Below are 123868 nucleotides of genomic sequence, written 5' to 3' on the forward strand. Positions count from 1 at the left end.
CAGAGCCTGAAGCTAGATTACTTGCTTAATATTTATACTTAATACTTAATATTTGCTCATTGATAACCAACAAACATGTCTAAGGCCTAATTTCTAGTTCTTCCTTCACGTTCTGAGACATTTATATCTTGAGATCACTGTATATTAAACACCATACAGCTCACAGCTTTGGGCGGCACCGTGTTAGCAAAGTGACCACTAGAGGTTTGTTTAAGAGCAAAAACACACCTGTATTTATTCGTAGCACAAATTCAGAGGTTTAAGGTGTTTTAGAGGTTATTGATGAAATAGAAAACACAGCTTGTTAGTGATATCGCGCCCTAACAAACATCACACCTCATCATCATCATCATCATCATCAGGTTCACTAGCGGCTGCGTTGCTAACTGTTTAGCTAACGTTAGCGAGCAAACCTGTCATTCATACACATCAAACTTATTAACTCAATAACAATATACAAAACGCCCAGTGAGAAAAGTGGCGGTGGTGGTGTCAAGATAAGCGGATTGAAATTGTTACGATGCGACTAAAACGGACGAAGACTGACCCGCTCTCTGGTCCTCTGATTTATCTGCAGAAACCGTTGTTTTTGTTGGAACCGTCCAAAGAACAGCTTCCGGATACTAGAAGAGGGATGGAAAACGGATCCCGGGAAGGTTCAAAACTATATTACGGCAACGCGTTACGATACTGCGCGTGCGTACATGTTCCTTTTTGTCGCAAAGACGTATGATGATAATAATAATAATAATAATAATAATAATAATAATAATAATAATAATAATAATATATGAAGAATATATGAAGAAGAACAAGAAGAAGACGGAAATACTACAACACTACCTCTACTACTAATAATAATACAATACACACAATTAAAAGAAATAAAAGTAAAAAATAAGAAAACAATTTATTACACAGCACAATGTTCATTACACAGCAGAGTCTTTGGCAGGTTATAGCAGTGTAGTGTTACAGTTACAGTAGTGTAATATAACTAATTGTCAAGTCTGTTCATTATAATATAATAGATTCTGTTTCTTAAATGTATTCTATTATTATATTTAAATGTGTTTTTTATTGTAATTAAAATTACATTTTATTTTCATTAAATTTTATTTTACTGAAGTTGGGGCTACTCCGGTTTCCTCCCTCGGTCCAAAGACATGCATGGTAGGTTGATTGGCATCTCTGGAAAACTGTCCTCAGTGTGTGTGTGCGTGGGTGAATGAGTGTGTGTGTGCCCTGCGCTGGGTTGGCACTCTGTCCAGGGTGTATCCTGCCTTGATGCCCGATGACGCCTGAGATAGGCACAGGCTCCCCGTGACCCGAGGTAGTTCGGATAAAGCGGTAGAAAATGAGTGAGTGAATGAATGAATGAATGAATGAACGAATGAATGAATGAAGTTGGGGCTTACTTGTTGGATATCTCTGTTTATGACTGTCTTACTTTCAGATCATATCTTTTTTTCAAAAACTTTTTAAGGTTTTCTTAGATAATTAAGGGTTATTATACGGTATATTAGGCCTATATTATACAAACACTTGCTGGTATGAAATAATCAGGGATAGGGTTGTTTATATAAACTTTGAAGAAGATCATAGCACAATAAACGTGTATTTTTAAAGTGTCTCAGGCTCAGATGTAGGGTGTCTGTGAGTTTGAGTTGAGTTTTGTGTGTTCAGGTAGCTCCCCCTGCTGGTGACAGTGAAGACTGTCATTAAACCATTCGAGAAAAAAAAGCCTTTTTATTAGTTTATGTTTTTGTTTACATGTTAGCTGCTTTCTTATTTTACTTTTCAGAAAAACATGAGGAGGTTTAAACACGAGGAAAATTCAATCTTCAAAAAAGCCACGTTTCGACCGACTGCATGTTTGATTTAAAATTGGTTGAAATAATAATAAATAATAATTGTTTGGTGCCAAAACTTACTGTGTAAATAAATCATACTTATCATGATACTCAACTGGTACTCGAAAATTGCCAAAATGTTACATTAAATATTATTTTTTTCCTCGACTTTTTTTAAACAAACCACCTAAAAGTCTTATTTCCTGTTGTACGTAAAATGTGCGTAAAATTCAAAAGTGCTTGAACACACTTGGCCAACAAACCTGATTACGATCCTGGTTCTGATTTGTGCACATTTTTAGAAGTTAAATATATGCAACACTGTTTACTGTTGTGCATTTTATTCTATATTTGTGATGTTTGTTTTCAGGCATTTTATGGGTCTTACTGCGTGATGACGCGCAGCCTGTGACTCTGGATACTTGGGTACTGACCAGTGCGCCACAATAACACTGCATACGGAGGGTGATGCATACTGAGTAGTGCGTTAGTACGCAGTGAGGATTCCTTTCATGCTGGATCATATTTGAACAGGATTTCTATGTTGATTTTTTTTTCCAAAACAGTTATGGACATGTCCCTGCGTTCCTGGAGATGTACAAGGTGTAATGTTTAGAGAGAAATAAGAGATTTATAAGATGTTTTGGGAAGGTATCTGAGCTCTGGAGTGGTCAGGTTTGTCTTGTTCAGCTGGAGTCATGTGTACTGACAGCTGCTCTAGGCTAGAGGTTTGAAGACTCCTTATATGACATATAGGTAGCTAGATCTAAAAACAAACAGGTAACTTAGTTAAAGGTTAGTTCTGGTTAGTTCTGGTTCACGCTAACCTGTGCGGATTGACGAGCTACAAGTTAGCTGTATTTTTTGTGTTGCAGTAAACAGCATGTACAAGCCATAAGATATCTGGTTAAATAACAAATACATTAGTGTTTAGGAAACAAAACAAACCTGACAATATGAGGATTTTAAGGGCTTTAATGAGCAACGCATCAATCGGGAAGCTTGTTGATCATTACTCCAGGTTTTCTCCTTCACCTCTGTCTATGAAACAGTTCATAGATTTTGGTAAGATGCTCTATAACCACTGTCTCCCAAAACATACCTCAAATACTATATACCCTGTCTGTGAGGTTTGTCTTTTTCCTGCACGTCCAGGTTCAGAGAATGCATGTGAGAAGACTTCCTTCATGTTCCTGAGAGAGGAGCTGCCAGTCAGGTTGGCCAATATTATGAAGGAGATCAACCTGCTGCCTGATAACTTACTCAGGACGCCTTCAGTGCGCCTGGTGCAGAGCTGGTGAGCAAAAGGTCCCTCATAAAGATACACACATGCATTTGTAGTGCATATTCACCTCCATAAGCTGTCACTAACAACACTTCAACGTGTTCTAGCAAATGTTTATCAAAATATAGTACATACTTATTTACAAGCCCAGGTAGACACACTTGCTTTACTCAAGTTTACAAATGATTCTGGCATCATTTTTGCATTGAAACATACATGAACTATTCATCATCCGAGAGCAAAGAGCAGAGTAAATGATTGGTTAGGGAAAAAAACTTGATTAAGATTGATTCCACTTCTTGTTTATCACATGAAAAGGGTTATTCTACATCATCATTCATCAGTCTTCATTCCACATTCCATAATAGTTGTTTCTCTCTCTTACATTTTATCAATCAGAAAAGGAGTTTGGAACTGCAAGGATTGCTAACACAGATGTTGACTGAAAGAGCAGCTCTTGCATATGAACACTGGACTCAGTTTAATGCCAATGATGTCAGAAGCATACAGTGATCACTACACTATTTTATTTATTACTGTATTCCAACAGTATAATTGTAATCCCCAAAGACTAATACATTACATTATATCCCAGTGCTATTGATTCTTCTCTTTTCAATAGTCAGGTATTGATTAATTTTCCTGAATATTGTGACTCCGACAGTAGTTCAGCTGCAAGGGTTATAGTATTGAGCTTGTTTTTATGTTACAATTTCTACAATAAGTCATTTAAGTGATTTTTACCTAGCATTTTTTTTTACTATACCCAGGATCTAACTGTTCATAGTAAGAAATGTCTGTAGTAAAATATCACACGACCCCAACATTGATCATTTTCCATAAACAACATTTCTTGTACAGTGTTTTTTTTTTGGCAGGTACATTCAAAGTCTCCTAGATATACTGGAGTTCAAAGAGCAAAATGCAAACAATGGAAAAGTCATTTCTGAGTGAGTATTTAAATTTGTATGTATGTTTGTGTTTATAACTTCACATGTCTGAACATTTAATTTTGCTTCTAGCTTCACAGATGCAGTGATCAAGATCCTTAGCAGGCATAATGATGTGGTGCCCACAATGGCACAGGGAGTGGTAGAGTATAAGGAGGCATATGGTACTGACCCTGTAACCAGCCAGAACATGCAGTACTTCCTGGACCGCTTTTACATGAGCAGAATATCTATCAGAATGCTCCTCAACCAGCACAGTAAGGACCATCTTTGTCTGTCAGCATTGTCATCTTATTATGCCCCTATTTCTCTTTGGCTTTATACACTTTCATTACACACATCTACACCTAGAATGATTTTTTTTCTCTTCATCGTTTGTTTAACCCTTTTTGTGTGCTTGTGTGAATTGCAGCGCTGCTATTTGGAGGGAAGGTGCAGGTGAACCCAGCACATCCTAAACAAATAGGCAGCATCGATCCTTTCTGCCGTGTCACTGATGTGATCAAAGGTAGGAGCCTCACAGGATATGACCTCATGAGAATAGGCTAAGTCAGCTGAACGTGAGATTGACTTCGTTCATGCTCTGCTTAGCTGTGCTGGGTTTTAAAAAATCATCACTTTAATTGAAAAAGGTGCTTTTTTTTTCAGATGCTTATGAAAATGCTCGAGACTTATGTGACCGATATTACATGAACTCGCCAGAATTAAAGCTAGATGAATTCAATGGTAAGGCACAAATCCTTTTCACTGTCTGCTGTACAAGAGCTTGACTTGGATAAAGCAAACGGTTTCTTTCCAAACTTCTCTGTGCAGGTAAAGAACCCAGCAAGCCCATAACTTTGGTTTATGTGCCATCTCATTTGTATCACATGGTGTTTGAATTATTCAAGGTACTGTTTGCAGTTTCTGGCTCATTATACAGCAATAAATCACATTCATGTTGAATTCAAACAAACAATAATCACAGGGCAATAACTGGAAGTCTGTGCTGTGTTTTTGAGGTCAGTAGGTTCTTCCTCTGTGCCATTTAAATGGTTCTAATAATATGCCCTGTGACTCCTTCAGAATGCCATGCGAGCCACCATGGAGCTGTATGGTGACGTTATGGAGTACCCTCCAGTTCACGTTAAGATTGTCCTGGGTCTTGAAGATCTCACTGTAAAGGTACACACACACAGCAGCATCTGACACTGACCTTTACGTTGTCACTACATAGTCTTTTTTTCATCTCTTAATTACAGTATTATTCTAAAATAATGTTACATGAATGTCTTTTACTCCATTGAAATTTTCCAGTTTGTACTATTACAACCAGGAACTGAAGTGGATATTTGGGATGTCATGAGTCTAAACAAAGTAGTACATATTATTGAAATGACATGGGTAAGGATAGCATTATCCTCTGACTAAATGCCCTTCTTATCCATAACCCGTTTTTGGACTGCCTACTTTCTTATGCCATATTCTTTCTAAGCGTTAATAATGGAATAATGAATTTAGAGGGTGTTTTGTAGGACGTATATGTATAAATCTTAATAATTGAACCCTGATACTTTTCCAGAACATGGATAGTTCCTTAGCGGTTTTTTATTTTTATTTTTTTTTAGATACATTACCATTAATTCAATTTTATAATCAGGTTGTTAAACGATGTGGAAAGTGTCAGATTTGATTGTCTTTTTGCGACTGTTTCATTTTTAACATGTTTTATTATCTGTGAATAGAATTGTATAAATTCTTTGCTCTTATAGGTCAGTGACCTCGGAGGTGGGGTACCACTTAGGAAGATTGACAGGTTGTTCACATACACATATTCCACTGCCCCGAGGCCTCAAATGGACACATCCCGCGCTGCACCTCTGGTCAGTTTAATCGGTCACTGTCCTGTTGAATAACTAAGTATTTTAGTGGTTTCATTTAAGCATTGCATTCAGTCACACAAATCTTCCCTTAGGCTGGTTACGGCTACGGTCTGCCCATCTCCAGACTGTATGCCAGGTACTTCCAGGGGGAACTGCAGCTCTACTCGATGGAGGGCCACGGCACAGATGCTGTTATATACATCAGAGTAAGATAGTAAATATACTTATTAAAATGTTGCATTTTGTGCTTGGGAAACATTTAAAAGCAGCAAAAAAAAAATAATTAGCTGTGAATATTTTGTACAACGAAATTCTTGCATAATACATAATGTTGGTCAGTAAGTGGGAATTAAAAATCATACTCTTTTTTTTTTTTTTTTTAAAGGCACTTTCTACAGAGTCCATTGAAAGGCTTCCGGTGTATAACAAATCAGCGTGGAAACATTACAAGACAATGAATGAAGCAGATGACTGGTGCGTGCCAAGTAAAGAGCCCAAAGACATGAGCACCTTCCGCACATTGTAGAGGCTCTGTATCAAATGCACAGCACATAATACCTGTTGAGATTATATTAGTTGAAATGTACAACATTTCTATAGAGTATTAATGAAAAATACTTCTAAATGAAAGGGTTTGATTTTCACTTACATTGATTGTATTGTCACTTTGAGTGCGCTATTACGTATCTAGTGTTATAAATCTCAGTGGGAGAGTCTGCGACAGTCTAAATGGTTGTTTAGATGATTTATGATTAGATATTGGGTGTTAGTGATTGACAAGTACTTATGTTTTGCAGCATTCTTAAAACAAATTCTTTAGAAATGTTATTAATAAGCTCAAAAGTGTTACAAAAATAATACTGACTAACATACATGAGTAGTTGTAGGTTTCACAGTCTATTTCTGACTGATATAATGTGTTTGTAGCTAAATACTATGTATGTAACTTTACTGACTGGTAAAAACAGCAACACACACCATGTGAAAATAAATTTATTGGTGCAGCTTGTACACTCGTACCAGAGAAATAACTGGATATTAGGCTTTCCTCTTGGTCTGACAAAGTCCTGTATTGAAACAATGAAATCTATTTATTCAGGGTTACAGGGGTTTGGCCAATTGTCCACAACATAAATGAAATAAGGATTAAGACAGGAGATGCAAATAAAATGAAAAACCTTAGGCATTCCCCATTTTTTGTTCAATTTGAAGTCTTTTAAAATCACCCCAAACCATGTTTTGATATTAAAACTGATTATCTTTAAGATCTTGAGTAGATGGTCAATGAATATAGAAAGAGTATTACCGTAACCAACACAGTCAAACAAACTGCAACACCTAAATAATTTCACTTTTTGCTGTTTATAAATCGCAAAATGGTCTTACACTATTGAGCTATTCTACTCAGTAGAAAACATGTCCAAAAGTTTAATCAATAAGGTTTTTTTCTTCTGAAGTTAATAAATGTGTATAAAATTTTTCATTTGTACATTTAAAAACCATGTCACCATCTGCCTCTTAAAAAAGACAAATATAGTGCTTTCACTTAAAGGCCTGTACAAAGTTCCAGCAAAGAGGGGAATAGGAGACTAGTTAAAAGAGATAGAAAGAGGTTTTAAAAACATTGTTTGTTCCAAAATTAGTGGCATTTGTATGTGAAAATATATATAAAAAAAAAAAAGTCAACATTCTTTTGTTGTGCACATAAAGTACAGTAAAAACAGTTTGGTCCGTAGCACAATTCCGTAGCGCAGATAATTCACAGAATCATGTAGATGGCCCTTGATAGGACTTAGATTTGTCTTAAGAGACGCGTGTTGTTAATGGTCTAACATTTGGCAAGAGTTAGACATTGAGCATTTTAGGTTTAAGGCATCAGGCGAAGAATCTGCTGTTTTCTAGTATGAACAGTACTACTTATGCATTAGGATCCTACAAGAGACACAGACATAATATATACCTGCTCTGCACATTAGTTCCTAGTAATTAATGATGGATTGATTTTACATTGCCGTATTGACTGCAGTGACATGTCTCACCTGCATGTAACGTTAGAATTAAAACAGCAAAAAGCCGTCAGCTGCCTGCCCGACAAAACAGGGTGTGTCAGTGCTTCAGAAAAGTAGAAATAAACAGGAAGAGAGAGTGAGAATGAGATTAGGGTGGCCTCAACAGATAGAGTCATTGTTGCCTGGCAGTCTCCCGCTTCGTCGAGCCTCTTTGTCACGTTTCTCACGCTGTTTTTCCAGTTTCTCCTGGGCTTTTTTCATGTCCTTTAGCTTCTTCTTAATCATGGCACGGTCATTTTGGCTAGAGACTCCAAGTAGCTGGACCAGAAAGAGATACAGGAAAAAAGGACTAAATTTAGATTTCCTTTGTGATGTATTAAGCAAAACAGCATATTTAAATCAATGGATTAATTGAGGGAGATCTATGAAGAATTGAGATGTAAAGATGTGACTGAAATTGGTGACCACTAGTCCAAAATCTACAGAAATATTGAACTAAGGAAATAAGTCCTTTCTGAGCGAAAAATAAAACCTGCTTACCCATGATCAAATTTGCTGTAATGCACAACTTCAGGTAGCTTCTAATTTTTATAAAACAGTACAAAATCTATATGATAGATAATTGTTCAATAAAACTGTAATTAATCTTTACAAATAAACAATTCTTCCATGATGTAGTCTGTTAACAGTACTCTATGTTTGCTAAGCAACAGAACAGGCCAAGATGAGTGTATTATACGAACAGAACGATGGCTTAAGTTTAAACAGAATAATTATTGGGATCCAGACACAGTTGTGTATATTGTGGATTTTACAGTGTTTTTGATGCAAGTGTTTGTTATTATATTGCAAGCATTCACCCACTTTTAGTCTCTCACTGTCCAGATTCATCAGCTGCAGTCCATCAACAGCCTGTACAGTAAACTCAGGAGTATACTGGTCCATGTTCATACCCATCAGCCAATGGCACACTTGTTGAGTTGTCCACTCAGAGACTGGTCGATTCTGCCACTGGTAGTCTTTCCCCATTGAGCAAGGCTCATTATCCAGCAACTACCAGAATAAATACAACGTGTGCCCACACACAACATTAACATGGCTTTGCAATTTCAGCTACACTCTTAGGAAAAAAGGTTGCGTCTTGGTTTCCATTATAAACTTAGAAACTCTGAGGAACCGTTTTATCCTAAAAGTGTAGTGATCATTCCAAGACTTTATCTTTTTTCTCCATAACTATTACATTGAAAATATTGTGAGCATTTCAGCCAAACATGTCTTCCTGATCACAAAAGCAATAGCACTGTACAATAGCACTGCAGCATACACACAAATCTCTCTATATGCTTGCTGCAAACACAACCTTTTTTTAAAAATGAATCATGCACAAACACTACAAATATTTGAAGCCTCCATGGCATGCAACATTTAGCAACATAAAACACCACAAGACTTAAAATGAACACAAAGGTCATAAACAAATCAATATACAATAAATATTTTAGGGCAAAAGCAACCAGACAGATTCTCCCAGCACAACAAACAGCACAAGAAACTTTGATCCAGCCTTCCAGATCAGACATGCAGCATGACATCATTCATAAATTATAACAAACCCACAGGCAACTTCCCCTTTTAAAGACAACTATTGACCTTGACAGTAATTTTGTGTCACAGGCCTGATACACAAACACAAACACACAGCGTTAAGTCTGGGGTGGGACAGGGGGTCATAGCACACCACTCACCTCACTGGAAGAGAAGGTTAAAGTGTGAGCTCGGCCTGACAGGTTGGGCTCTGTCACTAGCCCTGATAACTCTGAAATCGGACTGCCTGGTTTTGAATCATCTAGCACTGACGTGCTCTGGAATGAGTTAAGAAAAACACAACACATATATAATGTCTAGGCTAATGATTTAAAATCAAAATTAGCAGCTGTGTGGGACTGCTTTCAACACTGACTGAGTGAATATACAGACTATAAAAACATGCTGGCCTCGCTGATGTACTGCAACACAGAGCAGAGAGAACTTCCAGACTTGAGTCACACACACAAGTCAAATTTAAACTCACATGAAAAGAGAAATGGGATATTACACAAGTGTTATTTCTGTTCTGTAAAAATAATTTACAGAGATCAAGAATCAGAGTAACCAATGCTGTCTACAGAAGGCAAACGTTCAGCGAGACCAACCAGCATGCACGACAAAAAAGTCTTTTGGTTCCAACAACAAATCTACATTAACACTACAACTATTACACAAAAGCTAACATACTGTAACACATGCTAACATCACAGCAGAAAACTTTAAAAAGCGTTGGGGTCCACTCAGGATCACTACAGCAATGTAAAGTGCAGACATGCTGGTAACCAGCTTTTATTGGACATTCAAGTAAATTCAGGCAGGAACTAAAGCATAACAGGGACACCGACAGGGACAGGGACATGGCAGCATGCACTAATTTGAGCCCAAAACAAATTACTACCACCATTCTAACTGCACAAGTAGGGAATAATAAATACTTGTGTGATGAGACTATGTTGTTAGCTTGGATCTAGAACGTAATGAATCGTGTCTAAATGTCAAAGTGAAAAATACTGTACCAAATCTAAAGATCGACTGAACAGAGAGGACCGGGAAAGATTTGTCTGTTTGGAAAAAGGGATGTTCGTGAGTGACAACACTGCTATAATAATGACTAGACAGTTTCCCACATATTTCTCAAAAGCAAATAATTAAATAAAAACCCATCATGCTCCCAGTGTCCAAGTTACCTCCTTCTCATTCGGCTCCTTTCTCTTTGCCTCTTTTTTCATTTCTGACTCTCTATACTGTTACACTCCCTCTTTCTTACCCGTCTCCCTTTTCTTTCCTCCCCGCTGCTTCTTATTCATCATTCCGTTTTGACACATCTGACACACCACTCACAATTATCCATCAGCCCTGATCTCAAATACTACATCTTATTTTCTTGCATTTATCTAACCTGTGCTTTGTAACACACTGCCACAAATGTGGAAATGGTGTTGCCTTTTGTGGCTATGCAGCTGGAGACTGGGATGGTCAGGGGTGAAATCATTTCATATTGCATTATAAAATAATAAACTTTTTATCTACGTTGAGAAGCTAACAATAATCCGAGAAACCCCGTGAGGGAGATCTGCACACTAACCCAAGCTAAGTGGAGATTGTAAGTGTGCATATCCTTTTGGAAGCTGTAGTAAGACATTTGGCTCCAGCAACGTGACAGTAATTAGTGTGATATATTTTCTCAAATGCTTTATGCTAAGTGACCACACACTATGCTCCGTTAGTCTAAAAAGCTCAATGTAATGACATCAGTGAAGGACAGCAAAATAATTTGACTGCACCTTGTTCTTGCGGTCCTGCTGTTCACTGGGCTCTGCTGAAGTTTGAGGGAGACTGCTTGTAGATGATGAAGGCTCACGGTCTCTCTCCTTGTCCTTATCCCCAAACCAAGAGAAAGGCATGCAGGTTGGGATGGACGCCAAAGACTCTGAAGGCGAGATATTTGGCCCTGACTCTTCTAGCAGCTCTGCTGAGCCTCTGGTTTTAAGAAGAAGTAAATTGTGATTAAATTATAATTATATTTTTATTATAAATGTATTTTCTTTTGTGAATGGGTGCATTTTGTCCAGGATTGCAGAGAGGACATATGGTGAGAATAAGGTAATTAGGCATTTGGAATGAACTGCATTTGCCAGGTTTGATAAGACCTTAATATAAGGCTGCTGTTTACAGTACCTGCTGTCCAATGATGCTCGCATTGCTTCTTTATCATGTTTCTTGCCTTTCCCACCAGACTTCCTGAGACCACTAGAGAAGGGCAGAATCATGATTCATTGGAAACCCACTACTCATTGCTGATCACCTTAAAGACTGTCAGACATTTACTCCACTTACCCGAAATCAGGGAATCGCCTTTTAGATTTTCCTGCTCCATCACCAGGGTCTTCTAAAATAAAATATAAATAATTAAGACACATTTAATCATAGATGCTTGAAATATAAAAAAATCTGCCATTTGTCAAGTTTTTTTCCTAATGGAATACACTAGATAGTATTGCAGAGAAGTTTCATACAGTGCATCAATTCACACTGGCTCAAAATCACACACCTATTTTATATGCATCTGTTACCTTTAACCTCTTTGCCTTTTCCTTTGGACTCTCTCTTTTTGACATTTCGGAGAAAGCCAGAGGGGGAAGAGTCTTTAGTTGGGGAAGAGTCTTTAGTTGGAGAAGTGCAGGGGCTCTCTGGACTGGTTCCAGGGGAAGACGGTGGGACGGAGAGCTCTGTGGTGCTTCTGGACGTGCCCACAGTTCGGGCAGTGCAAGGTTCCTCCTTCTGGCCATTAGATGGCTGAGAGAGCACTGGCAGAGACAGACTATCCTGTAGTGACCTCCTATGATGTTTGGGATCCTGAAACTCCTTCTCTTCAGCCTAGAAAGAGATAGGACCAAGACTGTATCAGAACATACCATCAATAATGTGGTTTGCACTTCATAAATAATCATTAGTTGATATTCTGGCATTCATGCAAGGTATTGCACTTTATAGCGTTTTAGTCATATTTATATGGTCATATGTTGCAAACCTGAGTAAGACATGCCGACGAGCTGCTAATCTCTTTGAGTTTACTGCGAGATGGTGGCTGCCGTTTGGACTTTTGAGCTAGCAGGCCTTTGGCCCGGTGGACACTAGTGTCCAAAAGCTTAGTCTCAGGCACGGATTCACTCAGGTCAGTATCTGAAAAGTACATTTTGAAATCTGAATGGCACAATTACTTAGTGTTTTCCCACAGATGTGGTGCACAATAACTCCATCAGATGGTAGTCCAAAAGCTGTTTTCATTGCTAAAGTTATTATATGACAACTTAACAAGACATCATACCTATATTAACAAGTCCTATTCTGTGGCAACAAAGATCATCACAAATGCAGGCTTAATAACAAAGAGATTAAATAAATAAATAAATAAATAAATAAATAAAACCATAATGAATAATAATTCTAATAAAAAAAATTAGCGGTCACTGCATAGCACTGAACTTTGAGTATAGTTTTACCACAACCCTAGTTTAACAAAATGTATGTGCAAAGTCTCAGTAAGACTCAAAAAAAGGCCCTGCAAATAACGCATCCACACCAGCTCTGTGTGCTAGTATATACTTTATACTTATAATAGCCTATTAACATTTTTTACATTTCTGCTGACTGACTATAATTTTGAAAAAAAAAAAAAAAAACATAAAATCATATCTGATTTATGATTCCAGGACTGTCTGTTTTTCAGTCTGTTAATACCACATAATTATCCTAATTCCAGCAACATGTTCGTTCATAGTGGATTCAGTTCTGCTACCGAAAACAAATATGATTTGCTGACACTGCTTAACAATTTAAAGCCCAAATGGCAGATATTGATCCCTACTCCGAAGTAGTTGACAAAACTACAGCAGCAAATTACTGTTTACCTAGAAGTGAGTCTGCAAGTCTATTGTCTAAGTCCATAGACCCTTCACTGCAGTTTTCTGCTGTAGAGTCCTGAAGATTGTTACAGGACTCCAGAGCTTCAACCTACAAAAAAAATAAATAAATACATAAATGAATAAATAAAATAAATCAGATTTGGAAAGTTGGTAGAAAATGGAGCGTGAATTTATTACCATAACAGACTGCATCTACCCTTACCCTCTTCTGTAGCTGGTCTAGCTGGGCTTTGTAACGGCTTTCTGTCTCCTCCAGAATATTCTTTAGTTCCTCCTCCTTCTTCAAAAAGTCAGATTCTCTGCAGAAAACAATCATTTAACTTACACAAAACCTCTGATAGCTTTTTCCTTCATATATGTCTCAGTTGAATGCTGGTGAACCCTATTTACTTTTGCTGGTACTCCTTGAGCAGTTTCTTGGCTTTGCTGTATTTCTTGTCCAAAGATTCAAACTGGTTCTGAGAGTCAGTGAGCTGCTCATTAAGAGCTTTACAGAGGGACTGAGCCTCAAGCCAGTTCTTCTCCAAGTAGTTGATTCTTTCTGAGTTCTCCTCGGCACACTTTTCTAGGTGCTCCTGCCGTTCCTCCCATGCTTTTTGGTCATTCCCAGACGCCTTCAGCTACACAGCGACCATTCATATATTAAGTGTAAAATGCAGTTTCAATCATTAAATGGTTCAGAATAATGCCACACCCCCTGAACTCCAAAATATGTTCACTTCATACAAAAATTACAAGATATGCTCTACATATAATATTAATCCTACAGCTTAAAATACAAATCTTGCCTCTAAAATAAAACTAAAACTAAATACATGCCAGAATAATCTTTGTAATGTGATATGCATTTATTTTAAAAGAATGTTGTTTTTTTCAATAAGAACAAAAATTATTAAGCAAGAACATTTTATTGACATACAATACCTTTTCTTTGAGCTGATTGACTTCGGCCTCAGCTATGCTGTGTTTTATCTGAAGCTGGATGATAAAGAAAGCTTACTGAAAATTCAATATTTGGGGGAAAACTCATTCCGCATTTTATTTAAATGGGAAACAATCTTAACTATTAAATCAAACTTAAAATAAAGAATATCATAGGGCAACCATAACATAAGTAACGTCAAAAATAGTATATGTATTACAGGATTTATCCAAATTAAAACTTTTAGTAAAAAAAAAAATATATATATATATTCTTCCAAAATATTTCATACTTATTTGCCTTTGACCAAAGACAAATGTACTAAAATCATTCAGGTATAAGGAAGCTTTGCCAAACATATTAACAATTTACAACTGGAAAGGACTGGAAGGGCTGCAGACCAGATGAGGATACACTGATAAAGGCACAACCTCTGGGCCAGTGGTGGCTCAAGTGGTTAAGGCTCTGGTTTGTTGATCGGGGTTGAAGCCCCAGCACTGCCAAGCTGCCACTGTTTGGCCCTTGAGCAAGGCCCTAAACCCTCACTGCTCCAGGGGCGCAGTAATTTAGCTGCCCCTGCACCCCGACCCCCTCAGTTGGGATATGCAAAGGAAAGAATTCCCCTGTGCTGTAATGCATATGTGGCAATAATAAAGGCTTCTAAATCAAGTGGTGCTGGCATACAGACTTTTGGGACGCCCTATAGATTTGGCTTTGCTAACATCTGGATTAGTTCTCTTGCTTACCTCTTTAAATTTGAAGCTAAGCTGAGCAGCATCCATACTTGAGGGCAGGAACATCCTTTCATTCTCTGGCAAATCATACAGCTCCCCAGACCTCTTGCCAAAGCTAGAGCTTACAATCCCATCTTCCTCTCCTTCGTCCTCCTCGTAGTGTTCATCCTGAAACAAGCACACAGCGATGTCACTGAGTGATTTACTCTCCAAAGGAAATAGCAAATTACCAGAAATGCCTAATTTCCAGTAGAGTTCAAACACAGAATATGTTTGTCTATGAGTAGTAGATTACTTACAATTATATGTAGGTTTAACATACTTTTTAACAAAATACACACAATCTGATCAAGTATCCCAAATATTTAAAAAGAAAAGCGTCACAACCCTCCTAACAATTCATAAGTGAGTATATCATGCTTCAGATAAAGGCTGTACAGAGGTGAAACATGCGCAACAAGAGCTTGTTATCTGAGCACAGTGAACTTTTCTTTAGTGTAATCATCTGAACTCAAGGAAAAATAACAGCATACGTTCCTGCCCTTGTGCTTTGCATATACCACATGACTACAGAGCAACATTCACGCAACAGAATCCAACCTGACCTCAACCAGTCACTCCCCATTCAAATACCTCACAGTATGCAAAAGACTTGAGCACCACTTCTGAATGAAAACTAAAGAGCAACTAAAACATTTATCTGAACAGCAACACTTACAGAAGTTCAACATTAAAAATTGCCATGAGTAACATTAACCTTGCTAACCCTAATCAATGAGATAAAGAAAATATTATAGATGGCAGAAAGAAATGTATCTGAGAGTCTGATTTTTCTGTATGAGCTATTTGGTGAAACAAGCTACCTGACAAATCTGAACAAGCTTCCTGTTTAATTTAAACTCCGAGCCCACAGACCCACCTCCTCTGTGGACTGTTCATATGGATCCTCCAGTCTCTGCTGCTGCTGGTGTCTCTCCTGCTCCAGCGTCTCACTGATCAGCCGGGCCACCTCACTCTGGGTCCCTGGTTTCTCCCGACCAATCAGAAAACTGCACATGGCATAACTGATAGGTTAGCAGAAAGGAAGTAGGTGGGTTTGACCTACATATCACTACAAGGTGTGTAGTGGACCTCAGGTAATGTTACTGCCTCTACATGTGCCTGTGGAGGTTGGTGAGGTGACTAGAGTGTACATGCTCATCTGTGTCTATGATGATAGAGGGTGGCTGTAGCTTAAGCATGATGAAAAGTTGCAAACAAGGCTGCGTTGTTCATTATAGTTAGCTAGACTGTGTGTGTGCCTCATTTGCCTGTGGTCAACCATTACCATACCAAGTTGAGCTGTACAGATTACTGAGGCAGTGTGGGGGTGGCTAAACAGCCCAGTAATTCTGCAAAGGTAAACTTTAATTATATAAGGTAATCAGTATTAAAACTGTCTCTGCTAGCCCCACCTGTCTGTCTCCCAGGCGGTTACTATTTTACACGAGTTTCCATTCATGTGTGGGTCAAGCTAAGAGCTCACACTAAGGTGTCTGTTGCTGTATCATGCAGGCATAAGTTCAGCACTCACCGAACAGTTCCCTTTGTGTTCTTGAGGACTGTAGCTGCAAAGAGCTGTGTCACTCCCACCAGACTGATGCCATCAACTTCTACGATCTGATCGTTCACCTGGATCCTAAATAAAAACCACCAGGTTTAAATACATCCATGGTGTAATATGTAACAGGTAAGTGGTATCATGGGGGTTAAGACACTTGATTATTAATTAAATAGTAGCGATTTCAAATCCCAGGACCTCCAAGCTGCCAGTGCCCTTGAGCAAGGTCCTTAACCCTTACCTGCACAACTGTATTAATGACAAACATAAGTCTCTCTAGATGTGGACAGCTGTCAAATGCCTTAAAATTAAAGGTATAGTACAATGTTTGTGTAAGCATTCATAATGCTACCAACGCTCAAAATGTGATAAATTGCCTGTTAAAATTCCTCCTGAAAGGCAAATTCTGACTGCATTGGTGTTTATATGAAATGTCATACAAGCTTTAAGGCCTCACGTTTCCCATTCAAAAAATAATTATTCTAACAACAATATTTATATGCTGTGTCATCGTAAAAGCAAAGCCATGCAATAACTGAAATTATGTCAGACCAGTTATTAAAACAAAATGATCCCCTTTAGTGTGTTACAAAATGCTTCTGCTTCATGTTGGAGCCCTGATGTTTCTGTTGGGGTGAAAAAAGTTTGCATGCATTTTCCAGCTCATTTCATAGGGACATACCAAAGAAACTGCTAATATGTCAATAGAGATCTGAGGTGAGATTGTTTGTTTATGGGTTATAAAACACCGTTATTATTAAAATCATATATAAAATATTACATAGTTTTGAATGACAAAATCAACTCAATAGATTTAAGGTCAGAAAACTTAATTTAGTTGTGTTTTTGGTAAGGAGAAGATAATGTACTTTGATGTGAACACCTCAGAGCCTTGGATCCACATGTATAAAGTATGTTAACAACTACTGATAAGATTACCTCGATTCCATTAAGATATAAAAGGTGAAAACTAATCCTAATCCTTCTACAAGCAATCACACTGAGACTCACCTGCCATCGCTCTCAGCTGCTCCTCCTTCTGTGATGGTCTTCACAAAGATGCCGAGTTTTTCCAGACCCTGATCGGCTCCCACCCCCATGCCTATGATGCTGATGCCTAACCCATTATCACCTGCAGCACAGAGGGCAAGAACATCAGTAAGCTTCTCCTTAACTGTAATACTACAAAATGTTTGTCATATTAAGAGGCAAGCTGTGGGAGTAAACTACCTTTCTCCATCTCCACTGGAAAAACGTCCATCTTCTCCACACGCTTCTCCAGCTCGTACTCAGCAGAAGCTGCCACAGGATCCACCTCGTCATTGCGTCGGTCGTAGTCTTCATTCGAGTATGTCGTAAAGACCTAGATAAAACGCACACTAACATAAGTATATATTTATAGAATACTAAACTGCCACAAAAGCATTTCTCACAACTATCATAATCTTAGGAGTAAAGACATATTTACCCACCATATGAGTCAGTATAAAAAGACCTGTGAATTTCACTTAATCAAAGAGCTACTGTCCAGTTGAGTTATAAACAGTCACAAGCTATCTGTAGTCCACAAGCATAGTGAAGCTGTTGGAGCAAGGAAATAGACAGTAAAGGCTGGTGTGTGCTACTGCTTGTAAACATGGGAGTAATTTTAGATGTATCATGATAAATTATGCTGATACTGACCATTTCTCTAATGCAGAGTAACAGAATGTGTTGCACCTTTTCCAGAAGCACCTTCAATGGACGTGTTTAGTTGCACATGATTGCTTCACAAGTATAAAGAGAACCATACACAAAGTGCAAAGGTGCATAATATTCTGAACTTCAAGTGAATTAATTATGATAAATAATTAACACAAACAAATGTGTTTCCTTTACTGCAAATTCGGTGCTTATAACAGGGGCAGGGGCAAATCTGCCCACTGCCCACACAGCTCCACTGTGTGCTTTTGAAGCCTTTTTCTGTTTGAAATGGAAGTGGCCACATCTCTCACCCACCCATTTTAGCGATGAACACATGTAAGTAAACATGCAGGCAATCACCTGAGTTGCAACTTACCATGGCACATCACCTCATAACAACAAGTGGCAATGTTATTAATCAATATGCAAAATAGTAATTATAGTCATAATTTTGGCAGCTAGATATATTGATTATATTATAGTCAGGAAAAGATTTTAGAATTAAAGGAGTGACTGGATAACTTTACCAAGGTCTAGTGTTCATTCTCATACACCTTTCACAAACACTGGTTTGCGATACATCAGTACAATAAAATATCAAACTGAGCAAAATACAGGAAAGATCCTCAGCAGGGAGTTTATTAACAGGGAGGACTGTTTACATCAGAACAAGCTAGGGAAAGGGATAGTGTTGGAAAGAATGTGCACATTCATGAGAATCAGCTTACATGTACAAAACCGTCATAACATTATGAAGCACACCCTTTTATTTATCATTAAATAACTCCTATAAAATGTATTTTTTATAAGGAAAAGTCCTGGGAGAGAGATAAGTGTCAACCAAACATATAAATGTGACAAACCACCTTTCCTGACAACATGAAGTACTGCCTTCTGTCATTCACGAACATGGGATTGGGCGGGTTAGAAATTGTACTGCAGTCAGCCACTAGAGGGCCTCAGTCTGATTTTGGCTTCAAATTTGAATTGCTGTTATGACCTTTACCCTTATACACTGTACACTTCATTTGTCTCTGCCCACAGTGCCAGTGAGCCAGCTGCTCATATTCATGCCAGTAGAAATGAAAACTTGATTTATCTCTTCATCACTAAAAGAGTGATGCAGCAGCACTGTGGTCCGTTAGTCTGTCCGGTTCTCTCACCTCATCAGCTATACACTATGCTTAAAGATATTAGACTGTAAAGTTTAGACTTTTCGTGCTAATATCACAGTGAGTGCCACAGTGCTGGTCATCACTCAAATCACTTCTGTTCAGCATAAATAGACTGCCCAATAAAGCTGCTTTGCATTCTGGGACTTGGAGTCCAATGTTTGTGGTCTACAATATTTACAGTGGATTTCCCATTAATATTACACTGGATGCCATTGAAAATGGTGAGTGAAAAAAAAATCACTTGCCCTTTTACTTTTCTGTTATCGAAATCTGTTGTCCCTTCCATATGAGATCATTAGGAATCTTTTTACTGTGCAACATGCAAACAACCACTAGTCTCTCAAAGTGATAAAGAAAGCTGCAGCTCTGAACAACAAATAAGCAGCAGCAGAGTGGCACCACAAATATCTCAGTATAAACCATATAAACTAATATAAACTGACATTTATTGTGTTTCAGGGTGGAGACTGCCTTCAAGCTTATGAAGGCTTTATCTCAGAACCAAACCAAACCAGTTCCCTGACTATCCTCTCATTTATACAAAGTCTCTGATAATATCTTCCAAGTTCTTCTGTAATCTCTGCTCAAGTAAATTAAACCATCTTAACTATGTATTACAAAGAACGTGGGGGTAAGAAAGAGTATGCCTGGTTGTGTGAAAAAGAATGGAACCCAAATACTAAAGGGAAAAGCAATAGAAATACTAGAAGCATTTGGAAGCTTTTAGTGGAATGATGTAACTCAGTAAAAATTTTCCCTCCACGTTTGAGGGACAGTTCCTTGGGCATGTTGAGGCTTGAGCAACACTCTACATACATGCCTTTCATTCTGTGAAGCTTACCAGCTGATCTTAGACCCGTTTACCCATGTGGTTAGAATGCTCGCAGTAACTGCAGAGTTTAGGGGAACAGATTTCAGACCAGTCTGCAAAAGCACCTTTCACCTGCCTACTAATCCTCCTACAGTGCACAACCAAAGCCCATACTGACAAAGGCAGCCATGCTGAAGGAACAGAGTGGCTCACACAGCGCTCTGTCTAGCTGTCTCTGTCCAGCCCACTTGGCTGCTGATCCAAGAGCTTTTTTTTTGTCCAAAAACAGGCCATGCTGAATAAATTGCTTGTTAAAGATGAGGCCTAATATTGTTCCAGGGAAAAGAAGGCTATGATTTGAGGGGTGGAACTGGTCCTGGGTCAGCTGCCATTTACAATACTGAACTCGAACTGCACTAATCCATGTGAAAAGCAGAATGAATGCACTGGTTCAGAAAGAGAAAGAAGGAGAGAGACCATGAATAGTATAAGAGTAGGCCCCTTGTATGTAATGCCCTTAATCCTGGTTCACTCAGTCTATGTCCTGCATCAGACTGAAAAAAAAACAATAGGAAAATGTCTTTAAGACACCCTGAAATCAACACAGACTTAAAAACCCTCACAGTTTATGTTCACAACTTAGAAATAGGCTTCTATCGATATGCAAGGATGTTTGCCTGCTCTGAAGCTCCTCTGACCTTGCAGCACACACACAAAAAAAGCATATCTTTCCACAGTTAAATCCATTTCCACTGTGTAAATCTCCAGTGTCTCTCATTAACACACCATAAAATACAAAACCGTATAAAAATGATCCAAGCTTTCTGAACCAGTTTTCCATTACATAAGTCTTTTTATATAAGATGAATCAATAACTTCATTGTAATCCTGGGCTTATCAGTTAATTGATCAAACTGTTGCTTTATTTACATTTACAGCTTACTCGTATTTTGAGCCTGTACACATGCAAAATAACTGAAAGGCAGGGAGGACATCGATCATGCGGTGGTGTTTCCTGATTACTTGTAATTTATTTACCTGCTGATATCAGAGCCTGGTACAGGATACTGTAACTGTAAAAAATATAAGAGCTGTGAATATGAGTGCCTGATGATTCCCAGGCCTTGGCTGAACTCTCAGTAGCACAGTGGTTATGCTTGGCCTCACTCTTCCCCTCTACACTCGCACTTTCTTTCATTTCTTTCTTTTTCCCCCCTCTTTGACTTTCCTGTTGCTATTGACTACTTCAGTAAATTGGAACAATGTCCTTTTCATTTTGGTAACCTAATCGTTGAGACTGTGTGTTCACACAGTCTCTTTATACGAGACAGAGTGTGTGAAAGAAAAAACATAAAGAGAAAGAAAGAGACAGACAGACAGAAAGAGAGAGCAGTAGGTTATCTCTAGCTCTGGTTACCTTTGAGGAAAACTCACCTTTCAATCTGCATGGCCCTGGCCCCGGCTCGCTCATTCCCTCCCTCTAGTGTGTGTGTGTGTGAGAGAGACTGCTTTTGAACCATCAGGACTGAACAAGACAGCAAATTTTCACACTGAATGTGTTGTGTGAGTAATGATGGGAGGAGTGCACGGTCCCTGAGATCAGAAAGCAAAACTTTCACACTCTGCATAATAATATAATTTTGACAGTGAAGCATAAATTGCACATCATGTGAATCACTACGTAAAAGCAACCTGTGCCCTCCCTGGTCAGTAGCTGATGTGCGATTGAGGAGAGATTCTTAATTTTTCCATTACATTTTATTAACATCATCAGTTTCTTATTAATCTTTGTGGCACATTTACAAAATAGGTATTTAAATGTTATGATATAAACTAGCAATATCACCCACTCCTAACTTCAGGAGATAAATATACACACAAGTATTACAGGATTTAGACAACAAATCTATGTTCTATAAGATTCACTGAACAACATGCAGCTCACTGTGTGCACAGGGGCATTGCCATGCTGGAACATTTTGGGTCACTTATACAAACGTGTGTTTTCATTTTTGTCACACATATGGGCAGTGTTGTAATGTTACGGAGTACAAATACTTCATTACTGTACTTAAGTAGAAATTTCATGTATCTGTACTTTACTTCGCTATTTAAATTTATGTCAACTTTCACTTTTACTCCACTACATTTCCTAGATAAAGGAAGGTTTCGTTACCACGACGTAAAGTGGCCGTTTTTCCGGAGGTCTTGGAAAAACGACCTCTTTCAAAAAAAAAAAAAAAAAAAAAAAAAAAAAAATAGCATGCTACGAAGGACAAAACAGTCATACAGGTAGATTTATTTTAGAAAACAAAAACAATCAAAAACTATGGCTATGGTTAGATTATCAAATATTCCACACCTCCCAGATGACGCAATATCTGTTATGCTGTTCTGAAATCCCTGGAAATAAGTGCCTGCCCTACTGGAGGACCTCCCGTTATCGTAGACGACCACCCCGACTAAGACCGAATTCTGGCAACTTTGAAAACCAGCTTCTTTTGAAGATGAACAGACACCTTTTTAGTTTCAACTAATGACTGGCGTATTAGTAGCTGCTGGACATAGGTGGCCTGTGTGTGTGTGTGTGTGTGTGTGTGTGTGTGTGTGTGTGTGTGTGTGTGTGTGTGTGTGTGTGTGTGTGTGTGTGATGGTGACCTGGGGAGAAAGCCCTACAAATGCTCATACCACATGACCAAAATGTTCTCCCTACCAGCAGGTCATATTTTTTTTTTTTTTTTTTTTAAAAAGAAATGTTATTTATTTTTCATTTTTACCTGAAGTTCATACAAAAGTGAAAGTTCTGTTTCTGTTTTTTTTCTGTTTTCTTTGTTGTCAGCTCTAAAAATATGCTGTTTGTTCTTTGAACTTAAGACAATTGTGCCTGAAAAGTCCTGGAAAAGACTGAGATTTTGATTTGATGAGTGAGATTAAGAAGATATGGGAACCCTGAATATACTTTATGCTTTACTACTTTATGCTTTACTAAGAAAGCCACAATAAAGTTCACAATCAAAGTTCTAACCGCTTGCTTTAAAAAACAAAAAACAAAACAAAAACAAAAACAAAAAAAAACCTTTTTACTTTTACTTCAAATACTCAAGTACATTAAATATCAGAAAATTACTTTTGATACTTAACAGTATATATCAGATACTTTAAGACTTTTACTTGAGTAATATTCTAAAAGGTAATTTTCACTTCACTTCTAATTTTCAAGTCTTTTTCTAGTACGATACTTGTACTTTTACTCAAGTATTGCTTTCTAGTACTTTATACAAACACTGCATATGGGTGTGTTTGTCAACTGTCCACAGAAATTTGGCCAAATAGTGTAATTTGTTTAAAATAGTGTAAATAGACCTAGATAGCTACTTAAGTGCATTAACAGACACTAAGGAATACAAAAGATTGCACAAAGTTCCAGGCAGAGGGTTTTGACTATGAGATATGCTTTCAAGATATATGGCTTCTGCTATGAGTTTAAGTGTTGTGTCCTTGCATCTCAATGAAATAAGTTTGAATAGCATCTGTACAGTGCTGTGAAATGTGTTTCTATATTTGTTGTCATGCTTAAATGATCCAGATATGATTTTAATATTACACAAAGATAACCAGAGTAAATACAAAATGCAGTTTTTAAAAATGTGATTTCATATATTAAGGGATAAAAAAGCTGTCAAATCTACCTGACCGTACGTCCCCCCCCCCCCCCCTTTTTTTCTATGAACAATCTGTGTTTAACCACACTATTTGCGAAGCTGTGTTAAATTTTACTCGCCACACCCAGGCCTGATTACTGCCAGGCCTGTTGAATCAAGAAATCACTTAAAAAGAAAATGTCTGGAAAAGTACAGCATGCTAGAAGATGTTAAAAAGCAACACAAACAATTCAAGAACAGATGAGAAACAAAGTAAGAGACTTGTATCAGTCTGGAAAGGGTTACAGAGCCATTTCTCAGGCTTTGGGACTCCAGCAAACCACGATGAGAACCATTATCCACAAACGGAGAAAACTTGGAACAGTGGTGAATCTTCCGAGGAGTGGCCAGGCTACCAAAATTACTCCAAGAGCACGACGACTCATCTAAGAGTTCATAAAAGAACCCAGAACAACATCTAAAGAGCTGCAGGCCTCACTTAAGGTCATTGTTCATGATTCAACATTAAGAATGAGATTGGGCAAAAATGGCATCCATGGGAGAGTTCCAAGGCTGACCACAAAATGAACACAAAGGCTCACAATTGCCAAAAAAAAACATCTTGATTACCCACAAGACTTTTGGGCAAATATTCTGCAGACCGATGAGACAAAAGTTTATCATTTTGGAAGGTGTATGCCCCGTTAACTCTGGTATAAAACTAACACAACATTTCTTAAAAAGAATATCATGCCACCAGTCACATATGGTGGTGGTAGTGTAATGGTTTGGGGCTGTTTTGCAGGAACCATAAATTCTGTGTTCTACCAAAAACTCCTGAAGGAGAATGTCTGGCCATCAATTCATGCATGACCTCACACTCAAGCGCATTTGGGTTTTGCAGCAGGACAATGATTTAATACACACCAGTAAGTCCAACTATGCAGCCTCAAAAAAATAAAATTAAGATTTCTGAGTTGCCTTATCAAAATCGGGGCTTAAATCTGATTGAGATACTATGGCATAAACTTAAACAGGGTGCTCATGCTCAAAAACCCTCCAATGTGGCTGAGGTAAAATAATTTTGCAAAGAAGATTGGGCCAAAATTCCTATAGAGCATTGTGAAAGACCAGTTACCAGTTATGCCAGTTATCAAAAACACTTGATGGCAGGTGGCACAACCAGTTATTAGATTTAGGGGGGCAATTCTTTTTTCATATTAGGCTGGGCAAGTATGGACAGCTTTTTCCCCTTAATAAATGAAATCATTTTAAAACTGCATTTTGTATTTACTCAGGTTATCTTTGTGTAATATTAAAATCTGCTTGATGATCCAAATCATTTAAAAAAAAAAAATCTCATGTTTAACTGCAAGGTGACTGCATGTAACAGCAGTGTGCAAATCTGTTGTGCATTTCTCATTCAGAAAACAATCATGTAAGCAAATAAATTCCTATAACCAAAGTTGCTCTACTGTCAACCAGGTTGTGCCTGGGGAACCGGAAACGAGTATTACAGCAGCATAGAGGTGTGTCAGACCACCACGTACATTCATTTTCATTCATTTTCAACGTACAGGAGAGCTCTGGCATTTAAGGGTGTGGACGGTGTCTCAGGAGACAGGTGGAATGTTAGCTTAGCGCACAGCTTGTGTTTCCTCAGCACACCTTCACAAAAACTCAAAACTAAAATCAGCTCAACAGAAACAGACTCGCGGATTTCAATGACACGTTTACGTTCATGCACTGTCTGTGTTTGCGTACTGCACATTCCACCTGCTCAGCCTCTCTCGCTCTCATATTACAGCACAAAGAGACACAAATAAGTCGACTGGTTAGTAATGAGACATGTGAGAAGCATCACACATAACCTGCTGGTTTGACCTGCCTCCTCTGCATCTACAGCAAACCATTGACCTTGCCCTTGCCACCACATGAACCACCAAATGAAAGTGCTATCTCTTAGTTATACCTATTTGTCTTCCAGGCAACTTCCAAAAAACATACAAAATTAAAGCCTGGAAACAAAATCTGCTGATCTTCAGCAACCAGGCTCGTGATTTGTTCATCCGTGGACTTATAAACTCTTGGGAGGTAAACCTATAGGTTTTCAAATTTATTTACTTGTAATAAACCAACCACATTTAAAATACACTCCCTCTGGGAAATGATGCTGAATCCAGACATCACTGCAAAGCTCACAGCTCAAGCCCTCAGTGACGTCAGCATGGTGTGGTCGTGACTCAGCTGTAAAACAGAGCTGGCAAGACCAAAGCTAATATAGAATACAGTGCAGAAAACCTTTACCATGGTTATTAACTTGTCACTTGATTCTTTTTAAATTCAAACCATACATTTCAAATTTAAGATGTGGCTAAAAAGCCCCAGCTCCATCTGCTTTACATCTGCAGCCACTGTACTACTCCACAGAAATCCCCCTTCACTCACTCCACTCCCTGTAAGTCAACATTACTCATTACTGGTCATCTTCTACTACAAAGACTGTTCCTCCTCCTCCAACACACATACACGCTGACTAGTTCCATGGCTGCTCCATGAGACAGAGCCAGCATTAACGAAATTCAAAAACAAGTTGAAATGTGAGTGAATGAGAAAATTGAGTTATATTATACTACACTGGCTACTCTCTTTCCCTTTCTCCGTCTCTCTTCGTTACAATCTAGGTCCGCCTCCCAGTTGTGGTCTATCCATCTCTCTGACTTTCTCCATCGTGATCTTGGTCTGGCTCTCTCCCTGTGTCTCCATCATAGTCTCTCTATGTCTCAATTATAGCCGTTCTCTTTGTTAAATCACACTGTCTCAATCACAGCTTGTCTCAGACTGTGTTGATCTTGGACACTCTCCATCCCTGTGTCTAGCTTGGTCTCGCACAATTCCTGTACCTTAATCATCTTCTCTCACTTTCAGTTTTGATGACAGTCTTCCCTTCACTCCATCTCTATCTCTGTTGCAATCACAGTGTCTTTGTCTCGAAAACGGTCTCTGTTGTGATCACTGTCTCTTTGCCATGATTGTGGTTACACACTGTTTACTCACAGTGTCTGTCAATCTCTCTCACAAACAGTTCTGTCTGCTTTGCTATACCCAGTGGAAAAATCCTAAACATTACTTTCCTTATATTTGGTTTTAGGTTAATGGACAATTATGGCACAATTCATCAGCAGTTCAAGTAAAACAGCCAGATAGTGGAAACTGCTGGGTCATGGCAGAATGTGGCACAAAAATTGTTATTATGGGCAGTTATTATGGTCATAGCTATAACCAAAATATATCCCCTCACATCATGCATCTAAATGGTGTTTTATATATAGATATATATATATATATATATATATATATATATATATATATATATATATATATATATCACACATACACACACAAACACACCATCCAATTTACTGTGCTACTCTGAATTCAAATAAATTCTTACATGTTTTCATTTGTTGCTTTACTTCATTATAACTAATCTGCATAAAATCTCAGGTTGAATGTTATACCAGTGGCTTGAATACCAAAATGGTTACCCACTAATGTGAACGCAGAGTAAAGCCATCTTGGACCAGTTTCTGAGTGTGTGCCTGTATAGCAACATTGAATTTAAGATAAAATCAATGACACCATTTAATTCCATTCTTCAGATCATTTACACACTTGTATTGTTTCGCTCTACACTGTTTTATTTACGGTGCAGTGCAGACAGCCACATCAGCCTAAACAGGAAACCTGGAAGCTGTACAGTGCTAGTAAAGTCTGGAATGAAACATTTCAGAGTCTGTTCATTTAAACAATAAATCTACCAGAACATACAGAAATGGATCAGAATAAAAGCACTTACAGATCCTTTTAAAAAAGTTGTAGTAATCTTGATTTCTTGACCTGCTGGCAAACTAGTGTGTGGAGCTTACTGTCACATCACAGAGCATGACAGACCTCCTGCTGACACCAAATCTCTATCAAAGCTGCGTTTTCAGAATGACAGAAAGAGACACAAGATTAAGCTATTGTGTGGAAATTCATGCTCACTGACAGTAGATTGTGTAATTTTGTACTGCAGCTAGTACAATCTGCCTACAGGCTATACTTATAATCCCGCAGCTTTAAAGCAGACATTCACAGCTGTAAAGGGATATGATCCAACAATTTTTTTTTTAATTTTCCAGTAAAGACCTTTCTCTTAACTGGTATGCTTTTGTCAGAAGACAACATATTTCAATGCTTTATAATGTCACAAACATCTATAAGAGTAAGTGTCTCTGTGAGTCAGAACAACACTGATCAATCATGGGCCTCTATTAGGGCTGGGCGATATGGCTGAAAACTATCACAATATCAGTGTTTCATATCGGTTGATATCGATAATTATTGATATTTTTTATGACCCATTTAAAATAAGGACCAGGAGAAAAATATATTACATTTAAACATTTTTATTTTAAACCTAACCTTCCTCTGATCATAATCCCCTCAGTTATTAAGACGGAAATGTCAACAACCAGGAAAACTCAAATAATTAAATTGTAAACATAAGTCTAAAGTCACAATGAACACTTAACAATTATCTCAACATTTAAGGTACAAAATGAAAGAAAATGCAAGAAATGCCTAATAAAGTGTAATAAAATAGTACAAAGTGTTAAATATAAACATAGAGAAACGTGAGAATTAAGAAATATGAAAAGTAACTCTAAGTTACTCTTACTCTAATCATACTTGAAGAACTATTCACTTTTTTATTGCACTAATTTTCTGCTTATCAGTCGCCAGTTACTGAAGAGGAATCCAGCAGACCAGCACGAGACAACGATATGGCACAACCAAACATGATACTGTTACATGATTGGCTGTTAGCGTGTCACTCCCTAGGTTGATAGGTTACCAGAGAGTGAGTGCCTTTGTTAATGCAACCAAACTTGCTTCGCAACCTCTGTTTTCTTCCGACGAAGAACAAAAATATCGAACGTTTTATCAAAACACATTTTTTATTGATATCGCTCACGTGTCTCTTGCGATACATATTGTTATCGTTTTATCGCACAGCCCTAGCCTCTATACACCTGTGTATGCAGAAGGAGGCAGTCTGTGCTTTCCTCGGAGCTTTCAGTCGCCATTTGATGCAGAATAAGCAGCAGATCGAAAATATTTGATGGCTGATTTCATGTTTCAAAAAGGAAGATTTCTGTCATCTTTATATGAGAGTGCTAGCTATAGGGCAAACTGAGAAATGACAAATAGCTGAATTCGAGAAACAGTAATGTTTCTTTTACAGATACACATCAGGAGGTCAGGTGCTGTGATTTAATAGGTTTCAGCCTTTTTGATTCCTAATGTTAATCTGGAAGGCAACTAATTTAATAAAAATGAGCTACATTTATGATAAATGTAGCCAATATAGCATCTGAGCTGTAGTTCCAGGTCGGATTTTCAGTTTCTGCTTTAGTTTATTTGATTTTTTTTTTTGCCCATCCAGGACCTATTGGAGGTGAAGCTTATTAGACCGATCGGCCAAATTTTATAGTGTGATTTACCCACCATTTCCAAAAGCATATTTTAAATACATTTTATACGTCAATGGTGTTGACTAGAATAAAGGAACATTTCCGTGTTGTTTTTTTTTAACTAAGTAGTGAAACCAAATCTTCATGGGAGTGTGTTTTGTACGTGCGTGGCATGCTGCTCCTGGCAAAGTTTTGAAGCATGAACTTGTGCTTTGTGATTCATGACTGCTGTTCAGTTGCATGCCATGTGCACCTGTTTTCAAAAATACACATTAACGTTATATTCATGCCACCAAGCAATACAAATGCATTGTCTTGCTCACACTTGGGTTAATTTTTGGAGTTTTCATTTCCTCTGGAAATGTGTCTGAAGTGTCCCATACACATCTGAAACCAAGCCTACGCCATTGTGCGTACCTTTATGTGGGTAAATCCTTGTTAATACAGGAAGAACACACCTGAAATTATCTAAGAAAGCAAATACAAAGCAGATTCTAATGACTAAGAATAAAAAAGACAAAAGCATAACTGGTCAACTTACTCCAAGTTACTGTTCTGTGTCAGAGACTAGAGCGTTCAAAACAGACAAGTCGTCAAACAGCAAAATAACAATAAAGAAAGAGGTGAATTAGTATTCATTAGCCATCTCCTGTGCCACTAGTCCATGTGTTTGGACTAAATACAGAAACTGGTGGAGAGTGGGAGAGAGGGAGAATGTGTGTGTGCGCGCGCTCATGTGAGTGAGAGACTAAGGGCATGAGACGAGGGCTGAGCTACATTCCACAGGATGGAGTAGAGATAGGGAAATGGAAAAGACAACATAAGTGAGTCCCAGCTGATGTGGAAAAAGTGCCCCATTTCTGTTTCCTCTCTCTCTCAGAGAAAAGAAAGGGTGGAGGAAGGGATAGGGAGACATTTGGAAAATGATGAATAGAAAATAAAAGGAATCCTGTGATGGAGAAAGATTACAAAGAAGACTCCCAAGAGCACAGCCGATTACCTGTTCACGGTTACAGTGTACAAACACAGAACACTCACTGCCGCCATGCCCGTCTCCTCTATAGCCAATCTGATCAGGGTGTGTGCGGGAGTGTGTGTGGGAGAGCGAGAAAGATAGAGAGAAAAAGAAACAGAGAGAGAAAGAGACAGAGAGAGACAGAGAGAGAAAGAGTGTAAAGCACCAACACAGCACCTTCATTCCTGATTAGCAGGTCCAAACTTCGAAGACACACTCAGAGGTGGTTTGTATTCTTAGCTGTGTGCACGTACTGTAACAACACCTGTCTGTGTGTGTGTGTGTGTGTGTGTGTGTTTTATGCGACTAAGTTAGGCCAACCAATTTATCATAATTAAAAAGATTGGGAAGAGTTAGGATCAGGTGTATTTCTGCCATTTTTGGGGTCTATAATAATGAACAAGATGATATGTACACACACTTCCCTACAATATTGTGAGAATATTCCATTGACAATTCTCAATAAATCTAAATAAATGATTAAACTTAACTAAACTTAACCCAAGTAAACAAGTAGAACTCGATGACAGACACTGGCGGGGATGCGCCTGATGCCAACAAGTCTAGTTCTTGTTACTAATTTGATTGCCTGATGAAATTCCCCTTAAAATATACTTAAACAGGAAGGACCTTATAGAAAATATTATTTCAGGCATGACCTTGCTGTGACCTTGAACATATTTGGATCAATTCCAAAGTCTATTCGCTTCATCTGCTGGTTACCAGACCTTACAAATCCTACTTCTTGAGAGATCATCGAGCTAATGAAAACGTGAGAGATGAGCAACCAGAAAACATAATGCCTCTAGTGGCAGACTCATAACAACAGGAAACATTTTAATACTTTCAATTTCTAAATTCACACTGATTCATTACAGGCTCATACAAGCACACACTTTCCTCTAAACAGGAAGAATACACTTTACACAACCTTTGTCTTGCTAAATATTAATTCTGAAATGGATTGAGCAGCAGCCTGTTGACCTGGCTGGGGCTGTGTGTGTGTGTGTGTGTGCCTGTAAGTGCAAAGGAGATCTTGGATATAAATCAAAAAAGCAAAAAACAAAGAAAGACAAAGAAGACAAGAGACCAAACAGTAGGACGGACAGAGTGTTCTGCAGAAATATCTGGAGTCATTGTGTGAAATGGGATTCTACAATGGGACTCTCCTCCAGACTGAAATGCTAGCGTGCTATTTATTCAATGATGCATTTCAGGTTTTGCCTGAGTGTTGTTTTGGCTGAGTAAACACGGATCTCTCTCTCTTTCACAAACGTGCGTGTGAGATCTCGTTAATGGAGTAGCCTATACACCTTGCTCTGAAATTAGCATTGTATCATACAAACAATAAATGTGATCAGTGCACCTTTAATGACAAGTAACAGTAAGTCAGTCCTGCATCTCTCTTCTATCAGCAACAGACAGACAGGATCAGATCAATATCAGGTATTGAATGGTAACAATATCTTGTACCACAGCATTATGGAATTTTCAATTCTGATAGGCCAAATGATGCTGATTATTTATGTATAACAGCAGTTCTGATCGTAGTTCTGGTTACAAGTCAACCTGTTCTGGCACTAATGGAATGACAAGGCCATCTTTTGTTTTTGCTATAAAGTGAAGACGTGTGTTTGAGGTCAAAAGATGAATATGAGACGATAATTCGGAATTACAGCATTGAATTTCTGATATTTACATGCAAACAGACCAAACATATGTTGTGTCGTAAAATATAAAATATGGAATATGGCATACAGAGGAACAATAGGGTATGCTGTTATTGGAAAATAGTCAACAAGGGGTGGTGTGATCTGTTACCACCCTGAAACCCTACCACCTATTTTCCAATAACACACCACCTTGTTTTACTCTGTACATATGTTTAAATGGGTGTGGTGCATCACTAACAAACTCACAGCTCTAATACTACAAAGCACATCAAATAAACCTTTAAGACACGTTTCTGACTCAGTCCTCCAACCACTCATCTCTTCTCTTCCTTTATAGCTCTCTGAACAGATTTTCAATATTTAATACGTCTTTCTCTTTTTCTCCTGGATTATAACTGGTTTGACATTTTTGTTTACATTAATTTCACTAACCACACTGACTACCACATCAGCTCAGACTGCAGTCTCTCATTATATTGCCAAGCATGACTTTCAACATGCATGTAGTGCATTTTGATTCATTCCTAAACCAGGAAATGTTCTGACGGTTCTCTAATTTTAAAACATACTCACTTAACCTTTTCCACCCCAGAGCATGCATTTATAATGGATTAGCTTTGTTTATTTGGTCCAAAGTGGTCGCTGTGTTTATTCACGGAAGTGATGGGTTGCTCTCGTAGCCCACTTCAACCTGGAAACGTGTTCAGCTGTGGCATGACGCACATTACTGTAACTTGTGTATTTAGTGGTGGGGAAAATTCTAAACAAACCATAAATACCTGTAGTTCATTTTGGATGCTTCCTTATATATAATGAATTTAAATGACCCACAGCCATGTAGACTGCATCAACCATTCTAATTGTTCCAAGTCTTCCCTCTTATCCTAAACTGGCCTGACAAATCTACACACAAACTCAATGTTCAAAGAGGAAATAACAGAAGCGAATCGCCCAATCCTACAGTAAACTGGGCTTCCATTACACAATTAAACACTGAAATTCAAAAAAGAGAGAGAGTGAGAGAGGGAATGAGAGAAAGAGAGCGCGAGAGAGAATATCAGAGAGAGAGAGGGGAAAAGAGAATTAGAGAGAGAGAGAATATCAGAGAGAGAGAGTCAGAGAGAGAGAGATTAATTGTTGGCAAAACAAGTCCAAACGCAGAGCAAAGAATATGTACTTATTTAATTTCAAGATGTCTGACTAACCTTTAACTAATTAAAGCTGACAGGCTGTAAATGAAAACGATTGCAGTTTGTTGAGAGATGCGTGTTCGCTGTATATAATAGAATACATCTGAATTTCTTTTTTATTTAATCATTCAAAACATCTTGCCTCAAGGTTTTTCTTAGTGTTTGTTCTGTTTCGAGACACGTTTCGAGGCCTTAGATATGCTACTTGGGCACTTCCTAAAAGAAGTGCTTTCTGCCGCTTTCTGTAGTCCTCTAAATATGGCCATCATGGCCTCTCTGTAAAATTCCTGGAATGGTTTGCACATTTAATATTACAGTACACTTATCTCGGCTGTCAGTCAACACCAGAGATGCTGAGATTTTAGAGACTATTTTAGACATTGTTTGGACCTTCAGCCTCCACACTGATTTTGCCTGAAACATGTACAAATGTCTGACTAATCATTATTCAAGGCTACTTATATACTAGCTGTGCAGCTACCATCCACTGGGCCTTACACCATCATCTTGCTTGTTAGCCTTCACTCACATGGCAGTAAATCTTTTCAGAGCACAACTGATGATGAAAGAGACTGAAAAGCGTCCATGATGCACAAAAAACAACCCTCTCATGTTAGGACAAGAACACTCTCTGTTTCACAATTACAGATTGAGTGCAGAAAAGCTGCATTTCATCAGCTGTGTAAGATGAATAAGATGACATTCATTATGGGGTGTAAAGCAGAGCAGTCCTTAAACCCCACCTTATTAACACATTGTTATGTTGTAAACACTTCACCACAGGCATGTGCTTAAGCTGACCTCAGAACAGCCTCTGACCCTTTTTTATGATGCCTGTGAGGAGAAGCATCAACCTACTGTACTTCAAAAAGTGCTTTACACAGATTTTATATGCAGTTGCCTCTGTGCATCAGAACAGAAGGATTTACCATTGGACCACAATTGTTACTGTTTATTAAACATAACAATTGTGGTAGAAACTTTTGTTTATTAAAGAAATGCATGTGGTACTTTTTATCCTTTTACAGTTATGTTTACTGTTGTAGACAATCCCCACACAAGTTAGACTGTATTTTCACTTATAACAGCCAGTCTTTTTTCTCTATCAACAATCTCTTCATTTCCTATATCAAAGTCTCTAAAACACAAATCAATAAATAAACACATAAATAGAAAACCACTTGTCTTGTAACTAAGAAACCGCAAAGCACAAACTCCATCTCCAAAGACTTTCCTGACCATTACAAAGTGCTCACCCTTGGAGACTCCTTCCAAAACTGTTCAATAAACATTGCCTACAGAGAGCTTCACCAAAACTGAGCCTTAGATTATATGAACCCTACAAGACCCTGTGAAGGCGCGGCCACTATAGAAACGATAAAATATTAAAAGGAGTACATTGATATAAAGCTGTTTATTAAATGACAGATTGCCCTGCTGTCCTGTCAGAGTAGTGCGGTTTCAGAAAATGAATAAACCTTCTGACCAATCAGATTTGAGACCTTTTTTATAACAGTTAAATTATTATTCAATTATATAGTTAAATTATAATTTAAGTCTCGAGTTTTTGGAGTCTAAAAAAGCCTCAATGATCATGATATTTTTGCAATACTGCCCACTCCTACCCACAAACTGTTTACAGCACACAGAGAATGGTGTTTTTCATACTTCCGTCCCAGTAAAGATGAGACAGTAAGATAGCATGTGAGGCAAGACCTATAATACACACAGCACAAAGAGACACACAAACACCTCGGCCACGCCTGTTTGTAGCATGGAATGCCTGCTCCAGGTGCAGGTACCTGCTTGTAGTTTGGCATCACATGCCCACTGCTGCCTCTAGTAATTCTTTTAACCGTCAGGGATAAACAAAAACCAGAGCTGATTATTAACAAAGTGTAAAAAAAAAAAGCACAGGCATGGAATGTGAGCAAGAACAGAGTTATTCAGTTGTAACAGAGAAATACACATGAAAATTCGATTAGGACAGGAAAAGTCCAATACCGAACTTTACGTCAACAAGCAGCGAAGTGGATTGAGTCAACTATGTGCTTCACTCTGTATATGTTGGCACTTTAACTATATAACAAAAATATCATATCATAAGACATTTCTTCAGTGTGCATTACAAAGAAGGTTCACAACCAACTGCCAGCAAAACAGAAGTGCCTACAAAAACATGAACATGTGAAGGTAACTGATTCACCTAAGTGTTTTGTTGGATTTAATATAAAATCATTTTCACGTACCCGTATTGGTGCACTGGAGAAGCAAACCTTCCTTCTGGGTGAACATTCTTCCTCCTCTGAGAGACCAATAATTTCATCATACTCCTCATAGTCCTGATCATCTTCTGCCTCCTCCTCCTCCTCATCTTCTTCCATTTGAACAGGTCCTGTCTCCTTATCATCTACAAACGCTGCATTTTCAAAGCTATAAAACACTGGTGATGTCTTTCCACATTCATCCTCGTCATCTTGCTCACTGTCTTCCTCCATTTCTTCTTCATCATCAGACTGATTGTCACTCTCCTGCTTTGCCAGCTTCGCTCTCTGTCCCTCCAACTGTCCTTCCTGTAACAGAGAATCTTCCGTTTCCTGCTTCTTGACCGCTGTAACCTTATGAAGGTCATCTTGAGATGAAGGAATTGAAGCTTCTTTGGTCAGACCTCCTTTCAGGATATCAGGACTGAGCTCCCTTTTGAGCTTCAGCTCTTCAAATACACAGTCATCCTCATTCTCCTCGCTTTCAGATGATTCGTTCTGGACCCTGACTAGCTCTGCACGGACCACTCTTGCCCGAGTAGGATCCAAGCTCTGCTGGGAGTGAGGAGGTACCGTGTCTCCGGATGAACTCCGAATGGACTCGCGCTTAGCAGCCTCTGGACCCTTGACTCTGTTGTAAAAACTGCTGATAAAATCTGATGACCTCTGATCCCTAGGAGAATCACTTATGGGTTTGGTTTCCTCAGTGTCTGTGCAAGATTTTTTAAAACCCTCAGCTGATGAGGACGGATGTCTGGAAGCGGGGACGCAGGTTTCATCACTGCCTTTTGTGGTAGGAGAGGTGGGCTTAGATGGTTCCTGAGCGACTGACGAGATTGATTTTGTTGCCAGGTCAATGGTTGGTGAGGTCGGAGAGAAAACTGGTTTGGGATGATTACTGGGGGAGGTTGGATACTGAAAGTGGTCATTTAAAGGTGAAGTTGGTTTGTGAGTGGTGTTTTTTACTGGGGACACAGGTCCTGATCTTTCTGTAGGGCTGTTCACCTTCTCTGGTGTTTTAGCTGATGTTCTTGCTGATTCTTCATTATCGCTATCTGCCATGAAATTCTCCAGTCTTCTCGATATAGGTCCTGCATTTAATAATCGATTGATCTGCTTCGAGTTCTCAGCATCCTTGCTCTCCGGCGAGGCAGGGCTTTGATCTGTTTTAACAATGCTGTTGTTGCCGCCATTTTCAGATGATGCTACAGGTTTCTTGCTAGCTGTCCTTTCTTCACACACACTACCCTGGGAAAGGCGTCCAGAGGCCCGGCCTGGGGCCTGCTTCTCTACTGTAGTCTGATCTTTCATACCCCTCTCAAATAGTTTTCTAGTCACAGAAAACTTTTCCGCCAAGGCCGCTTTATCGATCTCGGCTTCCTCTCCTTTTGGGGTCCTGTCGCTCTGAAGGTCCAATACGTTCGGGCCTGTTTTGGAGGTGCCACTGACTGGGAATTTTGGTGGCGGGGAGATCTGAGGAGCATTCACGATGGCTTTTCCATCTTGACTCTCTTGCTGCTGGCTATCCATCTGTAGAAAGATGTTCTTGATCTTATGGACACGGTTGCCAAAGTTCCGTCCTCTCGCTATGTCCTCACGGAGCTCACCAGAGGAGCCATTAGCAGAGGACTTGGACCCGGTGTCGGACTTGGTTCCATCAAAGGAGCACTTGATGGCGTGGAAGTCCGCCTTGTACGCATTTCTGTGAGGAGACGCGCTCCTCAGTGTCCTCTCGCCTTTGATCATATTTCACACTTGGGATCTAAAAGGAAGTAAAATTCGGATCAGTCCTGAGTTTCTCCGGGCATCGTTTCAGACCAAACAGACGACAGACACCTGCAGGAAAAAAAAAAGACAGAGAAACGCGGTGTAGATGGAGGAACAGTGTCACATAACTTACGTGTTAACTTGTAGCTCAGAGACACTTTTTGTAGCCCATTGTTTAACCCGTACAGACCTACAGTACGGCTGTGGCTAAGCTAGCGAGGTTTTCATCAAGTTTCGTTCACATTCGCGTTAAACTCAACACACAACCTGTCCGCTTGTGTTGTTCTTTTACTCGGTGCGTGTTTAATAACGTGTGTTTTTACACACGTTTATGTTTCTATACAAACCACGGCTGAGAAGTTAAACATTGTAAACAATGGCCTTGTGAAGCACAAAGTCTCAGTGGGAAGCTTTTCTTTACCCGGCGCGAAGACACGCTGGTGTTTTACAGTCGAGTTTCGCAGAAAAAGTTAGAAAACAAAACAATAATAATAGTAATTATTATTATTATTCCTGAGGCCTCGCGCGCGCACACACACTGTTACCTTCAGTAAAGGTGCTTTATTCCAGAGTTCCGCTCGAATTGTTCCCGGTGTTCCCGGTTTAAAACTTTCAAACTTGTCATTTCTTCCCCGGCATCGTTATTCCTACCTCCTGTGTTTCTCACTCCTTGAAAACTCCAGACCTGACGAAGCTACGCCGCCGCTCGTGCTCGTGTGTAGCGCGCGAGGGCGCGTGCACGCTCGCATTCCAGGATCTCTTGTAAAATTCCCCAACCCCCTTCCCCATGCGCGCGCCAGGAGAGCGGAAGCGTTGTGGTGAAAAATCAGGGCTCCCTTACTGCCATACAGCGATAGAGCGACAAGTGTCTTGGGAAAAAAAGTGCAACAGTGATAAAATACCGCGGTTCTACCTTTCTACAATCCCCTAATGAAATGCATGCATGGAACAGATTTGTTTCTTGAATAAAAAGCACAAAATGTCATTACTGTGCTGGCTTTATGGTTGTTTTACAGTTTCACATTGATTCAATTGTTCATACAGTCATTCGTTCATCTTCAGTATGTATCCTGATTATGTTTTACTGTGGATTTGCAAACTCAATCACAAGCTGGGAGAATTCACCCTGGAATTCAACACTGTCCACAATCACAGTCAACCATAACATTAAAAGCACTAACAGGTGAAGTAAATAACATTGAATATCTTGTTACAGTTGCAGCTGTCAAGGAGTGGGATATTTTAGGAAGCAAGATAACAGTCAGTTTGCAAAGTTGATGTGGTGAAATAAGGACAAATCTGAAATAAGACTGGGTCAGAGCATCTCCAACACAGCAGGTCATGTTGGGTGTTCCTGGTATGCTGTGGTTAGCACCTACCAAAAGTTGAGCAAGGAAAGAGAACCAGTGAATTAGCAACAAAGTCATCGGCACCCTTAGCTCATTAAAGCATGTGGTGAGCAAAAGCTAGCCACTCTCACAGAAGCTCCACTTTAGCTGTACTGTAGATGGCACCAGGATGCACTCTATTGGAAAAGAGGTGGCATGATGATCTGGGAAATGTTCTGCTGGAAATCTTTGGAGCCTGGCATTCATGTGGATGTTACTTTGGTACATACCACGTTCCAAAACACTGTTGCAGACCAAGTAAACCACTTTATGGCAATGGTATTCAATTGTAGTGGCTTCATTCAATGGGATAATATGCTTAGCCACAGTACAAAAATTGGTCGAGAATGGTTTGAAGAACATGTCAAGAGTTCAAGGTGTTGACTTGGCCTCCACATTCACCAGATCTCAAAATCCACTCAAGCATCTGTGGGATGTGCTGAACAAACAAGTGGGTCACAGTGGTGCAGTGGTGATGTGGCAGTTGAAGTGTTTAGTAACCTCTATCCCTGCATTCCCACGTGTCTGACTTTTATTTCTAACAGATTTCAACTCTGGCAAGTGGCTTGCCTCGTTCGATCAGTTAGATATTTATGAACTACTAATGCAGTAGGTTTATGACTGGTGTATTACACAAAAAGGATCAGATAAATCTATGTAATGCAAACATATAATGCAGACATGTTATCATTAATATACCTTGTTTACGTCACTTTATTTATGTCATGTATTTACTACTGTAAGCTGTATACAAGAATCCCAGGGTACAGATAATATTATTCTTTCCTGCTTTCAAATACCATACTTTCAGAATCATTTAAGCTTACAGAGAAGATATGCTAGTGCAGTCATAGTTTATGTGTAAAGTGTGTTTGAATAATCAATCAATTTTGTGAGGCTTGTATGTCATGCATCTTCATTGAGTTGTAAATTCACCAGGCATCTGTTTCTGAATATTCTGAAATACATTTAAAGGTCAACAGTCTGATGGCTTTAAAAAAATAGTGTTCATTTATTGTAAATGGTGCAATGATATAAAGAAACTAGAATGTACATTTCCTGAAGAAAATGTGAATGGTGCTTGCAAGTTCCCCTCATCATGCTGATTGTTTTGATATGTCACATGTCCATGTTGTGCTAATTTTTTTGATTTTGCATATTTTGGGGGCGGGGCTGTGGCACAACCAGAAGGCCAGTCGGTACACTAATATAAATTTTGTTCAGAGTATCACCCTAAAGGAGCTGGCCGAGTTTGGTGTAGATAGTTCAAAAGTTTGCCGAGTTATAAACCTCCAAAGTTTATAATGGGAGTCTATGGGAAAAAAGGCCATTTTGAGACCCGGTACTGGAAGTACCGGTACTCGGATCGCTTATAAACGTCATAGCACACCTCTCCTCAATGAGCCGGTCGATTTGACATGTCATTCATGGGTCTAGGACAAAAGCTGTGGGACAAGTTACGCGCCAAAATTTTGTCCGGTACAATAGTAATAATGTTGCTTTGCAAGCACCATTAATTAACATACTGAGAGTGAGAGTGTTTGTTCATATACAGTACATGCATTTTATACAGGATATCTAGCATCTATTTGCATATGAGATCAAGACCTGTGTCATGCTTATATTCTGCCAATTATTCATTCATCCTTCAATAGTTTGATGAACTGGTGACTGAAACTGCAGCTGTTGGTGTACAATGTGAAGAATAGAGGAGAATGAACACAAGCCTTGAAGGGAACCAGTATTGATGGTCTGTGAGTCAGAGACATGTTTTCTCAGTCTCACATGCTGCTTCCTATCAGTCAGGAAGTCTGTGATCCACCTACAGGTGGAATCATGCACACTCAGCTGGACTCCATAAACAGGATCCTGGCATAGGTTCCAGGGAAGTCCATGTGCTGGAGAATGAAATGAAGGGCCATGTTATTTGCGAACTGTTGACTGTTGACAGGCAAACTGCAGGGGGTTCATTAGAGGGTCTGTGCTAATTTGAGGTTGGGCAACTTGAGATCCTCAAAGGACTTCATTGCAGCAGTTGTCGGAGCAATGGGTCTATAGTAATTAAGACTTGCAATCCTGGGTTTTTCAGGGATTGGGATGATGGTGGAAGTCTTAAAGCAGAATAGCACATGGTATATCTTCAGTGAGGTGTTAAAGATGTCTGTTAATACATCTGATCTGCACAGTACTTCAAGATGGATAGAGAGTCAGGTATGACTGCTTTACATTGGTTCTGCACCTTGAAGGGTCACAATAGGGCCAAACCATTTCCTGGGCCAGAATCACCCTAGAAATACACCCTTGATAGGGTACCAGGTCACACATATTCACATTTGCGAGTAAACTGGAGGCCCCAAATGAAATCCATGCAAACATGTGAAACCGACAGTAACCAGAGTTCAAGATTGAGCCAGGGATACTGTAGCTCTGAGATGAGACAGCAATGCTATACACGGCACCACTATTCTGATCCTTGCTAATGATTGAATTACATTTGTTATTAGATACTTGACCAAAATAAACTCATTACTACTTAATACCTTAACATATTTTTAACCATGAAATCTGGAATGTTAAGATATAAAAACGAATTATAGTAAAAAATAGAAAAGCATGTGGTTCCTTTTTATAACAGTATTTTTTAGGGCAAAACTTGGCAGATAATGCTGAAGCAGATGGTGGTCTATTTTACTAACACATGTCCTGCCTTTTTAGTGTTTTTCGCCATGCCAAGAATGCATGAATTTGTCTTTTATAACTTGAATTCACAACAATAAACTTCTAAACTTTTAACATGGAGAAAATTACATAATAATTTACTTAAAATACCCCTTATATTGGAGTCTTACCTCTTACCTCAAAGCCTTTATCACTCCTCACACTGCACCTCGCACCCTCAGAGCTGCCAGCACTGCTCGACTGGTTCCACCATCTCTCAGGGTAAAAGGTAAGTATTCTACAAGACTCTTTTCTGTTCTGGCACCAAGGTGGTGGAAAGAACATCCCCTGGGGGTCCGGACAGCTGAATCTATTTTCAAACCATGGTTAAAGATCTGCTTATTCATGAAACACTTCACTACTACACTACTACAGTATATATATATATACAATTTTTTGAACAGTGATTTAGGCTCATGGTATCTTAAGCATGTAACCTAGTGAACCTGAGTTAAATGCTTTCAATGATAGAGACAAGCGCGTTTGCACGTCGCTCTAGATAAGGGCGTCTGCCAAATGCTGTAATTGTAAAAGTCTTGAAATTCAATAGGATTTGGAAAAACAGCTTAAAAAGTATTTTCAAGTATTTTAATTACTTCAAATACACCATGGGAAGTATATGTGTACAATGTCTACTTCTAAACTGCACACTAGTTATTTCCAAAGATGAGTTTGGGTCTTGTGGCATTTCCGGGCGGATATCTGCTCTTTCATTTCGGCTTCAATGAACACAGAGTTATCTGATGAGGTCCATGTCGCATAACCATCCAGTCCTCCTCACGTACACAACTGATGTAATCATCTCACAGCTCAAGGCAAAACGGAATTATAGGCATATTTCTACAGTGTTGTGCCAAGTTAAGAGATGATTGGCTTGATTGTGTATATGACTTTAGTTAGCAACGTCACTTTATTTATGACTGGCTTCAGCCTCATCACAGTCCTATAAACAATTACTCGAAGACAATTTACTATGTACTGTGTAAAATACATACGCTAAGTAAGATAACAAATGCATTCCAAATGTATTTGTCACGATTAACTCTGTCTATATGTAGCTGTGAATTGGGCTGTTTTTTTCCTAATTGTTGATAAAGGTGTCAACGCAAAACTGATCACTTTAGCATAAAAGTCTAATTTTAACTCTTGAGTCAATATATCTTAATGCATGTATAGCTCCGGTTACTTAGGCCAACATGTGTGCAGCAAAAACTGCATGCTTCCTACACATCTCTTAGTAACATCAGTCTGAAATGCAGACAGACAATTATTAACGGCAGAAGGTCCTCTGCCCTCATTTCCCAGGAGTATAAATGTTTTGTTAAGCACACTGTTGCCAGGCCAACCCCTGTGCCTGCCGTCTCCGTATACTCAATCTGTGACTCTACAGATTACAGAAAGTCAGGCAAGGGTTCTTGGGTGTGCAGAGGATTTACACTGTGCTGCTTTTTTCATCAGTCCCCCTCTTAAGTAGATGCAGCTAAACTGAACAGTACACTTCGTGATTGTGTATATAAATGTGACATGACCTTTATTTAAAAATAAAGGTAACAAAATGTTTCCTTGTGACTAGGATTGTACCATACAGGAACACAGGGCCGGCCCTGCGCATAGGCAGAATAGGCAAATGCTAAGGGCGCCGCCCACCACTAGGGGCGCCCGTGCGCCCAAATTATTATTTTTATTAATATATATATATATATTTTAAATTAATATATATGTATGTATATTTTAGTACCTGAGAAGTATTTTATTTATATATTTATTATATATATTTTATTGCTGTAAGAAAGGCAAGGAAAGCAAGGTCTCCGTAATATAGTTTTTTTTTAATATAGTTTGTGTGTGTTTCCAAAATATTTTCAAAATAAAGAAAAACAGGACAAAGCTGTGCAGTTTGTTTCTGTGTAAGTTTATGAACAAAATGATCGGAACACAATTGTCTGTGATTCCAGGGGCACCAGAACAAAAAAAATAGCATTATACATTAATTTGCCAAAGAACCGCTCTCTAAGACAAGCACATAAATTCTCACATAAATTATTATCATTATGGATGAACATTAATGAGACTTTAATGAAACTCTTCCAGTCCTATCAATAAACCTTGCAAATGGTAGCAAAGAAAATAGTCAATCATCATGCATCTATTAAGATACTGAGTGATTAGTTAGTTAGTAATCCATGCTCTCAATATTAGATCACTCATTCATTCATTTACTCTTACCTTCTCACTCATTTATTCACCTTCACTTACACAGCAAATCACTCACTCTCACATACTCATGCTGCCTGAAACTGTGGAAACTTAACGATAGAAAAGAAAAACACTTTTAAATTTGCTTATGTAAGATAGGTCAAATTGGGACAAGTAAACACACAAACACTGGAACACCTGTACTTTTTTATGCAATTATTAAATCAGTCATTCATGCGGCAGCTGCACAATGAAAATCCCACGTAGTTGCAAGCCCAGAGCTTCATTGCTGGCAAGGTCACTGGTGCCAAATGGGCTGCATTGAGCATCTCAGAATTTTCTAAATTTTTTCTCTACAAATAATTTGCAAAGATGGTTCAAAAAAACCAAAATGTTTTGCTTATAAATGAGATCAGAGGAAAATGGCCAAGCTGGTTTTGATCTGAAAGGAAGACTATTGTCAGTGAAACAACCATTCATCAATCATGTTGAACAGAGGAGCTCTGTAAAATGCTCACCAATTCTGAAGTGGTCCTTTATAATTTATGACATATTATATCACATATAAGATTATCCCAATAATTGTCAAATACAATCAGGTGAAAAAGGAAAAACACGTTCTTCTGCTATCCGTTCATGATAAACATTTCTATGCAAATGGGAATGGTCTCTTCTATGACAATAAGTTAGTAGTTTGAGGAGTATGAAAATCCATCCACACACACAACAGACATTTTAGAGATGCAAATCAGCCTACAACACATGTTTTTGGAATGGGAAGGAAACCAGAGTACATGGAGGAAACTTTAATGCAACTCTTGCTGTATTAAAATATTTCTACAGCTAAAACACCTAAATAAGGAATTCTACAGATAAAAAATATTTCCTTTAACAACAATAATACCACTCCTCTCTTTATTCCATGAACCCTTCCAAATAATCCACACAAATGCTGTCACCTAGTGGAAAAACTATGTATGTTAAAATATTTCACTTTAATTGTGAAACAAACAGCTGAGAGGAAAATTATTTACCTATCTCACCTACTTATAATACTTATAATTTGATACTTAAACTGTTGCAGAAGAATCTGGATTCTGAGATCCTATAGAAAGAGCAAACATTTTAGTGCAGGAGCTTTAACCAGTTGTGAAATGGAGCAGAAAAATTCTGAAAAACACAAGCAGGTGTAGCTAGTGCAGTAGCTGACAGGGACAATAACAGTTGAGTTGAGTCTTTTACCCTTAGTTACATATAAGACTTGTAATTATTTTTTTTTTTCCAGCTATTGCCACACAGAAGCTTTATAACTGGCCTTCTGTAAGCACAGAGTCTTAGTGAGACTTAATCAAAACCAAGGCATTGGTTCACTGAAGCTATGTATCTGTATCTTCCCAAATTTCTTTTGATAAATTTCCAGAAAGCTGTGTTAAATGAGATCTGTGTGGGATGCATTGCTTTTTTTGCACATAACTGGTGTAGCTTTAGTTTAAAATCAGCAGGACTCATTCTCGCTCACTCTCACTCAAAGTCGCTCACTCTCTCTTTGTGTCTGTCCCTTAATTTCACTGTAGAAATTGATACCTCAGGATTGCTGAGTGGACACATTATAAATGAGACTATGTGTCTCAATGTCTGAAGCTAGCACAGCTCACACAGAACAAAGCAGTTTTCCTCTGATCTGTGCCAGCCTATAGTCATATTGTTTTACTATTTTAGCTTAATACTTCTCCTAATGTCCTAATGACAATGTAAGGGATAAAATCAAATAGGCACACAAAGCATAGTCAATTCAATTCAATTCAATTCAATTTATTTGTGTAGTGCTTTTAACAATTTACAGGAAAAAAAAAAAAAAAAAAAAAAATATATATATATATATATATATATATATATATATATATATATATATATATATATATATATATATATATAAATTAATGAATTAATTTAAAAATATTAATTTAAAATTTAAAATACTATACATCCCTAATAACCCGGAGGTGACGGGAGCAAGGAAAAATTCCCTGAGATAATATGAGGAAGAAACCTTGAGAGAAACCAGACTCAGAAGAAAACCCATCCTCATTTGGGTGACACTGGACAGTAAATAATGTAAATGTAAATAATGTAATTTCTACAAAGGTTTATAATTGTGCAACCGAGAGCTCCTTAGGAACTAATGGGTCAGTGCAAACTCTGAGTTCACCGTGAACTCAACACTAATTCCTTACTGTCAAATCAGTGGTGGGATGGTGTGAAACTGTTACTAAGAGGAAATTTGAAGAGGAAATATTAGCATTTATATATTGTTGCATCTGGCTGCAGCTGTCTGTGTCTGCATTGTTTTAGTCTCATGCCTCAGTGCACAGTGTGTGGGAGTCGTAGAACAGCAGGTCGGCTGCAGTCTGCTATACACTTCTCTTTGCCTGACATGACATAAATAACAGCGCTATTCACTAAACTTGACACACCTCTATAATATATTTATTTAATACAAATAACTTTAGTCATGGGGATCCAAACAACTGACCAATTGCACAAATACCCTGGTTTACTAACACTAGCCCATAAAAAGCCTGAACTATAAAGTTACAGTTAATACATAAAAAGCCTGAACAATAAAGTTACCCGTATTCTCTATTTATCACATTTTCTCTTTTATAATATTTGTCATTAAAGTATGGTGCTTACATTTATTCTAATCTCTTAGTCTAAATTTACAAATGTCATTTACATAACAGCTTGCCACTCTTAATATTTCCACTGGAGATATAAAATAATATATAGTGATTACTGAATTTAAACAGAATAATTGAGTAATAAGCCACTTCACTTCCTGGACACTACAGATACACCCTGTGAGGCCTTCTAGACTAAAAAATGAAGTCATCTGAATGTCTTTTACACACAATATAAAGCACTGAACAATTGGTGCGTGGAAAACATCACATGTGAGACTCTAAACACAGATGACGTCTGGAAAATTCAACCATTATGGCTGACAACATACAGTACTCAGAGAATGTATTGATCTGCTAGCTAATGTATTACAGAAAATAAACCCTAGGGGTTGGGTTATGTTTTGAGACCTCCACCATCATCCCAGTGTTGGAAAAAAATCAACAGTGTCCTGCCTCAGTGACTCTTGTTTTCCTCCAGGACATTTAATATGCTGCATCTGCAAAGCCACCACCATTGCAGACCACCCCTCCCACTACTTGGATTATTTATCAGAGCATCCATGCCTTATCAGGCACACTACAACAACTTCCTTCCCTCCTTCAGCTCCTTATTTCTTTGCTGTAATAGACTACACTGTAAAACGCCAAAGTAAACAGCACCTCAAACAGCACAATGTAACATTTATATTTCATTTCTGATATAGAAGAGTTTTGCCCAGGTCCCTTTATGCCATGCAGGGTGTAATATATTATGGATAATCAAGCCTGAGATGTGACTGTGTTCCCAGCATATACTGTATACAGTATTAATCCCACAGTGAAATATTAGTCACATGAAATTAGCAGGTGTGAGTCAGCATATATATACATCTAACCCATGAAACCCATCTGTGCCACCTCCTACCCAATCCATTAGTAAAAAAGATCCCACCGGTCTCGGTGGTAAATTATTCTGACAGCAGAATAACATCAGCTGTATTGACATAGGGTTGCATACAGTAGTATGGTGCAATGCTGGTATAAGGATTTTAAACATTGAGTATTCTTAGATTGTTAGACAATGGCATCCTTGTCAAATAACCTTTAAAGTGGCTGACATGCCACTTTAAAGGATAATGTCAATCATCTATCCGTGAGTTTATGTCTAGTATTCCTCCATGTTCTCTGAGATCCTCGTACCTCCCTTGAATATGCCGGTAGACAAATTGGCAAAGTAAAATTGACCCTATGCATAAATGATTGTGTGACCATGTGTGATGCCCTGCAATGGACTGGTGTTACATGCGAGGTGTATGACCAAAATTTCCATTACAAATGGCTGAAAATGATCAATCACATCTCCCTGAAAATGACACTATATATATATTGTGGTCCTTGTCTTATGATCTACATGGTGAAGGAATATGACCAAATTGTGCATAGTATTTAATGGTCTATAAACAACTGAACCTGATGAAACTGTTTATGGGAGTATCTAAAAGGTAGCTGAGTGACTAATAGGGCATTTCTCCTGCCCAGATGTGAGTGAGAGAGGACAGTGCAGCACTGGGAGCTAACTGAAGCAATGCCTACAGAGTGAACCGAGTGTGTACACGGTCTCTCTCTCTCTCTCTCTCTCTCTCTCTCTCCCTCTCTCTCTCTCCATGATCTCTCCAAAGATGGTAGCAGCTCACACCTCTGCTCATTCCTCAGCATCTTCAGAATGGGTAGCCTGTCTCGACAAGCGGTAAGCTGCATTCGCAGTGTCATTTTTTGTTGTTGTTGTTTTTTTTATCACGGTGGTTTTTCCATGTGCTTCACGCTTTGTCACTGAGGTCGACCGTCTGTGTGTGTGTGTGTGTGTGTGTGTGTGTGTGTGTGAGAGAGAGAGTGTGTGTATGTATGTATGTGTGTGAGGCATAATGAACAGCTAACGTTGCTCTGCTAGCCTGTGCGTTATGAATAAAAACAATAGAATATTTTACTCAGTGGTGTTTGAACTAACAGATATCTGTGTCAGAGGAAGCCGGATTGAGAACAATGTGTCGGTTTTGAGCACACAGTCAGTCATGTCTGTTATCTGTAGCTCACACCTTATGAGTCATGGTTTAGCTCACCTTATTCATCTTCTGCTACTAGATACTTAACGTATTATTATTATTATTATTATTATTATTACATTTCCCTATTTAGCGTATTGTTGAGAGTGAAAAAATAAAAAAATAATAAAAGAAAGCAGGAAGTGGGGATTAAAGGGACGTGTATAACCCTGAGGCAGTGGCAGTAATACTGCAGACTCATTCATGTTACTGCCCTGTACAAGCTGTACAGAAAGGTATAGTCCTTTATCTGCTGGATTCACACACGTTTCTTTCTGCTTTCATCTTTAATAGTGCCTCATAAAGGTGAGGATGCGTATTTATTTCCCCATATGAGCTGTTTCTCTCCCTCAAACTTTATCTCAACCTGGTTGTATTATATATTCCTGAGACACAGCCTCCCCCCCCCCCTTTTTTTTTTGGTAATTACACTATTAACGACTACTGTAGCTTTCCTAATGTGCGTATGGCACACGGAGAGCAGCTTAATGAGCTCCGATTTGTCCATGGTCAGCTTTAATGGACGCATAATCCGCGAGCAAGTCAATAATATGCGCAGATTTACAGGAGGATGTTGAGAATAAAGCAGAGCCACACCTCAGATGTTCTCGTCCCTTCTTCAGATCACTGGGCACTGTGCCAAAACCCTCCATCTTCACATACACGCTAGACATTTTTGGTGCCAGAAATTCTAGTTGAAGAAATTGTTTTTTTTTTTAATTTATTTTCTTTTTTTTTCTTTTTTCTGCACTTCTGGGCAAAAACAATGCACCAAGCCCAAATAGTAAATTATTTCATTAGCAAGAATCAAACAAATGCACTTGAGAGACTTCATGTGCCATCATTTGCTTATTTACTCTTGCTGCAGTGAACTGTTTGAGGGATAGCTAGGAGCAAATCTGATAAGAAATACAATAGTGGTCGAAGGTCTGCTGAAATATGCAGTAAACAATGCATTTCTACCACATTTGTCCCCGGACGAAGATGTGCCATGGCGTGGGGAGCCTTTTTAGCTGCTGGTACTGGTGAGCTGCTTTACTGTAAAAAGTATATTAAAAACCCACAAGATTTAAACACATAAAGAAATCAAAGGGGAAAACCCATACTAAGTTACTTTATCTATTTCTTTGCTAATTATCTGTCCAGTGGTTTATTGTTTGTAAAAGCATGCCATTTTGAGCTTAGGCAATTTTTTTGCCCAAAATTGATGTTTACTTGCTTTCTAGCAAAACAGAATACACCAGCAAGTAACGTTTAATAAGAAGTAATGTTTTAGTTTCAATATGACAAAATATAATGTCATAGAAGGCATTACTGTGACACTGGGTATGTATCATCGTACTGCTAGCAATTCAGCAGTGCTGCATATAAAATAAAAAATATTCAACATATTTACCACTGGAGAGGAAAAAAAATCTGTAAAAATGTAAACATTTACGATAAATTGACTGAGAACAAAATCTTTATATCAGTTGCTTTCGATCAGTTATTTTTTTTTTTGCAATATATGAAATGATTATACTATTTTTTAGAAAATCATTATCATGATATATAATCAAGTTCTAAAAAAAGTAACACTGTGCACAAGATCCCTGAAAATCTTAGTGAGACATTAATTTCTGGCTAATTCTAATTCTCAAACTTTTTTTCTAACGATTTTTTTATATTTAGTATTTTTTGTCTAAGAATACAAAAAGATTTACAACCAAATTTTGGTTATTTACATAGTTGCCCTTTTAACCCTCTTAAACTATAATAGTATAATTTAAGATTCTGTTCACTGTTCTTAAACAATTTTTCCCATGATTAGTTTTTCTACTGTGTACCGTATAAATCTATGGTTTGTTTCTTCACAATGCACTGAACAGTTCTTAAGAATTTTTATTGAGTTTTTCTCCATACAATATTGTGCCTTTCAGTTCTTTGGTTCTCTTTTTCCAGAGTCACTGACAACAGACTTCAGGTGCAAATGTCGCAGCTTGAATAAACTCCACAGCTTTTGTTAGTTCTCTTTTTAGTTCTCTCACAGTTGTGCAGTGATTTTCCTTTTCTTAGAATGAAGGACTGTGTAGAAAAAGCACTGAGAGTGCTGCATATTAAACTCAGAGTTTTAGTCTATTTCAATTTGAACTTATTTGAAATGAAAGACAAAATATTCACTGTCATTTATCTAAGGGTTGCACTGTAGTTCCTCAAGTATTATCTGCATCTGTGATCATTTACATTATAAATTACAGTGTGTAACTTTCCAGTCTCCGATTAATTAATTAATTGCGATGATATTTACAAAGCTTGATTTAAAGCAAAAATTGTTCTTCTATGGCTGAAGGCCAGGATAGAAGGTAAAAAAGAGGATAAAAGAGTTGAATTTTTCCCAAAGAGTAAATTAATATTATATGCATGTTACCTGACTGAAAGCTGTTCTGGACTCAGGGTTACAATGCAGTGTTCATGGTGATGTGCTGCACTGTGCCAGATGTGTTTGCATAGTAAATGGGACTTTAGTTCCGCTTTAACAAACACAACTGCGTACACAGATGAAAGGATGAAAGTTTGTTCAGGTGTAATTCACCTGTAAGCTCCTCAAGGAGCACAAGGTTTATACATTGTCAAGATTGCTGACATTTGCCCACTGTTTGTTTTTTTTAAACTGTTTAGTGGAAATTTTAAGATACTGTTAATGTAATGCTGAGAGAAAGTGCACAACTAGGTATTGATCACCTAAATCTTGCTCTTGACCAAGACTCTGCTTGCTATATAGGCGAGCTTGGCAGCGGTTAAGAGCAGCACTTTACTACTATGACTACTCGACTATCTCTAACCTGAATAGTATTTCTAGCAGTTGATTTAGTACAAGTGCCAGACTGATACAATCACATGGTTGAAAAGCCCTGTAGTTTAGCCTCTGTACAGTATGTGTTGTGTAAGTAAGTGTAACAGTCAAAAATGCTTGATTTAGCTGTGGATTTGTCAGAATTTGTGATGTTGTAATGGGTCAATGGGGAAAATCACAAGCACAGGATACTTCTTAAAACTATTACCAGTGAAGACATACGTAATTACTTTCTATAACAGCTGTACTCATGTTTGACACACCTGGATTGAAGAGGGCTTCAGCTGAATGTGTGGTGTGATGACGTCAAATGACGTGTCTTGACCCAAGTCTGCAGAAAATCTAGGGTAATTTTGAGAAATTTCAACCTCCCCTGAATATTGTTTTGAATATAGTTTACTTGATTTATACAGAGGGTCTGTATTATTTTTCTTGTGAAGATCAGGCACCAAATTTATATCAGCACATTAGATTTAAAGATCTATGATAATTACATTACACTTCATTTGTGTGCACATGTGTTCAGTTTTGTTTGTTCATTCTGCATGAAGGAAGCATTGAAGCAAAGCTATGTCCATCTGTGTGGCTGGTAAACCTGTCTTTATCTGAATCATGAGTTTAAAATGAGGTTATATTCTGGTGTCTTTTATGTTAGTTACTGCAAGACATGCTTCCAGATGAAGAACCGAAAAATAAGCTGAGGTTTTAAGGGGTAGAAGGTTTATATGAATTTAAAAGTGGAAACAAAAATCAAATAAATGATATTCTTTGTTTTGCATGGTGAGATACATGCATCTTTTGCTTGTGTTTAGGATTTCAGAAGTTATGATTGCATGGCTAGACATTACTGACCACGGTTTCCTCAGAGCTTTTACTATTCAGGCCCAAACCTACAGGGAAACTGTCCAACACAATCAACTCATTGAGCTTAAAGTCTTGCATACACACACACACACACACACACACACACACACACACACACACACACACACACAGTATTCTCTGATTTAGCTCTAAAAGGGAGCACTGCCTTATGCTCCATATTGTACAGCCTCCATGATAATAAAATACTAATATATATATATATATATATATATATATATATATATATATATATATATATATATATATATATATATATATATATATATGAATTTGTATATAGTAAATATATATATATATGTATATATATATATATATATATATATATATATATATATATATATATATATATATATATATATATATATATACATATATATATATATATATATATATACATATATATATTTACTATATACAAATTCATACTGTTGTTTCACAGAGAAACTAAAACAGATGTCTGAATTGATTTCCATAGCTTTAGTGAATAGTCAGATCATAATCAAGTGTTTATAATCACATCTTCCACCCGCAGTGTCATAAATATGACAAACAGAATTGGACATGTATTATTGAAGTTTTACTTTTTATTACTGTTCTCATAACTATTCATAAAAACTGATTTTTCAGAATAATAATGATCAAAGCACAAAATTGCTGATCATAAGGCAAATATACTTTATTTGTGTTTTCTTATTTATAATTATGGAAGCAAAAAAGACACACAAAGATTTGTATATTAAAAGACACTGAATTCTAAACAACACTTTTAAACACTGTTGAATTTATAGCTGGGGGCCAAGGGAGCCATTATCCCTGATTTCCGGGTGGGATGGATGGCATTACCTTTTCTCCTCTGACAATAAGAAAGATGCTGGGCCATTGTGGGCATCTGTGAGCTCATGTATGTGGAAGAAGGTGTGCCACGTTTTTTTAAGTGTGTTTCGCTGTCCTGTGGTGCAGCATGAGCAATAGTACTAAAAGATGCTGGTGAATGGGAATGAGCTGGCCAAGTCACGTTCAGTCAAGAAGTCAAGAATCTTTGTCATTGTGGACATATACAGCTGACGGCTGACACAGTACATAGTGAAATGAAACAACATTCCTCTAGGACCCTGGTGCTATATAAAGACACAGCAACAAAAAACACCACAGAACTAAAGGCTAAAAAGTGAGTTAACCTACTGTAGCCACATAAAGTGCAAAGACTGCAGGGCAACTGAAAAAACAAGGAGAATTTTTTTGAGAAAAAAAAAGCACAGCACACCTGTAATTAGTTATTTTGAAAGAACCTCCTTGAACCTGATTGATATGAAAACATATAAATATATATGTTTATTTCAGTGCTCACAGATTCAGTCATTTGTTTTTCTGGTATAAAAGAAATGTAATCATTCTTGTGCTCAAATTCAGGTTGATGTGCTAATGCAATAATAACAATGATTTTCTTGTGTAGACCAGAGGAGCGTTCTGGGGAAGATGTGGACATTATTATGGCACGTCTGAAGCGCGTGAAAGCTTTTGAGAAGTTCCACCCAACCATGTTACAGCAGATCTGTCTATGTGGCTACTATGAGTGTTTGGAAAAAGGCATCACATGTAAGTCATACCATACATTCGGTCACAGCAAACATATATGCAAACATAAGCAGATGCAACCATGCAGTAACAAAATGCTTCTATTCATATTGTGACTACAAGTTACAAGCAAGAGAAAAGAAACAAGAAGACACTTGTCTTGACTATCATGACTCTTAAGTCTCTTGTCTATTCACTTTGCGTTCTGTGCTGTAGTGTACCGACAGGGTGATATCGGCACTAGTTGGTACGCTGTCCTCTCCGGGTCGCTCGATGTTAAAGTCTCCGAAACTGCCAACCATCAGGTAAAGCGTTACACATTTTCTGCTCTGGAATGTGTATTAGTTCCTCTTAGACATCTTTTACATGTCATGCTTGAACTTTTTTCCTACCTTAGAAGAGTTTCTCACTCTAAAATATATATGCTTAAAAATACTATTTACTTGTCTTTATTTGAAAGAAAAAAGCCACTTCAGTATGTTCTGATGATGATGATGATGATGATGATGATGATTTAACATTATTTCAGAAAAGTATGATTACACCTACAGACCAAAAAAAAACCAAACAAGTGATTTTCTCCCTTCCTGTTATATGTTAGACATTATAAATGGTCCCTGGTGTTGGTTGACTAGTGTATATGGACATAGATTGTAAAATATTCTTAGTGACTCTGGAACACTATGAAACAAGAATGCCTCTAATTCCACATATTTGCACTATGGCCCTGCAAGCTGCATTGTCTCGTGTATAAAAATGTTAATTTTGAAAATGATTGCACTTTAACCCACATGAGCTTTACAGTAAACACAATCACACAATTAGATACAGCTCTATTCCTCAGAGAAAATGCATATTTTTGTATTAATGCTTCTAACCATAAATAATTAACGCCTTCATGTTTTTGCCAAGCAAGACTTCCACTCATTCCAGTCTATGTCTGTCTCGCTCTCTCCCTGTCATTCTGTTTCTCTCTCTGTCTCTCTGTCTCTCTCTCTTTCTCTCTCTCTCTCTGCCCCCCACACCCCACCCTACCCCACCCAGACTCATTGCTGATTGAGCCGAACGTTAACCTTTTTAACCTTAATGTAGGACGGTAGAGTGATTTAAGCGATTACCCTCTGCCTGGAACAGAGGCTGGAGCCAATCCTTTTTTTTTCCGATGGCCTTTAAGTGTTTACTCATGCAGACTGTGTTCCTTCCTGCTCTACATCCCTTTAAGGATGCAGTTACCATTTGCACACTGGGCATCGGCACAGCATTCGGGGAGTCCGTTTTGGACAATACACCGCGTCACGCCACGATTGTAACTCGAGAGTTCAGTGAGCTGCTGCGCATCGAGCAGAGGGAGTTCAGAAGCCTGTGGGAGGTAAGAGTTCTCACTGAGTTACACTGCCATGTAGGAGATCCATACTAATATATTGTCATGCAGGTCGTTCATATGTGTAATGACATCATTGGTTCTTAAAGTGGAGTTTGGGGCCCCCCAGGGTTCTCCCTGCAGCGTAGATGGGGGTCGAAATAATTTTTTTTCCTTTCTGGTATGGAAATCACAACCCACAATTATCGAAGCTAATATACTTTACTTACTATACTAATTATTGGATTTTTATAATTACTAATCTTAAATGAATCTAATTTAAATCTGTAAGTAATGTCAGCTGTGATGAATAGAAAGTTTGTATGTGCAGACACTGGCTGCAGTTTAGGCATAATTGCTGGGAGGTTTTTCTGTGCATTGATTTGTCTGTTGTACCACTAACCAGCAGAGGGGAGTGTTTTGTAAAAGAAACACTTGGTCATATCCTTCATGAGTTACAATATGCAGACTGTTCTTTATTCTTATGGCATCTTTTAGTGCTAATGGACATTGAAACAAACACAACAGGGTCTGTTTGCATTTGAGAAAATGGAAAACAGCCAATACACTGTCATGTATTCTCACACACTTTGCTTAAGCGATACACACAAACAAAACAAACATCATTGATAGGGCTATACATAATTGAAACACTACCAGCTGCTTTCCAAAAACCCAACACACAATATCACATAGAAACATTTATACAATAAAAAGCATTGAAACCTCCAGAAAATATTAGAATGATGGAGTCCCCAGTGCTCATGAGCTGTTAATAAATAAATATTTCCTGTACTTAACAGTAATGTTAAGTTTACTACTGTACTCTTTGGGTAAGAATCATTGATTAGAAAAGTGTTACTTCATGTAGCTTAAGTTCTAACTCCAAATATAAAAAGATAGAAAAGTGACAGCGTTAAAACAACAACAACAACAACAACAACAACAATGCATAAAAACGTTAGCAAAAAAGAATAAATTATAACAAAAACTTTCTTAACATATACTTGCACACACTTTCTTATATGAACATTCCATTTTTCAGACAGTTTTTAGAGAGACTGTTGTGTATTGTAGCGTATTGACAGCACTGACAGTGAGTTTTGCTCACTAATAATGTGATTAAATTTCTTCTAGAGTGACTTAATTAAAACCAGAAAATGCATAAGCTGTTTAATCGCATGCACTTCTGCAGCTTTCCTTTAGAAATCTTTCCCAAGGCTTAAAAGTATGTTCGGGTAATCAAATCTTACACTGAAAATCTCTTCCAACATTTAGCTGGCAGTGTACCTTACTCCCCTACTAACTTGACGTAACACAATAATGTGAAGAAAACAGTGCCTTAGGGAACACTTCCTAAAGCTTTTTAGGCCAGGCCCAGGGCTGAATAAGGGCCTGGAGAGAAGTGTTGTGACTGAGAGTTGAGAGAATGAGTCCATCACACTGCTTCCTCTGGGACAGGAAGCTCTCTCTCTGTGGAGACTGTGCCACTCTTTAGGTGTTGTGGGTCAGTTGTTACGGATCTTTGTTTTTTAATGCTATGAACAACGAGGCAGTACTAGCAGCACTCAGGCTCCTGTAATAGGTGAGTTGAAGCACAGACATTTCAGATTTATACTGTGTGTAATATCAATGCTTGCATATAAGGGCTAAGTGGTGTGTTAGTGAAGATGGACAACAAACTGAATGAATTATGAAGGGACAGTTGGATTTAGTGACATTTGAAACGATGATTCTGGTGTGCTTAAAGCATCCTACACTGTAATCTAAAAAATAACAGTGGTCTACTTACAGAATATGGTACGTAGTGGATATGGTACTGTAGCTGTCTATGATCTGTTTTCTCAAGAAGGGTTTATTTATCTGACATTGCAAATTACTGAACACAATCATCAGCTTAACGGAGGTTGGGAATTGTGGTGTCATTTTTAACCTTTAAAGATGGGCAGCTGTGAAGCTCCCAAACATTTTCCTAGTCAGTGAGTATATTTTTCTCCAATAAGCTCATTGTTTCCCTGACATACGTTGTCTGGAAGTGTGTACACTCTGAGGTGCTGACAGCCAGTGAGATGGCAAGAATTTCTTGATTGTGGCCAGATAGTTCTTCAGACGGTCCGTGGGCGAAGCATCTGAGGCTGAGCCTAATTATGAGGCTACTATTAACTGGTGCTCTTGATTGTTCTTTTACAGTCTTTCTTCAAGTAAGCCTCAGATTAGTGTTTAATTAGATTGTTTTTAATTAGATTGCTTTTGCAGATTTACTCTTTTAAAAATGAGCAAAGTTTCTCTATAAATTGTAAAAAGAAGAATGTTTTTATGCTAATGGATCTCCATTAGTACCTTATAACCAGGTCAGAGAAGACCACGCACATATGTTTCCACTAATAACTAGAGGTCATTTCAAATTGCAAATCCACCGATTGGCATGTTTTTGTGTACAAGCAGTGACCTGAGCACTAACCTGTTACAGAATGTGCTGCCCAGGCTTACTAGGTTACTAGACCAGCACTGTCTGGCTTGTTAAATGTAAAAATAATTACTGATCTACTATCAGACCACAATTAATTGTTTGCTAGTCCTAATGGGGGTGTTTTAAGACACTTGTGAGATAACGTTTGTTAAACCTTCAGATTAAAGATTTAAAGACACTTTTAATATTATCTTTGTAACATGAATATGTTTATTTTAGAAGTGCCAAATTTGAGTGATAAAGAGTATGGACTTTAATAAGTTCAGATTATATCCAGATTATTATTACAGTACTTTTTTAATTTAAGTATTTTTTGTAATACTGAATTCAATTGACTCTTAATAATTATCCATTTATCAATTCAATGCAGATGCCTAAAATCTTTTGTCTGGAAGTGCATACAGTGTACTTGTTACAAGAACCCACAAATAAAGGGTGTTCCAAGACTATTGTTTGGATCTGTTATTTATTTGAAGATTTGGCCAAATCTACAACAAGGAAACAAGCTTTTGTTTACACTCTCTTTTTAGTGTCTTCATTTTTAGCTAGTGTGTGTATGTGTGTGAATATGTGTGTGTGTGCGTGTGTGTGAGAGATATATGTAGTCACTGTTCCACACATGTTTGGGTGTTAGCAAGTCTGGCTATTTTGGATTATTTTAGTCAAGGAAAAGGAAAGCTGACTAATATAAGGAAGTGGGAGAGACACTTTGTGTTTATATGTAGACGTAATGACGGTAGGCTTGGGCAACACAGTCATAGCACAATCCCTGTAACACCCACACAAGTCCATATGTACATGCAGACATCCCTATAACAACACACACACACACACTGCTACCTTGCCTTCATTATCTCCTCTTCTATGGACACATCAGCACTAGAGACACTGCTGTCTTATACGAACAGAAGGACAATGTACTGTAAATTAAGATCTCAGCCAGTGCTTGGCAATGTGAGAGTGAACAGTTTGTTGCTCTGAGCTTCCCACATCATCCATCATCCTGCTTCCAAAGAAACAAGAAACAAAGAAACAAGAAATGATCCATTTAAAAACTTTTTAGCACACAATCACATAATTTGAAATCAATATGTTTATATAAAATGGTTAAGAATAAGTTCAGTATAAAGGCACACGTAACAAAGTAGCATACATATTGTTATAAAGGACAGCATTATTTTGGAGAAGTTCACATTTAAATTCATTTTGCATTAAGTTTGAATGGGTGGTGTAAATTGTTTTTTTCAGTGCTTTATGTGTTGATATGAAAAAGGAAATTCATTCATGTAATACATTTCCCATTACGATTTAATCGGACACGCTTTTTCAAAGAAAAGTGTAAATTAGAAAAATTTAAATATAGCTAATCATGTTCATAAAACCCTATATTAATAATGCTTTAATAGAAGCGTTGTGTTTCATTTTAAAGACGTATTTCTTAACCTTAAGGTACTTCATTTGTTTTTCTCTAGTCTTTAAATACGTTAAATGTATATCAAGATACAATTCAGTGGAGTTCTTTGTAATGAATGTTAATTATACTTGAAAAAGCGAAGCACAAAATGTGTTCGTCCCTCAAATCCTAATATAAAAGCCATTCATAAAGATTTCCTTATGCATTGGGTTTGTTTTTTTTTGTTTTTGTTTTTTTTGTTATTCATCTTGTATGCAGTCAGCACTTTTATTTCACAGTGTTTTTTCCTTCATCTATCAACTGGAACATTATCTAAGTCTATGGGGTTTATATATGCATTTTGAAATTGTGTCATGTCTGATAACCTGTTTTGGAAAGCAATTGGAGCGTAGTGATGCTATCATACACTCACGTACACAAAAGTATCTGTACAAGCATTCATCCTAACAGTTATATAATGAGTGTAATTCTGACAGAAGCTCCAGGCAGAATGTTCCTGCTATGATCAATGCAAATTTATAAATGGAAATACTCTACTGATCATGCAGAGGACACACACACTTTCTCATTTATTTAAAGAGCTACACAAACATTCATGAGGCCCTGACAAAAAAAAAACCCAGCAGCACCTGTTTGTATGTCAAATAACTAATTTCTATTTCAAAGCTGGCGGCTTCTGATTGGCTATCGTGTTGTCTTTGAATGCAAGCTCTTCCTTTTGAAGCTGCATGGCTCTGTCAGCCATAAAACCTTTATAGAAGCAAAGTGAGGCTTTAATGTGAGCAAATGGACAGTGTACTTACTATGTGCAGTCCACCTCACTTTCTGCTCCAATGCAGCCATGAGGGCTAGCATGTAAAAAAAAAAACCATCTCAGGCTTTTTCTGTATTTGTGTTCAAGGGCAGACCTTGTGCTGGATTACACATGACTGCTATTACGTTCACTTTTAAGACTAGACTTTGTTTGCTAACCGGGAACATGGTTTTTATGATCATCAGCATTTTTAGCCACACATGAATGTAATGTGTGGTTTAAACCCATTAGCGGTGTAAGACATCACCCCTTCTTGGTGATGATTTAAAAGATCTCCACACTCTCACCTTGTGATGGAAGATTCATTTTACATTTCCTTCTCTTAGCGTTACTCAATTAATTAAACAACACATACGACGACATCAGTGTTGATCAAGTGTTCTTAGACCCAGGTCTGCATGCATACATCTTCAGAACTTCCATTGTGCTAGAGAGAGGCCAAAGTTTGGGACGTTTTGTCTGGGAATGCCTATCTTGGATGAAAATCCTCCGAAAGCATTATTGCAGATTTGCTGACATGAACCAGTTTTATGACTAAAATATAGCTCAATTATATGATAGCTGAAACCAGTTTGGAACCAGTTTAGCCCTTTTAAATCTAAAATTAGATGACATCAATAGTCTTTATCTGAAATAGTTGAAGACCCCCTCCTTCTGAATAGAAATTCTTTCAAGCAAACGGGCATCTTGGAACAGAGAAGCAGGCTTTGTAGGTCTGATATTTGAAAGGCTCTGAACCCCAAAAAAGCTTGGGGATTGACAATGGAATTTCTTTTACCCTACTGCACTGTTTTGGTGGAGTTGTTGGGTTTGTTAATTTGGCATTTGGCTCTTCTGGTTTCTAGTTACTTACAACTGTGCCATTATCTCCAGGGTTTCTTGCTTCAGTTCAAAAAAGCCCCCTTGGCACTCAGGACATGTTATGCAGGGATAATTTACACTTATCTTACAGTACGGATTGTGTTGGCCAAACTTGGTGCCCTCCATAAACCAGCCCTTTGGATCAAATCTTCATCCTGGCTTCAAGGCAAACAGCAAAATGGGGCACCTGAGTGGTGCAACCGAAGAACATTTGCCATATCAACAGGTTTTCTGTATAAAAATAGGATACAGTCTGTGTTGCGTGTGAGGGGCTGCTTACTGTCTCTTCTCTGTCAATCACAGTAGCACATAACCAGTTTTCAGGTGGCGAATTAGCAGAGAGCGACCAAACCTTTGATCTTCCTTGGTATTGCCCTACTTCCCTTGCCATGCTGTGACTGCATCCAGGAGTATCTCAATAATCACTGCAATGCCTCTCAGGATTCAAACAGTACCTCTTAAAAAGCTTTTTGTCATCAGATTTTTTTAAATGTTATAATTTCTTTGCCAACATCAGACATTTAGAACAGTTTTTGTTTTAGTCTTATTTTTACAATGTCTAAAGTATGGTGGTGTGAGTATGGTTATGTGTATGTTATGCTGGTATGGAACAGTAACTGACCCCTCCCAAGACTCGGAGCGGTTGCTAGGCAATTAGAGTACTCCAATCATCATCATTCTCAGATGAGTGCCCACTCTCGACAGAGAGCACACACTCTTACACACATGCTCTGCAGTCAGCTTGCTACTCAGTGGGACCTTGGAGCAAAGAACAGGACTCTGGTCATCTCTCTCTCTCTCTCTCTCTCTCTCTCTCTCTCTCATCCTGTTGTCGGTTTGCTACATGCTACACATCCACCGTTAGAAGCTCTCTCAGAAATATATGCTTCCCTGCAGGGGAAGGAAGAGAGGATTAGTACTGTATTGCACAGATTTACTTTGTGATCGGCTCTGAAATCAGGAAAGGATGCACAGAGAGAGCAACAGCTGGAAAAGTCTTATGGGGTTTACTGTATTATAGGTAAGTTTTTGCTCTGTTTCGCTTTATATCTGTCACCTTACTGTGGTCTCATATTTATAATTTCAACACTTGGATTGTAAAAGTGTTGTCTACATGAATGTGCTTAGTCATGGTAGCCTTCAAAGTTAAAAATGTGTTAATGTATGCTGGGAAAGGCTTATTTAGCCCCTCAAATTCCAAGAACTTATATAGCTACATTCCTTACTGCTTTAAACACATATGTGTTGTATTACTTTCACTGCACTGAATAATTCATAGTAGTTACTGATCATTCTTTAAAATAAATAACTGTTAACTACATATATATTCTATATGTGGTATGTTGTATACATACAGCAAAAAGCTCTAGGAAAGCATAGGATTAGCAAAGCAGCTCAGTTCCTTTATCTGTTATATTTGTGACACATTGATTTATTGAATGGCCTTCAGATAAACTAACAGCTAAAGAAGTGTGATTAACTACAGACTTTATGCATGTGAGAAGAAGGAAGAAAAAATGTATTTTGTAATCTGTAGGAACAGATCAACCTCTGCGGAGCATGATAATGAGATGTGTATGTATACAGGAACTAGATTAGATAGAGTGTTCGTGTATGAGAGATATATTTGTGTTGCAGCCGGTTTCCTGAACCATGCATTGCACCCAGGTTGTCATTAAGCGAGCTTGTACGACACAAAATGCTTCAAATCATTCTCACCTTTGAAGGTAATCTGTGAATATAACTTTGCCTGAATCTAATCAATGCATTGTGTTCTGATCTGTAAGCTTGTATCATTTAGAATGCAGACGTGCAATTAAGCTTTGTCACTTGTTTTTGACTGACTGCTCCTCCAGCCCTTATGTATAACATGGCTGGGGCGTTTCTCGTATTTCTTACAGATTCTTTGCTTTAATTTCCGTCTCACAGTAAAAACTGAGATGTTAAATTGCAGGACCTGGGAGAGTTTTGTGCAGTATCTGCACAGAGGGCTTTGGTTGTCATGGAGATATGGAACTCCTATCCTTAATTTATGTTTCATCTTCTGCTGTTGTTCTATCTGGCAGATGGTTTAAGTCCTTCTGTGTAGCCTTCAGAGCAGAAGAGCACATCTCAGTTCTTAAAAACGATTAGTAATAATTCATTACAGTACACATTTTATTTTGTGCGTGTACACCTTAAAAAAAGACACAATCCATATAAATCGTTTCTGATTTCCTGTCTTTTTCTTTCTGAAGATAAATCACTGTAGTACTTTAATGATCAATGCAAACAAACAATGATGACTTCCAGTAATTATATTAATTTGTTTGCGGTAGCAAGAAGAAACACAGACAAATGACAGTCTTTACATAGAACACCTCTGTCTTATTGACTAATAAATCTTTTAGATAGAAGGGAAAAGCATGTGGTTTATGTATATGTGTTAACTATTAAATAAGCATTGTGACTGACGGAAGGTAAAGGATGGCAGTTTATTTTATTTTGGTGCTGCATAAATGATAGCAATTTTGAGTTAAATATACATTTTGTACATGTTTTCTGCTTGCTGTAGCCTGCAGTTACTGGCACTTCAGTATCTTAGTGCGATGAGGCTCTGAAATTATTACACTGAAAATAAAAAGACATCTTAGCAAGCAGACATACAGTACCATGAATAGAATCACTTGTGTTTTAATTTATAAGATGTACAAAAAAAAAAGATGATTAACCTTTCTTGATATTTATTACTTGTTTTAAGCCTGAAAGAGTCTTTTTCTTTTTCTAAAAATATGCAAAAATTAGTCTTGGAAAGATTCAAAATCTCCAGAAATAGGTTTAAAAATTCTGTATTTGGTTTATTGTAATCTTATTAAACGAAAATACTGTCTACATTTAAATACTGACTATGTTTAATATATTTTCACTTGCTAAGATGGTATTTTTTTTCCATGATCACCGGGATATATCAGCCGTCCTTAAACTCATGGAAGCTGCAATGATTGTTTATGGATTATGGATGTGTTGTACAAATGGTTGACATCCTCAGAACATTGTTATTGATTTATAACTTTTAGAGACCAAGGTTTGAATATGAATGTGTTATTTAAATGCCACAGAATATTGCTTGTGCAAATAAATGTTAAGTTGTATTGGCTTTGTCCTGAGGGGTAAAATTTATACATTGTCATCATTCAGATGATACTATATTTTAGAAATATGGTAAAACTAAGTCATGGATTAAAGCAGCAATTTCCTGTGCAATCTGTAATTTATATGATGTGGGAGTACAAGAATATGTAGGCTTCAAATGACTTTATGAAGTGTACAGAAATATAATGGGTGAAGAATGCTGAAACTAATAGTGTAATGGGCCCTAGCATTTTTTAATGGGCCCTAGCAAATTTAATAAGTGTTGCAAGGGTTCTTCTCCTCCAACGAAATATATAACTACATTACCAGTATATCAATGAAATGCAAAGAAAACTATAGACAAATGTTGATAGAAAAGCATTCATAAATTGTAGAAGTGTGCCATTTTTAATTATTTGCTACTGAAAAACCTCAGCATGGGTTATTGTATATCCATTAGTATCCAACATCATGTTCCATATTTTATGAAATCTAGACTTATGTACTGTAATGATATAAAACAAATCAATTGCTTTTAGTATAATTAGGATATGTGGCACACACACACACACACACACACACTCTCTCTCTCTCTCTCTCTCACTGACTCTCGTTAGAGACACTGCTCCTAGGGGGGGAGAAGAATTAAGCCTGCTATAACGTCCCAGGTGTTTGTATTGACTAATGGCCCCAGCAGTCTATGTCATTACTCACCATGGTTATTAATGCTAAGCTGTATATTGGCTTGTAGATAACAGATATTCACTTATATGAGCTTGATTTGTTTTTAGACTGCTTCGGACAATGATCAATCCTGACAGTGTGCAGTATTCACTCTGAAATGCAAATGAATCCTGCCTCAGATGAGCGCTGCTGAATACATAGGCCAGGATAATATATTAGAGCAACTAGCTGGGGGTGAAGCATAAAATTGTGAATTTTTCCCCCATGTCTGAACAAACTAGCGAATAAGCATGGAAAGTAAAGCATACAGAGTTTGCTAGGAAAATCGGCTTTGTTTATTTTTCATGTATAGTAATTCTCATGAAAAGTAATCACGTTAAGAGACTGTATTTGTTGTTCTCATCGTTTTTGGTTTAATTCACTATGCCAACACTACACACACAAAAAAGACTAATTTCTTTTTATATCTCAATGAATTCATCTTGCAGTAATCTCCTATCTGTTATTCTGTCTCCTTCCTAACCCCTCACTGTGATCTCATGCTGATAGAAATGTCATTTTCATTAACCTAAGCATAAAATGTTACATCATCACTCTGCTGCCCCTGACTGCAGCTTTGAGCCTCTGATAACTGCGCGGTTCTGTTGTTGAGCCACACAGATAGTGCTTTACTCCATATACAGATATACATGACAAAAAGTTCAACCCTCTCCTGAAATATTTCTTCTTGTTTCCTGAAAGTAGTGGGTTTGTGTTGGTTTTTGATTTATAGTGCTTTTAAGTTTGTTATCCTCTGTAATTCCCTCTGATTCTCAAATAGACCAGATTAGAGGGATTATAACCATTCAGGGACCACGGTACTAGGTTTCATTATACAGATACATCATATCTTCTTACTATTCTAAGCCTCTGACCAGCGCCATATACTGCACACACCTACACACTGCCTCTGAAAATGTAGCAGGATGAAAGGGCTCCTTAAGGGCATCTAAGCCAGTATAGGTCTAGTATAGTTTATGTAAACATACAGATAAATCCAATATATTTGAATCAAAAATAATCTAATCTCATATTAAGTAATCAGCAAAGGTAATGTTTTCTTGCATGTGCAGAGCGAAGCTAGATTTATAAAGATTTACACGTAACCGAAATCCATGGCTTGGCTGTGTTTTTATTTCTTCCACATAATACATGCTAGACAATTAAAAGTGACATGGACTTGTTCTTTAGTGATCTCTGTTACACTTGACTGCTATTTTCAAAACAGGAGTAAATGGCTTTAATTGCTTTATAAGAAAAAGCATACCTTCACAATTTATTTATGCAGGAAGTATGTAGTGTACAATTTATAGTGACCTAATCTGGCATCTGTGGTTCTCATTCACACACAACACTTACAAATACACTTACTGTGTGTGTGTGTGTGTGTGTGTGTGTGTGTGTGTGTGTGCGTGTGCGTGTGCGTGTGTGTGCGTGTGTGTGCGTGTGTGTGTGTGTGTTTGTGTGTGTGTGTGCACGTTAATCTCTAATCCCTATGCTAAGGCCCTTGATGAAGTTTTATATAAAACCTTTTATATAGCACCTAGAAAAAGGTGCCATCTGTTTCTATCACACTTGGGTAGATGTCATTAAAATGGTGTAATTGCTTAGTCATGGCCCACTCATTCCTTACTCCTTTTTCCTTGCTGTGTGTCGTTGTGTCCTCAGAAGTATCGTCAGTGCATGGCTGGTCTCCTCGCCCCTCCCTACGGTGCTATGGAGAGTGGGACCAGTGCTGACAGTGAGTCTACTCTCTCTTCTTCTACTGATTACATTTATTTGCCAAAATTGGTTAATTAATACATGAAATTTTGTGTTTGTTGAAAACAAATGCTTAATGTCCAAACTCACTGTGTTGGTAGGTACAGAGAGAAAATAACAGATTTTATTATCTGTATAGTTTCTCCGAGACAGTAATGAAATCAAATCAAAAAAGAAAAACAGAGTTCTGCTAAAGACAAAAGCTTAATCTTATGTCTCGAGAGTTTCAGTAGAGATGTCAACAGTCACATATTGTGTTCATTCAAATATACTACATGAATTTACTGTAAGCATACTACTGTATATTTGCAGTGATGTTCAATTCATATTCAATACACTAATATCATTTTAATATACAGTAATATTATTAAGAGTAGATACTCTAGTCTAAGTGTATACTTTTCTTTGTTTTATAAGCTAGCATGTGTACATATATCAGAATAGAAAGCTGGTACAATAGATGGCAATTAAATGCGTAAATAATTTCGTTTTAGACTTAGTAATATGGATGAATAAAACCTTTTATATATAAAAAAAAATACTTTTTTTGTTCAAACGTTTACTTTTATTCTATGACTCAAAAGATTAATTTTGACATTAATCAGACTGAAATAAGTTAATGACTTAATGAATCACAAGTGAAAAATCACTAGCAAATTCCTTAAGATATCAAAGACAAAACTTTAAGGAAAGAAAAATTCCTGAAGATAGAAGTTTATTTTTTCTTCAAATGCAAAGATGATTTGAGAAAAACAAAAAGCTTTAACATGCTATTATCTCACCCACAGATATCTTTTTAGAATATTTTTAGCAGTGTATTTAAAGTCTATAAAAAGATCTGGAGCTCAGCTGAGAGAAAGGGTGTGCTTTGTGAAAGATAAGAGTATTAGAAGGCCGGATGCTCTAAATGGACTGTTTGTCCTGAAGGAGCGGTGCTTACGTTTCTAACCTTAAGTGAAGATCAAGCCTCTTTTCCTGACCTCCCTCAGGATGTGCCTCTACAGATTACACACATCCTCAGACACACAAGCACACACACACACACACACACACGCGTTCACCATGAATTACCAGCAGCTGTCTCTGCATCATGAGGCATTTCTGAATTGTCCTTTATGTTTTTGCTTCTTTCTCATTGGTGTTCTGTTGAAGTCGTTATGTTAGACAATTTCTGTTAAAGATCGATATATCGATGTTAAAGAGATTTATATTTTTATCAATGCCATTTGTAAATTCAGTTACTTTTTATCTGTTCATAGGAATGCCTGACAAAGAGAATCTGGGTAACTCCCTAGGATCAGTGTCCAGACACCTGAATAAGGTATGAATGTATTAATAGTTCTCATGCATAATTTTCCTCTTCTTAACAATACGTTCAAATAACTTACAATGAAATATTCAGTCAATTGGAAGCAGAGTCTGTCTCCAGTATCAATATGTGATGTGTGACATTTAATTTTAACCTGATTATACCTGATTATAAATAGCGCTTTATTGATTCCAGAGCCTCTTATTGAATGATACAGTGTGATGATACATGCTGCATATTGTTACACATATATGCAATGTATAACTGAAAGAATTTAGAGGAGCATTGTTAGTTGTTATGCATAATGCATAATTGAAAGTGGGAGAGTGTTAAAAATGCAGTGTGCTGGCATGTGAACAGGACATGGCTGGGGGTGGGGGTGGGGGTGGGGGCTCTTTGTCTCCCAGAGACAGAAGGGGATCATCTCCTGCAGCTCAGCACATGCTGATGTGACTGCAGGGCCTCCAATCACGCTACTATGGGGAAATGCAACCTTTTCATGAATCCTTCGATATGTTGTGCACATTAAAATTTAGACTCATTGTATGTATCTGAAAACATTATTTTTTGCATTATTGAAATGCACCAATGCAATTAATTATTGTAATCAGCGTACCTTTCAACTTTTACTTTGGCTTGCTCTTATGATTTATAGTTTATGTACATAGTGGAGCAGAACTGAGCTGCTCTCAGAAAGTTTACTGTGAGAATTATGTTGATGCGCTTAAAGAAGCACTTTATAAATGGTATTATTTAGCTGCTGATTTATTTTGATAGTTTTTAGATTGTAGGTATTAGTCCAAGTCTGTGTTTTTGCCATTCAAAAGAAAAAGAAGACAGTTTAAGAAATAGTAATGAACAATTTCAAAGATTTGTCAGATGGAATCAGTAACCTGTAGTTTAATATTTTCCCCTTTCAGTGTCTTCCACTATCTCTCTACATTTTGTTTTCCAGCAATCATTTATGGATTCATTTATGAATTATTGATTTCACCCCAAAACCATAATACCATATCACTTCACCAATCCCATCATAAGACTGACAGCTGTGTTCACCAATCACTGCAAAAGAACACACTTTCCTGCTGTGATACAGATATTTGTGAATTTGTAGGTTCCATCTGAGAAGATCCTGCGTGCGGGTAAAGTGCTGAGGAACGCCATCCTCACCCAAGCACCTCACATGATCCGAGACAGGAAATACCACCTTAAGACTTATAAGTAAGTATACGAGGAGCAGCGACATTCCAGTCTAATAAACTAATGCACATTTGCAGACATATTTACAAAAGCATTGGTACAGCTCAGACTATGAAAGGTGCTTTGTGTTTGTGTGTGTGTGTGTGTGTGTGTGTGTGTGTGTGTGTGTGTGTGTGTGTGGTGTGTGCGTGTGTGTGTGTGTGTAGGCGGTGTTGCGTAGGCACAGAGCTGGTTGACTGGCAGATGCAGCAGAGTTCCTGTGTGCACACGCGGGTTCAGGCTGTTGGGATGTGGCAGGTGTTGCTGGAGGAGGGAGTACTCAACCATGGTCAGTTATCACTGTTGCCTCTGGTTTGCTCATTAGGGAAAAGTATAAATTTAAATTTTCTATTTTTATTCAGAATTTTTATATTTCTGTAAAGCTGCTCCATGACAATGTCCTTTGTTAAAAGTGCTATACAAATAAAATTGAATTGAGTTGTGATGCTATAAACTCTTATTCATTACACACCATTTTGCGTATTTATAGCAATATTTTATATTGGATTTTAACTTTTTAACTTTAACTTTAAATTTTATGCATAATTGGGGTGGCTGTGTTGGGCACCATTAAGTACATTAACCATTGTTGACTTTGACTAATTCTATTTGGCAAGTATGTATATAAAAATACATATACACTTTTAATGAAATTGTTGTCTTACTGAAATTCTCTCTCGCCTCAAAGGACACTTGTGTTTGGTCAGTATCACCTGGTCCAAATGTAACTTTTTAGCCCTAAATATCACTAGCAGTTCTGGTGAAAAAGGGGGACAAGGAAAAGCATCTGATACCTGTTGTAATATATGATCATATATTACTGATATATTGACAATGTTTTACAGCTGCTGGTTCAGGGAAACTTTTAAAGGTAGAATAAAATATTTTAGGAACTAACTCTGTTAACTCGGTTAAGGCTTTACTCTACATGGATTGCTTAGCAAGATAATGAACCCGAACAAGCAACCAAATGAACCTTGATTGAAATGTTCAGCACAAAAGAGATGCTGTTACTCTCTTTGAAAGAACTTCACCAAATTGTGGAGGTACCAGTAAAATAAAAACTAGCGAATGCGAGTTTGAATTCCGTTGACGCCACAGCCATGTGCTGTGTAGGTGTGAGAGACTCCATACTGTCAATAATTGTCAATAACACTTGCCATTTGTTGCTAACTATTCATAGTGACACTAACCAATCCTGGGTGTCAAGTATGTAGATCTGGGTGGATAGAACTTCCTCTGAATGTGTTATGCTACACTGTGATGAGAGTGTGAGTAGCAGTTTGAAAAGATGCTTGGCTGACTTCCCGTGTCTCAGAGGTAACACCTTCCCTGGTGAAGCTGTCATGGGAGAGCTGGCTGTTGTGAGGGATTTGGTCAAGACTAATTGTGTTCAAAATATCACTTACAGCCTGGGTTCATTTTTATTTCTTTTTTATTTTGGAATGATATTATTATGCCAAACTTTGTGTTATATTTTTGTCCACTATCACATCTGATTATACACCATCACAGGTAATTACAGTCAAATCACACGTTTGTCTCTGTGTGAAAGAGCTGTATGACTCGAACTGAGCTGATGTTCCACTTGCTGAATGAGGCAGACGTAATTTACAGGCTTTGTTGCTCTCTGTGGGCACGCACTTGGCACACTCTCCAGTCCAGCGCTCGTACTGGCTTGCCTGCTGCGTGAGAAGAATAATAATTGAACCTTTATTTCCTTTTTGTGCAAATCAGTGTAACACACAATGCAGCATATGTTATTGTGCTGTCAGGTGAATGTGTGTTTGTGTGTGTGTTTATTTCCTCCACACTGATAATAATGCTGGCCTCTTTTGTGGTGCAGTTGATCAGGAGCTGAATTTCCAGGATAAGTACCTTTTCTATCGCTTCCTGGATGATGAGCAGGATGATGCGCCACTCCCAAGTGAAGAGGAAAAGAAAGAGAGTGAGGAGGAACTACAGGACACACTTCTTTTCCTGTCTCAGATGGGCCCGGACGCCCACATGCGCATGATCCTTCGAAAACAGTACGTCCCTGTCACAGAAATAGAAGTGACCTCTAGTGCAGTACTGTCATTGTTTTTCCCCCAAGGGCACAGCTATGTATAGAACAGCTGTGAAATTTAACTTATTAATACACACTCTTGTTTTGGGAAGTGCTTTTTTAATAGTGCTGATTAGGCACAAGTTGAATAACATCAAGAAATAAATTACCACAGGAAATGTCATTTTTAGATTAGGGGAAAACGCTAAAAGTGGAGTCAAAACTTTATTGTTCATTGTTAATTTCTTTTTAACTGAATAATCTATTAGCTTGTTTTGTGATGATTTAAAATTCTCTTTTACGATATTTTCTAATTCTATTCTGGTTACAAAGTCATATACATATCTTTCTTGCAGGCCTGGCCAGAGGACAGTAGATGATTTAGAGATTATTTATGAGGAACTGCTACATATAAAAGCCTTATCTCACCTTTCTACAACAGTAAGTGTGCATGCTGCAGAGGTAAATTACATTAATGTCCCTCTGATCCCTGGCACTGGGCAGTCAGGTCACACAATGGTACAGGATAAGGTTTGGAGGAGCGATTCCTCAGACTGCATTACACTGAAGAATAACAAAAAAAGACGATGTTCAACTGATTTCTTAAAAATGTGCATTTTAAATGTAAATATTTCTGAAAATATTTCAGGAATAAAGAGATATAGATTATAAAATTTCAGTAAAGTCGGTTTTCTTTGTGTTTTATGTATTTTCAGGTTAAAAGGGAGTTAGCAGGCGTCCTCATTTTTGAGTCCCATGCGAAAGCAGGAACAGTGTGTGAGTAGGCCTGTTTATGCAGATTTCTACACACATTTTACAAAGATAAAAAGTTAGTTTAATATGGCAGTTATGACCTACTGAATATGTATTTCTGTGTCACTTTTCTTTCTTTTTTACATGGTTGTGTTTGTAATTCTTTCATTGTCAGTGTTTAATCAGGGAGAGGAGGGAACCTCATGGTACATCATCCTAAAGGGTTCAGTTAATGTGGTCATTTATGGCAAGGTGAGATCAGTAAATGACTTATTTCTTTTCTAGCATAACACTAATCTCTTATAGGGTTTATTATAGGATATGACATAAAGATTGTTACTATGTTTTCTGTGTATGTTTAGTTTTCAGTGACGATGATGGTGAGCAGTGAAGGTCTTATAACTCTGTTGTGTGTGTATGTGTGTGTGTGTGTGTGTGTGTGTGTGTGTGCAGGGTGTGGTTTGCACACTGCATGAGGGGGATGATTTTGGGAAGCTCGCTCTGGTAAATGATGCACCGCGTGCAGCCTCTATTGTCCTGCGAGAGGACAACTGCCACTTCCTGAGGGTGGACAAAGAGGATTTTAACAGGATCCTCAGGGTGAGATCATAATTAGGATAATATTTATGTTTTCTCTGTTCATTTAATGTGCTCTTTGGTGTTCTGTGGTACTTTTGATATTGCTTGTCTGCTGCTTTTTGGAGCATTGCTGCTTGTTTCCTTCTCTCACCCTTTTAAATGTCCTGTCATTTGCAATCTGCTGACTCTGACACAGGAAAATCCTCTTTGCTTAGACAATAGGAGCCTTGGCTCAGGAAAAGTAAAGCAGTGTCTAACAGGATACTGAACATTTACTCTACTTACTCCACACTCTATAGCATTGTTTCTAACTAGTTTACTGCTCAATTCTAGTCTCCCTCAAATAAAAGTCTCCCTCTGTTGGAGATTTTGCAAAATTGCAACAGCCAAATTTGTAACTCTGTGCAGCTTCAAACTTAATGGAAAATGTTGAGGAATTTTGAACTCACCCTTCTGTAGAGAGTTACCACTTTAACTCACAGAGCAGATATCAGCAATTAGTGTCTATTAATGTCTGAATATAATAAACACTAAAACTATACCTTACCCTACGATATTTATATGTCAATAGTTACCCAGAGAATTGTATTTGTGTGTGTACGCACGCGTGTGTGTGGTAGATCCCAGGATCAGTTAATCTGCTGACTACACATCTTCCCACAACATTGCTAATCCAACACGCTCACCCCACTATCCATCACTCTGTGTGTGTGTGTGTACACGCGTGTGTGTGTGCATGTATGTGTGTGTTTCTACTGTTGTGTATGTCTGAATATTGCCAGTAACCAGTAATATTTTATTCCCTTACTCATGTAATTTCTAAGATAAGATCTGTATGTGTTTTCGTAGGACGTAGAGGCAAATACAGTGCGTTTGAAGGAGCATGAAGCAGATGTTTTAGTTCTGGAAAAGAGCAACATCAGAAGCTCCAGCCATGCAGGCTCCTCACCACTTAAGTATGACCCCATTGCAAATTCTTTATCTCAGCCACTCTGATTCCCTCCTCTTCATTAATGATTCATTCACAATGTGTGTGCGTCTGCACTTTATCAGATGTTATTAGTACTTACTTTGTATATACACTGAATGTTTATTTAATGTTGTGTGCTGCAGATACACTGTGATGTCTGGAACTCCAGAGAAGATTCTTGAACATTTCCTAGAGACCATGAAACTAGATTCCAAGTTTTCAGAGTCAGGTACATTCATCACAAGTAAGGAATAAAACTCAAAGGTATATGCTGTTACAATTTAAAAAAAAAATCTTTTGAGGGTACTGTGATGTGGCATACATGTCATCTATTTGATCAGTGTATAGTTATGTTCATTTAATAGTTATGTTTATATGGTTGTTATATATAATTGAACACGTATAAACCAAGTAACCCTTTCTCACAGTGCACTGGTGTCCACCAAAATTGAAATCAACTTATTGGATATGTTTTCTTTTCTTTAAATATTTAATTCAATAACAATCAATGACACACATTCAGATATCAACACAACTAACAGCCCAGCAAGCATACAGACATTGTGCTTTTATATTGTGTACATATAAACACAATAGAAAGGAAAAAAGAGAGAGAGAGAGAGAAATTAACCTGAAGATTATTTATGAAAGGACACCACATTGAAGTGGACTTAGACCCGTAACCTTTTAAATTAAGTCTTATTTTTTTTTCCACACTCAAGAATTGTAGCTCATTTCTGGCCCACTGTTTGAAGGAAATGGGAAATGACTGTGTCCAACTGATTAGAATCAAGCACCTTGCTAAAAGCAAAGGTAGTGCAGTTCAAATTAGATTTGCATTAAGATTTGTCAGGACCTTGCAGGGTTTCTGTGTGTAGAGCATCATGACTGTTTAGCTGATAGTGAGAAGAGTAATGGGAAATGGGGGGTTAGTGAGCCCCCTGCTGGCCAAACAACTCTAACCTCCTCACAATAATATTGGACAAGACAAACAACAAAAGCTTTTTTGATAGTAAAACACTTATGATGCAATAAATTTAAATCCTAGCAGGCAAGTTTAAACTGAAATAGTTATTAAAATGCTAGTTATTAAAACTCTTAAGACCTGAGTGTCTTCTGTCATATGCCACTGACTATGCAGAGTCATGTCACAATTCATTGCTGAATACTGGCAACCATAAAACAGGTGAAAATTAAATTTTTCAGACTCTAATTAAAAATTAAGGTAACATAAGTTACTTTCTGTTATAAACACTCTTCATCAGCCTTGGTTTGAGGTAAATACAGGTGCATCTCAATAAATTAGAATGTCGTGGAAAAGTTCATTTATTTCAGTAATTCAACTCAAGTATTATATTGTAGTGTATTATATAAATTCAGTACACACAGACTGAAGTAGTTTAAGTCTTAATTGTGATGAATTTGACTCACATTTAATAAAAACACACCAATTCTCAAAAAAATAGAATACTTCATAAGACCAATAAAAAAACATTTTAGTGAATTGTTGGCCTTCTGGAAAGTATGTTCATTTACTGTATATGTACTCAACCTTTTGCTTTAATTACTGCCACAATTTGGCGTGGCATGGAGGTGATCAGTCTGTGGTATTGCTGAGGTGGTATTGAAAGTTTCTTTGACAGTGGCCTTCAGCTCATCTGCATCTTTTGGTCTCTTGTTTTTCATTTTCCTTTTGACAATACCCCATAGATTCTCTTTGCTGGCCATCAAGGGCACTAACGCCATGGTCATTTAACCAACTTTTGGTGCTTTTGGCAGTTTGGGCAGGTGCCAAATCCTGCTGAAAAATTAAATCAGCATCTTTAAAAAGCTGGTCTGCAGAAGGAAGCATGAAGTGCTCTAAAATTTCTTGGTAAACGGGTGCAGTGACATTGGTTTTTAAAAAACACAGTGGACCAACACCAGCAGATGGCATTGAACTCCAAATCATCACAGACTGTGGAAACTTAACACTGGAATTCAAGCAGCTTTGGCTATGAGCTTCTCCACCCCCTCCAGCCTCTAGAACCTTGGTTGAAATGTATGAAATACAAAACTTTCTCTCATCTAAAAAGCGGACACTGGACCTCTGGGTAACAGTCCAGTTCTTCTCCTTAGCCCAGCTCTGACCTTGTCTGTGGTTCAGGAGTGGCTTAACAAGAGGAATACAACAACTGTGGCCAAATTCCTTGACACATTTGTGTGTGGTGGCTCTTGATGCCTTGACCCCAGCCTCAGTCCATTCCTTGTGAAGTTCACCTAAATTCTTGAATGGATTGTGCTTGACAAGCCTCTCAAGGCTGCGGTTCTCTCGGTTGGTTGTGCATCTTTTTCTTCCACACTTTTCCCTTCCACTCAACTTTCTGTTAACATGCTTGTATACAGCATTCCGTAAACAGTTTTCCATGACATTCTAATTTATTAAGATGCACCTGTAAGTCAAAATTGCTGCTTTGCTTTGGTGATAATCTTAAAAAAACCCTCCTGTGCTAGAAAACACTGCAATTTTAAATCTGACTGTTACAAAGTACTGACACCGGAAAACTCCTCCAGAAAAGCTAAATAATTGTCTTTTCACAGAAACCAACCAAATCAACCAAATCAACAATAATACATGTTGTAATACTGGTTGTAAGTTGTAACTATAGAAACAATAATGCTTTAGAATAAGTTATAGAAACTTCTAGATTTATAACCTAAAGTTATAGGATGTTATACAAAATGAATCAGTTCCTTCTGAGCAAGCAGAGTTACAAAATCAGCAGCAATGTGGTATAAGATGCAATATGCAACATAAATACTAAGGATTCTTTACTGATAACCTTATGTATGAAGGTTCATTTGCAACTAAGGGATTGGTTGCAAAATCTTGCTACCTTAACACTTCTGGATCATTAAGACTTTAACATATTTTGACTGTATATGTATTCAAAGTATACTGTATGTGAAACTCAACACAGCTACAACTGTAGAATGTAGAAACCGCTATACTCTTCCAGAGCGTCTGATGATGAGACAGTCAGATAGATGGTCTTACTCTTTTAGACTCTTTTAGACATATTTTCTTAAAAGGATGTTTGCATTAACAATTATTGGCTGTAACAACAGCTCATTCATTCATCCCACATTTTAAGCACATTTATTGTACATTATAAGTGAATATCAGGTAAACAGCCTTTCAATTTAGAGAACTGTGGAAAAATTCTAGTCCGAGGTCATCACACATACTCTACTGAGGCAGTAGCTAGAAAATACATTGAAAAATGTGGGAAAATTCTCTTGGCTGCATTTCTAATAAAGTCAGCTCATTTCTGAATCTGAATCTCAGTGAGGTTCATGGATACAATTTACTGGTAAACTGTTTACTATGTATCCTGCAGCATTTTCCCTCTGAGACGTGGGAGTGGTTGGGAGAAGGATGAGTGAACCAGTTCAGATTGGACATGCCTATATTTAGTACTGCTCTAATGCAGACCAAGCCATGTGCTTAGTATACAGTGGTCTGGCCTGATGTTTATTAGACATGCTGAAATGGTTTTACATTTGTCTGTTTCTTACTCTCTTTTTCACTCTTTCTATGTGTCTGCAGATCCAGCGTTGGATGACTTTGTGCTTATGCACTGTGTATTTATTCCCAATAAGCAACTCTGTCCACTCCTCATGGCCCAATATCCTTTACCTATGTAACTTTGAACCTATTTTAAATATAACCTTTTGTTTATGTACCTTTAATATTTTGCCATAGTATATCTTTAATATTGACTCTTTATCCTCTCCTTGTTGTGTCTAAGCTCTTGTACATTTTAGGCCTGTCTGAAAGCCTAAGTAACTTTACTTGTCTAGACAACAAATTCTGTAGCACAAATGAGACCATTCTTCTCATTTATACATTGCAATGTATGGTATCTAGAGACTTCTGGAAGCTTTTCAGCAGTTGTAATAAGGTTTGGTGGTGTATTGTACATTGTGTCCTTAACCTCAGTGCACCTACCAGTCGCAGGCGTCTCAGGGCAGTGATCAGGAGAGGCTCGACTACGCTCTGAATAACAAGCGCAGAGTCATTCGTCTGGTGCTGCAGTGGGCTGCCATTAACACCCCCCACCTGCAGGAGGAGGAGAGCTCTCTGGCCTTCCTCCAGGTCTCCTTCAGCACATAAACACCAAGTTCAATGTTTCAGTTCATGTTACAATCACAAACCGGCATTAACAATTCTGCATCAGTTTCAGTAAATGAAAAGTTTTATATTACACTCAGGTGCAATATTTAGACTTTCAGGGGTTCATTTTCATTCGTGGCTAAAAATATATTATGATGAAACTCCATTTCCTGCATTTGTTTTTTATAAAAATGTAATAAAGTTAAACATACAGTGGAGTGCAAAAGTTTGCATACCCTTACTTCAACATCATAAAGTCAAGAGGGTTCAAATTTTATTTCATTATTTGAAGTATGAAAAAAATGTCAGGATTGATGAGTGGAACAAGATGATGTGGCTTTTATTCTACTTGTGACTAATGGCTTAAGCTATTTGTTTCTGATTTTTGAGAGTCTCTCAAGCACTCTTTTATTTCCCCCAGATAATTTTTTCACTCTCTGTAAGTGCTCTTATCTGTGTTCCTTTCATTTCTGAATTATTTTTTTATGCTGATAATGACCCTACAACTACTTTTTTCTTACACCCTTTTCTTAGTTTTATTGTCAAAGATTTTTCTTGTGAAAGCTTTTTTCTGATTGATTTGACTCAACTTTACTGATCTTTGCAAACTGCTTGAGAGTTTGTGCTTGTTTGAATATAAATGACTTAAAGAAAATATGCTGACAGTTTTAGATCATTAAAAATGAACTACAGCATGTTAAGAGTGATTCAAACTTTTCAGATTATACATATAAATGCTCATTTATACCCAGTTGTTGTAATTTTAACACAATTAAGTGTTATAAAATTAGAAATAGATCAACCAGAAACCACATACAAACCTTTGCATAATTGTGGATAGAAGCAGGGTCGTGTGTGGATTATCTCTGCTTGATACTGGTCTACTTTATTGTTTGTGGTCTAGGATTTTTACATGGCAGTTTCTGAAGATGCCAAACTTATTCCTGCACTCAAAGATCAGCTCCCAGAACTGGAAACTATCCTCAAAAAGAAGTAAGATTGTATTTTTCCACTAGTTTCTATTGGTCATGTCTTAAAATGTTTTTTTAGAAAAACTCAGTGCTGTGCATGAAGAGTCCATTCGTTTTATTTTCAGTTCAGATGATACGAATCCCTCTCAGAAAAAGGTGAGGAAATTTATCATATCTGAAAGAACATAGCGATTTACATTACTACTTGCTATTCTAGAGTGGTGTGTGTCTTCTGTTTAATCTCTCTGCTTGCAGCACAAAGTGCTCCTTCGACAATTTAGCATGGGAGATGAGAAACTGCAAAAAAGGCAGTCAATCAAAAGCACAGACGAGAGTAAGTATCCCTGACTTTGAGTTGTATTTCAAGGTCTTTTTTTCACCAGGGGTTTTACTCTTATCACTTACTCTTATAGAACTGTAAACAGAAACAGTGCAAAAAATATTGAATTCAGTGAAGGCAGTAATTTTGTTGAAATTCTGCCCAGTTTGCAGTGCTCTGTACACATTTTATTGTTGCTGAGTGTTTGTGTATGTTGCCGAGTGTGTTTTTTTTTCATGTCCAGTCTCCACCCTTGTCTCATCAGTGGCTGACTCCATAATGTGTCATACCTGTTTTTAGTTTGCTTTTTGATTATTCTGTGTATTTAAGCCTTTGTGTTTCTTTATTCTTTACAGCATGTGTGTTCTGAGTTTACTTTGTTCCAGTTGATAACAACTGGGTTATTTAGGTTGCAATTCTGCTTTTGTTTGTGTTTCTGGTTTTCTGGTTTTCTATTGATAGCCTTGACTAGTTCATAGGTATGTTTTTAATGGCCTGGCTATTTCTTTGTTCTGACTGGCAAGTATAATAAACTCTTGTGTACCTGCATTTGCGTCCGTACCTGCCTACCTGACAGAATACTTCACCATATAATGGATGAAGCGGGGAAGCAAGAGGGAAGCAAGAGTAATGCCAAGATCACCATCAGCTTGATGCAGTTTCCCCAGTAGATCCCCTTGCACACCTCAACTCACTTTGACAGCACTCAATTTGCACCAGATGGGTTCCTGCTACAGTGCCAATTTTATTTTGAAAGCCTGAGATACATTAACAGGCAAATAAAATACATGCCAAAGGCCACCAAAGTTTGGAAAGCATGCCTGTGTTTGTTAGCCTCTTGAGATGGGTGTTTTAGGGGACTGAGGAAGAGTTCCCCATAGAAATTTTATTTTGGGGAAAGAACCTGCATATTGCCTGAACCTAGTTGGCCAACTTCGACCTGAAGGAAGGTTGGGTTGGAGACGAAGGGGAGATGAAGGCTTGGGCATCCCATGGAGCAGTCTCCCATGCCATGCAGAGACCAATAGGGTGGCACCTCCAACCAAGTTTAAGCCAGAGGCTTATGGGGTGGCCTCTCCAGCCAAGCCTAAGCCACAAGATGATGAGGTGGCCTGTTAGCCGAGCTCAGTGCAGAGGTCAGCAGGTCAGCCACCAATGTCCAACCTCGCTTGGCTAGCCCTGTCGAGGATGCCCTGGTTATGTCTGGTTGTTAGTTGTCTCCCTAGTGTGTCTCGATTACTCACTTATGTTTTTAGTTCTTTCCTCTTTTGTAAGCACTCTAAGTTCACTTTGTTCCAGTTGTTCCTAAGCCATTGTGTTTGCTATTTGGCTTTTGATTCTCTTTTCAGATTTTTTTTTTTGTCCACAGTTTTGGCTAGTTCATGTTGATTGTTGATCACATGACTGTTGTGCGAACGTTATTCTTGTTCCTGGATTACGACTTTGTTTGATTTCTAATTTTAATAAAGTCTTGTGCCCTTGTAACTGTGACCATACAAGCCTACCTGACACATAGAAGAAGTATGATCACATGAAGAAAGTCACCAGAAAAACTGTGGCAGATTCACTGAAAGGCTTTGAAAAACTTACCTTATAAAACTGCACTAGACACTACTGATATATATAATATATAATTGTTTAGTTTACTGTTTCCTGGTTATAGAAGTCTTTTCAATGTTCAAAAAAAAGTGAATGATTTCAGCATTTCAGCATACAGCATTTCCTGCATGTATCTTAGACATTTGCACAGCATTATATTGTACATCTTATACAGAAAAAAAATCATATTTTTATATTATTTTGATATCAAAGCTGACAGTTAAAGAAAACTGACGATGTATGTAGTGAGATCACATTTCTATTATGTCATTCCTTATAATAACATATAAATTAAATCCCTGGAGAATTACGAGTGTTAAACCAATCCTCATCAACCTGAAATATTCAGATCACCAGACTCTTCCTTGTCAATGCATTTAAGCACTTTTGTGTTTTCTACCTGCAGTTCTGTTTAAGGTGTACTGTAGTGACCACACTTACACCACCATCCGAGTGCCAGTGTCTGCCTCTGTCAGAGAAGTTGTGTCCGCAGTATCAGATAAACTGGGCTCACAAGATGATCTTCTCCTGATTCACCTTAGCTCAGCTGGTGGTGAGAACATTTATCCATGCACACACTTCTTTTGTTATTAGTCATTTCAGGAATGGATTCAGCTATTGTGAAAAAAAATGTTTATTTAAACTTGGTAAGTGCTTCATTATAGTACACTTTCATTTTCAAGTGTGTTTGATGAATGGCTATGTAAATGCACTCTGTGCACTAAGTGTGTGACCTCTGGCTGCTTTCCACAGGGATGCTTTATTCTCAGCAGCGCACCACTATCGCTGCATTATATAAAATTCTGAGCACCACTGTGGCTGCTGGAAAGGAGACAGGCTTTTTCATAATGGCCTAATATTGACCTTTGTAATCACAACACACACACACACACACACACACACACACACAAATTTGCAGCTTCACTAATGATTACAATTGTACGAGAACATTATTTTGGATGTTACACAGATGTATTACAGCATAACTGTCCCATTTAGAGGTTTGTGATCAAGAGGAGATTGAGGGCTCAGGGTTATTATAGAACACCAACCACTCTGTTATGACAACCAGACAGGAGAACACACACCCCTCTGCCCTGTGTCAGAAAAAGTGTGTGAGTGCTCCAAAACAATAATAACACACTATATTTAGATTTGAAACCATGACCAGGGATTTTTGGCAACAGTGATAATGATAGGTGATGTCACTGATTGGACTTGGGATTGTGTGAATTCTGATGAGCTTTCTTTTTCCACTGTCTGTGTACATACAAACAACAACATGTGTTAAGATTTTATATGGCTGGACATTTACCTGAAAATCTGTGTTTTAATTCAGATGATCAGAATCCTCTCTCATAATTCACAGAAAAATAAATATGTTGTTTATCATGTTAAGCTTGGCAAAATGAAATGTTGTTGTTAATATGATCACTTTTGTTATATAATATGAAATTTTTTTTCCAGAAAAAGTGGTTTTGAAGCCCAATGAAGTGTCCATCTTCTCCTCTCTCAGTGTAAATGGTCGTTTGTTTGTCTGCTCCAGGGAACAGATTAACTCTTTGGTAAGTGAAAGCCATAAACTCATATACAGAAAAAAAAACACACACACACATTACTACACTTATATATTTTTTTATTTTTCTATTTTTAACTGACTATTTGAAGACTAGTTGAATGATGTTGCTCAAGGACAGAAACATGACACATTTGCAGTGCTGGTATTGGAACTCACAGTCGTCTGATCTGTAGCTCACTAGCCTAAAACGTTTTGTTTTTACTAGCATGTAAAATTTAACTCAACAAATAGTCACTTAAATAAAGTGCACAAAAATGATGCGCAATCTTTCTGATACTTACACAAAGATTCTGTACTATTTGTATTTGTATTAAATAGTTAGTTATCCCTTAATGCATTGCCTTTTCTGGTACTTAAAATGCTTTATCTGCTAAATCCTGTGTAATAATAACATGATTTTGCTAAAAAAAAAAATAAATGCTATATACTTACAGGAATGTAAGTGAAAGTAAGTGAATGCATGAAGACAAAGGTTAATATAAATAAATAAATAAATAAATAAATAATTTGCAAGAAAGTGTCACAATTACTTAGATTAGAACTATCGTGGTGTACAAGTTATGGTTTATAAATTATTCAGATATGTACTTGTTTTTGAAAGTTTATGCTTTGTTTAATTATAGATAGATAGTTAAAATAGTTAAAACACTTCAAAAACAAGTATTCAGTGACAAATGATGTCTATGATGCAACAGCACAGGTGTACAAGCATAGTGTTATGTTTCATTAGGTCTCTAAACCCTGAATGATTATTATGCTTCACTGTGAACACAGACTCCACTACCAGAGCAAGAGGGACCATCTGCTGGCTCCATGACCACTCTTGAACTAATGAGCTCCAAAGAGGTGGCCTACCAGATGACCCTTTATGAATGGGAACTCTTCAACTGTGTGCATGAGGTAAACATGCACACATTTACATTTATTTATTTGGACAATGCTTTAATCCAGAATGACAGACCTATGACAAAAAAACCCATTCAGTGCCAATTCTGGTGTATTTTTTCCACAACTCTTTATCATACAGGATATAAACTAAATGTTACAAAATATACGACTATAAATAACATTGGCACATGGTAAAGTTTAGCACTGGAGAGTGCAATAGTATCACATTAACAAGAGCACACAGAAGACCAAAGTAGTGAGATGATAATTTAAGAGATTGTGCAAGATGAACGGAAGTTAACCTCTACCTCGGAAAACCACAAATACTGTATAGAGCATGTGAAGTGAGTGAGACATGTAATGTAGGAAACACATTACAGCAGTTATTCACAGACTATAATACTAAACTAGTGACAAAGTTTAAACACACACATAAACACACACACACACACACACACACACACACAAGTGATTGGATACCTGAATTGGTGAGACTTTCAGCTGAACTGATAATATTTACTCTGCTCTCCTTCAGCACGAGTTGATTTTCCATACATTTGGTCGGCAGCACTTTAAAAAGGCGACGGCAAATCTAGATCTCTTTCTACGCCGGTTCAATGAGATCCAGCTGTGGGTGGTGACGGAGGTGTGCCTCTGCTCCACCCTCAGTAAACGTGTCCAGCTGCTCAAGAAATTCATCAAGATTGCTGCCCAGTGAGATTTAGCCTTATATTTACTTGCTTTTTATTTATGACAAACCTTTATGAATATTATGAATTAAAAAGACACTAGTGCTTCATAATAATGTGTAAAATTCTAATTATTTAAGACTGAAATGACAAGAATGCATCACAATTACTCAGATTAAAACTAACATGTTGTACAAGTTATGGTTTATGAATTATATGGATATGTACTTGTTTCTAAAAGCTAATGCACTGTTTAATCTTAGATTTTTTAATTATAATTATGTATGTTTCTCTTTCTCTTTCTTAGTTGTAAAGAATTTAAGAATTTGAACTCGTTCTTTGCTATTATTATGGGATTAAGTAATCCAGCAGTCAGCCGACTCATTCAGACATGGGAGGTAAGCATTTACATCATCATCATCATCATCATCATCATCATGCAATGGATCCTCAGAACAGTATATAACAGCAATATGTGTTTTGTAGGTGTGTGATGCACATGTTATAAGAACTCATATACATACCTACTGTATATGAGAAGCTTCCATTCAGGGATGTAAACAATGTATAAATATTTTACTTCTGGCTCCTTATAGAAACTTCCCAGCAAGTTCAAGAAGGTTTATGCAGAGTATGAAAACTTGATGGTAAGCTGAACTCTTTCATTTATGTACATATGGCAAGAATAGTTTTCTCACTCACTTCCTCAAATGTTCTCTGTTCTTATGTGAATGTTTCAGGACCCCTCTAGGAACCACAGAGCATACCGGCTCACTGTGGCAAAACTGGACCCTCCCATCATCCCTTTCATGCCTTTACTCATCAAAGGTGGGTGCAAATTGGGCCTGTGTAATTGCATTTAACTCTCACTTATAGCATAATAATGCAACATAAAACTATGCATACCATGAGATGAGTTTAAAAAGTGCTATAAATCTGAATGTTTGTTATTATCTCATTTCTTATTTTATATTCCTGCTAGATATGATTTTTACTCATGAGGGCAACAAGACAATTGTTGACAGTTTGGTGAACTTTGAGAAAATGGTGAGTTTCTGTAGTTTATCTGTAAAGAATTATATATAAAACCATTTAACCCTTTAAACTCCTAGGATGAGCCCATGAGCCAGTCCTTACTTTCCTGACTCTATATCTTTCCTATAACATTTTAGCTACTATAATATTCGTGGTAGTTATTGAATGTTACATACATTCATATGAATAATTGAATAATAAGTAATACATTTTAAAAGTTCAGAATATATAACATTTTACTGGATCTGTGGTAGATTATTATAATGGTTTTATACTTTTCAGCGAATGATTGCCAACACAGTCCGGATAATAAGATACTGCAGAAGTCAGCCCTTCAGTAAGTACACAGCTTGAACATCTTTTTCTGGTTTAGCTGATTATTAAGCAGGTTATGTACACTAGACTTAACCTGAACAAATTCGGTACATCAGTACAAAGTCAGTACAGTGCAATTTAATTTTTCTTGCTTAGATGCTGTTCTTTGTAATTTGGGTTAGTAGGTTGTAATTAGGTGTTATATGGTGGCAAATAAAAAAACCCTCATTTTACTTTTACACCAATATGTGAGTCAGTCAATCTTATTTATTATGACTGCCAGTGGGATCTTTTAAATTATATATCTATATAATAGAATTATAATTATTTGTATCTATGTAGAATTATATATAAATAATTATATATGAATTCTAATGGGGAATTGTTTTTTTTTTTATTTTAACCATGGTGCAGTTAAATTCTAACATAAATTTGATCAAATCACATCCAAAATTACTTACAGTCTGATCCAATTGTATCATTTTATTATGTCTATAGACTACGAAGCTCCTCAAGCTACCAAGAACCACCAGGACGTTCGGCTCTATGTGCGACAAATCAGTGTGATTGACAACCAACGTACTCTGTCCCAACTTTCTCACAAGCTGGAGCCCCGGCGCCCCTGAGCGCTGCTCGTCAAGAAACAACCCATGCTGCTTCACTTCTTCCAGTGAATAATCTAGCTGTATACAGTCACTGGCCACTTTAATAGGAACAGTTGTACATCTGCTCATTCTCAATTATTCAATCAGCTTGTGAGCTGGCAGAAGTGCAGTGCATAACATTAGCATTGCACTGCTGCCACCTGACTGATTGATTAGAGTTTATGACTGAACAGGTGTACAGCTATTTCTATCAAAGTTGTCAGTGAGTGTATATATGACAAGCCTACAGAGCTCTTCCTCTCATGATCAGCAGAAACCGCAAGCATACCCACAGCGAAAATATATGTGCCATTTGTAGGATGCTGTTTTCATTTTCATGCATAAGGAATTATCCAAGACAATCTTTTGCAGTTTTTTGTACCTTTATGTACATAGTATATTTTTCTGACATGCTGAGGTGTTGTCCTATAGTTGTTTTCAGATCCATCGAAATGTTAGAAGACTGGACTTTCTGCTGAAGTCTGAATGGTTTAAGGAGGAATCTGAAGGATCTATCTGTTTATTACTTGTACTGTTTTGTTTGGTGGAGTGTCAGTGAGCTTGCTGAATTACAGATGATCTCGTGAAGAACGTTGCACATGGTGTGTTCTATTATTTTTGCACACAAGTTAATTTGAATGAATGGGGTTTGTTGATGTTGTGCATCTGATGTAATATTAAGTGTTACTTCATTTGCACCTCAGCATGAAATTAGTTCAGCATTAAATTAAGGGACCCCAAGCACAAGTCTGTGGGTAAGCTTTGTTCAGACTTTTAACTGTTATATGTGGACTGCACTGTGTAAATAATCAGAGTGTTTACCGAGGGATGTATGCATTTTGTAAATATTTGAAGTCTATTAAAGAAGGCCTGTTTGCCAATCTGAATAGTCTCACTCATTTATGTCCAGTATTTTTACCTATAATATGAATTCAGTTTGAACTTGTTACTTTATACATTCTGAGTGCAGTTATGGACAGATTAGGTGGTGGTGGTGGTGTTGGCTCAGCACAGCAGTGACACTGAAATGATAGTAATATGGTAGTGTGTATAATCAGGGTGTAAGGCACTGCATTATTGAGATCTTGAGCTGACCGGCCATATGTAAGGCCTTGTAGAGATTTTATAGTTTGTTAAATGTTCATGAAGTTACAGACTGTAGCTCCTTTCATACCATGCACAGTTTGTGTTAATTATGCTGATGGGATATTAACAGTTTTTCAAATTAAGTGTTAATATTAAGTGTTTCAAATAATCCCAGAATCATTGCTGTGTCTGATACCCTTGTAAGAGCACCACACCATACAGATACCACTACCATTTATATGAGCGTGACACTATCAACATATCGACACACCTTTGTGTATCTGTTTATATGTTCCTGGCAATGCCGTTTCCGTCCACTACGTGACGCTGTTGTCGCATATGTGACTGTGTGTGTGTATGTGTGTGTGTGTGTGTGTGTGTGTGTGTGTAATAGGGAGCCACCGCTGTTTCTACATATTGTCAGCAAAGTACAAAGTAGTTGTGCAACACGTGAATCCCCGGCGGAAAGGCGAGTCGCGTGTGTCACGAGCTCCGTGGCGACCTTCACCAACCGTGAGACGCGTCCAGCCTACAGAGCGGACACGGTGCGGAGGAACAACACCTGGTATGCAACGATTTGTTTGATGTGTTGGAAGAATAAGTTTAGAAACTAACAGCCGGAGTTTATGTCTTCTGTTCAGGAAGTGACGCTATTCATCCGTCACAAGTGATATTTCTCACCATGCGTCTATAGTATACGGGGCAATGGTATTACGCATGCACCAGTTAGGGTTTATTATAACCCCTTTGTACTGCTGGTTTCAGTAGTTTCGGTAGTTTCGGATTGAACATTTGACACCTCTGTGCGTCACTCGCGATTATTATCAATTGCTAGACTTACTCACGTGTACAGTGCACTTACTTACAGGCCCATACACTTCACTTTGGAGCTACAAGGTTACTTTTGTATAAATACTCGCCATTATGTCGTACTGTGAAATGGCAGCTGAGGTCGTCTTCTCCTGGCCTGGTTTCTGTTGGATTGTACGTAAAACAGACCTTTATATGCGCCGTGGGTAAAGCAGCATTACATATGTGCTACACCTGGTCTCTGTACTGAATATACAAGACATACACGACTGTCTTGTTGTCCCTTACATCTGTCGGGTTTCAGCTGTGCACAGAAACTGATTTTGACACGTTGATAAGGTGTGATTGTGATTTTGCACATTGATAAATGTGGCTTTGGGGGCTTTTCGGTTTTCAGGGTTGTGTCTGTGAAACGGTTTCTGTTTTTATAAAGGGTCAGAACATCAGGACCATATTGGGAGATTTTACTTTCTTTTTCCAGTTTGACACGTGACCGCGCTTGGTATGCCACATTTCACTTTATTCCCTGTTGATGCCCTGTTTTGCCCATTCATTTGACATTGTGTCCAACTCGTGCTAAATTACGCAATCACATTGTATCCGGGTGACGTTTTGAGTTTATTAAATCCTTTGGGCATAGTGTTGGACTTACAGAACTGCCAGCAGAAGCTCAAAGACCATTACATGTATGTGGTTTTATTACTTTTCGTGATATTTTGAAATCGTGCCAACATAAAGTATATGTACGCGAGATTGTGCCTTGACCTCTGATATAGAGGTTAGTAGAGACGGTGTAATACCCGCTGTCATCTCCTTTTGTGTAGAGCAACCATGCTGCTGAACTGCAATGCTAAATATAGACTTGCAAGGAGAGAGAGAGAGAGAGAGAGAGAGAGAGAGAGAGAGAGAGAGATTGTGCGCCTCGGCCTTTATTACCCTCATGCCCACATTACTGCTGTGTTACATGCAAACAGCAAGCAGGAGTAATATTTAAGGTAAAAATGATTGATATCACTGATTTGATTTTTGGTTACATTTCAAGTGAAAGCAATACAAATGCACAAGTCTAGAATGAGAATTTGCAAACATGGATATCAAGCATTCTTTGTGATATTAGCAACGTGACATTGTTATCTCTATAGGTGTTGAGTGTTTATGAGGGGCAGAGAGAGGTGACAGAAAATTAGTTCCTATCTTGCACATCAATTATTACATCCTTTTTTTTAAAATTAAACAAAATGACACATGAAAGTATTCCCAATTTGGCCAAATGTTTGTGGACGTGTGGCCATCACACTCGCATGTAGGCCTTCCACAAACAAAAGGAAGCACAAAATGATCTAGAATGTCTTTGTATGATGTTCCATTAAGAATCCCATTTACTGGAACTAAACAAATGCTCTTGTGACTGAATGAGCACAAATCCCCACAACCACACTTAAAAATCTAGTAGAAAGCCTTCACAGAGGAGTGGAGGTTACTGTATTACATTTTGAACAGGTTAAGGCATCATCTTTTAACCATGTTATGTAGACGTGTAGTAATGATCTGGATGCAATCTCCAAAAAACATCATAAACTTGAGATCATTAGATCAGACAGAGGGTGTAATGTGATGCTTGTTCAACCATTTAACAGTGATCTTTAAAATACAATATATTTAGAAACTAATCCCTGATTGATGCTAATCAGGGGTTAGTTTTCTAAAGCAAGGACTCAAGGGCCAAGCTTTCTAAAGCAAGGAAAGAAAACAAGAAAGCATTTTCAAATAAATTCCTTGCTGCAGAGACGCTTCCTCTGCTTCTTTGTTCAAAATGCTCTATCACAATTTGTTTGAAAAGATTTTCATTTAAGCTCCTTTGTTCTTTTTATTTATGGACCAGAAAAATGTAAACAGTGTCCTGAAACAAAGAAATTAGATCAGATCCATTGCATTACAAGTTTGCAAATCACAGTTTTTCTTTCATCTTCAACATTACATGATTATTACAGTTCTATAATCTCTACTAAGAGCTATAAACTGCAGCTTTAAATTAATGGCATGAATGAAAATGTATAAATCTACTTTTCTTAAAATGTTTTGTATTCCTTGTAGGTGAATCATTATTTTAGGTGCATATACTTAATTTAATCAATCCTATATTATTCGATAGGATTGATTCTGGTAAAAGGATTGATTGAGTTACCATGTGTGTAACCTGTGAAATCAAAGAACAAAAATGTTCATGACAGAGACAATACACTGGAGTGTGGTTTTATTTAAAGCCATGTAAAACCATCTTCAGTGGTCGGGAATGTTCTAGAACAGTCTCGGGTTCTCCGTGATGACTGGCGATCTTGGAAATTCGTGCACTGTGTTTGACATGAGCGTGTAACAGGCTGAATGCCAGGAATACCTCAGGCTTAAACCAGGGCCAAGAGACTGTGTGCTGTATATGACTGACTCACACACTCAGTTTGGAGGTGGCCAAAGGAGGGGGCAATGGAGGAATCTGCTGCAAAGCACTTGCATGGAGGACTAATATCACACACATACCATACACATATACATATAGTAGCTCAGACTGCTATCATTTTCATACAAACAGTCACCTACATTTACTGTCACTTAAATAGTCATCTGCAGACTTTGGAGTTACACCACTCCCCGCTGGCACAAACGACTCTTTCATTCGAGACAGCCCATGACACTGGAGTCAAACATGTTACTGTGAGTGTGTAGTGAGCTCACACTGCCTGTAACTCTAATCGTGTGTGTGTTTGTGTGAGTGCATGTGAGTGTGTATGAGTGAGGTGGTGGGTGGAAACGTGTATATCTTTATCCGTGTCACTCTACAATGATACCAAAGTAGACATAAGAGCAGCACAGACCTGGATGTCACTGCGTACAAGGACTCAAATCAACTTCATCTCTAATTTGCACGTTTCTCTCCCCTCTTTTTCTGCCTACTCACTGCCTGTACAGGAGAGCAAAGTGTTTTAAAAGTGTCATTATGCCATGGCGTCTCTGGGCGCCTCCTTCGTTCAAATCAAATTTGATGACATCCACTTCTACGAGAACTGTGGCGGCGGGAGCTTTGGCAGTGTATACCGTGCCCGCTGGATCTCGCAAGACAAAGAGGTGGCGGTGAAAAAGCTGCTGAAGATTGAGAAAGAGGTGGGCGATGTAATTGCCTGTGCTTTTCATATTCGCGTTTTAATTGTCAGTGTGATAATCATTTTAATTGCCTCTCTGCATGCAGCTCCTGGTGCTACGCACCAGCCTCGAATGTGCTTCCCCCTTGCACTGAAGAGGGTGTGTGGTGCTGAGGGTTTCATTTGTGATCTTAGAAATGCATGCACTGTGTCTTTAAAAGAAAATTATCACATAATTAAATCATATTAGTCTCAGGTGAGAACTGTTTGGCTTCAAATTACTTTGAAGTGATGGATTTGTCATTTTGTCATTTTTTTTTTACGTTTCAATTTTAGCTCATACTACGTCATGTATTACTGTGATTCTGGAAATACGGTTGAGAAATCTGTGAAAATGAAAAAGATATGTTACGTGAACATACATGTTACACAAAATAGCATTTTAACTTTTAACTTTTTAGCTTGTATGTAAGCATTCATTTGATTTGCAGCTACACAGATATCTCAACAGTATTGTAATTATTCTTGCCACCCTAAAATTGGCCTATTAATACAATTTAAATGTCATAAGTAACTGATACATTGTAAACAATCAGAACACAAATAAAATTTTGTTAGTAATCTAAGAATGATCAGATATCACAGGATGATTTGGTTCTCGTAACTGTAACATGTACTCTTAATGTTAGTTATGAATGGAAAACCATTTGCTTGTTTTTGGTCTTTATTTGTTGCCTCCTCTGTCACAGGCAGAGATCTTGAGTGTCCTCAGCCATCGAAATATCATCCAGTTTTATGGCGCAGTTCTCGAACCCCCAAACTATGGAATCGTCACAGGTCTGTTTTTTTTTTGTTTGTTTTTTAACAAACTCTTATACCTTGTAGTTTTTAACTTTGAGTCATTATTATGACTACCCTTTATTTGACTTATTTACATCAGAATAATTAAAAAGCCGAGATATGTAATAAAAAACCTGCGGCAGTGTACGGATATCAATATTTGCTTAGTCAAGTTCATAAATTTTTTATTGATGCTTTCTAAAAAACGGACACACAAAGTCAACAACTGTTAATAACAGTTTATTTGATCACATTCATCACTGCTTATTGTCAGCATTGCTGGGTTTCTGTAAATAAGTTTTTTTTAGGTTTATTAAGCTTTTAGTAGATTGTCTGTATAATCATAAACATAAATCATAAACCTAATCTCATGTTCAACAGCCTGCTCCAAATAATGAACTAAGAATAAGAAATACCTACTAACTTTGGTAGAAGGCACATTCAAATCTCAATTCAATTCAGTTCAATTCAAGTTTATTTGTATAGTGCTTTTTGCAATTGACATTGTCTCAAAGCAGCTTTACAGAACATAAACAGAACAAAAGGTTATTATAAATAATAATATAAAGATTAATAGCATATAAAATTCAAGATTAATATTAAATATATTTAAATGTGTTAGTATTTATACCCAATGAGCAAGACATGGACAATAGACTTGTTGTTAATTAATATTGCTATATTAACTTTGTTGAATTTGTGAGATGGCAGGAGTATTTTCCTTTTACTAAACCAAGCCAGACTTCTGTATTACAGTTATTCTGTATATTGTGAAGAGACAATTCAATTTTACCCCAAACATACCAGAGAAAGTTAAAGGTTTTGTGTTCTGTCTGACTTTAATTAGATTTGTCTGTAAAATAATGGCTTGGCCTTGCACAGCTACAGTATAGGTAGAGCATTATTTAATGTTAGATGTTTCTTTGAAAGACTATCAGCCCGGGTTTGTTATGTGTTCAGCGCAGCAGTAGGAAAGGTATAGTATGTAGATGGAGTGTGGGTTGTCAGGAAACTGCCATCTCTATTTATCAAAGACTGAACTAATTAGCACCAGGTAAAGGAGAGACGTTTACAGGCAGCCTGGCTGGCATCTTGTGTTTCCAGTTTAATCAGCAGGGTTATAAATCTCCCGTCCCATCATATTTCAGTAATGAAGGAGTCAAAGCCCAGTGTTTAATAGACAGTTTATATGATTCTCTTGCTTCTGTACATGACACAGCCGCTCTGTGATACGGCTTATAAAGTTCATACAAATATCATTTGAAACACTGATGAAGTTCTGTATTGTAGTCAGATGCAGTATTTGTTTAAAGGTCTGATTCACATGCCAAAAAAGACTTCCCAGAAATAGGTAGGGCATGTCCTCAAGGAAGTCATGATAAAGAGCAGGCAGGATACAGCTCATGAAAAGCTCATACAGCTCAAGTCCATAGCAGAGAAAACGTCTACCATCGGCTAGTGCTGTCCAGTGAAAGTATTTAATTCTTTATATTTAAGGTTTTCTTGCAGTGACTTTTTATTAAATGAAGTGTTTCTCATGTACATATTTTTTTATATGCACGATTAGCTGTTAGTACTTGAAAGTCCATCTCCTGTACATCATGTACCCTGCTAGATGTAATATAAGCTATAGAACATCCATGCAACAATATGAGTTAATGTGCCTATCATTTATGGGTTTTTTTTGCATTTGTGTGTTGCTTTTGTTTGGGCATGATGGTTATCAATGTAATGTGGACTGTTTATTTGTTTTGTTTTTCCCCCTTGATAATGTTGTGCAATAAACTATGTTTTCCTTTGAGGAAAGAGGAACTCTGCTGCAAAAGGGTTATATAACTTTCACCATATTATTTATTAAGCGTATTTATATGTGTAAGGGTGGAAACCATTGGACAAATAAACGCCATATTCCCATGGGAAAGGTACTGGACAGTAGGGGTCACTCTCACTCCTTCATGGAAATATGGGCTGAACACCAGACTCACACATACACACATAATGAATCTGAGTAGTTAGTGGTCTTTTCCAACACACTATAAATATTCCTGAGTTTCCTAACCCTATGTATATATATATATATATATATATATATATATATATATATATATATATATATATATATATATATATATATTATATATATAAGATAACTTAAACTTTAAAACCATATAGCATTAAATATTTTGCATTTTCATTTATGACATTTATTTCAGAGTATGCCAGTAGAGGGTCGTTGTATGATTATCTATCAAGTGATGCAAGTGAAGAAATCAGCATGAGACAGATCATGACCTGGGCAACAGAGATAGCTAAAGGTACACACAAACATTCACATATACACTAGAATGTAACTGGAACTAATGACAAAAAAAAAACATAAATTATTAAAAACACATGACACATATAGATCATCACTGGAAATTATAATTTCATTAATAACTAAATATTGATTATTAACGAAGTGAGATTTTGTGAAAGCTTGTGATGTACAGTACAACTGCAGTAAGTTCTCTCTTTTCTCTCTTTTGTTTATTGCAGGAATGCATTATTTACATGCAGAGGCCCCGGTCAAAGTTATCCATCGGGATCTCAAGTCCAGAAATGGTACTGTTGCCAGTTCTCATGAATTTTTTTCCAGATTCCAGATGTTTTTAAGTAATTCATCTTAAAATATGTGATGCAGTAATTACTATGAATTGTTTTGTATAGCATTGGGAAACTATGTACAGTAGTTAGAAGCAATGAATGTGAGTCTAGACTAAAGTTTAAGTGGTTACAAAAAGTTCTTATGATTATAAACCCCTGGGTGGAAATAATCGAAGCCTATTTACAAAGGAAATGTGTCTGCTTTCTTTCTTTACAGTGGTCATGACAGCAGACAAAGTTCTCAAGGTATTTCTCAAACTCTGTTCATCAATTGATTGATGGCGATTTCATCATGCATGCACTGAGAATTAACAGTTGTATAATTATGTAATTATAGATCTGTGATTTTGGAGCATCTAAGTTTCACTCCCACACCACACACATGTCTTTGGTTGGCACGTTCCCCTGGATGGCCCCGGAGGTCATTCAGAGCCTTCCCGTTTCTGAAACGTGTGATACATACTCCTATGGAGTGGTGAGTCTCTCTTTCTCTTTGTCTTTGTGTGTGTGAAAACCCTTGATGAGAGAAATTCTTATCTCAAATAGGTTTCTCTTTTGTATGTATCTCAATAACCATAAAGGTCTAGCATTTAATAATCTGGGTAACACCAAAAATGAAAAAGTGTTGCATTTTAATTCCACATACAACAATACACTTTAAAAATAAACTTGCGTTTGTTCAATTGTTTATTTATATAACCACCTTTATTCTGTGCCTGCAGCTCTTAAACCTTTAAATTGTCGATCTTGCTCCTTACCTAAATTGAAATGTGTGTATACTTTCTTACGGTAGTTTTTTTGTCAAGAATGTTCTCGGTTAAAATCACTGCCCAATGGAGTTTCTGCAGCAATTATGACTACACTAATTATAATTAACACTATTCGTAAATTTCAGAACTCTCTCTCTCTCCTTCTGTGTGTGTGTGTGTGTGTGTGTGTGTGTGTGTGTGTGTGTGTATGTGTGTGTGTTAGGTCCTGTGGGAGATGCTGACTCGTGAGATTCCATTCAAAGGGCTTGAGGGGCTGCAAGTAGCTTGGCTGGTTGTAGAGAAGAATGAGGTATACCATAACTCATCATTCTAATCTAATCTACAAAACACAGTTTTCTGTTTCTGTATAAACATGCTCTGAGCTGCTCTCTTTGATTTTCATCTAATCAGAAATACAGTACTTATATTCGCTCAGTCTGCTCATGTGAAACTGGGTTTTGGTTCAGCAAACCCATAACTCTGTGTGCTGCAGAGTGATATGCTCCTTTCCATGTTCTGAGCTCTTTGTATCTTGTGTGTGTTGTAAAGTGGAAAGGATGGTAATGTAATATGTGTGTGTGTGTGTGTGTGTGTGTGTGTGTGTGTGTGTGTGTGTGTGTTGCAGAGATTGACTATTCCCAGCAGCTGTCCTGCCAGTTTTGCAAACCTGATGAGGAAATGCTGGGAAACAGAACCACTGGTAAGAATTCAGTCTTTACTCATGAAATAAAGATTGTGTTAAATCTCTAGAAGACAGTGTCTGTTTCTGCAAACACAATTTATTCATCTTTTGATACTTGACCTTACATGAATGCTCTGCAATAAACATCTAATAATAATGTAATACAAACTATGTCTTGCGTTACAGTTATTACCTTTTAGTGTTAATTCCATATCTAGTCAGTTGTCTGTAGCAGAGCAAAGCAAACAATTCACGAAGAGGAGTAAGTCATCCTCATTAAGACATGAGCTGATGTTTCATTTTCTACGCTTCCTAATGCTTCATATCTTTTGAATGAAATGGTAAGCTCCAAGAATCCAGAGGGCTTCTGTCATCCCTCCATCAGGCATCAGTTTGTCAGGTCACATATCTCCTCAAACACTTCCACACCCAGTTCAGTGTAGATGATAAGTAGATATTCACTGGCTTAGCTCTCATCCTGTCATTCAGTGAGACAGCTTTTTTAAATTTATTTAAAACCAAATCCAACTAAACAGGTCATTGAACTTTTAATAGTATCAATGTGTAATGTGTAAGAATGTTTTCTACCTCTTAAAGTGCTTCAAAAATAGAATTTCCTCTTATGATGACATGTTTAATCATGTACTGGATATTACTACTGTACAGTATATGATTCAAATTTCAGGTATCTGTTTTCACAGCCAAATGATGATGAATTTATTTTATAAAGGAGCATTTAATAGTGATGGACTGTTCTGTCATTTTAATCATTGCAGTAATATGTGACTACTAGCCAAACGTGTGCCAAAATTAGCACAAACAAGTTTATGGTGTGTGTGTGTGTGTGTGTGTGTGTGTGTGTGTGTGTGTTTCTGCTGGAATCCCAACAATGCTGCTAAACCTGATATATTATCACATCAGTGTCTCTGCTGTGCTGAGAACAAACACTAATAATATCTGGTCAAAAAATTGTGCATAGCAGCATATGCATACTTAGTTACATAGTAAGTCCTGTGTTAATTAGGCTAAGTTCTACTTATTCAACTTTATTGTTTCAGTTCTGGTCTTTTAGAAATTTGCAGTGACCGAATAGTGCATTTTTAATATTAATAATATATTTTCATTCTGGTGTAGAAAAGGCCCCTGTTTAAAGAGATCCTGTCCATCCTAGAGGCCATGTGCAATGACAGCCAGCTCTCTGATCAGTGCAACTCCTTCCTGCAAAACAAAGCAGAATGGCGGTAAGATTATTCTCTCTCTCTCTCTCTCTCGCTCTCTCTCTCTCCCACACACACACACACACGGACATGCAGTATATGGTCATGCATGGTCACCTTCCAAAGAAATGTAAAGTGTACTGTAATTATTAATCACTAAACACATCAGCTTTATTTAATATTTGGTATTTATCACAATCTTAGGCCCTCATATACTGTTTGTCTGATCTGTTTATCTAAAGTTGATAACACTTGCAAAAAACGTTTAAACTGATTTTTGAGAATACTTTAGGAAAAGGTTCACCTCTTATCCATTTGTGCTCTTAAATAATGAATGAATAACATAATGAATAAGCATTTGCAATGAATACGTTTTTACAGGGCAAGTCAGGGCAAAATCATTAATCACACACAGTGAGATTCACATCCTTGAAAATCACATAGATATTAAAATAAATATGTGCAAAAAGCAGGTATTAGTTTATAGCCATTTCAGCTAAAATAAAGACCTAATTATATTAAAGTTTCTCAAGATCATACCTCTCAAAATATTATGAAATTGTCCTTAATATTACACAATAATATGTAATAATAATAATAATAAAAATAATGTTGCAGTATTATTGCAGAATTTTTTTCTCCAGTTTTTTTTTTTTTGTCTTTTGAACAGTTTTTCTTTTGTCACATTAACACTCATAACAGTCTCGCGACTAGTGTTAAACTTGAAATTTAGCTTACACTTCAGCAATCTAAGCTTGCCACTATAATTAAGAACAAATAACACAAGATTTAAATATGGTTTCTCCCCAACATTATTTGGGATGTCAGGAAATCAAGGCCTTAGACTCAGTGAAATTGGGGAGTTTTATATTTTATATTTTATAACAGTGTCCAAATCTGTCAATCTGCAAATTTAATTTTAATATGCTACCTGTAGCAAATCTAAACAAAAAGGATGTCTCTGTGTACTTGTTTACTGGCTGCACTGCATATTGTGATGTCAGATATAAAAGTTAGTTATATGAGCCGAGTTAACTGAGTATTAAGATATTAAGGCTTATTTGGAGAGTAGAACATGGTCCATATGAAGCATTTCCACCATGCAAGCTGGGGCTTCAGTGTTTTGGTGCTGTGACAGACAGTTGTAGAAGGTTCTGGGTGTATGATGTTAGACCTATATTAAGACCAGCTGGAAGAGGCCCCCGGAGCAGAACAAGAGATTCCCGTCTTTCAGGTCCTCCTACAGAAAGAGAGAAAGAAAGTAAAAGAAGCAAATGTGATGTCTGGAAAACAAGTAAGCTAATGGCACACGTGAATGTGAAATTCCGTGTGTGATTGTCGAGTAAGTGACAAGCATGGAAAGCAATTACATGGGAAGTTTGGAGTGGGAGTGGAAGCCTGCCTGGAGGGCGCTGAGTGGGAGGTCTGGGTTGCCTCACATGCTACTTTATAAATAACTGTCGTGGGACAAAATATTTGCAGCCTACTCACTGCCCCCTCTGGTGGTCTTCATGGCGATCACAGCGTTTAAACTGTCCTCAGCAGTGGAAAAAAATTAGATTAACAAATAGCAAAAAGTGCACTTCAAAAAACAGTATTATGAAAGAGAGTTTTATTCTGTTAAATTATATCTTATTTTATAAGCTAAAATTACCATTTATTATTATTATTTAAAATATATTCTAATCTATTGCAAACAGTAACGGCAGTGATGCGTACATACTTTTTGAAATACCTAGAGTAAGTCAGTAAGACACTCATTTGGTGGCATTGAAAAGAGATTTTGACTCATGTCGTCTCAGGGAGGTTTTCTATGAAATTGTCACCTCTGGTTTGAAATGAAAATGAAAACAGTGCGTATATATATTGTACCTAGCATTTAAATGAAATGATTGACATCACCACTTTAACAAAAGGATTTTCAAACATAATAATAAATTAAGAAGAATGCTTTCTTGAGTAAGTTGGAAATACAGTAAAAGCGGTGAATAAATCAGGAAGTAGTAGATACTTTTGGACCTTGTGAAGTGTCTGTGACTGTTGAACTGGTGTATGGGTCTCTGTGAATGAGTTCACCTGTGACATTAAAACTAAGGTGTTTTGTTTAATGTTTTTTCTGTGTGAAGGCGCGAGATTGAGGCGACTCTAGATCGCTTGAAGAAGCTGGAGAGGGACCTGAGCACTAAAGAGCAGGAGCTAAAGGAGAGAGAGCGCCGCCTCAAGATGTGGGAGAAGAAACTCATAGAGCAGTCCAACACTCCAGTGAGTCCACTTTTTCTCTATCTCTCACTCTCTCTCTGTCACCATCACCTGTCAACTTTCTCATACACATGCACTCACTCTGTGTAAGGCAGGAGGTAAATGCATTGTGAAAAGAATCATCGGGTTTGTTTTGTGCTGCTGCTCTACACAGCATGCTGACAGATATTAATCTGGATGTGTTCACATGGCCTGCTTCAGAATGCTTGCAGAGCACTAAAAGGGAGACGACGTTGAACATTTAGTGGCACACTTTTCGGCTTTCCTCATTTTCACATTTCACCTGGTGCTATTCTGTATGGCCATTTCTCTATCATGAAAAAAAATCACTAATTTCCTCTTTCCATCTTGTATTCGAATTTCACTTTTTGTTTGTTTATGTCTGTTTGTCTATTTACTCTCCGGCTTTTCATTTGAAATCTTATTTTGTCTCATTTTCCCTTTTCCCATTTTCTCCTCTTTTCTGCTGTCTCTCATCTACCTTGCCTTTTCTGCTCTCCTCTCAGCTCTTTGCCCCCCTGGCCACTAAGATAAGTTCGGAGTCATTTTTTGAGTCTAAGATGGAGGAGTCAAAGAGGTCGGAGATGTCGTGTGAGATAAGAGGCTGCTGTAACGGAGAACTGGGTGCTTTGGCTCTGCAGGCTGTGATGAAAGGCTTCGAGGACGTGTTCAGCCTGGACACCCCCTCTGTCCCTGTCCTGCACTCAGACATGCAGGTCAGCATGCAGGCCACGCAGAACTCCTCCAAGACCTGCTCCATGCGAGAAGGACACAAACTCAGCATGGCTGCATTTAGCTGGTCTGATGACAGTGACAGCGATTAGTAATAGCTCCTCTCGGTTAATTAGCCAAAAACTGTGGTCTTATACTAGCTTTCCTCACTGTTTGCAAAAAGTTTTATAGATATTACTCATATAATCATAGATATTATTATAAAAATAAATGTTATCGGTAAGGCTTTAGATCTATATATAGGAACAATCTATATGTAGTCCTGATATCGCAGTTGCTTTTTTGTTGGTTTCTTTTTCTAATAATACCACATTGTTGTTGTTGTTTTTTAAAACTCATGAAGAAACACATGTAAAAACCTCCGATTGAGCTAAGAGGTGAAAGTAATAATTGTTTCCCACTCCTAAGTATGGACTACATTAGCCTTGCCGGTCCTACGCCTACAGAGTCCTTATGGATGTCATTTATGGCAAATGAAGTGAACGTATAGCAGCGTGCTGAGGGGCGAGTGAGCCGCATGTCAGCCTAGTGAAGATTCGGCGCTTTTATGATGAAGTGACATTTTGCTGACATTAAGATTGGACAATTTGAGCAGCGAGGCTGGGAGATACTCACATAGGCTAGAAAGGCTAAAGAGTGAGTGAGAGAGCGCAAGAGAGAGAGAGAGGGAGAGAGTGTGTGTGTGTGTGTGTGTGTGTGAGAGAGAGAGAGAGAGAGTGGGAGAGAAAGAGATATTTTGTTCTGTAAAACTTGATACAGATGACTAAACATTTCTTCAGGTTATGGATTATCTAAAAAAATCCTTACATTGGATGAGCTAGAAAGAAAAAGTTTGCATAATCAAGAACGTAACAAATACGTTACTGGACATTTGTTCCTACATATTTTCATGAATTTGATGCAGTTTCGATTACAGTTAAAGAATGCATACTAATAACTGCATGGATTATCAGGGTAAATACCTCACATATGATCTATAAACATGAGGTCACACTTTTGCTTTTGTCCATTAAAACACATAATGAAATGTTCACATTTTAATATTTATTCCTAAAATGTTTTTTTTTTTTACTTGCAGTGTTCTTGTTTGCAGTATCACGTTATTCAGACTTTGATAATGTTTGCATTTAACAATCAAATTAATGTAGAACTAAGAACACTCATAGACATATACACAGTATATACATTAATATATATTATAGGTTTTGTCTTTGCAGTATGTCATAGATCCATTGTTTTCCTCTGACATTATACTATTCATATTCTGTTTTCGTTTTTTGATCTTGATCTTTTCTGCCTTTTGCAATAAACTTTGTCACAAAAATGATGATTAAACTCTCTTCCATATTTATCTTTTTATACTTTTTATAAAATTTAACATAAAGCTCCAGCATGGTGAGTTTTCCTGATGTGTATGATGAATCAGATGACATGATTTCAGAAGACAGATGTGCCGCTACTTTAATGCTAACTTATCCATAACACATAATAAAGCACAAATACACTGCAACTGCAATTTTTTAGATCAAGAATGCGGTTGTCTTGATGTGAACACCCGAATAAGCTCTACTTTCAATGTGATCTCTGGACGTGATGTGTGGAAGTGCTCCTGCGGCGTCAAATGAACATAAGGTCAAAACTTGGCCATATTCTCTCGGATAACACCAGCAGGACAGAGTGCACTCTGCACCCTGTTGAACTCTGCTGAGCTCTTAAAGGAATTTCAATTACAGAGTCATTTGTGCTGACTGTCTCCACGCCTCCCTTCATCCCATCTCCTCTTTTGTCAACAGTCTGCTTCCAATCCTTATAAAAACCATGCAAGCTAGTTGTGAAATACAAGATGGCTGCATGAAATGTACTGTTATATCACTCTAATTAGGCAAATGTATGCCATGGAGCTTTGGCATGTGGCAGATGTTTTTTTTATACATATTATAATTTTGTTTACATCCTCAGATATGAGCCCTGAACATACGGGGGAGTTAAGGGCCCATCTGGCTACACAGAGGGAAAACACAACAGTTGTGCTTTCTCTCTGTCTCCATCTTTCTCTCCATATTTTTTGTGCACGTGACATACTCCATGCACAGATTACTGATTCAATTTGATTTTCTTCACCATCTTTCAGCACAGCAGTGTTATTCTACTATAATATTACCTGCTAATAATGCGATTTGTGTTTTGACTGGCATTTGCCTTTTAACGCATATGTCCCCCTGTAGTTTGTTAGGACATGTCATACAAAAGTGCTGCATATTACATTTGGTATGAGGCATTTTAGCCTGATAAAGAATTGATGACATTTATGTTAACATACATTATAATGTGCATTCATGAGTAAATTAAAACCATTCTTTAATAAGAGTTCACCTTTTGTATGCATTAATTTCTTTTTCTCTCTGTAGTTGCTCCCAAACCTGGCCATCCATGTCTGGACAGAGGAGCATGTGGTCAGTATTATTGTTAAACCTGCATTATGATATTTAATTGATTAGGAGAGCACTGAAACAACTGTGTTTGGTTAACTTCTTCAGTAGACAGTATGGCATCTCTTTTGAGTCTGTACAAACATTATATTAAGATTTTTTTAAATAATTACTATAGCTTAAATCGGTCTCAATCAAAAGTGATATAAAATGTGAGTTTAAATGTGACAAGCAGTTGAGAGCAAAAGCATAGGACAAAGTGAATAAGACACCCGACAAAATATTTAGTGTCTGAGGTTTCACAGATGTAAAAAATGGAATAAACAAAAAGAAGTTCAACACTTCACATTCTATCTGTTTGAATTACATATACAGTATATATGGTCTTCACTTTTATCGATCCTCTGAGTATCTTTTGGATGATCTCAGCAACAACAACTGAATTGTAACAGGTTTATTTCTTAATTTTAGGCTTGAAATGTAACAGGTTTATTTACTAAAAGATCCTCCATTTCACAGTACTTTTGGATGTCGCAGATATTTGGGACAGGTAAGACGTTCTCATAAGATGATTTTTTTTATAACATAATTTTGATTTCAAAAATACTACCCAGATGTTCATGTGTACCAGTCACTTCCTGCTGTATGTGTGTGTTGTTGCAGACGGTGTAGAGTGCGAAATGCAGCGCTACGCTGATGTCTTCAAGAAGAACCACATCACTGGACGCAGGCTGCTGCTCCTCTCTGAAGCAGATATGAGAGATATGGGCATCTCCTCTAAAGGGCATATCATACACCTGAAGGTAATGTAATGAAACTGCTGCACCAGGGCATGAGATGTGAAGCTACTTGGTGTAATATAGTAGAATAGAATGAAAAGGCTACAGATTTATAGAAGTATATCTAAGTGTATCTGTGTGTATTATGTATCGTGTTTTTGAGATATAACATACATTCTTTTCTTTTTCAGGCTGAAATTGAAAAATTAAGAAATGATTACCTGGCACTGTTACATTTCCCCCCACTAACAAAGGTATGGTTAGTGTTGTCATTTTTATGCTCTGCAATGATAATGTGCTGGAAAATAAGTTTAGAATTCATGGTGTTATTTATAATTATAACAGGATTCATATTCTGTATAACCATGAACCTTACCTGGGTCTTTCTACCAAAATACTACATTTATGTACATATGTGTTGATGATGTAAGTAGAGTTTTGACATGTGTTCCCTGTCAGGATGAATGGGATGGAGAAGAGGAGGGGGAAAGCTGGAGGAAGACTGTGAATCTGGAGTTGGTGTTTGGTTATCACTGGAAACCAGGGACAGGTCCACAGGTACAACAGATGCCATAAGAGCACCAAAACACCTTTGTACAAACAAAAAAGATTACACAAAAGTCTGGCTTTTAATCCAGTTGCACTACAATTTAAACTTTGTGATTTATCACGGTGTAAGACAACATTTAATCCTGTTTTAGTCTTCATACTTAGATGAGGTGGTATAAATGAAAAAATGGTAGAATATGTTGACATGAAATAATTCTAAAATCACTTGCAACCTAGACTTGCTGACAGTCAAAAAAATAAATGAATAAAAATGGTGCAAAAGTGTTGGAAACTTTAGAAATCAACAAATCTTTGATTACTGTAGCTCAAAGCGTGCTCATTCCAATCCTCAAGTCCTTGTTAGTTCAGCCCTGCCTTAATGTTTTAAAATGTCATTTGTCTTCCGTTTCCGTGTCTTCTGTTAAAAATAATACTTAAAATAAACTTCTTTGGTGACACTTTTTTATTTTAAAACTCTTTATTTAAAGGAATTTCATAGGCTCCAAACCTAAAGCTACAGCCAGAAATCCCATAGCCCTATATCAGAGTTTACAAGCCGATGATTCAAATTCATACCGCAATTATTTTCACCTCATACCACAAATAGTGTGTAGATATGTTTTTGCATTCATTATTCTGAATTTTTATTTGCGCTGTGGTGAAGAAGGAGGTCTTTTGTACTCAGGGCGATGACTTGTCATCAGTGTATAGAACTGAGACTCTTTAGGATGTCAAGATGGCGACACTTGCTTTGAAGTTGCCATTTCCTTAAGTAAAGATGCCTGTTATTCTCCCATCAGCTATTGACCACCTTCTCACTAAGCACATTTTTTCTGTTTGCAAGATTGATTTTTTTTTCTTCTTCCCTCCTTTAAAAATAAACAGAAAAAAGATAAATAAATCTTCCATCTAGAGTGATACATAGCATCCACCCCCTCTTGCTTGCGAAGGCTTTGTTCAGGTCTCAAAGAAGGGGAGAAAGGCCGCTTCTCCACTTGCTGCTTGAATTTAATCAAAAATGGCCCATTTAGCCAGAAGTCATTTTCTTTTTAAAAGGCAAATGTTATTTAATCTTTCAGCTGTTCATTGTCCCATCATAAATAGTCCCCTTTCAGTGCGTGCGGCGGGGCTGAAGCGAGGCCGCTAATTGCCTCCCATTTCTCCTGACATGTGGTGGTTTAGTGGGGAGGAAACTCAGCAGGGAGAAGGAAACAGGAGGCTGAGAAAATGAGAGCTAATTATTTTCCCCTGCCTGGTGTCAGGCTCTGTGTCAGCCTTGTTTTTACAAACTGGAAGGTTCTTTTGGACTAAATAAAACAAACCCGCTCTGCACACTTTTCCCCGCTCTCTCGTCTCTCTTCCCCCGCCTTCTCTCTCTTTCTCTTCTATATCTCTTTCTCTCTTCTCTCGCTGTCTCTCGTTCTCCCCTCTCTCTCTCTCTCTCTCTCTCTCTCTCTTCTTGCTCTCTCTCTCTCGCTCTCTCTCTCTCACTCTCTCTCTCTGGCGGTGTCATGGTAGCAGCTGCACTTCTCAAAGACTAAATGAGGGGCCTGCGATTGTGCACTGGCCATCTGACAGGCAGCGAGTGTGCTGTTAATGAGGATATCAGCACTGAGTCGAGGGAAAGGTGCTGAATTATGTATGAGGCGTCATTAGACGCTTGCTGTGCTGGCCTCCATCATGGCGCATTGTTTCTGCCGGTGTGATTAGGCCAGGCCCAAAAGCACCAGGCCAAGGTGCTTGCAGCCTGTTCCAACGAGGTGGAGTCTGGCACCTTTACAGCGAGACATGGCTTCTGACATACACACACTCAGGACCTCTGACACTTCTGCTTTGAGACCCTTCCAGCAAACACACACACACACTCAGTCCAAAACAGAGAACACACCCTCAGAACACACACATGCTCATCCATGGCACACACCTCATTTTAACACTCACACCACACACTTGTGAGGAAGTAAAGATGTGTGTTAGGACTCTGCTGTGATGTGTCCTGCTCTGATCTCAGTACACAGTAGATTGGCTTGCAACAGGAGCAGTGTATTTTAAGTAATGATCGGTGAATTGCGCTCAGGGCCTGGAGGAATGGAGGAATCATTATTGATATGTCAGCATGTGCACAGTGTCCAACGCCAGCCAGGACTTTATAACATATCCTCTGATGAGCAGCGCATTTTCGCTGATTGATGGGAATGAGAGTGGATGATATAAGCTCACTTGCTCATTTTGTCTTCTTTTATTGTGGCTTTCATGGTTGGTTCGTTTGTTGCAAAAAAAAATAAAAAATAGTGCCATTTAGTTGGAGTTAATGAGCAATATGTTTGGTTTGATGATACACTGGTTATTCACATATGCCAATCTCCAAACTCAGTATTTGGCTATTTGATAAAGTTTTGGAGCAAGAATTCATATTGACAAACATTGTCATGTGTCATGTATCATTCACAGAGAATTCTGGGAAATTAGCAATTGTTTTTGCATTGATGTTAACTTCTAGGCAGAGTTCTATTTGAAAATACTATACCAGCTATGGAGGCATGGTGGTGCAGGGGGTGATGATGTTGCCACAAGCCCTGGATTGATCCTGAGTTCAGGTTTTTTGAATGTTTGGAGTTTAAGTGCATAATTTTTATGATGAGTTTGTGTGGGTTTCCTACAGGTTTTCTAGTTTCCTCCTACATTGCGAAAACATGCGGAATGGTGGATGGTGTCTATTCTAAATTGCCCATTGGTGTGAAAGTTTGTGTCCTTTACATATTCTTTGTAAATTTGAATATTGTTAATTTTAAAATGCAGTTATTTAACTAGGTAAATGGTTACAGTATATGACATTTACCCTCTGGGTTGGCATATTCTGCATGAAGTTGCTGGGAAACATAAGCATACATTTTATTATGTTATGATTACAGTCTATTGCAGATTATTTGTTTGTTGCTTGATTATGTTATCTTGATAAAATAAAATGTGCTAAATTCTGTCACTTGTTTTTGTTCTGAATTCCTCCCACCCCATGAAAGCATGCCAGCAGATTCTGCTAGATTATTATGAGGTGTGAATCAGTGTGTGTATATAAGTGAGACATTGGTCTATCTTGGGAACCTTGGATGTGAGGCAGGAATACACACACACACACACACACACACACACACACGCAAAACTTTACACAGGCTCAACTCAGTTGTTACCTGCTACACCTCCATGTGTCAAATCCAGATTTGACATTTCGACACCAAAAGATATATACAGTACATTTTATGCCTGCACAGTATTGAACCTTCCTGTTATTTATTGTAATTTCGGCCCTTCTGGAATTGATAGAATTAGCTTCTGCTCTTGCCTTGAGCTTCTGTATATATTCTTCTGTCTTCTATATGCCTTTTGCAGGACTGCAAATGGAAAATGTACTTGGAGCTTGACGGAGATGAAGTTGCTTTAACCTATATCAGAGACGTCACATTTAATGCAAATAGACCGGACGTGGAAGTCTTAAAGATGACCAAGGTAGTTTCTGTTTGGCTATAGTGTTTATAATGCAGTGATTAACACAGTGTAGGTTGTGAGCTGATGTATACAGATATGTACTTTTTCTTCTCAGCCACCGTTTGTGATGGAGAAATGGATTGTTGGGATATCTGACAAACAGACTGTTGACTGCATTGTAAATTATGAGGTAACTGAACATAACATTTCTCTACACACTGACATATACTATAGAAATTGCAGGATTCAGAGTAAAGTGAATGTGGATGTCTGTCCTCTTTACTGGCACAAACCAGAATAACTCTTTCCCTTAAACTTCACTTGAATTGTTTGATATAAGCCATTAAACCAACAGCTTGTTCAACCACATCTAGCGCAGTATAGACTTTTCTCCTGTATTTTCTCCAGTCATGTCAACTCTGCAGTAGGGCACTAGAAGAAGATTGTAGGGCTTGGTTCCTGTTTGGCCCCATGTATAACTCAGTGTGTGCTTATTGTCTCATCAGAGTGATGTCAGGTCTCCAAAGAACACAAGGCATGTGCACTCAGTGCGGTGGAGCCTGGTCAGTGGTGCAGATGAAATCAGAGGTGTGGAGCTGCTCATAGAAACACCACCAACAAACGGGGACGGGAACTTCAGGAGCCGTTCCAACTCTGGTAATACTAATCTTTACCTTTTTTGGAACCATAGACACTCTGAGTAAGGAGTTTAAAATTAGAACTTAACATTCTCTCAATTTAGTGGTTGTATGTAATGTTAAATGTCTCCATATACTAACAATGATAAATGAAGAATAAAAATAAAAAAGTGGTAAAGAGAATTGAAATTAATTATTATCCCTGAATAGAAATAATAAAACTTCGTTGTAATTCTTTTAACATTCACCAACTATCTCCTTGCTCCATCAAGACTAAAATCTCAAACCACAAAAACAGTTTCCATCATCAACAATATCCAGGACCCACTATAGTCTCTTATCTAACAATATAGTTTCTTTATACAACAGCCTCCACTATTTTGGGAAGATTTGCCACTACATTTTGGAACGTGACTGTTAATCCGATTCAGCCACCAGAGCATTAATGAGGTCATGCTCTGGTGTCCAATGACAATTCCTGAGCCATTCTGTGCTTTGGTTCATCCCAAAGGTATTCAGAGGGGTTGAGGTCAGGGCTCAGTGCAGGCCACTTGAGTTCTTTAACACTAGCTTTGGCAAATCATGCCTACATGGACCTCGCTTTGTGCACAAAGACACTGTCATGCTGGAAGAGGTTAAGTTCAGCAATGGCAAATCTTAATGTTACAGCATATAAATACATCCTCTTAATTGTGTGCTGTGTTGTATAAAATGTGGCAACAATTTTGGAAAGAACCACATATGGTGGTGGTCAGATGTCTACAAACTTTTCTGGCTATACAGTGTAGTTAAACAGAAATATTGTACTTGTGCTAGCATGCTATATTTACCAGTGTGCTTTTGGAAACCAGGTTTTTGTATAATGGACTGTTCAGTCCAAAAGAATGTATACCCCATGGTGTCTAGGTGAAAAAATGTACTGAACAGTTTTGTACTGTACTGATTAAAAAAAATTTACTGTTTTTACAAAATATAAATAACAATTTACAAAATATCTTTTAAAAACGGAATTCAGTCATGTTACAAATGCAATGTAGGTTTGTCCATTAACAGGACTACAATGCACAACAGTAAACAGAAAATAGTTGAAAGGCATGAAAAGGCATACAATGGCATATTTATAACAGATATGTCATAGACGTGTACATTAAAGCTTAGTGAACCTAAAACTTTTCTGATTATATGAAACAGTTATGAAAAAGGGAAAAATATTTTTCATAATCTATTGTTGTTACTAGTGTTAATGAATAAACACTAGATTTTTGCCCTCAACTGTTTTTTGTATTATCTCTCAGGTGTTGATCCTCAGTGGGTTTCCAGTCTGAGATCAAAGCAACTCAGAGAGAACCAAACCCAGGAGCTCCACAGTGCCAATATGAGCAGCCAATCAGACAGCATGACTCTACCGCAGTTCCTGTCTGTTTTTGGTAACCAGTCGTCATATGCTTCTGCGGTGCGAAGATCACCCAGTCGCAGTCCACTTTCACAATGGGCTGACTCCCGAAGCTCCTCACCTACACTTTCAACCAAACTCTCCTCAATCCATTTGGGGTCAAAGGGTAGCAGCCCATCTAGTACGACTTCAGAGAGCACATCAGATAGAGAACGCTCTCATAGCAGAAGATACATGTACAACTACCAAAGAAAAAGCTCCTCTAGCTCTCTAACTGTGAGTGGAGGAGGAGACCGGAGATTTTTTAGAGGGGGCAGTCATACGTCTCATAGCACCCCAAAAGGCGGACGACACCGGGCCAACCACGTAGTACCACAGAACCAATTACCGATAATCCCAGGACTGGCAACCGCAACAGTAGGAGAAAAGCAGAAAGATGAGCCTGAGGATGCCAAAGGTACAGAAGGAGGATGGATTAAAGTAGAACGCAAAAAGCCTCTCAAACAAGACCATAAGCAACCGGACCAAAGACAGCTCAGAGGCCGTTCACGAAAGGGAGGAAGAGGGGGGCGTGGGCGGAGCTAAGGGTTTTAATAAATTAAATTATTGCACCAAAGAAAAAACATATTTTTACAAGATGTACAAATAACAGCAGATAGAGGCATGGTGTTGGTATAATAAGCTGCTTTGCAAGGAATGATAAACAGAAGTTTTTTTAACTAATAATTCATGATGTTTATTTACAGGCACGACAATCAAAGGGAGAAACACAGGTTAAACATGAAAAAAGAAGACACTTTTAAATGCACTATAGCTAGAAATAAACAAAGACCTTTCTTCCTGATCCAGTCTCATTCTCTAATATAGATGACAAAGCTATAAATGTTAACAACACAACCTTTTACCTGTGGAGATCAAGCTGTAGAGCCAGTAAAGGTTTTTATACATATTGCTTTTTTTTTTTGTCTGTACATAGAAATTTAACTGAAATGTATTTAATGATTAAAAAGCAATCCTGTAATGCATAACTGCATGCTACAATCACGTATGCAATTGTTTTATAAAAGTGGGTGGAAATATACAAGCGATGGAATGATTTAGATGTTTAACCTACTAATATTGTTAGGGATTCACACATAAACACACACACACAAACAAGCACACACAGTCACACAAACACACACACACAGTCACACACACACAAACACACACATACACAGTCACACACACAAACAAACACACACAGTCACACGCAGTCTCACACACACATACAGTACAGTCACACACACAGCACTACCTATTAAATTAATTATTATTATATGTATTAGTATTTGTATTTTGTCTCAGGTTTCAGACTGTTGTGTATTGTTATATATTTTATATAATTTATCCACCTATATCATATTGTATCCTAAAAATAAAATGGATCTAAAAAGACTAGTGTGGGTTTGTGAGTAACTACAAACTACAGGATGTTGGTCGCTTCACACATCTTATGTAAATCTGATAAAGATATTTGGCGCCACCGTCGATGGTCCTGAAACGGCGCGTTCGTAAAAAAATCGTTTTTTTTTCTTTATCTTTAAAATGCTTTCGATAACATTTACTCGACTACACGAAGAATCTGACGACACTGAATGGGAAAGACAAGAATAATTAGTTCTTTACGTGGAGTTATTTATAAAAGTTGCTAGGCATCTTCCAGGACCCCGTCGTGGCGCGAATAAGACCACGCCTCCAGCTCTTTTCCCGCGAACTTCCACAGTGTGTGTAGCTGCAGCAGACTCATAGTTACTCCAGAGCCATTTACTGCTAACACCACCACAATGCGTCCCAAGGTATGTAAACTTTTGGATCTTTTTATCCGTTTAAGTTAAAACTCAATCCCTTTCACGGTCCTATGATTTCATTAATGCATTCGGGAAAACACACCTGTAAAACAGTTACAAGTTAGATACCGGTTTAGACTGCACATTTGAGCAGTATTACATGTGCAACAGTATAAATTACGGCCTGTTTACTGTTTAAAGCTGTTCGATTACGCGTTATCTTAAGCCCTGATATACTTATTTTACTCAGGAGACAATTAATAAAATAATATTTCAGTTTGCATCGATGCAGCAATTTTTTTTTTTTTTTTTTTAACTAAAATTTTTAACTATTAATTTGCATGTGTTCATCATCCCCTTTGATCATTTCCCGCCACAGCGTCAGCAGGCCCCGCCCCCTTCAACGAGAATGAACCTGAGGAGTTATCGGAACTCGTCACTGGTCCCCATGGAGACCTCTTCATCTGAGGACAGCTGTGACAGCTTTGCTTCTGATGGCTTTGCACCAATGGTAGCTGACTTAACAATGTATTTTTAAAGCATGATGTGGTTTCAGGACTTGTGTTTTTGTTCAACGGTTAACATTTTATTTCTAAAGGTGTTTAAGGCACAATAGTTTTGCCTAAAATTAATTTTAGGTTAATTAAAATTAACCTAAAATTGACTTGACATGAGTCAAGTCAAGAAGCTTTTATTGTCATTTCCACCATATGTAGATGTTTCAGTACATAGTGAAATGAGACGACGTTTGTCCAGGACCAGGGTGCTACATAAAACAGTCAGAGCTAAAGACTTAGTAAGTTAGTCCTAGATACATTAAGTGTATCTGTGCAACCTGTTGCAAACAGTGTGAGACAGACATGACATAACAAGACAGAAAGACAGTGCAGGACAACAGACAGTGCAAAGAAAAAATTACAAGACATTACACAAAAGATAGGAAATGGAAACAATGCCAAACAGTGTAAATACTGTATGTTCAACAATATTACGTTTGTAGAAATACTGGAATGAACAGTGTTTTAGCAGCAGTTACCTGAGATATTGTAAAGGATTGTGCAAAACAGCAAATGACTGAAATGTGAATTGAACCCGGAGTGGCCGCTGCGTGCTACTGCCGCGCCGCCATCTTGAATCTTGATGGACGCCTCAAACCAGCTTTGAATTATATTACTGTGAGGCCAGATTGAGTAGGACTACTTTGGGGGAATTCACTGTTTCTAGACATTAAATGTTCATACTTGATTAAAATCATATCACACAAACAACTTGAAGCTATATGGTCCTTATCAGACAAAATGGACTTTGACATGTAGATTTCTCTCACAGAAAAGACCTCTTAGACAGACGAGAAGCTCGGCTCGGCAGGAAAAACTCTTAGAAACTCCTGTGTCAGAAGAGGAAGGCTGCGGTGGTTTTGAGGAAAGTGACTTCAGTAATGAGATGAGCACCATGGTGAGTAAAGTTATCTTTACTGTTAATGACATGCCATAGATAGCAGTGTTTTCAGTTTCCCTATGCTGTTCATTCATTTCTTCTTTTATTTATTTATTTATTTTATTTCTTTCCTTCAATGTTTTGTGCTTCTTTTAGAAAATGGATTCAGACTCCGATTCAGAACCACCTAAAAAATCTCGTCGCTCCTTCACTCTTCGCGTGGCCATGAAGTTTCCTGCCAAAACTGTTACTCCTCCAAAGAAATCCAAAGAAAGTCCCGAACCGGCTCCTAAACCCAAAGGCCCAGAATTAGATTCTGAAGAAGAGGACTTCATTGCAAAGAGAGCACTAAATATTAAAGAAAACAAAGCTATGGTAAGAATTTGTAAAGAGGCTGCCGTTAAGCATTGATTAAGTCATGAGTAGCTGATTTTAATTTAAAATTTATTTTAATTCATTTTAAACACTGTTGTGAAATGTTTATCAAGGATTATATAAAGTAATACCTTTACCAACACATGCAGACTAAGAATATTTTTGTCTTGTAGCTGGCTAAACTAATGGCAGAGTTAAATAAAGTCCCTGGAATATTCCCTAAGAAGACACCTCTTGCTGCAGGCAATACAGTAAGTTCTTTTTTTTTTTTTTTTATTTATTTATTTATTTATTTTTATTTTTTTTAAAAAAAAAAAAAAAAAAAAAAAACCTGACCACTTATAAGATATTTGGGTTATTTTGCATTTAACTGATTTTTCTTTCCCACTTTTAGCCTACCCGTGTGCCCCGTCGTTCTATAGGAACCCCTGGAACTCGCAGACAGAATCCAGAACGTTTGTCAAGGATTCACACACGTTCACGCTCACTGGTGGATGGCCCTCCTACTCCTGAAGAAGACCCCGAGGACAAGTTCAGCCTGGTACGCAGGGCCAGACAAGACGATGATGATGATTATGAACCGGTGAGATTTCATTTGAATTGTTATTGGATAAATTTCTTAATCTTTCTTCGTTTAATTTGTATTTCATTTTAAAATTTTGTATATTCAGGAGCCACGTCGTCGGCGCACCTACAATGGCGTACTTGCCATCCCTCATGTGGTAAGACCTGTGGAGGAGATTACCCAGGCGGAGTTGGACAATATTTGCACTAATGTCAGAGAGAAGGTCTACAATCGTGCCACAGTGAGTTGTACTTATGGTTCTAGTTTAAATGTGTATTTAAAAACCTGTTTATTTTCCCTTTTCCTGACTTTTGGCTTAATATTGAAAGATGTTTTTTCTGAAATTTGGTTTGTCTCATAGGGTAGCACCTGTCACCAGTGTCGCCAGAAGACAGTCGACACCAAGACTAACTGTCGCAACCCTGAGTGTGTTGGAGTCAGGGGTCAGTTTTGTGGTCCCTGTTTGCGCAACCGTTATGGAGAGGAAGTTCATGATGCACTTTTGGACTCGGTATGTACAAGCTTACACTGGGTTATTCTTGCATGTGAAAAAGGCTTGTCACATGTCACTCGTACTCTCATTACCACTCCTGTAAAGTGAACTTCTCACTTTGTATAAGAAATGTATGCATATATTAAATTTATTTTTTTTTTTCTTTTTCTCCCCCTCTAGGATTGGCGATGCCCCCCTTGCAGAGGCATTTGTAACTGCAGCTTCTGCCGGGCCAGAGAGGGGCGCTGTGCTACAGGTGTGCTAGTCTACCTGGCCAAATACCATGGCTATGACAATGCTCATGCTTACCTGAACAGGTAATGGTTTTTTTTTTTTGTTTTTATTTTTTTACCTTCATATAATTTCAACAAAAAAGCTGCAGTGCAACTCTAATGTTTCTCTTTTCCCGTCTGCAGCCTAAGGAAGGAGCTGGAAGAGAGTGAGTGAAAATGCTGATTCTGATGATTTTAAATCTGTTTCCTGTTTTCATCTTTGTTCCGTTTGCTTAGAATTTGGTTCAGGATCATTATACGTATTATGCAAGTTTGTGCCTTATGAGTAGGCAGTTGTTAATGGACTGCCTGAGGTGTTCGTTTACATTGTTTTAAATGGATCATTGCTAATCATTGATTGTAGAGACTGCTGTGTTAAAGATTACTGTAAATGTGCTTCTAATAAGTTTCAGCTTTTAAACTGGTGGTGGTGGTTAAAATTTCATCGCTTCAACTGTAGCAGAGAATTATTTCAATTGTTAAACCTAGCACAATTTCTCAAACCAATAAAAGCTTTTTATTTTCTATTTTTAACCAGAACTTGTGCAGTGTATTTTTGCTTCTCTCCTCTATCGGAGTGTTTAAACTTTTAATGGACGTTTATGAGCTTTATTCCACGTCCCTTGCAGGCAGAGTGCTTCATCTTCCCACTTGTCCTGTTTTTACTAGAGCACTCTGATGTACTGCATCGCCTTCTCTGATCCTTCATTAGAGAGCTGCCACTAATGGTGTGGAAATAATTAGCAAGACTCTAATGGGAAATTTTATACCTGTAAATCATTTCCCGAGCATATTTGCCTCTTGCTCTTTCTCTCTTCCTGTAACGTTGTCATTTATGTGACAGAATGTTGTATTGGTGTGAATGCTTTAATCTGAGTAGTTTTACTGAACTCAACAGGCATGTTTATTCATGCTGGAGCCCTAAACAACCTCCATCCCAGTGGATTTGTTGGAGTGAACCCACGTCACTCTTTAAAGAATATCCAACGTTATTTCCCAGTGTGAATGCTCGGTTCTGCTGGGAACCAATGCTTCAAAAAACTATTTTAATTTGCATAATAAAGATGCACTTGAAAAATACTGGCATTAAATACCAAACGATCATCCACTTTAGGGCGATGAATATTTAGGGAAATAATTGTTTACGACGCTCGAGCATTGAGACGATCTGGCAATCAGGCTATGAAATACAATATTTATTCATTAGAGCGGACTTAATGAGGCCTCGCGGCGCTAATTAAGAAACGCAGCGTAGCGCTAAATGAGGCTCGCGGAGCGGCGGCAGTCCACACGGTCTTACCTGCATGAGGAAGAGGAGGAGGTCCGAGGCTATTGCTCTCCTGAACCCCACCCGCCGCTTCTGGCGATGAAGGTAGGGTTTTATGGCGCCATAACGTGTTCTCCAACTACTGCTAGTGATGCTGAGGCTGTTTATATTTTAGGAATCTTGAGCCTCCTAAAAGTAGTGCAAACTCTGAATAAGTAGGTTTTAAGACCAAATGCAAAATTTAGTGAATACCAAAGTATAATCAATTTGTAATCAATATGTGAGGTTTTTGTGTTGGTGTTTTGTAACTATAATAGTGTGTGTGTACACACACACACATATATATATATAAAATTTTTTTTTCTTTTAGAATTTAGAAACAAACAAATGCTGTGTGTGGTGGATGAAAAGCCACCTGAGTTGAAGCTCCTTCATAAACATGGGTTTAAGATAACAAGAACGTGTAAAGCTTCATTAAGGACACTGTTTAGAATACAAAATATAGTAATAGCATTAATGTATTTTATAAAAAAATAAATATATATATAATAAAGAAATAATACATATAATATAAAAATAAATATATAAAATAAATAAAACAATATAATATAAAATAATAGTAAACAGGACAAATATCAGATGGTGTCTAGACTCCTGACTGGTGGTGTACTGTTTGATATCCTGCTATATTAAACTGCTTGTTTGTGGGTTTTTGCCATCTAATTTGGTTTAAATCTTCTCTAATTATTCAGCTTCTTTCTGGGTGAATGGACATCAAGTAAACTTTGAAGGAGCTTTTGTGTTTTATGGTGTTACTGGTGATGCCTTGTGATATTTTTATGGCATAGAGGGTTTTGAAAGAAAATGAATTTTAAGGATGTTATTTTGTTCTAATCACAAACAGGCCTGGGCTTACACAGTCTGATCTTTTATTCCATCCTTATAATTGAGTGTAATCCCGTTGTATTCCTGAAGAGGGCGCTCTAATACAGGCGTCTCAGGTAGTAGTATGTGTAGTAACTGTACCTGAGTAAGAGTGAGGGTACGTGGTGTAGACATTTAAAGGTCTTATTGTCTAAATTGATGGACACTGTACAGGAGTGTCAAGGCTATGAAGGGCACACGAAGGACACACTGTATTAAAATCACAGTAATTCACACATAATGCAAAATCCATTAGCAGCTTTACCTCACATTTCAACCTTTGATTAGTTTAAGGAGAGTTTATATTTGACTCCAAATAGGGTAGTTACACAGTGCTGGAGTCCAGGTTGTATTTTTTTTTTCTTTCTTGGGTGTGTATGTAAAAGAGGCTAGTGAAACTAAACACTGTAATCATAACATCTTAGATTGTATCCTCGGAAATTGTGGTTTATCATGTTATGTTAGCCTGTGTATAGTAGTTCACAAGTACAAAATGAGACACAGAGCCCCCTTTAACATTTTCCATATAGTAAACCTATAATCCTATAATCTTTAGAGCTTTGATCTTTCTGTGAAGTCATTGTCATTTTTGCACAACAATCATCAGTGAACATTTTGAAAACTCTTTTGACACGTCATCAAACTGTCATACATACCTTGGTCAACTCTTAGAGACAGTGTCTACTTGCTACAGATTCCTCTTAGGATTCCTGTTAGTGTTCTGTCATTTCACTGAAGCTACTCCAGGATACAATATGTTTGCTTCAGGCTTTCTAACATTGTTTAGTAGACTGAAACAGCTTTTCTTGTAATGCATGCTGGCATGTTGCTCAGTCCATTTATCCTTCAGTCTTAACAAGCCCCGACTGATGAGACGCAAACCTCAGCATGATGCTGCTGTCACCCTGCTTCTCTGTAGGGATTATATATAGGACAAAATACTCCATGTTATGTGTGAGAAACACTTTAACTGCCATGTCGTATATTTGTATACACCTTATTTTCCCCATTTTATGAGACATTTCAGGTGCTTTAAGTTAAGGCTTTAGTAGAGGATTGAGATGGTGATTCTGGTAAACCAGCCAAATAAACAAAGTCTGCACTGGATTCAATAAGTATGTTATAATTGACCTCACAATAATGACTTTTCATCAGTTTTATTTCAAGCCCAGCAACTCCTTAATGTTTTTGGATCACTGGATGCTTCAGTACACACACATTTTGTAACCTGCATTCTGTGGTTACGAATAACCTTATATTTAATTAAAATTTGAATTTGAATTTAATTTGAATTTGAAATTGAATTGATTTTGAATTGAATTTGTATTCATTTAAATAAATTTAATTTTGTTATTCTATTTTCCCTCTTTTAAAATAATTTGCTATTTCTGCTTACTTTTCTTTCATTCTTATTTTTCTATTGTTTTTCCCCCATTATCCCACCTGTGTAACTGTGTAAGTCCTAAAGATGCTTTCTGTATTATTTTTTTAAATGTGAATTTTCTTTTCTTTATCTCTATTTAAATTGTCTTGTATTATTTTCACTAAATTGAGACATCACCGGAAAAAGTTTCCATTTTCTCCCCATAAGCTACATGTACTGTGCTGCCTGTTTCAGCTCTGTGTGTAGACGTCATTGCACTTGACCACATATACCATGAACATTCTGACCAGTGTGTGACAGGGTCAGGAGGTACTCTAACTGTAGCCCATCTAGGTAGCAGGCTATAATATGTACTGGGGGAATGAACTGATTTTATTGAGACCATACATTATGAGGAGAGTGTGTGAGACTCTCTCAGCTGTGATGTGCTGGCTCTCATAAGCTTCATTAGTTTTTACCTCATTAATTTGCTCGCTTATAACCTCACTGGACCCACTAAGGGAATTGTGGTTTGATTCATATAACAAAATTTTATTCGTGTTTTACAGAGACATATTTATATGCAAACAGGCAAACAAATTAGATTCAGTTAGAACATTTAAACCAGAGGCCAATCAATGTACAAAAATATGTCCATAAATTAATTTTTGAATGTGTGAAATACACTGTTATTAATGAAAAGATTTTTTGCTTGTTTGTATTATGTTAGATATAATATAGTACAGAAGTATGACTTTCTTTTCAGCTCCTTTACTAAAAACCATTGTAGTTATATTTTCTACAGTGGGTTTATTTGCTGATTATTTGTGAATCATGACACGTAAATTTATTATACAGCAGTTTGTTATTCTCCAAGGATAACCTGGATCAGCCTGGAAATATCTGTAGAAAAATCTTCATAAATCCTAACATCTGTAGCTTTTCTCATGAATTGCAAGCCATAGGAGATGTGTTAAGTTGATATTGATATCCTAATAACCTGCTGAAAAAAAATCATTGTTTTACTGTTGCTGTACTGGTTGCTGTTCCAGCACTGCACAGCACAAGTGGATTTCCTTAATAAGCTCTCGTCCTTCTAATAGGAAAGACAACCTAATTAGTGATTAGTGAAATCAGAAACAGCGGGTTATAACAAACACCTGTAGAAACTGTTGGCACGGTGGCCACTAAAGGACCGAACTGCATATCCTCGGCCTGTAGTATTATAATTATCAAAAATGGTCCTTGGTAGAATTTATTTATTTGGTCATTATTCATAAAGCAGAATTCTTATTCAGATGTCTATTTGCATATGTAATTAATTCATACTTCCCTTGTAACATAGTACACTGGGTATTAAGTATAACATCCCAGATTGATTTTAGTTGATATTAGTTTGAAGAATAAGAAGATATCTCCTACCTGCTAGAGGCTCCTGAAATAGATGTCAGCATTTACAGTGCCTCCTCCTCTTCCATGGACCATTTATTTAATGCTATACTCTAACCTTGCAATGTCAGTCAGTCATGAAAGTATGTCTGCATGATTTCATGCCCTCTTCCAACGAATACCTTCATTACCCGCACCTCCGGGTTCAAACCCAGACGTCTGCGCTGGTTTGTGTGAGCGTTTAACATGGGCTTTTGATCTAGTCACCTTCACATACAACACGTGTATGGCTGATACAACATCTGTTCAAGCAAAGCATCTTGGCTTATGCTCAATTAGTTCTGACATGTTCTTTCATGGATTATCCAGACTGTAATGGTAATTTGACCTCTATGATATGTGCCTTTTTCTCCACAGTACCTGTTCAGTATGTAACCTAATTAAGCATAACATATAACCTGAGAGAAAGCTAAAATACAAGAGCATGTTTTTTTTCACTGTAATTCTGGACTTCTGTATGAAGTGGTAACTTTCTGCATATAGTATGTATGTATAGTATACTGTTTTGACAATCATAGCTTGAAACGATTTATACAAATATCTAGTGTATTATGCAGGCTTGTTGTACTGAATATCTGCAAAGTTCAACTGTATCACTATTTAACACACCAGTTAATCTATATGGAATCATGAACACAGTGAACTGATTCAATTCCACCTTGTATTCCCCCAAATCCCAAAAGTAATGTATTGTTTAAAACCCCTAAAATATCCCAAAGCTAAGATAATTTAAATAATACATTAAATTTTGTCCCGGGAAAAAAATGTAATTGGCAAATATGAAATTGAACCCTGGAGCTTAGTTCCTTAACCAAACATGCTGTGGTTGGTTAGGCTCTGTCACAGAGGAGACGCCTGACGCACAGATTAATTTTCTCTCTCTGTGGAGTCGGAGGCAAGAAAACAATTAGGTGTCTAAAATGCGTTTCACTGTGTGCCACTTGATACAGCTTTGCTCATAAAAGGGGCAATTGTCTCCAAAGAGGTCAGAGATAGCGATGACTTCAGTGTCGCCGAAACGTGCTGTTGTCATTCGCACCATTCGCTAACATTTCAATTAGTAGTGACAGAGTGGTAATAAACATAACAGTGTAAGACTTCCATTGTTGTTCTTTCTGCTGTCACATTCTTCTGGATGTGGTAACTGCCTGGAGGGCAAAGGTGGTGTGTATGTGTGTATATATACGTATGTGTGTCTGTGTGAGTAGCGATGGGTGTAAAACCTCTTCCTCCTTACCATGGCCCCTGACCTCAGTCTATTAATGTAGTCACCCTACTCAAAACAAGGTGAAATCTATAAAGTTATCATGATCAAACAGTCACATAATGTGTGTGTGTATGTGTGTGTGGTGACAGGGGCAGTGCCTACAGATTTCTTTAATTGTGCTAGGCCTCGCTGCCCCTGTCTGTCAATCGCACAGCTTTGAATTGGAGGAATTTCCCCTGCTCACACTGTTAAATGATGTACCCAATTAAAAGCGTTAGAATTCATGATCTTCAGTCAAGGTTAAATGAAAGCGCTCAGTCCTGTCAGTGGGGGTGATTAAACGTTGCCTAGATCAGGCACATTCGGCAGAAAAATTAAAATTTGGGTCTAAAGCATGAATCTTTATTCATTATCCCACAGCCTGGCTGTCCAAATGCTCAGCACATACGCTCTTAATCACTGCATTCATTTTAAAACTGCCCGCTGTTACCACACTAAAAAAGGATTAAAACCTTCAAATGACAGTGTTTTAGACACACTCGCAGAAGGAACTGAGAAGTGACACTGCGATTGATTTTTCAAAGGCTCCTTTTTAAACAGGGAAAGACAGGTTTGTTTTTGTGTGGGCTGATTGCGCCTTTAGTTTATTTAAGATGACAGACAGACTGAACTGGCCATTAGTGGTTTCAAAAGGGACTTTGTAACACGCTAAGAGATGGGCTGCTGAATTACACATGAATATTTTTGGTAAACATAAAACCAAATAAAAATCCTCCATAAAATCTCAAAGAAAGTGTTAAGCATGTGCACATATTAACCACACTAAATCTCGGCTCACAAACGCAATTACAGGACACAATATAGCAGTATTATCGCAGCGGAACATCTTGCACAGCTCTCAGATCATATTAGAATAATAAATACATTAATGAGATGAGTGCATTATTACAGTGGCTCTCAAGTCCCTTACTTCTGTTTCCCCCATCTTCACTGATACATCTGATTCAAGATATGAATGGCTTGATAATTAGCTGATGAGCTGATTCAGTTATGTTTAAAATAGACAAAACGTGAAACGATCAGAGGACTGAGACTGAAGACCGCTGGATTATTACAAAGCTCTTCAGATGCTGCATACTAATTGTCAAACTCACTAATTACCTTTAAAAGCACTTAATGAATAAAAGTGTGAAATGTATTAAAACAATGTTACTAAGTCCTTTGTAAGCAAACACTAAATCTTTTTAGTATTTTATAACTCTTTAAAACTGTTTAAAAGAAACCAATGTATGAGCTTTTCTTGGGTAGAAAGCAAAAAAACAACACACACAAAAAAACCCTAGCCTGAGAAGAAAGAACCATAACTCAGTGTGACGTGTAAGTGTAAGATGAATAGTTTTGGGGCTTATTAATATGCACAGTAGTTTGGTGAATAAGTTTCATGTTCAGCTGTGATGAATGAGAAGCACCCAGAGAGGTTGCTTATGAGTAATGACCTTAGGATAAAACAGAAATCAACCGTTCTACCAGGAAGCCTACACCTTGTACAAAAATCCCTTGACTTGTGTGTTTTTATCGTTGTACAAATCTCTCTATAATGGGATTTTAGCTTGATGATATTCTTAGACCTTGAGCTATTAAATTAAGATGAGGATATGTTTCTGACTGAAGAGCTTCCGATAAAGGCTAGAAATGTAATGTTAAAGCATCCACGTACACACACCTACACACACCAGCATTACTTATATATACAAATATGCCTTTACTGTCATTGTAAAAGTACAAGAATCAGTGTGCAAGTTACAGACATATCCTCATGACTAACATAGCAACTGTAAATTGATGCTAAAAACAGAATAGAATAGTTGTTAGTAAATGATATGCTTTATGATGAGTAAATGAATAAACCCGGTCTCTAAGCGTTTAAAAATGAAGAGTTATATATTCTTATAGTCACTTGAACTCAGTTGAAAGCTGTTCACAAGCAATATTTTAAATCAAATCAATTTGAAATGGTGAAATTTTAAAGCTCACTAGGTCTGTAATATTAACTTTCTCAGTCAGATATGAGAGCCTTGTTTAGCAGCCAAGGAACAGGATCAAGGGATAGTGTGTACAAACTTATGTCATTTGAATGACTGCCAGAGTAACTGCAGTTTCTCTGCTCAAGGGTGCAACATTCATAAATAAGATTTTGGATAACAAGAAGCATATCACAGCTCGCCAGAGCAACAAAGCAAGTGCTCACCCACAGGACAGCACCCTAAGGACAGCAGCACGGCACACACATCAGCGGCGGGTCTCATTTAAACAAGTCTGAGAGAGAAAGAGGAAATAAATAAGGCCTCGGGCTCCTCTCCTTTAATGTATTCAATTAAACTGCTTCCCTCTGGAGATGGGCGACACACACATACACATACACACACCCACACACAAATACACTGGTGTGAAGAGACACGATTGCCTGGAGAAGAATGCTCTGAATACTCTCATTCTCAGCCTGCTGATTAGAAATCTCTCTCAACAGGTTTTTTCTTAATTAAACTTCCCAAGAGCTGAGACCCTTTCGCATTCACTGGGAAATACAGAAATTAATAAATAAACATTTTCAATGTAATTTTTTACTCTACAAAGGAGGAAAGTTAATGTGGATCATTTGAAGTTGTTGAAACAACTTATGGTAAGATACGAAGCTTTACGAGGTTCATGGTGAAGGTTTCCGTACCTCCACATTCAGTCATCAGACGTTTTACAGAAATGTGTAAATGACACTGACTGAACATGTGCTTTTCAAAGAATTACATGTAACATTGTCTCCAAATGAAGGTGGTGGTTTGTCTAAGAAAATTCATGACAAAAGCTTGAACTGCACCCTCGAGTTCGCTTGCTAACCCGCCTTTCAAAATTTGTCTGTCGTCGACGGCAGGTATACGGCGTAATGAGCCTCGTTGGTGCAATTATGAAAAATATGTCTCTGAAAGAATTAATTTGGTGTCCCTTTGTACTTGGTGCTAATTTTCCATGCAGTCCCATTGTGTTCCAAAACCCCACTGAATTTGTATCTATTAAAATGAATCTCTTATTACATTGCCTACATCGCCCCTTTGCTCTCTCATTTTTTTCCATAACAAATCAACTTAATCAAGCTCATTAAGTGTCATTATTAGCCATTTATTGTTATCTTTCCCAGTGCTCTACTGACAGGCAATCCCCACCCACTCATGTCCTCGTGGCACTGCGGGCATCACTGGGCCTTGACACACACACATACACCACACACACGTCTCTCTCTCTCTCTAACAGGCAAGCATGTGCACAACGTACATTCTATCTTACATCAAGGTTCACGTTCACACACACACACACACACACACACACACACACACACACACACACACACACACACACCATACAGGTGCACTTTGTAATACAATTACTCTCTGTGGCCCATCTGTTGCAATGCACAATTTGCCGTGTCCCCTCTTCCCCATTCATCAAACAAAAGGGACCACAATGGAACAGATATTGTTTGGGTGGTGTATATTTCTTGGTCACTTTATTAGACATGTTGTATTGGTTAAAGACTACAGCATTGATAGACATGTGATTGACAAATCTGTGCATTGCAACAGTAGATATAGCTTTATTAGGCCACAGTATTAGGCCTACAAAAGTGCACCTGTTCTGTACAACTATGTATATACGCTTGCTGTTTCCCATAATATCTTATAATATTGCATGTAAAGCAGATGTCTGTATAAAAACATACTGTACTTTTAATAAATTTTGATGGAATAAAGAGAAAGCATGAAATACATAGACATAAAATTTA

The 123868-nt window shown here is 37.7% G+C and overlaps 6 protein-coding genes across 15 annotated transcripts in view; 4 read left to right on the forward strand and 2 right to left on the reverse strand.

Moving 5' to 3' along the window:
• Positions 1-666, reverse strand: part of dync1i2a (dynein, cytoplasmic 1, intermediate chain 2a) — a 28782-nt gene extending 28116 nt beyond the window's left edge. For both annotated transcript variants that reach the window (XM_060876528.1, XM_060876527.1), the window contains exon 1: positions 548-666. The gene's annotated coding sequence lies outside the window, so the exon portion shown is untranslated. The remainder of the gene's footprint in view (positions 1-547) is intronic.
• A 1618-nt stretch (positions 667-2284) lies between these two features.
• pdk1 (pyruvate dehydrogenase kinase, isozyme 1) lies at positions 2285-6959 on the forward strand. Its single transcript, XM_060876532.1, has 11 exons — positions 2285-2918; positions 3009-3150; positions 4017-4088; positions 4161-4345; positions 4501-4596; positions 4737-4814; positions 4902-4978; positions 5154-5252; positions 5840-5950; positions 6043-6156; positions 6336-6959. The coding sequence occupies exons 1-11, from the start codon at positions 2810-2812 to the stop codon at positions 6474-6476; spliced, it is 1224 nt and encodes a 407-aa protein (XP_060732515.1). The 5' UTR covers positions 2285-2809; the 3' UTR covers positions 6477-6959.
• ppp1r9ala (protein phosphatase 1 regulatory subunit 9A-like A) lies at positions 6928-38200 on the reverse strand. Of its 3 annotated transcripts, none has more exons than XM_060876530.1 (19): positions 38012-38200; positions 35685-37461; positions 17959-18091; positions 17740-17860; positions 16702-16806; positions 16048-16177; positions 15141-15296; positions 14397-14450; positions 13863-14092; positions 13675-13771; positions 13458-13560; positions 12578-12729; positions 12120-12423; positions 11884-11935; positions 11725-11796; positions 11331-11526; positions 9705-9821; positions 8824-9012; positions 6928-8277 (listed from the first exon to the last, which is right to left on the reverse strand). In XM_060876530.1, exons 2-19 carry the CDS (start codon positions 37443-37445, stop codon positions 8119-8121), a joined length of 4131 nt encoding a protein of 1376 aa, XP_060732513.1. In that variant the 5' UTR covers positions 37446-37461; positions 38012-38200; the 3' UTR covers positions 6928-8118. The 3 variants fall into 3 exon arrangements, with proteins under 3 accessions (XP_060732513.1, XP_060732512.1, XP_060732514.1); XM_060876529.1 differs by having other exon boundaries at positions 35685-37535; XM_060876531.1 differs by lacking the exon at positions 9705-9821 and having other exon boundaries at positions 35685-37535.
• A 9870-nt stretch (positions 38201-48070) lies between these two features.
• rapgef4a (Rap guanine nucleotide exchange factor 4a) lies at positions 48071-86316 on the forward strand. 6 transcript variants are annotated; one of them, XM_060876533.1, is made up of 30 exons: positions 48071-48178; positions 53702-53844; positions 54040-54128; positions 55046-55192; positions 66245-66317; positions 67597-67658; positions 68761-68867; positions 69053-69174; positions 70732-70915; positions 71289-71373; positions 71649-71709; positions 71861-71937; positions 72139-72285; positions 73114-73220; positions 73378-73478; positions 76824-76902; positions 77222-77372; positions 78295-78383; positions 78487-78517; positions 78617-78695; positions 80686-80832; positions 81747-81844; positions 82633-82758; positions 83282-83460; positions 83743-83833; positions 84032-84082; positions 84176-84263; positions 84418-84482; positions 84753-84807; positions 85284-86316. In XM_060876533.1, the coding sequence occupies exons 1-30, from the start codon at positions 48096-48098 to the stop codon at positions 85409-85411; spliced, it is 3045 nt and encodes a 1014-aa protein (XP_060732516.1). In that variant the 5' UTR covers positions 48071-48095; the 3' UTR covers positions 85412-86316. The 6 variants fall into 6 exon arrangements, with proteins under 6 accessions (XP_060732516.1, XP_060732517.1, XP_060732521.1 ...); XM_060876534.1 differs by having other exon boundaries at positions 73378-73463; XM_060876538.1 differs by lacking the exons at positions 48071-48178; positions 53702-53844; positions 54040-54128; positions 55046-55192 and adding an exon at positions 56748-56768.
• Positions 86317-86870: 554 nt separating this feature from the next.
• map3k20a (mitogen-activated protein kinase kinase kinase 20a) lies at positions 86871-110292 on the forward strand. 2 transcript variants are annotated; one of them, XM_060876540.1, is made up of 20 exons: positions 86871-87080; positions 90290-90481; positions 91209-91296; positions 93513-93614; positions 93838-93903; positions 94163-94191; positions 94283-94420; positions 94918-95004; positions 95320-95394; positions 96511-96617; positions 98720-98855; positions 101993-102037; positions 102533-102563; positions 102677-102816; positions 102984-103046; positions 103252-103350; positions 106729-106845; positions 106940-107014; positions 107331-107481; positions 108758-110292. In XM_060876540.1, exons 2-20 carry the CDS (start codon positions 90323-90325, stop codon positions 109438-109440), a joined length of 2391 nt encoding a protein of 796 aa, XP_060732523.1. In that variant the 5' UTR covers positions 86871-87080; positions 90290-90322; the 3' UTR covers positions 109441-110292. The 2 variants fall into 2 exon arrangements, with proteins under 2 accessions (XP_060732523.1, XP_060732524.1); XM_060876541.1 differs by lacking the exons at positions 101993-102037; positions 102533-102563; positions 102677-102816; ... (4 more) ...; positions 107331-107481; positions 108758-110292 and adding an exon at positions 99359-100911 and having other exon boundaries at positions 86873-87080.
• A 299-nt stretch (positions 110293-110591) lies between these two features.
• Positions 110592-114360, forward strand: cdca7a (cell division cycle associated 7a). Its single transcript, XM_060877334.1, has 10 exons — positions 110592-110693; positions 111064-111195; positions 112014-112139; positions 112278-112496; positions 112670-112747; positions 112891-113079; positions 113168-113302; positions 113423-113572; positions 113735-113871; positions 113971-114360. The coding sequence occupies exons 1-10, from the start codon at positions 110682-110684 to the stop codon at positions 113999-114001; spliced, it is 1209 nt and encodes a 402-aa protein (XP_060733317.1). The 5' UTR covers positions 110592-110681; the 3' UTR covers positions 114002-114360.
• The last annotated feature ends 9508 nt before the right edge of the window (positions 114361-123868 follow it).

This window comes from Tachysurus vachellii, chromosome 8 (genome assembly GCF_030014155.1).
Source record: "Tachysurus vachellii isolate PV-2020 chromosome 8, HZAU_Pvac_v1, whole genome shotgun sequence".
Taxonomy (NCBI): Eukaryota; Metazoa; Chordata; class Actinopteri; order Siluriformes; family Bagridae; genus Tachysurus; species Tachysurus vachellii.

Coding starts and splice junctions, on each gene's coding strand:
- ppp1r9ala (XM_060876530.1), bottom strand. CDS start 37,445: ATGATCAAAGGCGAGAGGACACTGAGGAGCGCGTCTCCTCACAGAAAT. Junction 17,861..17,958: donor TCCAGTGGAGATGGAGAAAG/GTAGTTTACTCC, acceptor TCTGTGCTGCAG/GTGATAATGGGTTAGGCATC. Junction 14,093..14,396: donor TCAATCAGCTCAAAGAAAAG/GTATTGTATGTC, acceptor GTCGCTGTGTAG/CTGAAGGCGTCTGGGAATGA.
- cdca7a (XM_060877334.1), top strand. Junction 112,497..112,669: donor TTAAAGAAAACAAAGCTATG/GTAAGAATTTGT, acceptor TTTGTCTTGTAG/CTGGCTAAACTAATGGCAGA. Junction 112,748..112,890: donor CTCTTGCTGCAGGCAATACA/GTAAGTTCTTTT, acceptor TCCCACTTTTAG/CCTACCCGTGTGCCCCGTCG.
- rapgef4a (XM_060876533.1), top strand. CDS start 48,096: ATGATCTCTCCAAAGATGGTAGCAGCTCACACCTCTGCTCATTCCTCA. Junction 72,286..73,113: donor ATTTTAACAGGATCCTCAGG/GTGAGATCATAA, acceptor GTGTTTTCGTAG/GACGTAGAGGCAAATACAGT. Junction 84,083..84,175: donor CAGAGTATGAAAACTTGATG/GTAAGCTGAACT, acceptor TGAATGTTTCAG/GACCCCTCTAGGAACCACAG.
- pdk1 (XM_060876532.1), top strand. CDS start 2,810: ATGAGGATTTTAAGGGCTTTAATGAGCAACGCATCAATCGGGAAGCTT. Junction 3,151..4,016: donor GTGCGCCTGGTGCAGAGCTG/GTGAGCAAAAGG, acceptor TTTTTTTGGCAG/GTACATTCAAAGTCTCCTAG. Junction 4,979..5,153: donor TGGTGTTTGAATTATTCAAG/GTACTGTTTGCA, acceptor TGACTCCTTCAG/AATGCCATGCGAGCCACCAT.
- map3k20a (XM_060876540.1), top strand. CDS start 90,323: ATGGCGTCTCTGGGCGCCTCCTTCGTTCAAATCAAATTTGATGACATC. Junction 94,192..94,282: donor CAGCAGACAAAGTTCTCAAG/GTATTTCTCAAA, acceptor ATGTAATTATAG/ATCTGTGATTTTGGAGCATC. Junction 95,395..96,510: donor GCTGGGAAACAGAACCACTG/GTAAGAATTCAG, acceptor ATTCTGGTGTAG/AAAAGGCCCCTGTTTAAAGA.